The following is a 141,172-nucleotide window of genomic DNA, read 5'->3' on the forward strand; positions in this document are numbered from 1 at the left end:
TGCAAACTCAGAATATTCTGAGCAACAGGGACGATGCATTGAATGTTTTTTTAAATGTATATTTTGAACACTGGCTGTAACCTGTGGGTGCATTCAGAGGAATTTTCATTTTATGGAGAGCTTGGGCAGCATTTTGTAAAGCGAGCGTGTGATTTGGATCTGTAAACTGAACACAAAGCGAAAATAAATGCGGTTGCGGTTTGCAGGCTCGGTGAAAAGATTTGGAGCGACCATCGAGTTTCAGTGACTTTCCAGCTCCGGTTTTAGTGTGTAAACATTTCTTAAGCACCGTGATTGCAGATGTTATTGGGTCGGTGCAAAAATTATTCAACATGGCAAAGGGAACAGAGCGGGGACCTGAAGCTTTACAGGAGAGCTGCCAAAGAACACAAAATTATGCTTCCAAAAAGCCACAGTTGATTCACAATACCTCTGCGATAGTCTCAACAAAAGCTTGTGCAAAGCTGCGCAACCTGGAGCATGAAACACAAAACCTGGACCCAGGAGCATCGGAGGAAAGTCTGACGTGTGTTGCATGCAGGAGGGCTTAACTTCAAGGACACACTTCAGTTGTTATGGGGTATTTTGACCTGATGTATGAGGACAGTAGCCATGTTAAAGCACTGGTCACAGCTGCTGCATGAATATTGGTAAATGTATGGCCTCCCTAATGTTTTTTTTGTGTGTTTTTTTAAATGTAGAGCTCAGTATTTAAAGGGACAGTTTGCCCCAAAATCAGAATTTCATATTTTCCCTCTTTGCTGTAGTGCCATTTATGCATCTAGTTAGTTTTCGTGTGATATGCTGAGTTTTGGAGATATCAGCCGTAGAGATGTCTGTTTTCTCTCGAATATAATGGGACTAAATGGCACTCGGCAGCAGCAGCAATGTCTCTCGACAGAAATCATGACCCTGTTACTCGAGATGATCCACAGACCTTGTTGTGAGCGGTTTCATGTGGGAACTATTTTCTCTCTACCGAAGGAGGAAGGCGGTGTGCATCCATGGAAGAGGGGCTGTCTAAGTCAGCTAACGTTGCAGCTCAGCTATGCGGGGCGCTATTAATGTTTACAAGCCTCTCGTCTCGCACGAGTAGATAGTAGATATAGCGGGTGTAGTTCGGTAGAAAGAAAATAGTTCCTGCATCGAACTGCTCACAACAACATCTGTGGATCATCTCGAGTGACCGGGTCATGGTTTCTGGAAAGAGACATCGCTGTGGAGTCAAATTTATTTTTTTGGCACTTTGAGCACCACGAGCCGAGCGCCATCAGAGAAAAATATGGTTTTTAAATCTTTGGGGTACTGTACCTTTAAAATGTGCAGTTTAATATCCCACCGCAGTTCAGGTCAGTTCAGGACTCCCCATTAAGCTCTTTATATTCTCACACTGTTCATGTTTCCGTTACGTTATCCATCTGATTTGAGCGAGCGACGCCATTTACGAGACCACAAACACAACGGGAATTCAGATTTAGCACTCCTTTATTTTCAGTTGGCTCCTCCTGTTAGTAAAATGGCCGACGCATTTCTTCATATGTACACATGACCTATAAAAATAGACAGGCAAATGAGGGAAAAGCCAGAGGAAATGTCGCTCTCATCATTATGTACAATCAATATAGAACATCGTATTTTTTTAAATCACACTATAAACACAAAACAAACAAAAACCTAGAACAGATGTAGTGCTCAACTCAGGACACTGATGCGGACCTTTTTTTTTCTTTTTTTCCTCCTAAAACATCAATGACATCAAAGAGAACCACAGACTCCTCATCACGAAAAAACAACTTGTGAAAAGTAAAAATGGCTTCAGTACAATTTACACTGTTTTACAGGTGAACATCCCATCGGCAATTATAGCGAATTGCCCCATTTTTAACACAACTCAAATAACTTAAATATTAGACAACCAAATAATTAGAAAATAAAAGAATTCATAAATTTATTGTTAGCAGCATTGCCGTATCAACCGGTACCCCTCATTTTGGAATATAATTTTTTTTTTTGTAACATCCATTCATTCAATTTCTCATTGGACAAAAAATATATCATCAATTTTCACTTTCCTTCTGTACGGGAATATATTTTATGGACAGGAAATCGTCAAAATGCCGAGACCTGCCATGTTGGTGCGGGCACTCGCATCGTTATTACAAAAATAAGAGCTTTAGTAGAAAAGCTGTCAACGTATTGTTTGGTAACCTGTTTTCGTTGGTAAGGTGTGGGTTCACATTGAGCTCCGAAATGCAGAATCATCCATCGAACATATCTACAGAACAATTAAATAACCTAATGTACATGTATGAGAGTCAATAACATCGACGAAAAAAAGGAAGACGTGGCTCAGTGCATTCGACAGAAAACTCCTTCGCCTCTCCTACACTGGCGATCACGAGGATTTTCGAAGCCCTTTAATCCGCACGCGTCGGTTCACGTCTGTGTTGTAACATCACAACTAGGTAGTGAATCAAAAGAGTTTCCTGTCACGGGTAGAAAAGTACAGTTTGTCTTCTCGAAAAAGCACTTGGAAATACTCTCGTCACAATGCAAACAGAACATACTCAAGGCAGATTTTGTGCACCGAACAGGACACACTAAAAAAAAATGTGAAACAAGAAACGTGGAGGCTGGTGGGGGGCTGTACCTTCAAATGACTGTGTGTGTGTGTGTGTGTGTGTGTGTGTGTGTGTGTGTGTGTGTGAAGGGGGTCCTTTTTAGTTGCTGAGCCAGGCGTAGGGGCGTCTGTGGGGATCACAGTGAGAGTAGGTCAGTTTTCTGCATGTGTGTGTGTTCTATATCGAGACAGTTGTGTGTGCATGTGTGTGAGGGCACATTCGTGTGTGTGTGAGTGCATCATCGAGCCCCGGGACCACCAGGGCCCTTGCCTTTCCTGACTGCGCCGTGGCTGCTGCTGTGGTGGTGTTGGTGGCCGTGGGCCAGCTGTTTGTGGGGGCTCGGGGTGGAGGCTCCTCCTTTGGCCTGGGGGGAGGAGCTCCTGCTGGGGTTGAAGGCGGGGCTGGTACCAGACCGGCCCAGGGAAGGCTGCAGGGGGCTGGACGCAGCGAGGCCTGCTGGGAGGAGGAGACGGACAGGAGCACGGTTACTCTCTGATGGAAGCAGCAGTGTGTCCGAATTCAATACTACTGTCTAGAAGTGTACAACGTATAATAGTGTATGTTTTAAAATACAGGCTTTTATTTATATTAGATGAATCTCAACACTTCCTCTACATTTTTCACAATAAAATTACCTGAGCCTTCCCTTACATACAGAGGCTTTTAATGTGAAAAAACATCAGGGGGTGTTGTCTCTTGTTGACGGCACTGTGGGAATTTACCTGCATATTTACATACCAAATTTACCATGTGAGCTGTGGTAGCAGACTGCAGTTAATCCCCTCCATGTTTTAATTTCTCAGCCTTCATATGTTCATGCTGGCCATAAAGTTGTTATCATCAGTCTCAAATGTTTTTGGCCTTCTATTGTAATTTTATAGATCTCAGTTTAGAAATAACTCTCAAGCATTGTAGTCTTTGGCCGCAACAACAGAGTCACTTAAAAAGAAGCTTTGAGAATGCCGTTTACGCCGTGTCAGCAGAAAAAAAACACAAACACATTACGCATTGTAGTTCACACAAACACTGTTCTTACAAGCCAGCTAACAAAGCCTTTTCTCTTCAGATGTGTTTGTTTTGAGTAAAACGTGGCCAGTTTGGCCTGTTTTTGCTTATAGTTAGAGGCAAAAATGTGAAATCTGAAAACAGTTTCTTCCTCAAAATGTGAAACAGGAGAAGAAAACTTGCAACCAGGCTGAAGAAAGTCATTCCTTCTACCGGACATTTAACAAGTAGTACTCTCACTCTGATTTCTGTGCTGGACAGCTGTGGTATGTGTAAGTGTGCACAATATTGACTAACCTTTAGAAACACTGTAACCGTAGGCAGCATACGCTGCGGCAGATGCAGCTGCCGCACCAGCCATCGCTCCTGCCATAGCCGCCGCGCTGCCCGCTGTCGACTTGCGCCCGCGTCCTTTCCCTCCAGACTTCGTCCCGCCTCCTGACCCTTTGGGACGCCCCCGACTCCGCCCTGACCTGCCTCTGCCCGGACTGATGGCGTCTGAGGCTGAAACACCTGAAAGGGAGAAGGCAAATATATAAAAGGAATAATCAGAAAAATGTTTCTCTCCTCATGAAAACACGATGACTTAGTACAGCAGACGGTACTGAAATCAAGTAAGGCGGGAACACACAGTGCTGTAAGAGAGATGTTCTGTCTGACTTGGCCTTAACCCAGTCATTCATAAAGTTTTACTGTAAAATAAAATTATTATTATGATCACATTAATCATTACTCATCACTACCATAACTACAGGCTCAAGCAGAAACTGGAATACTGCTCTTATTTTCCGTATGGTGTGCAGAATTAGAGCCAGTGTCTGCCTCACCTCACTGGTTATGAGCCTAATCCTTCCCGGACCCTCTCCCCCTCTGTCTGACTCCCCACTCTCTCCACTGGGTCTTGCATGTTTCCATCCAGACACTGTGGTATACAACCCTTCTCTGTGGGGGGAGATGAGCCTATCCTATCACTAACACCCAGGCACAGATGAGATGAAAACCCCTCTATAAATCCCCCTCTCTTCCCCTCCTTTTAGGCCTTAATCTCACTCTTCCTCCCTTTTCACTCACTTGTCCAAGTTTACCAATTGCTCCCATATTCTGACCTTCGTTCTGTCTTTGAAACCTTCCATTATAACGTCATTCACGTGTCTGAGGGCACCAACTTTCTCCTGTTTTTTAAGCAGGGGCCATCAATAATCTCTCTGGCAGGAGCCTCTTAGCATGACAGCAAAAAATCCCAAATGGGTTTCGGTGAAGCTGCATGTATTTAGGAGGGATTACCTTATTGCAACGCATCCAAAGTACAAATATACAATGTGGACTATAGGCTCGCTGTCTGTCTGGATCCCATAGTACAGAACATACTGAAACACGGCTGCCAAGGCCAAATAAAAAGCCTCATAAATCTAATAATCAGCTGCATAATACACATGAGGTAACACACTACTTGTCTCGAAGCACGTAAGCCTATAAAAACACAAGTCCTGATAGTGAGGGGAACATAACAAGCCTGACTTCTGTGTGCAGCAGTGACCTTCGCGTCAGTCACACTGCTCTAACAGATAACAGGTCACATTTTATTTGGCACAACTGGAGCGGCGAGGATGAAGGGCAGCTGCACAGATTGCATGTACGGGGATTATCTGAAATTAGGAAACCATCAAATATGAACATTTACACAGTGTGGGCCATACTACTTGGATATAAAAAGGCCCTCTAGCAGGCAAAACAGTTTTTATGTACTAATTACATTTTCAAGATCCTTGAAATCCTAATTGGGGTTGAATGAAGGTTTTGATTTGAATATTTTAAATTTCAGCAGCTAATTTCTCTCTTTATGTGAGGTACTCAAATTAGTGGTAGAAGGATCCTTTACATAAAGGTATACTTTGCTTTTTCTGAATAAATGACTTAGTAATTCCTCTTAATTATCACTTATGTCCCAGTGGAAGTGTGTCGCAGTATCTGCCCTGCCATCTGTCCATGTTTTCTAATTTTCTTCATATTTTTGCTGTGTTGTAGAGTCACTAACAGTGTGACTCTATAAAAACACTGTGACCAGTTACATCGTTGTCTCCGTCTCTCTCTCCTCTGCTCTGTCTGTAACAGATGTATAAAGAGCAGCAGGTCTGTGTGTCTGTTTGACTGAGGGCAGGGCTACACGCTCACACACAAACACACAGCCGGGACAGAGAGCAAAACAGCAGACAGGATGAAGCGTGCACTGCAATGTTTAGCTCTTAATTAACTGCTTTGTTCTCGCTAATGCCGCTCCCTCCCCTTTGTTCATTTCTGGGTTCACTGTCCTAGTAGTGGACAGTTTTTTGTTCATATTTTTATGTAGGTTGGGCTGGCCTATAGGTAATAATAAACAGCCAGTACCACCACACCACCACTGCTTAAATTTGACAATTTCTTTTGTTGTGTAAGTATTCATTATGTTGTTTCACCCATTGCATATTTCTGGAGATTCTGTCCAGCCAATAACCCATTTTCAATCATTCTGGTACGATCCTGAAATAAGACAATGGCAACGAAACAGTATATTATCAAGGTCAAAGGTCAGCTGAAACATATCTGCTCTCTCACCATTCATGTTGTCGGACACCGATCCAGACACAGAGGAGGGGGAGTTGGTGGCACGAGACTGCGGCGCGGAGGACACCGGATCGTCCACGATGACCAGCATGTCGCTGCTGCTCTCGTCCGCGTCGGCATCCGGGGGTAACGAGCCGGGCTGGAGCTCGCTGCTCAGTGAGATCTGGCCGTGCACAGGAGCACACACAGACATACACACAGGCTGGGGGTCAGCACCACGGGAAACAAGGGAACCGGGCCGGTGAGGCGAAGGGAAACAATAGAGGAACGATTCAAGGAACAATGAGGAGAAGGACGGGAGCAAAGAAGGACAGGAGGCAGAGGAAGTAGTATGGAGTATGTAGGATGTAGAGATTACGAAATAAGGAAAAGTAAGGAATTGAGACAGGATAGATGAAAGAAGAAAGTAACACATGGAAAGAGAGGAATCAATAACCAAAAAGAGGAGTGAATATTAAGTGGAGACAGTCTTTGGACTCATGCCTCTGTAAGATAAATCACATTCCTAAACAGTGTTTCCTTCCTCCTCCAGCACGTTAATAAAAGAACACTGACTCCCTTCTGGTTTTCCTCTGGATTCCCTCACCTCACTAAAGGGACTGGGCATGGCCGAGTCCATCTCAACGCTGATGAAGGAGTCGTCTCCGTCTGCAGAGAGGTTGGAGTTGTCGGCTGAGGGTGCGTGAGAGATGACAAGGTTGACCTCCTTTTTCCTCTTGTTCTCCGACTCCTCGTTTTTCTTCTTCAGGACAGAAACAGATAAGGGGGAGCAGGGGAGGTTAGGTTTCATAAATTTCACGTTCATTCCTTGTTGTATCTCACATCCTTCAGTCTCCTCTACGGGGCCTATGGGCGCCTATGTCGAGTGTTCAGTTGGTTGTCCTGTCCGTCTGTCCAACATTTGACTCTAGAGCAAGATAACTCAAGAGAACGGGCCAGATTGCCGTGAAATCCGGTACGGATACGGTCCCCAGAGGATGACATCCAATGATTTGGGTGAACCCCGTGACCTCACATCAAACAAATGGTTGGATTTTAATGAGACACTCTGACCTTTTCTCTAGCTTCAGGTCAAACTCTACTCTTAGATATAAGACACATTCAAATCTAACAGTCAGATTGTTATTAAGTTTACAGAGCAAATTCATGCTCCCCAGAGGATGCACCCTTTACACTTAGTATACTGCTCATGTCACCCGCAGGCCAAAATGTAAACTCTGAACACAAGATATTTCATGATCTATGAAGATCATCACCACATTTGAGTCAGTCATGCTCACAAGAAGATGAACCTTTGATTTTAATGGACCCCTGGTCTTTCTGCAAGGTCTGTCCACCTCAAAGTGTGTAGTAATTTTTTATTCTACACATCAACATCTGCTCTACCAACCACGCAACCGCACACCACTGCTGACAATTGAGGTTCCTGCCGTTCACATTGTACTGTACCTTCTCGGCGTACTTCTCCCTCTTTCTCTTGCGCTCCTTCACCTTGCTGCACTCCTCCTGCTGCCTCTTCTCCTCCTGTCTCTGACGCACTACAAAAGAAAGACACAATTGATCATTTTTTATGTTCCCCCCCTCCTCCTTATAGTTATGGTAAAGAAAACCGAATAAAATCACAAACGCACATTTCTTCTCCAGCTCATCATCGTCCAGCAGCAGGCTGACCACCTCTTTGGGTTTGAGCGTGTCTGGTTTGAAGTTGCCTCCAGAGATCACCACCCTTTGGATCTTTAAACAGGAGGACAGTAAAGCATTAATCAACTCTGTAATTAAATGATACTTGTAATGTGATTAACGTTCCTGAAACAGTTTTGCTGGGATAGACTTGAATTGGAAATGTTCCCCCTAGTCATATTCGTGTTGTTGTTATATGAACGAGTTTGCCTGTTTCAGACCTCGCTCTTCTCCTTGGCCCGCTGCAGGATCCTCTCCTCGATGGTACCCTGACAGATGAGGCGATAGACAGTGACCTGCTTGGTCTGACCCAGCCTGTGAGCTCTGTCCATGGCCTGTTGGTCCACTGTGGGGTTCCAGTCGCTGTCATAGAAGATGACCTGAAGGGAAATAAAAACGATCTTTACTTCTCTATAACGACCCAAGACATCAAGGTCACCCGTGCGCCAGTGATTATTAACCAGGCAGTTTAATTTCTGCGAGCACGAACATGACGCGGTCACTCCCTCCTCTGTCATTTCTGAGCCTAATCACGAGGATGTGTTGTCCCATGTGAATTGCCCTTTAACATGACAGATGTCCTGTGTTAACAGTCACTTCAACTCATTGTCATGAAAGCTAATCCCACTTGAATGGGGCTATAGGAGGACACAAAGGGAGATTATACTGAGGGATGTTTATAAACATAAAGAGAAATCATCATTCATATAGGCAACCCCCCCTTCAGTACACATAAATCTATACTGTGTAGTCATTATGTCAACATGTTATTATAGGTAATCCCAAACTCTTTCCTGACACAGAAAGACACATGGCAGAGACCGTAGCAGTGTAAACACCAACACTCCCCCATTCCTCTGATCTCCCAGTCCGGACTGCTAACTACATGGTTAACTGGCCTAACTAAGCTTAATGGCAGCTAGCTAGCACGGTCGACAAACGTTAGCTGATACTCTGGTGATATGCTTCCCCTAATTGTTTTGAGTATGACTTCAACAGGTGGACAGTTCTTACATCTTACAGCTGAACATTAAGCTCACTTTGTACAAGAAATACCAAGATATATTTATCGCCTATCAACACTCAGCCTGAGAATACAGAAATATGATTTTTTGCGACTCACAGTGTCAGCAGCAGTCAGGTTAATGCCGAGCCCTCCAGCCCTCGTACTCAGCAGAAAGACGAAGATATCCGTCCTGCAGAGGCCAGCGGGGGAGGGGAGGAAGAGGAGGGGGACAAAAAAAATCAAGAGATATCATTTACAGCTGTACAGTACAAATATCCATATGCAGCATAATGGCACAAAATTAAGTTAGAATGTAAGTTAAGAACCAGTCTCAAAAAAGTCAAGACAAATGTAAAGCCTGGCAGCAAAACTGGGCCTAACTGACAGTGACACAGTAGTATAACGTATTAAAACTTTAAGAGGAGAGAGGCATGCCAAATGGAAATGTACTTGATATCAAAGGTAGAGTCATGTTGCCTCAAAATAAACCAAAAACTCTCTAACCTACATCTAAAACCCAGCGCCTCAGAGCTGCACACTAATGTAAACCAGAGCATGTGGATGAAATATACACACATGCACATATTTGGACGTATACATGTAAGACTAAACTGTTCACTGATTGCTGCAATATACGAAGAAGGCAGATTTATGGTTAGTTACCGGCCAATAGGGGGGGTGTTTGGTTTCCTGCACGTACTCACACGTATAAACACACACCATAGATCGTATCTATCATTACCCACCGGCTCTGGAAGTCGGCCACCATGTCTCTGCGCTCCGAAATCTTGGAGGATCCGTCGAGGCGCATGTAGGTGTGTTTACGGTAAACCATGTACTCCTGGGGAAGACGGGACAGGATAATGATGAAAACTGATTAGATAATTCTGCAAATCGTCTCCAAAAATTCAAATATTAGGACATGTCTGTAAGTGTGAACAAGGGCTGCTCGATGTGGTAAAAAAGAAAAATCAGAACGCATTTACTTAGACAGATATTTCAGTTTCAATATGATATGATTATTTTGACATCACAATTTTCATTTTCAAAAACTTACAGACCCTGTAACTGTTTTTCTTTAATTTAACATATTCTCAAATATGCAGTGCTATTTAAGTCTTTCTCCACGGAGCTGACATGCCCTGCAGGTCTGCTCGTTAAGTTCCAGGGGTGAAGAAATACTAATCTTTCATGCGAGGTTCTCTGTCCGACAGCCACTTTTGTGTCCAAATTCTCAAAATCCCACATTTCTTATGCGCATTTGCTGGAGTTGAGACCTCAATCCCAGCCCGGGGAGACGTTGAGAAATGCAGAACTTGATATTCTATCCCCCCCAAATGTCTTGTGAGTGTGTGTTTGCAAGTGGGCGTCTCGAGTGCAACAGCAGTGATGAGGTGACATGCTGATCTCTCTTTAAGCATTTGCCCCGGACCCCTGACCCCCTCAATCAAACATGTCGGTGCCCCCCGAACTGACGAGGTGGTTACAATTACTGGCACACATCACATCTCACCTCTCACGATCATTACCAATGATAGCAATGATTTGACACTATGTTTTCTGTGACCCCCCCAAACCCCTGTCATGACACTCGGGGGGGACCTCCTGCCCTCGTCTTTCTGCGTGTCTGGCTCTGTTCCCAACAGCCCCATCTGCTCTGAGTGAACACCACATTAGGGACCATTAGCCCGCCGCTCGCCAAACTGCTGCTGACCTTGTTCAATTGAGGTTTGATAGCGTGCCAGCAGGATGTTGCTCTTGCAGAAAGCCTTACTCAGCCTTCCTAATCTTAATGATTCATCTAAGTCTAAATCATCAGGAATAAAAGTTCAGAAGAGGATCACCTGAGATCCGTATTAAGCTCTGCCACGGTAAAGCTTTTTGTGGACTTTCTCCGAGAGTGCTACCACACTGAAACCTACACCTCAACAGCTGGCAATTTTCTCTCAGATTCTCTTCTAGCCGGCGTTAATCATAAGTGACACTGCTGCATTTCTGCTGCTTTTCACCGAGTTTGTAATGTGTTCCACTGCAAAATGTTATAAATCAGGGTGTAGGTTGCCTGGAAAAAATGCTGATCTTGTTCAACTAACTGTCAGCAGGATCATATCGAGTAAAAACAAAAAGCGGCGAGGTTGTGATATCTGACAAACAAACTTGAAATGATGTATGGGAGGAGAGAGGCGCAGGAGAATGGACATTTGTTTAAAAGCATGATGTCGTTTCCTCTTTCCTGCCTTATATTTCTGGATTTTTTAAAACTTTAAACCTCTCAGAAAAAGTGGCAGCCAGGTTGTTCTCAACTTCCCAAAACGATAATGAGTCCCCAAAGTCGAGAAAAGAAAAAAAAATGTGTATTCATTGCGGGTCTTAGGTTGGGAACACAGAGTGCACGGTCACAGTCTGTTTCCGACCCAACAACTACAAAAAACGGCTACTTAAAAGAACATGACGTAGTGACACTGTAGATACATTTAAGCCAGCAAACTGTAGATTGCCAACATCGTCACAAAGGTCTTCGTTAGGACTGAAATGCACTTCAATATGTCATAACAGCAGTAAGTGCCATAACAGCACAGTACGAACATGTTCTACCAGCCTGAGACGAGAAGTAAAACTTGTTCAAGTGCTACAATTAAAGGAGCTCTGAGGAACTCGGTTGTTTGTTTATGTTAGCGGGCTCCGTTTCTAAACTAACGCCAGCTACTGTTGCTCTGTTAGCGGAGCGGAGAGAGGCGCTGCATGAAACGTCCTTCACGAAGACATCCGCAGGCCTGTACAGGCGACCAGGAGAGATGAGGAATGTCTCGTTTTCCACGTCGTGTTACAATTCGCTCATAAATGACCAATAAAGAAGTGATTAATACATGTAAATTGTAACACAGAGCCCCTTCTACTTAAAGGGGAACTCCAGCAGTTTTACCCATCGAACTCTGTTCACAAGTTAAAGCCTTTTGTGGCTCCAGAGGGAGCTCTTAAAGGCTGATAAACTGCCTCAAGTGATGTCATTTGATTAAGCATCAGTGGGGTCTTACGACTACAGGTTTGAGTTTTAGTTACAAAACCTTACTTGTCTTTTTCTGACTCACACTCGAGGCTACATTACCCGCTACTACGCATTACTCGGAATTAATTGTCCGTAGTCGGGTTGCACTGTGGCATATGTAGGCACACGTGGAACAGAAAAGACCCTTTTTGTTTGCAACAGTCCATCACGAGTCCAACAAAGTTAAAGGGGTGCAAAGCTACATTGGCAGAGGACTCCTGAGTGATTTCATATCATAAACGCAGAACGGCATCCCAGTTCAGACTATTGCATGAACGTGTGCCATGATAGCCGCTTGGAAAATACTGCAACACCATCCGTCTGTCCAGAGCCTCAACTTTAACAACCTCAATAAATAAAACTTCAATACCCATGATCCCTATCACATGGCTCTTTATTCATTGTTATAAGCTTCACTCTTTCTCTTGGATTTACAACCATAGTGTGGCAGAAAAATATAATAAGTAATAAATATTATTCTGAGTGTGTCACTGTGCCCCACTTTTATATTGGTTAATAATGAAAAAGAGGAAGTGAGAGGCTAATACAGTCGGAGTTATATGTCTACAATCTGTATTCTTTGATAAAAATCTGCTGCTGATTTTCTGGCTGCAGCACCGGGCAGTCAGTGTGGGCATTCCCGCCAGCACTGTAATCTAAGCCGCAGACTCGCAGTACAGTAAAGTGCCTTCTAAGCAGCCGCAGACACACAACTCAAGCAGGGGAGGCAGTGACTTGGCGGTCCGGCTCTGCTATCGGCTGCTGCCAGAGAAAGCCAACAATGTTATTTTTCTTCAGGCCACCCGGATCTCGGCGATCCATCACCCGACGACGTGATGTCACCAGAAGGACCGGCAGCCGACCGGCGACGAAAACAATGACGCTAATGACAGAGATTAGCGTCGGCCTCCCCTCCACTCTGTCCCTTAGTCACAGTCTCATGTTCAGGAAATCAACTCCATCTGCAGAATTGTTTTATTTTTTTTCTATATGGTCGAGGAAAACTGAAGCCAGACTGGCTGAATATTAGAATTAATTTGTGGATTTCTGAGCAGAGGAGATGTTGCCTCAGCCTCCCATCACTGTACGAGGTCACCGACAGTGTAAAAAGGCACTCATAGCCTGGAGAGACGACTGCAGGTGAACCGTCGGTGAGAAGAACGCTAACACAGACTGACTGACTCGCGTTATCTAAGCCATCTTCTCAGCGCTGCCGTTTTCCTCTGGCCTTTAAGCACAACAGGCATTCCCACTGTTTTTCAGACACACAGGAAGACGGTCCTTAACCACCTGGGCTGGGTCCATCTACCATCAAAAGGTTTGGCTGTGGAAACAGCACAGCGCCGTGTGAATGGGGAAGGAATTCCCAATGACATCATGCTCGAGGCTTTTGGCTCCACAGCGATGTTTGCAACAAATACGGAGGCAACAATGGAGCGTTGCGCCAAGTCTTTCTACACATGAGCGCCGGCGAAACTGCTCTGCGTTATTGTTTTCCTATGGAGAGCGGTGACGCAGATTCAACTTATCCGAAAACAGAAATTATTAAGACACAGAGAGTGACGGAGTGGTTTTTTGCGTTTACTGTCCGTGTTCATAAATGACCTTAACGATATGATGACGTATCTGCGTTGACTCTGTGCCCATTAAAGCACTTATCTTGTGGTGATAAGAGTACTAAGAGTCGCTTAAGCTCACCCTGGCTTTTCTCTTTTCTGGCTTTGTGTAATGTGTTCTTATGTTTTCCATCTCTTTCCCTCTCTGCCCTCCCTATATATATATTTTCAGGGTACGTACGGCTTTTTAAGAGTAAACTTCCAAACTCTCAATGCCTCTATGATCACATCCACATTAATGCTAGAAATAGAAGGTGACAACACGGATGATGGGATAACTTATTTTCAATTATTTAAAGGTTTTTGGTGTATGATTGTGTACATGAAACACCAGATTATTAAAGGATTATATTCGAAAACAAACATATTTCTAACCTTAAAAACATTTCGATTAAAATTTAGCATTTTTCCAAATTTCAAGACGCTGACTTTGGTCTTCTGAATTTCTTTCTCCTCTAACCTTAACCCTGAGCCCTTCCTACTCGCATCTCTCCCCCTCCACCTTTCCTCCCCTCGCTCCTTCCAGTCATCCCTCCCATCTGGCTGCCTCCCCTGCAGATGAGACCCCGCTAATTAGGCCTGACCTGTTAATTAGCCGTCTAATGAGTGCACTAACGAGGGACAGGCAGGCTGATTAGGAGTACTGTAGCTCAATACCTTGCTGATGGAGTCTGACTGGTTTAACAACTGGCTTGAAACAGCAACGATGTATGCGAATGACACGTCGTCAGAAAAGATTATTCTTGGTAGATGGTACCATCTACCATCTAAATTAATTTCAGTGGAGTGTGTGTGTGTTTGTACCTCCAGCAGGTCTATCATGCGGGTCATCTGGGAGTAGATGAGGACTCTGTGTCCCTGGGACTTTAGCCGACTCAACAGGACATCCAATGTGTGGAGCTTGCCACTTTCCATGATCAGGCTCTCCTTATCTAGAAGAGGGAAAGAGAAAAGACATGAATAAATACCAAAACTGCTGCTTCCACTTCATTTTACACAGTCAGGATGTCCAGCATGACATTTAAAAATACATTTTTGGTGAAGGTTAGTTAGAAAACATGAAAAACACCTGCACATGTATTGGTTACAAGCTTGTCATGCCACTCCTTTCCCTTACTGCAAAGATTTAGTCTTTTTACATAATATCATAATGTAATACATCTGCTTCCTCACTGAATACAGAAAAGCAGGCCGATCAATTCAGAGGTTATTAACTCCTCCCGAATCAATACAAGTCTTCGATAGGGCTGCATTCTCGGGGATAAAGACCCTTTCACCAGAGCGGATCAGCCCTGAGATCAATCCTCCTAAATCTGTCCCTGATCTGGCGATTGTTTAAATAAAGCATGTGCCCTTATTGACTGGACGTGCTGATGAGAGCAGAGAGAGTGAGAACGGGACAGAAAGAAAGAGAAACTGGGAGAAAAAGTGATTTACACTCCATTTCACAACAATGGCACAAAAGACGAACAAATACGGCCTAGCAGTTGGTCTTGGTCACGTTACTGCCACCGCCACGTCACATGTTCGTCAGCCGCCAAGCGGGGAGCAATCTGACCCTGGGTCCGCTGTTCAAGTGGTTCCCTCCACGTCCAGCTGATGAGGAATTAACGTCATCTGGCACAATGGCAGAATGAGGAGAGGGCCGGGGCTGCCATCGACCCAGTGACAGGCACACTATGGTGTTTGACCAAGGGGTCGTGACCCTAAGTGGGGAGAACCTAAGGCCAGGTCCAGGGTCAGCTGACAGGGTCGAGCCAAGGGTTACAAGAGAGTCCCTAAGGGAGAGTCAGGCTTGGCCGCCTCGCACTCGAGCTGGGACACTTGTTCCCAAGCCCTCTTGCACAGTGAAAACCTGGCCTTATAAATATTTCCCAGTCTTATTTCCTTGCTTTGTCAAAGTAATGTAACCAACCGCGTTAAAATCACGTGCTATCAATCCAAAACACAAGGTCAGGAAGCCGAGGCTGTGATAAAACATGCATACGACAACGTCCTGCCACACTATACGTAAACCCCCGAGATTAAATCATTTCAAAACTCTTAAAGACAATCATTACAAGACTCACAAAACCAACTGGATCTTTCTCCGTTTTTAACCGGTACCATTCAATGCTAATGTGTACTCAGGCTGAACCCTGACCTGTGACCCTTTAGTATAGCCCCCCAAACAAGGTCAGGGCCTGTAGAGGTGTTAAAGAGGAACTAATAGAACAGATGAACAGGGGAAACACTCTGGGGAGGGATTGGAGGGCTCACCTACAGGTCACTGGAGTGGTGGGTAAGCCTGTCAAACACATTCAGCCCTGGTCACACAGTCTTAGAGCCTCTGGGTAGGCATGGGGCAGAATAAGATTGTTTCATGGATCGCAATAAAAACACTGAGGATACATTCTACTTGTTTGGAGTATGAATTCGACAGGTGGCTAATTTCTTACATATCGCTGTTATTGATGACTATCAGGATATCGTGAAACGTAAATTACTTTGGCCGGGATAATCGTGACATGAAGCTCTCACGTGGTCCGCGCCTCATCCTGTGCAATTGTTGACAGGATGAGTTTTCAATCAAAGTTTTATTTATGCCTGTTTCTCTTGTTTGGGTTTCCTCCAAACAGCTGGTGTACAAATGTTTTCCACTATTGCTGTCATTCCTTGTTATGTTTCGAGTGAATAAATTGAGATGAAGTGGGCTAAAATTGTGAAACTCCACGAAGGAAATGGAGACATTGAGGGAAGAAAAGGGAAAAGGGAGGATAATAAAAGATAGTCAAAATACACGTATGGCAAGAGACAATAAACTTAATCTGAAGCAGATCCAGCTAACTTTAGATTTACTGTAAGGTATGCAGCTGTTATACATTGCTGTGGCACGATTCAGTGCGTCGCAAGATACCAGAGCACCGCAATCCTTGAGATACACAAACACTGTAAACGGCCTTCAAAGGCCTATAATCAGCCTTGGCGTCAAGAAAAGTGGCTGAATTGAAAAGTAAAAGGAGGAGAGCGTGAGACATGCAGCGGATTAGGCATGAGCAGAAAAGAAAACGGTCCAGACAGAAAGGGACCGACGGAGAGTGAAAGGGGGTCTGTGGTGGCTCCGGCTGCAGCGAGGCGGTATTAGCACCGTGGCGGCGGCGGTGATGTTGTGGTCAAGAAGAGACGGGGCCTCCTCACCGCAGGTGCCAGCCTAACCAGGGCCACTGCTCAGTCAAGGGCAGCGACCAGCGCTGCTGGCCGCACTGCCAACCACCCAAATGCAAACCACCACTTGGCAAAGATGCAAATGCTCATATAAGGCAATATTGCTCAGCCCCTGCCTCCAATCTGTTTCTGTTTAGCAGATAATATCTAAGCCTCCAGACTCCAATGTCATGTTTGAAGATAGGTTCAACCCCCTATAGAGGATTTCTGTGGCCAAAAAGGACTAAACGTGGTATGTATTTAAACTAATTCTTGAAGGGCATAAACTGTAAATCTGAAAATCCCATATTAAGCAGTTGGATACTATTATTTCTGTACGAAGAGACATGTCAGTCTGGATAATCCTCTTGTTTGTGCCTGGATTATGAAGGAGACCATTAATAGGAGAGCTGCTCTGCTTCTTAAGAAAGCCACATTGTGACATTTGACTACATTGATGGGATCTCCTGTATTCTGATCGTTGTGTGCCAGCTAAAGCCCCAGCCCCCCTTTCGCTGGGACACAAAGATCAAAATATAGGAGATCCCATCGGCATCGGATCACTAACATATTTCAAACCCAGTGACAACCAACCTACAGAGAAAATGATCGATACAAAAACAATGCTAAATATTGAAAAGGAAGCAGAGAAACAGACGCAGGACAGGAATGATAAGACTTTGAAAAAAACTCCCTAAAAGCCCAGCGATGTGGCTTACAGAGAGAGGTGGCCGAGTTCAAAACATTTAGAGCTGCATACAGAAAATCCCTATTTCTAAATATCGCTGCCATACCCTATAAAGCCCAGCCAAGAAAATGAATAATTGCGATTTGGGAGGGCTCTGGTGGTCTGTCTCACTCCAACATAACACTTATGGCTTACATTATAAGCTACATGTGGCTGCAGTGAAATGCATGACCATGGGTCATAAATGTGAGCAAACTGGATGCAGTAACTGTGCATGTAACACGGATTGTGAGGGGCTCAAAGGGATTAAAATGGATATTTATATACATCGAACTCACGCGGCACTTTAAATGAATTGGCGCGGTTGAAATTCAATCAAAACGAGTTTGCACAGAAGCAGCAGAATGAAAGGAGCCTCAGATCCGCTCGCACTCTGGAGGGAAAATGGGGATTAAAACGCACTAAAAACGGTCACAAAACAACTTTCTAATTGCGGACTGACGGGGACGAGGACTGCGTTTGAGACCACACCCCAAAACACAAGCAAATCCCATGTGGTGTCACACCACTCTGCCGTTGCTATGGATACACATATCAAGCTTCACCACCTGCCCTGCCCCCCTTTTCACAGCACCCCACCACCCACCCGCCTAAATCCAATCCAGTCTAACAGCGGTATTCACCCAGCCAGCCCTCCCCATCTCCTCCTATCCGTACCTCCTGCTGGCAGATTAGGCTACACTCCCCTGTCCCTCCTCTCTCCCCCTTTCTACCACATCCACTGCACCCTCCAGCTCCCTCTCTCCATCCTTCCCTCCTCCGCAACTACACACTCTCCCCTCCTGCTCCCCCCTACACACCCTCTCTCTCCCTCCCCCTACTGTCTGTCCCCTGACGGTGTAATCCAATCCCTGTAGGGCCAGAGCCAGGGGCCTGACACGGTCCTGACCCAATTAGAGGCCTGCTGCCAGCTAATTAACCCCGGCCCAGCCCTGGTGCCTGGCGCCTGATACTCCCAAACCAACTACGGCGCTAATTTCATTAATACGCCACTAGAATCTTCTGTCCTGTCCTGTCCCCTTCCCCTCTGCTGCTGCTGCTGCTGCTGCTGCTGCTACTGCCGAAGCCAAGAGCGGAGCCGCCCCTAACCGGGGTGGAAGTGGGCCAGATGCGATCGACAAGGAGATGAACAGCAGCGAGATTGCAGAATGGAAAAAAAAAAAAAAAAAAAAGAGTCCGGAGCTGATGAAAGAAGATGGATGGATGGTTATGTGAGAAAGAGAGACAGATGGGGGGCCACAGAGCAGGTCGAATCAACGATCGAACCGAGCGTCAGCCCCTCACTGTATAATGATACATTACACTGTGAAATCAATAAGTCAATGGGCAACACTTGTTCAGCACCGCTGATGATGGAAATATTAGCCCGACACTACTTTGCTGCTTCTGCACATATCGACAAAAATCGGACTTAAACTTAATTTTCTCGCCGCCGCGGCATCAGCGGAGCTAAGAGCCAGATGCCAGCGGGAGGATTTGGACGCCGGGAGTGAGGCGACAGACAGAAAACGGGAGATTTTGGGTGTCTTGTTAGGGCTCGGTGAAGATCTGTCTGCATCTAGTACGCAGCATCTCCACTCTGGAGCGGAGCCAGGTGACAAACATGAATTCCTGAAAGCACCAAAAAATGTCTGAGTGACTACTTGTGGGAGAAAGTGAATGATGGACTGCATTTATATGTGTGTGTGTACATATATATATATCTATGGAGTATGTTTGCAAAATACATCACTGCCTCCGCTCAAACATGCAAGATGAGCACTTCCCTTCGAGGAGTCGTTAAGCAGGGGCAGAGACAGACAGTCTGTGAAGGGTTCGTGGGGGAATCTCACCACACCACAGCAGCCCACTGTGAACTCTGTCATTAAGATAGATTACTGCTAGTTACCCCTGGCCAGCAGCGGCTCGACACACACCACAGATGAAAGCTAGCGGGATATGGGAGAGAGTGAGTTAGATGCTCCTTGGCCTCCATGTTCAAAAGATGTCATCACGGAGGTATAATGTGGCTAATGTCTCCCCCTTCAGTCTCCTTTTGGATTAAGTTTCATTAAGTATCAGTGAACTGTTTTTTCCCCTTCTTATGGCCACGTTATTGGCCATAAATTGGACAAGGAAATCAAAACATCTCCGTCCCTTCACTCACTTCTTGGCTGGATGTTTTGTTCCGATTTTAATTTGCTAAAATTCCGCAGACGGGTGCCGGTGCCAGTTTAACGCAGCTTGAGAGGGGTAGAGTCAGACGGTGATGTGGTGAGGCTGGCCGTCTGTGTTGTTTTGTGCCTGTCTATCAGAGAGCCCGGGGGAAGCTTCCTGCCATTTTACTGGAGAGCAGAGTTTCTTTGAAGGGACAGGAAGGCAGAACTGCATTTCCCACAGCCTGATGTGGGCTGCTGCCTTTGGCCAGACCTGACTGGCCTCTCTCTCCCTCCCTCCCTCATAGTCTGATTGATACATAGACACACACACACACACACACAGTCCTCTGCCATCTCCTTCTCAGCAGTGACAGTCCATTCCCAGCTCACGATAAAGCTAGAAAAACAGTCCGGACTCGGCGCTGTAGTGAGAAGGCCGTCATTTTGTGGAGCGGCTCCTTCTAATTACCGAAAGCGACGCAAGGGGCCACACAGACAGCGAGGAGGGTTTATTTCTGTGTCACGCTGGAATGTTCTGCAAATAATCCTGCGGCACGCATGTTCAAAACGTTCCTTCAACCTGACGCATCATAACAGCATGAAATGGGGCCTCCCTTTGAATATATAACGCAACCCGACTGCTGCTATATGTGAGGTTTCCGGAAAAAGTGAAAGAGAGGCGACCGCAGAACTGCAGCAATTTAGCAAACAAACAAGACAGGAATGTCCCTCTAATTATAGTGAAAACCTCCTCTTCTGCTGTCACTGCCTGGTGGCTCAGACTAGATGACTGCATGGGCTCAGTGCAGGGCTGAGAATACCCTGCGTTCATCTTTCTTGTCAGAGAGGTGCGGCGCTATCACATAATCCACAATATTAACATCACTGAAGGAGCCAATTCATCCCTATATGGATGAAAAACTTTTGTCCTTGACATCATAACAACATCAAAAACAAATAAAAACAATCTAAGGCCCAAGACATTACAGCCTCAATTGTTTTTTCCTCCTCAGTGGCCTGATTCCTAATAAGTCCTCTGATTAGATTCCTCCATCGATATCAGCGGGCAGCCGTACTCACGCCATGGCGCTCAAAACAAACAGTTATTCAGCTCTGCCATTTGTTCTAAAAGGTGTGGGTGCTGGGAGAGCAGAGGAGAGGGAGGCTGGGAAACTTCAGCCAGGCTACTGTACATATCTGGGCCTTGATGTGGCAACAATGTGTTCAGCGGAGAACGGCAGCCGGAGTGTTGGGTCACTTCCTTCCTACCGAGGCTGAGAAAGAAGTGGGAGACCAGACGGGTTTGAGAGGCTGTGGCTAGATGCTGATTTCAGATCAGTTCGCGGCTCCCGTAGGTTAGCGGGGAACGGACAGGGGTTAAGCTTGTCCTCCTCGGCCTGCATGTGTGTGTGTGTGTGTGTGTGTGTGTGTGTGTGTGAAGAAAAGGCAACGCCGCTGAGCGTGGGAGAGTGTGTGGGGAGAGGTGAGAGACACCTCAGGCACCCGTGTGAGCTCCTTGAATGGACACACAAACACACACACTCTCTCACACACACACACACACACACAGACGGACCATCTATTAGTGTTACCTAACTAAGCACTTGAACAATGACCAGTAGCTAAACTTCCTCGCTTTGTCTGCCTCCGTTTAACTTCACAAGAGCTCTCAGACGGTTCTCACACAGACACACAAATACTTGTTTTGTTTCTCACTTTTACACACAAACACTCTCACGAGCACATGTATACACGGATGGGTAGAGGACAAAAATCAAGCAATACAATATTAAAATCTGTGGGAGAGTGTCTTGAGGATTTTAAAGGGTTTTGTATCGCGTTAAGGGATTACAAAACGTAATAGAATGACCAAAGTGAGTGTGCTGCAGGCTTATCAAACTGTTTTCTGTGCCAGGAATCTCGGTCTCACCACAAAACAAAAAGAAAGCAGTCATCGTGATCCATGACAGAGACCGTTTTATCAGAGGTAGAGGGGCTGCACAGGTCAGTGAGAAGGGAAGTGTTGTCTGTAAAACTGTAATGGCCCCCCTCACCCTGGACATCCATCAGCCATCTGAACCCTGGCAGAGAATCAGCGCCCGCTCTGCTCCGGCTGACTCTTAACTCAACAAGCCCGAGCGCTCCTGATAAAGCGCTTGCGAGCGCACGTACGCCCACGATCCGCCGAACCTTAATGGAAATGACTGGCAGGTGTTTATGCGAGTGAACTCTCGCAGAAGCCTCTTTATCCCGGCAGGTCCATTAGACTGTGAGGGATCGGCCGCCTGGCAGACGCACAGAGGCAGTGACAGAGGAGGGTGATGTGCCTGGCTCTGCCCTGCTGACCCTGGGCTGGCCTCTCTGGCCTCTCCCACGGGCCCCTGTTTCACCCTTCAGTCAAAAACTGGATATCCACAGTTTGATAAAACTGTCAGTTAAATTATAAATGAAGATTAAGCAAACCACGGTCTAGCATTACAGAAGTTATGAGCTTTTGTTGACAGCTTCGTCTGTTTTGCCGCTGCTGCTGAGGACTGACAGTCACAAATTTTGGTATTCACTATAGCCATTAAAAACAACCACCTGACTGATAACGACGCCACAAAAAAGAAACAAACACTGCTAAAGAGGAAAGCAGAAACAACACACAAACATGAAGTCCTCACCAGGTATCCGAATGAATGACCATCCATGCCGCGGGTAAAGCGCCATCACGCCCCCAGGGCATTGTGGGTGGAAGGTATTGGCCCTCGTGCGCCAGTCTGAGGCGAGTTCAGGGGAGCCGTAGAGGAAACACTGTTTGAAGACTGTGCCCCCTCCGCCGCGCGTCACCCGCCACTCGTACTCTGCGCTGCGGTCGTCACAATAACGCTCCATGGGAACTGCTGTCACCTAGGAAACCGAAAGGAAAGATAGGGTTGTCTATATCTGAAACAAAGGAAAGTACTGCCTGGTGGAGAGGGAAGGAAGATTTTAGGATATGCATGATATTACTTTCGTTTGCATGTGGTTATTTTTTCAAACTTTTTAAATTAAACTATTAATTATAAAAACACAACCTCTGACTGAAATTTACCACCCAAAGCTCTATACTGGAACTGCTGCATGAAGGCTGGTTTCACTGAATCAGCAGGTTTTCTGTGTGTGTGTGTGTGTGTGTGTGTGTGTGTGTGTGTGTGTGTGTGTGTGTGTGTGTGTGTGTGTGTGTGTAGGAGGAAGGCAAGAGCAAGCTCAACAGCTGCTGAACAACCTGAGCAAGAAGCCCTTTTTTTAGAGGCTGTTTGTTTTAAATGCAGCTGGAAACCACAGTGGTGACCCCCACACCCCAACCACACACACACGGACATACACAAACACACACACAGATAAGAGTAACTCATTGTTGAAAGCCTACAACAGCACCGTGCACAGCGCTTCCCTCTTCCCTTTCCACGACCACCCAAATGCATCCCTGTCTTACACGGGCCACCACACAAACACACACACACAGACAGACTGTCAAAACAAGCACACGGAGGACTTGCGAGAGTGCCTTCATTGGCCCACTTGCTGCTCACGCACAAAGACAGACAGACACACACACATACATACCCTGGGCGTGGCGGCTAGCAGGAACTTGGGTGGCGGTACGGACTGGCAGGGCCGCAGCGAGGAGGTGGCAGAGTTCCGGCTGTGGATCATCACGTCTGTGAGTCCCATCGTGCCCGGCCTGAAGGCTGTGAACACCAGATCCTGAAACACACACACACACACACACACACACACAAATCTACATTACTTCCCAGTATCCAGTTTCATTAAAGCCAAAAAATCACAAATACAGCTATTACATCTCAGCTGGCAATTTCAAAATCATCACAGATGATGTTACGCCTCCTGCTGCACAGATTCCTGCTTCGATTTGTGTCAAGAATTGTGGAGATCGAAGAAAACATCTTCAAATTGGAGGAAATATATATAAAAAAAAAAAAATGCAGCAAAACAGAGGCAAACAAACTGAAGCCTGCAGAGGTTACTGAGTGCAGCACCCATGTTTGTTTTTTATAAACTGCTCCCACAGGATATTAAGGTATCGTTGGCCGATACGCCCGACACGTTACATAAAATATCAGCTCAATGATTAAAACGTTATATAAAAAATATGATTACGCAGCTTAAATGATTTTAGTTGCGCTTGCGAGCCTGATCGTATAATCTTTTCTGCAAGGACATTATATATACACATTTCGAGCAAAGGTTGATGCTGAGGAGATACTGATGAATAATTCGAATATAATGCAGCCGTAGGTGTTAAAGGAAGAGGAAAAGTTATGTGTATGTGACTGTGTGACGCCACAGATACGGTGGATACACAGTGCCATCTAATGGCAGAGTTTAGAAATGGCAAGCTCAGGTCATGGCCACCATGAGTGAGCAAGTTCTCCATTTCACTGGAATATTAGAAACAATTGCAAAAAGTATATAACACAAAGTATGACAATTCAATTAACCAACATATGTCAATAGATGTTATCCGTGTTGGGACAAACAGAAGCTGTGTGAGTGAAATCACATCGAGAAGGTGTTCAGAGTTGCCTCACTTCCTCACAGCAGCAGCAGGACAGCTGAAGGCAACGCCGACCAAACTCCTAAGTACACGGCCAGAGAGCGATGAGCCAAGCAGAGAGGAGGCGCTGTGTGCCAGCTACACGCTGCTTCAAAAGAAAAATGAGGAGCTGAAAGACGTTCTGCGGGGGTGAATAATTTCTAGGAGCTCAAGTGGGAGTCTCGGGGTCGGTGCGGTCACACGGTACGCACACAGCATTGGCTCTCCAGGTGTCTGCAACTTTCTCTTTTTATCTCATATTTGAAGTTGCTTCTTAAGGTTTTGCTTGCTCTTTCGTTCCTTAAGCCGCTCTGGGGGGGGGAACCTAAGACGTTCGGCAGCTGCCTGACTCAGGGTGATGAGACCAGGAGAGGAAGAGGAGGATGGAATTACCCCGACAGCTTTCTCTCATGGGTATTTTCAACACAAGAAGTTAGAATCAGTGGAGGATGGTGATGGTTAACTCATTGCTGTGTGAAAGACTAGATGGGATGAAGAATGACTAAAACATCCCTGCAGCAGCAGTGACCTTGTAGTGCATCTGCAGGCTGCAGCTGTTCACATTTTTTTGTGGCGGTCTGTGTGTTTGAACTGGCACCTATCATTTGTACTTTGTCCTTCTAAGTAATAAATCGGGTTTCCATATCGCCAAATAAAACACCAAAATGCAGGAAATCTAACACATCTGAAAGCGTTTGAGTGAAAATTTAAAGAACTGTGTTGGCAACAATTGCACAGACTGCTAAGCGACCAGAATGGTTTTTGAATGTACCACTCATACTAACCGTACTACTAACTCACACCAACTCTAGTTTCTCAGAATCAGCTTTCCTGTAAGCATTAGAGCCTCTGAGGTGCTGAAAGAACAGCTGGTGTCATATCACACCATAGCATTGACAAACAGGAGATATGTGGAATATAAATTGTTGTTTATTGAGCGTGCAAGACAGAAAATAGACTAAATAAGAAAAAAAAAAACAGAAGGGGCTCCATATTGATCTGAAACAGTGGATGTGGCTAGACAGACTTACAGAAATCGATGCGCACCTCCTCTTAAAAACTGACTGGAAAATGGTTTCGAAAAAAGCTGAAATAAAACTATTTTTCAATCTCAAAAATGTCAGAGAGACGGCTGGTCAGCACAGACACTGGAGACACATAGAGGGAGGGAGGACAGTGTTCCTGGGTCACGAGGCTACAGAGGGATCTGGTTCCACGCTGGATCCCAGAGGAGGGAGAGAAAAACCCGAGGCAGAGGGCAGGCTGTGTGGCCAAACACTGACTGATGCTCTGGGGACAGTTTCAGCATCGTCAGCAAGCACACAGCTCGCTTCTGGAGTTTTATCTGTCTGTCACACACCCCTGTGCTCGTCTGTACAAAGATTTTTGTGTGAGTGCTTGTGTCTGCTGTGTTTCCTACCTGCAGGACAGGGCTGGTGTGCATATTCGGGAAACTAGTGGGTCTGTTCAGCCACAGAATCAGGTCCTTGCGAGACAGACACTTCCTCCTGGGCTGTGACCTCTCTCCTTCCCCCTGCAAGTCTCTGGTTTCCTCCCGACTCTCTTCTTCAAGGCCGAACAGGCGCCGATCGTGGAGCCGATACGCAGCTTTAAGGGACAGAAAAAGAGCTAACCATCTGTGGAAGAAGGAAGCAGGAGGCAGGAGAGGAAAACTGAAGTTAGAACAAGAGTTTTCATAGAAACACTTTAAAAAGAGTTCTGCTACTTTTGGCATCCTGCTAAGATACATTTGGACGGGTTCTTTTGACTCCCTGAGCCATCTTATCTGACATCTTTCAAACGAAAACAAAAAGAGAAAACAGATCTGAAGAGAGAAACTTAAAAGCCTACCTCACTAAGGTGCCTTGCAGCATGAGATTGGACATCTCAGCCGGGGACACGTCGATGAAGCGCAGGAAGGAGAAACAGCTTCCTTTGTCGTCACCTGGAACAGTAAGAAACAGAATACAGAATGAAGGATACGAGATGAAACAAAGACAAGAAAAACAAGAGAAATAACAAACAAGGTGAAATAGGCTGGGGGAGGGAGGAGCTGGGGCGAATCTGAGCAATGAAAGTCAAGTGAAAGAGATCCACTCAGATGAGTAAACAAACTTCTGGTTTCCATCAAGAGCTTTGTGTACACAGCTTCATACGTGCTCACCTTTTCTATGAAAGAGCGACTGCTGGATGTGGTTTGGAGAGAAGGGAGACAACAGCACTTGAAGTAATCTGCGGAGGAAGTCGTGATGGACAAAAGTTACGTCACTCAATGTGAGAAAAAGCAAAATCCGACCCAGAGCGATTCTGTTAATAGCTATAATTGAGATAATAGCCCGCTGCGACTCCCAAATCAACAAATGTCCACTAAAACTGTTTGTATTGGATGTTCCCTGTCGTTGAGTGAGTCTGTGAGTTCTTTCGTGTGGAAGTACTTACTTGTTTTTGGCCTGGTTGTGTGCGTGGAGGAGGCCATGACGGTACAGGAACTTGGACATGATGTAGGGCTTGAGGGACATGTGGAAAGGAGAGCGTGTCTCCTGGCGCTCAAACAAGTCAGGGTGGTTACACACCTACACACAGGCAGACACAAGACGGTGGATTTAGTAAAGAAAAGCAGGGAAGCTGGCGCTACTCATGCTTGTTCCTAGACTGCCAATTCATTGTTTAACTATTCATGCTGAATTTCAGATTCAGACACGATACTTCCTGAAATCATTACAACTAATAACTGTGATCAATCATCGCGGCTGCTGCTTCTGACAAAAATAATCCAAACTGTTGTACTTTATTCGATTTTTGTGCCGAAAACCAAAAGGGACAATTGAACGCAGGCCACAGCTCGTACCTTCCTGAACTGCATGACCAGGTTCATGAGGGACGAGGTGGTGCTGTGGGACTGCTGGGCCGTGCCCATGGAGGACTGCAGCAGATCCTCAATAGAGATCTTGTTCCTCAGAGCCTGGTAGAGCAACCTTTGTCGCGACGTCAGCTGGCAGTAGGTCAGGATCTCAATCTGTAGAGAAAGAGAGCAGAAGGAGTGTGTTTAAAAGATATAACATCATTATTTTCATCTTGTTTCTCTTCAGTGAGTAAAACACAACTGATTCAGATATTCCTGTATGAGCAGTTGGATTTCAGATACCTACCAATTTAGTTTAACTGAGTTAAGTTGAGTTTTGTAAAGCTAAGCATCTGGCCCATCCAACAGGGAATTACAAGACTCACCATATTAAAGAAATGCATCTTCTGGTAATACTTATAGGAGCAATAAATGAATAGTTAAAATACCACATCATAAAGTGTGAAGAATCACACAGCTGGTCGATGTTGTGAAAAATGTTTATAGGCCCAAGCCTATCATCAAACTATTCATTATAAAACAATGTGCTCACATCTTTTGACCGAGAGCCAGTCATTGGTTGATTAAATGTTTATATCTTTCTTGTATTGCCAATTTGATTTTCTATCAAGTAACCGATTCCATCACTGGGTTATAAAAGTCTTCCAGCAAGCCTCACATGGTTCCCATCCCGAGTCTCCCACTATAGCTAACTTGGGCCATGATTGTGAACACCCAGAGAGTATCTCATGACACTGTTTTGGCTACTAACGCTACAAAACTGAATGATTAGATCATAAAATGTCATTTGAAGTGGCCTGATAACACTGTAAACCGTCTCTATGGTTTTCTTGAATTTGTTTTGTGAAGTTCAGGGCTATAAGTCATGACTAAGTCACTGCGGTTGCCTGCATTTTGGTATGAAATAAAACAAAAAGGGAGCATGTGTAATAAGACAACAGTGAATGGAAATATCCTCAGTTGGACATGGTTAGTAAAGCGATTGACTTACAGTTAAAAAAAGGCTGCATATATAACATGTGGCTACGGTACAGACAAATGATTCAGCACTACCGCTATGTTATGCCTCCATTAGAACACACGCAGTATTTTCACATGGGCTCAACTAAAAAAAATATTTATCGCTGCAGACTTGATGCCCAGCCTGACCCACAAGCTTTAAACACACATTTAAAAATCTCTGGTTTATCTAGTGTCACGCGTCAATGAGAGCAGTGAAACCGAACGACAACAAAGCGTAAAAACCCGACCGTGAACCGCGAGTGAACTGTGCTGACAAAACAAGAGAAAACCGACGAGAGCGGAGAAGAAAAAAGGAAGCGGGCTGGCAGGACTGCATGTGGGGGAAGAGACAGATGTGGGGGAGCCGTGAACTCTGCCATTCCTCTGACTGTGTGTATCGAGACTCCCACAGCTCGTGAGTGAGTGTGTGTGCGCCGCGTGTGACAGCGAGAGACCCGGAGTCCAGCATCTGTCGAGAGGATCTGCCAGCGCAAGCATCATTCACAAGCTTATTACAACACCTTGTGTGTCAGCGAGACGGACAGAGGGTGCAACAGGGAAGGAAAGACGAGGGGCTACATTGTGATGACAAAATAGAATATGGGACTGTTTTTGAATTAAATATCTTTACATAAACTATACACAGGGTTCGTACAACTTTTTAAGAGCAAAATTCAAACACTTTTCGAGCGCTTTCCAGGTACCTAAACAAAAAATGTCCAGTCTCTCGAAGCCTAATCAATCTGAATCATGTTTATGTTCCTCTACCTTGTCTGAGAGCTCGTTTTCCACATCTTTCTTGATCCTGCGCAGCATGAAAGGCTTGAGGATCATGTGCAGTCTGGACAGTTGGTCTGAAACACAAACATTAAACCGTCAATGTTTAGCTTCAGAACGTATCACATGGGACTGCGGGCAGAAATAAAAGCTCGACATTGGCAAACAGATGACGGAATTTTCCGTACAAATGAGTTGAAACTCGTACGTGTCGTGAGCTGGAAACGAGGGGAAAAAAAACTTGAACAAGCAGCTGAGAGGACCATTATTCCCCTCAGTTGTAGAGTTGCACTCACTCTCATCGATGGCCGACTTGTTTTCAGCGTGGCTCTCGATGTCCTTGGAGAACCACTCGTTAAACTCGTCGTGGGAATCAAACAGCGTAGGCATGATGAAGTGCAGCAGGGCCCACAGCTGAGAGACAGTAAAAACATACGGCCGTCAACAGTTCTGTCTGGCTCACATGAACACACATGCACCAGCGTACACACACACACACACACACATACACACACACAATGCTCACCTCAGCCATTGTGTTCTGGATGGGCGTCCCAGTGAGCAGCAGTCTGTTTCGACACTGGAACTGCAGAAGGATTTTCCACCGAACGCTGAACACACAGAAAGGAAACGTTGAACATTTGGAGATCTGCTGCAACAACTGCATGAGTTTATCATGTTTATGTAACACTTAACTTTACTGTTATCACACCACTTACTCAAACTGTGGAGCACTGTTTATGTATGTTTCTCATTTCAAGATATTTTCAGACTAGTTTTGTAGGTTTTGGCCAGTTTATCATAGAGAAAAAGGAAATTAAGCATCGTTATGCAATTATAGAAAACTTTATTTTTCTAGGTCATAATGTGTTTTGTTGATTTTTGAAATAGACATTTTGCTGTTCAGCATGTTTATAGCCACTGTGCTATTAAAAAGAACTGCTGGCATCTGTTCATGTTAGCTTAAGCCCTATTCACACAGGACCAGTATTACCTAGGGGACCTCGAGTAATTTGTAATAAAAATACAGAGGCCATTTGCGATGTTAATCCCGTGCCACTCTGCCATGTCCGCAATTCCACGGCAAATTACCTGCCATATTTTGACAAACTCAGAGGTCACGTAATATTATTAGCCCCATGCTAATCGGCATCTTCGTGATTAGGGGTCGTATTTTTTCTCAAAACATCTGTTTTCTGTTGTCAGACAAACGAACAAGTAAGAAACTTGATCGTGAATCATTATATGTCGAACAGCAGTACAAGTCAGTCAACAGCTGTGCTGTGATATCAACTATATTGACATTTAAAAGTGATGACAGACAAAGTTAGGATCAACAAACGGTTCACAAGGTAATATTCAAGTGCAGCCACAAAGCATCTGTTATTTGATCTTAATGAGCTGTAAATGTGTATTTATGCTTGTAACACATGCAGAAAGTGGGCGGTTCAACTCTAAACTATACTAATAATGTGGCTGCTAGAGAACAGACGCCTCGCTTTGTTGTTGTTACACGGAGCCTTGACATCATACAAAGTCAGTAAATATGAGTAAAATACAGACTTTGCTTATCCAGTATGACTGCACCACATGAAACACAAACATGGGGTGGTAATTTCTAAATGACACGAGGTCCTCTGGTAATACTAGTCCTGTGCAAATAGGGCTTAGGAACGTCTGCTGGATGGCGTGTTTATCTGCTCAAACTAGCAGTTGAATATGGGATCAAAAGATGCAGATATCAAGCTAGAGAAACTTTTAATGTTTCGGGAATACAGTGTTACATGATGACACAGCAGCCATGTTAGTGTTTTACCTGGTGCTGCTCTTCAGCGCCTGCGCCTCATCCAGAACCATGTACTGCCACTTGACTCTCTGAAAGTACTTGACGTCCTGGACCACCAGCTGGTAGCTTGTGATCACCACGTGGAAAGGTGCGTTTTGTGTGTAAAGGGTTTTCTATTGAAACAGACAAACACGGAGAGACGGGGTTACAGACAAGAAGAAAATAACTGAACTCAATATTGCACGTTGTGTTTAGAGGCCTTTTTGTTAACAGATTCCAAGAGTCCATTTTACTTATTGTTAGTGTTGTGTGGTTTAATTAGATTTTTTTCTAATTCAATTTGGATATCGTAAAATGTCCAATGTCTGAATATTCCTACGAAATTAGAAATGACCACTCTCTGATTAGATCTTCTTGCACTTCTTTGCTATTATATCATATATCAGTGGCAGAAAAGGTCTTAACATGACAATAATATAATTATTTCAATTATTTATGGGACAATATATCATTTAATAAAAAAGTAATGGTGACAGGCCTACAAAATAACACAATAAAGCATTGTATCTGTGTGTTCATAGTCACCATCTCTTCCTTACCTGGCTCCAAAACTTCCGGATCACCTTACGATCATGAGGATTCCCCCAGTATGGCAACACCTGAAAGTTAAAACAAGGGGGACTAGTGAGTCTTGTGTTGTGTGTGAATCCTTCTTTCAAACTTTTCCAAACTGTTACATTTACATCGAGCAATGCAAAACGAAAACAGAGCTACGGCGATGTTTCCAGAAGAAACACTTAGACATAGCATCACGTATGAATCACCGCGCCAGTTGGCGTGCTGTTGATGGGAAATGCGATGTGAAAAGATTCACACATCATTGCATCGCTCAACGCACGCTGGTGTTCCATTGTTTTGGGTCAGTCTTGCTTTGAGTGTTCAGGAAGCTTATCTTCAAATTGTGTAATGGGGTCTTTTCACACCTCATTAGCAAAACAGACTGGTATTGATTTATTTTCAAACTGGCAGAGTTGAGTGTTGAGCACAACAAAGAATCATGCGTGTTGTAGTGGCTATGTGTGCGTGCGTGTGAGTGTGCATGTAACCATTGCTGAAAGCTGATGTAATTGATAAATGTTTTTTTTTTAACATTTAAGAATGCACACAGAGGCCGGTTTTTAACACAGTCTCGTAGTACAATACTGCCCCCTAATGATTAGTCCCAGACAGGCTTTATCCTCTTAGTTCTCAGATGAGGACGGCAGAGACGAGGGTGCCAGGGGTTCCTGCGGACGTGATTTTGAAGGTGTTTCCGCTTAGTGCATTCTCACCTTGAATTTCGGCACAAAGCGGGTGAACTCCTGGTGCCAGTTGTTGAGTGTGGATGCAGGGGAGATGATCAGGAACGGGCCCCAGATGTTGTCTCTCTGTGAGGGAACAAAGAAGAAGAACACATCGTCAGCCGCCACAACAGGTGCACTGTGTGTGTGTGTGTGTGCACGCGTGAGCGCCCAATAACAGGATGCAACGGGGGAACACGCCGTGCATCTTCCTGCCAGTGAAAACAAGTATTTCCCCTGAATTCCACTTTTTCTCCTTTTGGTGTTATGAGACCGTACAACCTGCGAATCAGCTACTTGCAACAATGAATAAGTCATGTGAGTCATTCAATGGGACTCGTTTTGAAGGATGCAGGTGCACAAAGATGTTAGATGTTTTCATAAGTGAGTCGAGGGGAAACAACTGAATATTCCACAAAGCTTTTTAAAATCTCTCACCTCTGCTAAGTGTGCCAACAGGGCGATGCTCTGGACCGTCTTCCCCAGCCCCATCTCATCTGCCAGGATTCCATTGATTCCCTGCAGAGAGAGGAGACGATAAATCTTTCAACGTGAATAAAAAAAGCACATAATAATATGGAAAGCTCTGCAATGCCTGTAAAACCGAGAACAATAAGCAGATACAAATTTCACGTCAAACAACATGCCGACTGAAAGCACCGAGAGAAAGAGGAAGTAAACTGTGTCGCTCATGTCAGAGGCCGACGTGGGTACCTGCTCATAGAGGTTGGCCAGCCAGTTCATGCCCTTCAGTTGGTAACCTTTGAGTTTGCCGTTGAAGATGGTGGGCTGAGGAATGTCTTCGCCCGCGTTGATGGACGGGTTGGAGAGGCTGTAGCTCTCTCCAAACCCGGAGCCGGCGCCTGAGGATGAGCTGCACGCTGCGTGTAGCGAAGCGCAGCGGCTGTCCTTAGCCTCCTCATCAAACATCCGCGTCTACAGGGAGAGATTTGGGGATTATTATGGATGGAGTAGAGCGTGTGGGTGTTTTTATCTCTGAGGTTATGCGTGCATCGACTTACTCTCTCTTGATGAATCTGGTAGGCTTCTTTGGCATTCCTCAAGGCCTGGGACTTGTAGTGATCACTATCTGAAATCGCATACAATGCCATGATAAAAAAAATGACCCATGTCGTTTCTAATTTATCAGAAATGAACTGTAGAATATCAAATCTGGAAAACAAACAGTGACCCCTCAGTGAACTGTTTCTTATTTTTAGCAGGTCACTGCACAGATATCCAGCTGCTCAACAGCACATTAAAACTGTGAGGAGGAAAAAACATGAAATATAATCTACAGACAGAAAAGAGGCTGAAGAGGTAAGGAATATAATAATAACTGGTGTGTTTGGCAGCAGCAGACTCAGTATTGAGTTTCAGCTGCTGACTCCGCTCCAGTAACAGAATAAACTCCACTGAGCCATTCATACCATAGTCCTCCTGTCCCATGTTGACCATTACGCCTCCACCAATGTCGATCTGTCGGTGCGCCGCGGTGTCTTCCAGCTTTCTCAGAATTTCCTCCTGGGCTGTATCTCCCTCTGGACCCCCAATGTTGGCTTTACCGCTCATGAAATGAGCATACAGCTCTGTCTGGGTGATGAGGAAATTCAATTTGCGCTGCTGACGCTTGGCCTGCGAGAGAAGGAGGAAAGCAGGAATGTTTTTTCACGTTTCCAAAACGTATGTTGATGCAAATATTTCAATAAAAAATGTGCTAATTGACTAAAGACAACAATATCCATTCCACCTACTTCTCTCATCTCTTCATCCAGCTTCCGCTGCTCCAGGGCCTCCTTCTCCGCCCTCTTCCTGTGCTCCTTCTCCACTTTGTCGTACTTCTTCCAGTAGAGCATCATCTCCTTGGTGAGGCGGCGAGCCCGAGGTAATGTCTCCTTACAGTTCTTTTGGGCCTGGATAGCTGCACGCCGAACCTCTCTCATGCACTGATGAGCCAACTAGGACAAACAAAAAAATGAGGTTTAATGCTGTACTAAATCTACAATTAGCTTTTGAACGATCTGAAAATGAAGAGTTGGTGTCATGACTCAACCAGAAACAGAAATATGTGGAACAGAGTGTATTTAACAAAAGATTCAGAATAAACCCTTAAAAGTTCATTTTAACAACACAGTAGTGTGTACACTTGACTTACCTTTTTAGCATTGGTCAGCACTAAGTTCTTAGCAGACGTCTTCTGCTTGAAAGACTGCAAAATAGATATAAACAGAATATTCAGGACTTAAAGTGGTGCTGGACATTTCACCAGAAGTTCTTGAGCATGAACGTGTTTATCAGGATCGTGCATACTAACCTTGGGGATCTCCTTTTTAGCGATGGTGAGCCAGACCTTCCGTCGCCGTGCGTTCAGCTGCTCGATGGTGAGATGTTTCTTCTTCACGACGGGTAGCGGAGCATCATGGGAAAACTTTGCAAAGATCTTGGTGACATAAGGACGCCCCTCATCCATAAAGTCTCCCTCTCCCCGTTTCTTCTTTTTCTTCACCTTTTTTAGTTTGGCTGTAGAAAAAAAGTATGTGAATGATCAATGTGAAATCTTATCAACTAATCCAGTAATTATTCAGTTATTTGCTTCACATTTCTTTTGTTTTTACCCTTGAATTTCTTCTCATCTTTGATCTTCTTCTTCTTTGGGCCCAGTAGGTGGCGCTGCTGCTCATAGAAGGGGTCATGAGTAGAGAGGAGTCCAGTGCTGTAGTACTGATACTGGTGAAGCTGCAGGAAAAATATACAAAGATGGAAAAATGCAATGAAGATGTTACAAAAAACAAATGTCAGACAATTCTAATTATTAGTATATGTGTGTGTGTGTGTGTGTGTGTGTGTGTGTGTGTGTGTGTGTACCTCTCGGTCAGAGTGGAACTTGCTCTGATGCTGCCTGGTGAAGCGATGCAGCCTCAGCATGTCGTGCAGCTCCTCCCGAGACAAACTGAAGTCGGAGTCATCGGAGTCTGTGTCCGAGTCTGTGGTGTCGTCACTCAACAGGATATTCTGCAGGAGACAGAGAAGGAACAAGGAATTGTGTAACGTATCACTCAAAAAAAAGCTTAAATCTGTAGTAAGATGGAGAATAATAAATACCTTCAGCCATTTTCTGTTCTTCTTCAGCTTTGAGAAATTATAGAAGCTAGTTTTATCTGCCTTTTGGTCTGTGGAGTTTGCGGGGAGAGAAGAAACTTCACATGATATCTTCCACAGACAGTATGTTATATGTGAATAACATAAATATTAATATATATGTATCTTACCTTTACCTTGCAGCAGAACTCCGTTGAGGGGCTTCCCCTCTGCCAAACCCTCCCCTGGCTCACATGGCTCAGTCTTCACAGTCAAAGCTGTATGCTGACTGGAGGGATCCAGGGATAGCCCTCTCCCCAATGCACCATCGCTGTCATCACTGTCATCACTAGAACATGAAGATTATGCAGCATTAAGCCCGTCATTTGTCCAACAACAGGAAAACAGCATTTAGACCACTAATCAAAGCATGAGCCGTCTTGAAACTGCAGAACTGATCCCAGAATGTGTCTGTACCTGGTTATGTCTCTGTTGAAGATGGCGGCAGTCTGGCGCAGGAAAGTGTCCAACCTCAGGGTTCTTTCTAAGCGCTGCAGGTAGAGAGGTTTGGCCAGGGCAGAGCTCCCTGATGCCCCGACCTCCAGCCGGCCACCCTGCCCTGACGCCATGCAGCACAGACACCTCTGCCCAGCAGGGCAGCAACTTTTACTGAAGAGAGAGAAGCAGAGGCAGATGGCTGGAGGTCAGAGTGAGCAGTACAGGACAAACTAACTATGGGGTGAGTAACACTCTGCTGTTTTATCATTATTCACCTAAATCATAGCAAGACCTGGCGGTATGATGGTTCACACCACTTAAAGGATTTGTAAATGACTCACAAGACGTTCATAAGCAGTTGCTGAGTTTTTCGCCTTTACTATCCCAAGAGATTTTCTAGTCCGGCATGTGGGAGATATTCTCCTTCTCCGCACCTCTCAGTCGCTGCCAACATCTCAAATTTTGTCATGGTAACAAAACGGACATTTAGTCCAAAATATCGAGACTACTCTCCTGAAATGGCTGGGCATGCGGTGCGGTGCCTGCACGTGGTTCACTGAGCACGACGCAGTACAAACAGTGGACCTACCTTCTCAGGAAGGGATGTCATTGTTCTTGATTCCAAGATTAAGGATCAGACAAAGATGAAAACCCCTACAGAGGAAGAAACACAGTCACAAACTAATATTCACATGACAGTGTTAAAGTGCTTTAATGGAGTGATCGTGCTCCTTCACGTGTTGTGCTCTGTTTAGCAGGAGTTTGTTTCATTGTGTAATACTGACGATTTTCAAATAATGAGCTTTTCCATAAAAATATATTTTGTTCAAAATGTTATAATAACAGTAAATACATATAAATAAAGAAAATGACCACTCCTGCAACACTGTGTACTTAAACTGTGCAGGGCTTGCTTTCATGTTTATAATGTAAATATTTAATGAAGAAAAAAAATGTGCTGGCTGGATCATTTCTACTTTTCTAAGAACAGCTGTTTCCCACCTCTGGTCCTATAACACAGGGCAGTATACACTGCAGACTACTTTCACATCAGTCAGTTCAGTTTGTTAAAAGGTCAAACTGGATAAACTTTTAATAGTTTCACTTCCCCAAGGCTATTACACACGTGATATAACAAAGTACTACCCTGCTGCTCCACTCATAATGTCATTTTTGACTGCACATGTGATTGTTTTGACAGAGACAATTAACATGGTAACCTTTAATGTGGTGTCCTCTGTAATTACCACTCATTAACATATTCACTTGACTTTCTGACACAAGTTTCACTGCCTGGCATGTGGGAGGATAATAAGAGCTAAAGCCAAGCGAGAGTTTGGACTTTCTTTTTTTTTTTCTTTCCCCCAAAATGAAGAAAAACTGAGAGCTGTGTTAACCTGGATAACATGTAGCTTCATTTGCTGATGCACCGTTATGTTGTGATTAGCTAGCTAGCAAATCCAAGCTAGCATTAGCCAGGGTTTGCTAGCTAACCTTGGATGGTGCACCGGGTTGTATGCTCGCCAGCTAACGACCGTTAGCAGCCTCGCTGTGTCAGCACAGTAGCATTGCCTCCGATCAATGATAGTAAAGGGTCAAGGTGCTGGTTTACACACACGCTGACAGCTTGCTGGTTAGAGTAAACCACACCACGGACGTTAGTTATCGCCGCTAGTTGATTTTCTTTACACCTAGCCTTTGTGGCAGAGCGGCTGCATCCCCGCTATCCCTCCTCTAGTGTAGCTTTTCATCACAGACGTTAGCTTATCCAATACTGAGCGTTTTGACACAGACGTCCTCTCGCACCATTAATATGAAGTATTCAAATCGGTTCTGTCTCTTTAAGGCCACCACCTCCCTTCCTAAACAATGTATTAAGATATGATATTGGTTTAATAGCAATTCTTTAAAACAGGCTAGTCGCGGTGCAAGCGACAGCAAGGCCCTCCGCCCGCGCCTCTCGTACCCTTGCTGCGGATACGAGCGGGGGACTCGGAACGAATGATCCCCATGTTTTAATTCTTTCTCCCTCCCGGCCATCTTCCCCCCATTGCTCCTTCGCCATAACAACCACCATGGAGTCTCTCACCTCGGCCCCGTGTCCCCCTTTTCGTCTCTCTCTTCGCTGCTGCCGACTCTCGGTTCTCTGACTCCAAAATGGCGGTTTGGGGCGCCGAGCGAGTCTGTGAGCTTTGAGTCGGCAGCAACAGCAGAGAGGCGGCCACTTTCTGTTACTGAGAGAGCAGAGACACGACGCCATGGCGAGGGTACAGCAAGGAGCAGGCGTTTTAATCAATCGCAGATAAAGGGACGCTCGTCTATCGCGGTCTCCGAGGACACAGCTGGAAAAAGAAATCCGAGCGGCGTCTTTATCTAATAAAATGAGGCACGCGTCTACAGTTTGTGCCATTTGCGGCCGTAAATACGCAACTATTTCGATTTCATCGATGAATTTCCGAAGTCGATTAACAGCGTCTGCTCACTGCGAAGATTACCGAGCTACGTCTTACGTCATCAGAAGGGAACTCCGTTTTAGGTATGGTGGGACTGATGGATACCCACAGTAAAATGTGGCTATTATAAAGCTAATCTATGGTGTAAAGTGTTGACAGTGAACTTAATGATAATGGAAACTTACAAAAAATATATATATGCTATGTTTACATATAAATGTACGACCGTTACTGTTCAGTTTATGGTGACAATCATGATACACACATCTTCTTCCCCTGGTAGGGCTTTTAACAATGATGCTTGCTGTAACTGTGGCTTCAACTCTAATATTGATATTAAACCACAGCTTATTTTCAAACCATATTATATTTTTCTGTTATGCTGCATAGGTAAGGTCTTGTCCGGGCCCTACTTCTGCTCCGAGATGTGATTGTCTTGACTAACCTAGAGAATTGGCGTACGCTCCTGACGAACAGTGATGAAGGACATTGATTACTCTCTGCACAGCACAGCTGATTGTTAAAATCACTTTAAACAACCAGAACAATCAGTTAATCAGTACTGCCAAGCTTTAATGTGCCACAGTTGAATTGCAAAACAGTGAATACATGAGATAACAGTTTGTTAATCCGACCCACATTCACGTCAACACAGATCTGTAGAGTGGAGTGGATGAACTAAACTAAGGAATCACAGATATCGTCTAAGTGCAGGTAATGTTTCCAACAGACAAAGCAAGTGCAAGACCTAATGTAGTTAATAGATGTATAGTGCAGCTTTTGAATCATTTTATAGTGAGAGGTTCAGGCACGTTGTATGCACTGTACAGCCCTGGCAATATTTTACATCACCCCATCTTGTATCTTTGCTGACAATGTCCACATTTTACTACACACTCCCATACAAAGTGCAAAGGTTTTTAAATCAGCGTCAAATACTGCCAACAATAAATGTATTCTGGAGAGAACGACTGAAGCTGATGCAGTTTTCAGCAGTAGGCACTACCAACAGGCCATCAGGTGAATGTCTGTATCCACTGAATGGGCCAGTCCTAAATACGGTGCAGTGTAATTGACATACAGATGGTGGGCTGCCGTGTCTTTTCACATTGAGAGGATTCATTCATAGCCAGCTGGATTTCTCCTCCTCAAATTTCTGTGGATCAATGAAAGGCTTGTCGATGGACTTGATCATCAGTTCGCCGCAGTACACGCATTCAGATGCAATGATGTCATCAATGTCCGATTTTATCTGCTCGCGGCTTGTGCCCGCGTTGCCCTTTCCGAGGCTGGAAGTGTCTCCTTCGTCCTTGGTTGCGGCGCGGTGGCGTGACTTGGAGGATTGCGTGGTCGCAGCCAGCTTTTTCTGCAGCTCCTCCAGACGACTCTGCTTATATGCTGTGAGGTGAGGGGTCACTTCCTATGAGGTAGAAAAAAACAAAAAAAATCTGAATTATTAAAGGGGTTTAAACATCTTTGAAATTCTCAAACATGACACTTACAATTACTTAGCTAATTAAAGGAAGCAAAGTCTTTTATTGACACTGAAAAAGCAGGAAGCTGCCTTGAGTTACCTGGAACAGGCAGTCGTAGTGGAACATGTGTCCACACAGGAACAAATAGAAGGGCCTGTTGAGTAATGGAAAGTCACAAGCAGCACACTTTTCCTGAGAATCCACTACGCCATATTTGTTCCTCATTTCCTGGATGTCTTCTCTGATGCGTTTAGCGCTCTCTGTAGCCTCCTCCATTTCCTGCTTCAGCTCCTCGATGTGCTGGTTGTACTCCTCCAGGGAGCTGCAGATGGCCTCCTGAGAAACCACAAAGAACGGAGGATAAAGCACATTAATTTGAATCAATATACAAAATGTTGTGTTTTTGCAATGCATCACATTCATCTTGACTTAAACACTGAGGCAGAATGTAAGTGTGTTTTGAATGCTTTTCATACTAATTCAAAATATAGACAGACCTTAAAATGGTCAATGGTGACAAAGTCTGGGAAGAAGGGCAGGATGTCTTCGATCTTGAGCAGATTGCAGCTGGACAGACAGTTCATGGCTTTCTTCACATCTTTCTCCTCCTGCACCACATGGCGGGCAATCTTCAGCCAAAGCTTTTTCCTCAGCTCCTCGTCATCCTCAGGCAGGTCTGCACATGACTTGGCAGAGTCTACGTCGACCTATGAACAATAAATACATTTTAAGTTAGTTGCATTTGTCAAATTCTGTTATTCAAGATTCTTGACCATATTATTGATAGTATGTGTATACATGCAATGCTGACCCCCCAAAATGATAACATCACTTACTTGTAAAGCAAGATCCACTGCCTCCTCATACAGCTCCATAATCCTATAAACCAGGACACAGGCTTTGAGGTAGCCATGTTCTGCACACAGCCTGAGGGCGTACTTCAGGTCATAGTGGATCTCTGAGGCGTGTGTACCTGCCTGCTCCAGGTACCATAGCAGACGGTCCGGCTTATACTTGGCATAGAGCGACAGCAGGTAGTTATGGATGGCCTCCTCAGTCACAGTCAGCTCGTACACACAGAACTCCATGTAGCGGATCGTTTCGTTGATTTGCTGGGTGCTGCCCATGTGGCTGTAGTTCATCAGAGCCGGGATGAGCTTCTTTGGGTCCAGCCGCTTGCCCATCTGAATCCACGCATCCACCACGTTTTTGGGAATGTGCTGCATGAGTACGGGGGAGAACTTGTAAAAAAGCTTCTGATCACAGTGCTTAGAGAGCACCTCCAGAGCGGCGCTGTAGTCGTCGTGCTGGCAGTAGTGGGATATCACTCTCTCATAGTCCTGCATGACGACTGAGAAGTACACCATGTCGTCAACGTTGCCGTGGCTGGCAAGCAGGTCGTAGATGGTGCTGCGGTTGTTGTACAGGCACTCCTTGTGTTTGGAGTTGCTGAGGAATTGGCGAAAGTCATCACGGGTCTCCTGGAAGATGATGCTATTACCATCACTCTCCAGCTGGCCCAGCCGGTTCAGGTAGAGCTCGGCTAGCCAGGTGACTAGCAGTGTGATCTGTGTTCTCTCGCTCTGTTTCAGATTATTTAGTTTCTTCAGCAGAAACTCCTTTAGGGCGTCCTCTTGTTTGGCTTCGATGAACTTGAGCGCTATTTCTTCAAAGTAGTTCTGCGTCAGTGCATAGCACTTGGCACTCTCGAGGTAACGCTTGTTCTGGAAGCAGTGCTCTGCCTCTTTAGCCAGCACCATGTCCATGCACTCTGGCCGGTCGCGGCAGTACTCCTTGGCCAGATCGAATTTATTCATGCTCATGTACATCTGCCAGACATCCCTGGCCTCTCGCTGGACGTGGTACCGGAAAACTGCCCGCTCTGTGTAGATCCACACCAACCCGCCAATTGGGTCCTTGATCATCTTCTTGAGGGTGCCAAATTTATCTGGGAACACATCCTCATAAACCACCTGTCCATTCAGAGTGCAGATGGCCTTAACTCGGTCACGGAGCAGCAGCAGGAAGTGGAACTGTGTCAGCACAATGGAGATGGGCCTGTTGGCACTAAGGTCAATGTCAGGGGTGTACTCCCATACCTGTTTGATAGTGAATAGGAAAGTATATGAAATCATAAAGATAAAGACAGCAAAGGCGAATGCGAAGTGGGTAGAACTAAACATTATCGAGAGATGAAATTCCCCCACACACAGACATTTACCTGAACATCACTCAGCAGGGAATCAGGCCTGACGTAGTCCAGCTGACCATAAAGAACTCCATTACCCATCATCCAGGCGAATGCCTTCGGAGAGGTGCGAAGCTTAGAGGTGTAGAAGGTGATCTCGCTGTAGCCCATGTTGGCTGGGAACTCCTGGAAACTGGGCAGCAGGTCCTGGTTCTGGCTGAAGATGGAGCTGAAGCCTTGCTGCTCGGACCCCTCGGCCACTTTACCCACAAACTGGAACAGGCGTTTGCGGGTTGTGGCGATGATGAAGTACTTGTTCTCCAGGCCCCGCTCCACCTCTAGGCAGCAGACTGGTGCAGGCTTGCCATCCTCCTCCACGGAGTGGACCTGTCCCGTGAAAAGAGTATGTTATTTACCAAGAGAAAGAAATAAAACATTTTTAACACTATTTTCTACTACTTTTGACTCCAATAATATGGACAAACCTTAAACAGTTTAAACAATATGTGTAAACATGACCAACTACGTGTTGAAACTTGATACACATACAAAACACGATGCAAAACAGATGGTCACACCTGTCTGAAGTATTGATCTGGATTGGTGTTGAACAGGCTGCCCTCAGCTGCAGAGATCTCTGCTTCAAAGATGATGCCCTGGCTGGTGCCAACCAGGATTGGCCCTGTGTTGGTCTCAGTGCCGAGCAGCTTGTTCCAGCCCACGCTCTCGATGAGGTGGCCTCTCCAGCGGGACAGACTGCGCACCTTCTGCGTGTTCCTGTTGAGGTACAGACACTCGCTGGTGGTCAGGCTGATCAGCAGATGGGAGCCTGCAGAGAGAAAATATGGAGGTGGATACAGCTGCTGCTGATAATGAGTCATAACCATGACACTGCCACGCTGATCTTACAAAGGATGTAGTAGCACTGGGCGTTTAATGCATGGGTTGAGGTGTTGCTGCAGTCTCTGAGGTGGCCATACTACTTGCACCTCAGAAATTACTACTGAATACCTACAAATGTTAACAATCAATATACATTTAAAAAGCACGAAGAGATTCTGCAGATAATAAGATGATACAAGACAGATTGAAAGACGGTCTCATCAAAACAAAGTATTAAGACTTTGAATAAGCATTGTGGTTTTCTCACCAGTGGGGTCCAGGAACAGTCTGTGCACTTTACTTTCATCTTTCCGCCCTAATTCAATCTGATTAGGCTGATCAGGCTTGGCCAAATCAATCCTAGTAGAAACAGAACATGAAACACTGGAATCAGCATTGTGCATTACAGCTCTTGTACAAACAGATGAGTACTAATCACAGTGAAGAACAGACATGAACTCAAACTAATCCAATCAAGACAAAACACAAACACTAGTGACCACTATCACAGGGTTTTAAGTGCATTTATAATGGTGCCATTTGCCTCAGCAGGGTGTCCTTTCCCAGACTCATGCAGAGCTGATTGCTGCAGACCGCGAGATGGTTTATCTTCTCCGGCGGAGTAAAATCGATCCGCTGCTTGTTGAATATCGGCTTCTCTTCCTCAAGTCTCACATTCACAAAACCTAACAAGCACATGAAAATGTCAGTGAAAACAGCGAGTAAACACAATGACTGCGACATTTAACTGTGTGCTTTAACAAAAAAAAAAAAAAGTTACAATAACGTTGTAGCATCCTTGACGCAGCTCCAGAGAGGACAGCGACCTACCTGAATGTGTTATCCCGATGTTGGCACTTGACAAGCGGCCGTGCTGCTGCGCACTTTGCCTGGTGTTTTGCGAGTCTTCGTACTCGTCAAGTATCGACGCCATGGCCGAGTGTACCGTATTTCACCTTATTTCAACACCTGTGAAGTAATTTCTCTCCAGATTAAATTAAAAGAGAGAGAGAGACTTGAGAAGAAACAATCCTAAGACGACATGGCTAAACAGCTAGCTAGCTAGCACAACTTCCACCCGTTTAGGGCACGCGAGCGTACTTCCTCTCTGCGCATGCGTCCAAATGAAGGATTAAAGATGCAGGATATGATATTATCTCTGCAGGACGCACAGGAATATGTGAAGTTTCAATCATTCATCCTCTCACAGCAGCTAGCTTAGCTTCCGACTGCACAACACAAGGGTGGACCCGGACAATCAGGTGACTCGCGGAATCATGTGATCACTTTGGGTGCAGTGCTCGTCTTCGGCACCGGGGGGCGCAGTTCGTCCAGACTTCACAACAGGTCTGTTATGAAGATGATCACAAACAAACTTCTGTGACAACACGTTTCATTCAGTGTTGTTTTTAGTCCACTGCATGGTTGTAGAAGGCTGTGCATGTCATAGCTTTTGATTTACCTAATTATTTTCTTGATCTGTTGTTTTTTATGCTTTATTAAAGGTGCACTGTGTGGTTTTGGGGAAGAGATTTTTGGTGCCTTCAGAAACTAAATAAACATAAAATTCATAATTCATGAAGACAAGGGATTATCGAAATATGGATATTTGCGTTGCGATATGCGTCAATACAAAAGCTCCTATCTCTTAGAAATTATGACGGAGAAAAAGATGCTCGGGAGCATTTACAGTTATTGTTAAATTCCCAGTACGTTCACTGTTTCAGTGCACTGATGTCATTTTAGATATAGCGTATTGTTAAAGTGTATATCCTGCGTCTGCTATTCATCTTTGTCACAAGTGCTTCATAACCACATTTGAGGAATCAATGCAAAAAATTTGTGAATATCAGCTGATTTTATTGATATCGGTATCAGACTCAAAACTCAGGTATCAGTCGGGCTCCTAAATAAATAAATATAAACAAATTCACATTGGATCATCTTGTCTGTACATTTCCTTTATGCATGTTTTATTCTAAAGGGGCAATATGTAAAAAAAAAATGAAACAAAATTATCAACAATATGTGAAGAAATAGCAGTTTTGACATAATTGTGTTTGTGCATTGTGTTGTATGGATATCTACTGAAGTTAGCACGCTGACCCAGCCCATCCCCGAAACTCCCTGTCCCAACCGCTAGCTGCATGGCTAACAGAGCTAAGTCGCTAAGGGCCGCTACAGTTAGCAGGTTTCACTGGTGGTATGCTGCCCCACGTCCGTTTTGCATTTGAAATAGACCAATTCTAACATATTGCATCTTTAAAAACTCGTCATACATTTTTTGTTAAATGAGTTGTTAGTTTCGCTCCCTCATGTTTGGGGCTTTGTTTATGTTTATTATTGTGCGCGGTACTGAGGCAAAGTTCATGGATGTGAACACCTTTGCGCAATAAGCCTTTTGATTCTGATTTTCTGAAAAATAAAATAAAAAGTGAAATCAAAACTTTAGAAAACAGATTTTTAAGGATTGAAATTAGGCCTTCAGCTGGACTCAGTCTCTCTCTCTCTCCTCTGGGTGGGAGTGTCCATGCAAATCACAACCTGTCTGAGCACCAACTCCCCCTTTAAAGCCTCCCTCCCCACACATGTCCCTCATCAGTCAGAAGCAGGACGAGCCAGCCTGGCGTTATGTGAGCAACTGCCTCCTCAGCTGACTCTCTCGGTATCTACTCTCAGTGCGATCAGACAGGAGGAGAGGCTGCGTTCACGACCTTTAACGCGCGGCTCGACATGCCACCTAACATGGATTACTTTTACCACGAGTCCCGAGTGCCTTCCGCTTGCGGGCTGACCCGGGAGGACGAGCTGGAGCCCGGGGTCATCAGCTGCATGCTGGTCGGGGACGGAGCCGTCGGGAAGACGAGCATGATAGTGAGCTACACCTCCAACGGATACCCGGCCGAGTACCAGCAGACCGGGTTTGACGTCTTCTCAGGTCAGTCATCAGGAGTTTTTATTGTAGAGGACAGAGTGAGAGTAAAAATGGCATTTTTTTGCATGGAGGCTGGTGTGTTTGTCTTGGTTCAGCATGGAGGAAATACATGACTTATGAGCAGCTGTGTGCCACTGCTTACAAGTTAATAAACAATTCAGTTTATAGTTATACAAGTCTGATTATGTTGACTTTAGTGTCATTTGATTGATTTAAACTTGTATACATGTTGTAGGCTGTGTGCATGTATGGGTGTGATTTTCATGTTTGAAATAAATCTATAATAATGTGAACTTGATTGATACTGACCGATGATGTTATTGGTTCCTAACAGGTCAGGTCCAAGTAGAAGGAGCACCGTACAAAGTTCAGCTTCTGGACACTGCTGGACAGGTAAATAACCACTGTTGATTATTTTCCTGATTATTTAATTGGTTGTTTCGTCTATAAAGTGTCAGAAAATGGTGAAAACTGTTGATAAGTGTTTACCGAGGCCCAAGATGACATCCTCAAATGTCTTGTTTTGTCCACAACCCAAAGAGTTTCAGTTTACTGTCGCTGAGCAGTAAAGAAACCAGGAAATACTCCCACTTAAAGGAGCACTATGTAGAATTGGAGGGGAAATTCAAACTCAGAATTTCAATATTTACAATATTAATGAGGTAATAATACAAACTCAGACATTTTTATTTTTTCTATAACTGAATAAACAAGCTGTTCTCAGAGGAAAATAAGGAAGGCTGTTTGAAGGTAGAAAGGTGGCAGGGTCCGCCACATATAAACAAAATGAAACCGTGCAAAATTGTGTTGTCCTTTTAAGGTCAGCTTGTTTATCCAGTCATGAAGACAAAGATAGTTTGTTTATTTAGTTTGTTTAGGCATTAAAACACTTTCTGATTAAAATGTTCTTCCCCAAAACTACATAATGCACCTTTAAGAAGCTTAAACCTGAGAAATTTTGACTTTTTAATTAATCGATTATCAAAAATATTTGGTGATTTACTTAACAAATGACAACTAATCGATTAACTGCTGCAGCCCCAATCTTATGTTCACTGTCTCAAGGAATTATGAAGAAATCAAATCAGATTTTTGTGTCATGATGGATGAACTGTGAAAGTACAAATGCCACATCCTTGCTTCATCCAATATGTGACTCAGTAACAGAGTTTCACCCTGAATGTTAATGGGTGATCATTTCCTAACACCTAAGTGACTCAGTCTGTCTGCTCACTCCTCTGTCACGTCTATACTTTCTTTGATTGACACTAAATTTTGCTTCCTGTCTTTTTTTTGTTCCCTTCAGGAGGAGTTCGATGAATTCAGAGCTCTGTCCTACGCCCACACGGACGTCTTTCTCCTGTGCTTCAGCATGGTCAACCCCGACTCATTTCACAACATCACCAAGAAGTGGGTGTCAGACATCCGGGCCCACAACCCGTCCGCGCCCATCGTGCTCGTCGGGACTCAGTCGGACCTCTTGCTGGACGTGAACGTCCTCATCAACCTGGACCGATCTAACGTCAAGCCCGTCCTGAGCTCCCGCGCTCGGAGCATGGCGGAGAAGATCAGGGCCGCGGACTACATCGAGTGCTCGTCGCTCACGCAAAAGAACTTGAAGGAGGCGTTCGACGCGGCCATCTTCGCCGCCATTAAGAACAAAGCCCGCAAGAGCAAGAAGAGGAGGTTTTCGGACAGGCGCACGAAAGCTTTCTCCAGGTGTAGCTGGAAGAAGTTCTTCTGCTTCATCTGAACTCATGAGACTGTGGACAAGACTCTTTAATTTATTTACTTCAGCTTGAAGTCACAGCTCCCATCTGTGGCAGTTTAGCATCCTTCCCTGTCAAGTGTTTGGCGTATTTTATGCCGGGATGCCAAATGGTGCGAGGGAAAACCAGATATAAGCACAGTGAGCGTTGGGAACTAACATCTGTGGAGACAGCAGAGAGGATTCTGGGACATTCTCAGCCAGCAGACAGATTCAGGACGGCAGTGTTGTTGCTTTATATTCAAATGTGTTACTAAGAAAGAAAAAAAAACATATCTCACATGTAAAACCAACTTATGTGTATGCTTTCATGTGTATGCATCAAAGGGGGCAGTGAACCGAGTGAACTGAGACTTTAAAGGAGGGAGAGCATGTCGAGCTGACTTGATCTTTTCTCGCAGCCGCAGAGAGAAAAAGGACAAGCCGTCATGTAAATGCTGTGAATTTGCATGGTGTGCTCTGCGACCAGCTGCAGCCTTCAATGCAGGCGAGAGACAGAAAGTGTCGGGGCTGCGATCGAGCACATGGGCGTTAGCCACTTCTCTGTTGTGCTCTCGCTGTCTGGCTGCTGCATCCTATTTATATGCGGCAGCTGCAAGTTCAGGTTGCGGCGCGAGGTGCCACATTCTTCTTCCCTCACCTGTGTGCGAAAGCTCCCCTGGCTGGTTTGTCTTGATTATTATCTGGTCTACAGGCAAACCAACTGACAACCTTATCATTCGTGGTATTTACTCATAATTTGTCTTTTACCGAGCAGCGTCCACTGTAGTTTGGGACAACAGGCGTATTTCCCTTCGCCTTAATTCTCAGACTGGAGCAGGAACTTGTTTGACAATAATCCTCTTTAGCAAACCTTTAGCTCTTTGTCCCTCTCGCCCATCAATCTGCATCTGTGAAAGCAAGCACTGCAGGAGTCTTAACTTCCACCCTGCCGATCCTCCCACCACCACCACCTCCAACAGCCCGGCCCTCTTTCATTCACACCTCTTTGTTTATATGCTCAATACACTCCTTATCTCCTCAATAGCCCGGTGTGTACAGAGTTAGAGGACGCTAAACGGCCTCTGCTTGAATGTAAGTGTAAAGTAATACACAGCCTCGTGCCTGTGGTGTCACATTTTCCACTCACTGGATATGTACATGTGAGCATGGCTCTACTATGCTTCTTGTGGAAGTGAGCTTAATGTAAATAGGACTCTGTTTGTTAAAACAGGTTATTTGTCATGTCTGAGTATATGAAATATAAGGTGAGACATGGATTTTAAAGCATTAATGTACTCCATGGAACATTTTGTATCACTGTCACTTATCTCCTCTAACCTGTGTGTCTTTTTTACATGTCAGAGTGATGTGATGCAAATAAATGAAGTGCAAATCATATCGTCTGTGTTACGTATATTTTTAGAAACAACCAGTCACTCACCAAGACTGATAGTAGCGACTGCTTCACACTCGGGAGAAGAGTTTTTAAGAGTGAGCGCTGCTCTCTGCAGGGAAGCCCGAGTAATCCAGCTCCCCACTCCAGGTACTTTTCCTGAACAATCTCTCCGACCAAAGATATGATAAGTAACCTCTGGCCTCCAGCTGTGCTCCAGGTCGACCAATTCTAATGCAATCCACATGACTGCTGATGGGGTTTGGCAGTGCCATGCTGTGACTGATAGCTGTGTCTGATTGTGCCTTCTTCCAAAGGGCTATAGAGACACGGGAGAGTGATTGAATCACACTCACTGATTGAGAATAAACAGTAGGTGTGTGAAGGTTTATCACAACAATGGGGCGCGCACATCATCGCTGACAATTCGTCCGAAAAGGTGTGACGATGAAAGCCGCCTCGGCTTGAGAAAAATACACGGACACAGAGGCTTCTTTGTGCACGTAAACACGGAGTTGGACGTGACAGCTCTGCGCTGCATTTGTTCAGGACGGGGTGGGTGAGTCATAGATGAGCGAGACAATAAAAAACACACACTCACCCCAATACATCAGCAATCTGTTTGCCATTAGTCAGTGCGCCGTCCATCATGATGTCACGTGTCAGGGTTCTGTTTGAACCGGCTGTTTGCGACGGGTTAAAGCAGGACGTCCTTCGTCTCGGACGGATGACCTCGTATGGAGAGGTCACAGAGAGGAGCTGGTGTTTTGTCATCGGACACCCTTGGCACTTGGACCCGTGGTGAACTTTGACTCAGGGATCACCTGGGGCCAGCCATGAGGGTTTGGGAAGCTCGATCCACTGCCGTTCTTAAGAGGGATTTCAAACGTAAATAATGATTTAAAGCTGCTCTAATCGATGTTTTTACATACACAGTGGAGCTTTGTAGCATCTCTCATCTTTTTAATTGCTCTGGTTCGCTCTTACCGCTTCCATCAGCGTTGCTTACAGATGCAACAGGCAGCTGTTTTGGTGAAAAACCTCTAAAAACTCAGTGTGCACGGCTCATCCGGCGTATTCCAAGTATCCAGAGGTCCAGAGATCCCAAATTTATCCGAGAACACTTTATTTACACCCTAGACACACGGTTCAATTGTGCAGCTTGTACTTCAGAGGTGGTGCGTGCTAACACTTTTAGCTTAGCAGCTCCAGTGAAGGCCCCATCTACTTCAGTTGTTCAGGAGAATGCTGCAACACTGTTTTGCTGTGAAGCTCCAGAAATGTTTCGTGGACCACAAAAACTTCACCCGACTTTCCATCGGCATTCGGGTGAGTAGACAATGAGTGAATTTTCAGTTTTGGGTCAACTTATCCTTTAACCCCAAACATCCCCTTTAAGTGTAGACAGGCCTCCTAAAGCCCTGACCTGTTTATAGAGCTCAGGCGGAGTCGAGGGAACCCTTTGAGACGTGACCACTGTTAAACAGAAGCTTTATCCCGTGTTTATCGTTATCCCGTGTGTGTCTGTGTTTTGCAGAAAGGTAAGGGCACTTCAGCTTTGTGTGAGGGCAGGTGAAGGTCAGCGCGGTTATTAACATCTTGAAAGGCAGCAGCCTCCGGGTCAGCTCAGGCTGTGAGACTGCTTTGAGGGTCACACTTAAATGTCACGTCTTATTTATGACTGTTTTCCACTCAAGCTGTTTGTCACAGATGCTTTGTGCAGGCTAAACTACACATGATATATGGCAGATGCATGAGTCACACATGATGCAAAACACAGACACCCGTACGGGTTGTGCAGTCATAATTGAGCAATAATGAAGACAACGTCGGACTGGTTTTTGGTTCCCAGGAGTTCAGCGAACTGTTCCTCCTCCTCTCTCTCTCTTCTCATGGTTAGTCATCTATTTGTTCTCATCTCCACACAGGGCCGGTTCTCCTCCCAGGATCTCCTGCTTGTAGCGATTGTGTCAGGAGTAGTCAACCAGGTCTTCCCCTGGCTCAGGGCCAGTTTCACTCTCGCTGGGTTTCACTGTGTCGCCGCAGATTGGCAAGGAGGCCTGGGAATCAGCAGGTGCACTGACAGGTCCGCCTGGCCGAGGACAAAGCCTATTGGCTCGCTCACTGCTGCGCCTCGGTCACCCAAATTGACAGTTTGAGTAGTTTTTGCTTTGGGGAGAAGTTGGCACGGCTTACAGTGACTGTTTCACACAGATTACTGCGGTGTTGTTTGTTGTGGTTGTCCTTTCTAAATAACTAGCTGCTGTTTTTGTGATTGCCTGGAGTTGTTCAGAATTGAACTTGAAAAGCAGGAAAAAACAAACATAAACATGAATAATGATTCATTTCAACTCAGTGTTTTAATCAACAGATCTGAAAAACACACAAGGTGGCTATAAACTGTTTAACTATTCCCCCATATGTCACATGTAATTCACCTACAGGGTTCATTTCCATAACAAAAGCCAACCTGTCAGTCACGTTAAGTGTGCGAGGCTGTTGATTAAAGAAAAAAAACTGTCAAAACATAAGCTGTCAGTTTCGGTGTCGAGCAAAGCCGGTGAGAATCGTCCCAGTTTACTGGCTGTGACTGTGCCTGCAGGCAGCAACGATTATTTCTGTCCCACAGTCAACAGCTTTAGCTCGCCTCCATGAATCTGCTGTCCTCGTCACCCGTGCAGTTGGGTAATGCACGGGGAGGGTAACGTGCAAACAACCTCCAATACTTTCAGACAAAGTCTCCAGCAGACAATGGATAAGCCTTTGCTCATTGTGCAGGACACTCCAGTGTAATGTCATTTGCAAAACATTATCAGATACGCTTCTTTCTGCTGGATGTTATCAGTTTTTGTTAATCTGCGGTCGTCAAGGGACTTGATGACTTCTGAGTGACCATCAATGACCGTGCATGATCAAAGTCGTGCAGCTTTTGAGATCTGGGAACTGAAAGAGCGCACTTAGCACTCTCTGAACGACGAGGCGTTTAGCACTTCAAACAGGCCGTCTCGGGGCTCATTATGTCGCTGACGACCCAAAGATATCCAGGGCGCTATCAGCGCTCTGCAGCTCAGATGTGAAGTGTTGCATGTTGTGTTGCAAAAGAGGACGGCTGGTGCATAATGTCTGCAGCTCTCACTGAATTCACAATCATATTGTCACACTTGTTTGTTGATTTACTTTATGCTCCCACGTGGATTGGCAGCGGAGGCATATGAAAGTAAATACACATAAAACAAGTCCACGCATGAGCGACGCTTCAATATCGTCTAAAGAAAACAACACAGCACCAAACAGACAGAAGGCTGTGCAGCACCAGTCTGCAGCGTCTGTTATATCAGCATATGTGTTCCTGAAATAATGCAGACACAAGCAACACATGCTGCAGGCTAGTGACAGCTACAAGATGTACTATGTGTACTTTGTACATTTTCATTTCATGGTGAACTTTTCCTTTAAGTGTCCAGTGTCTGATTTAAGGGCTAAAGTGGAAAAACAATATTCATAATTACATTTTCACTCCTGTAAATCCACTTGAAACTTGTTGTGTTTTTGTTTAGTATGAGATGATTAGTAGTATACTTTAGTATGAGTCCATGTTGCGCCTCAATGTTTTCTATGGTAGCCTAGAAGGGACAAACCAAACACTGAGTCTAGAGAGGGCAAGAGTGAGGCGAGGGGGGTGTAGTTGGATACATCTGCAACCTAACTGTTAGATGCCACTAAATCCTACACACTGGACCTTTAAAGTTGTATTTTCTTCTAAAAATGAAAAAAAGTGCTTGTACAGTCAGAATATTTCAGCTGGTTTCATTTGGTACATGTTGCTGCCACAGATTCAAATATACATCCAGCAGAGTCCTTTCTAAAAACACCTCTGTTAATTTAATGTTATTGTTTATTCTGAAACCGTCATGTCCTGCGTATTTTAAGCTTCCTTCTCTGACGGAAAATTCAGATGTAATCTGACGCAGGTCTGAGTGATGGTTTACTCACTAAAGGTGTGACAGTCTTATCTACACACTGTCCTCTCTGCAGGACACACTGCCACAGCCCATTCTCTGGATGATCACCACTCAACGACTGTATTATCCTCCCAGAATAGAGAGTGGGGGAGATCTACGTCAGATCTCAACACCTTTTACTTCTGATTCGACTTTAAAGAGTTGACGTTGTGAGAAGCGCAGAATGCCTTGTTTGAGCGCTGTGTGGAGTGAGACTACCAGGCATCATTATCAAGTGTGAGATACACATTGGCTGTGGATTTAGAAAATACTGCTGAAAACTGTTTGCTTTTGTGACAGACGTCCAAATGTAAGTTTAGACCGGTGGAGGTGCACACCCCTTTTTTAGTCGAATGTAACTAAGTACATTTATATATTTATACTCCATTTCAGAGGGAAACATTGTACTTTTTACTTCACTACATTTATCTGACAGTTTTAGTTACTAGTTACTTTTCATATTAAGATTTTTACACATAAAAATCCTACAGAGGTTATAAAATATGATGTTTTGTTAAAAATTAAGTTATTAATTAATTAATAATAATTAATAATTAATTAAGTTCATCTGAAACAGTTAGTCCATTAATCAACCAGACGATTGACAGAAAATAAATTTAAAAAAAGATTTGCTTCAATCTCCACAAATGCAGATTTACTTCTCCTTTTAATTATTTTAATTATTTTTTATTTTTTTTAACTTTGAGTTGTGGACTGTTGGACAAAACGAACATCCATAATAGTTTAAAATGAGCTCCAACTCAACTACAACAGTAAAATCCACATATGAGTAATAATAATCAGACACGGGACATTTCTCTGCACTGAATACCTGATTACCTGACCTGATACTACATTATGTACGACTAGTTTATGTATTTTTACAGCATGGTATTAGTAGTGCTATCTAAAGTGAGGAATACTACTGCATATGTGGAAAAAGTACTATAAAGACTTTTGTAGCTCCAGAGGAAACTGCGTGTATTCTGATAAAGCGCCCCCATAGATGTCCCTCAATGGCTAGGTTGCATTGTGGGTAATGTAGGCACCAGGTTTTGAAAAGGTAGAAGAATGCATGGAATAAGAAAAAAAGTGATTTCTCTGCTGTTCTGCTGTATTGATTTGTATCCAAGTCCTGTAAACAACCGTAATGTGTTAAACTGGTGGAGTTACCCTTAAACTGCAAAGTATCTGACGACTTCCTCCACCATGAGAGTGATTTCAGCCTGTTCACATGGTCTGTATTTATGTTTTAAATAAAGGAAACAGGAACAGAAAGTAACAATAACAAAAATAAGATGCAGAAGTCTGAGTAAGTTAGAACTGGGTGATATTATATGGTATATTTTAAAATATATTCAGGTTACACTCAGGATGTGCTGACTGATCTTGCTCAGTATTTGCTGTGCTATTGTCCCAAAGAGGTTTATAATGTCATATCAAAGGTATAGGAAGTAAACAAGGTAAAGATCAAGCTGTAATAATGACTTTGGTTTCATGCAGTTTGTCAAGCTGCTTCTTAATCAGCAGCCAAGCCAGAGAAGAGATGGACAGATAAACAGACATGTCCTAACTGTGTCAGGGGTTTCGATTCACAGTTGTGAAAAGTGACAGTTAACCACGTTTAAGAGCCAATACTGAGTGCCATTTGCATACGGTACGAGTGTGACTCGATTGGTTGTGAGCCTGTGAACTGGGTGTGTCCCACGTCTGGGAATCAAGGGGGTGAGGTGTTCTCACAGTGGCACTGGGGGAGTAAGGAAAGGAGGGAGGCAGGGGTTGTTGTGACATCCACACAACACATGTGGTGGCAGTGAAGCAAGCGGGGGCATGATGCAGGTCGACGCAACCCACGTACCCTCCTCTGCGTGTGTCGATATGCACACCATAATATACACACGCACACGGTTTAATGATGCGTGACCAGAGGAATACTGCAGTACAAGAGGAGAAGAAAGTACATGAGTACACACTCATAGGGCAGGCAGACACTGATGACTGTTGGCCAACACATGATGTAGTCTCACGGGTAAATGACAATAGATATTGTGCGTTTCAGTCAGAGCGATAAGGTGTGTCTGGACTTGTTGAGCCGAGAGTGGCTGGCTGCTCTCCGCTTACTCAGAGCGCAGTAAATCGGCTTACTCAGCCTGTTTGTGTCACCATCAAACAAGTGTGTCCTCATATAGAGGAGGGGAAAAAAAAAAACAGGTTTAAATTCATAAGAATCAGTAGATGTAAACACCACCAGTGATTCAATCAGACGTATGATTGGACGGGATGTGGTCAGTTAAGAGTGGCTTGTTTCACATTGAATTTGTAGTTTGCATTCAAACCTTTATTTTTATTATTTTGTTTGGGTTGTAGAGGTGGGAAGGGCTCACATCCTTAAATTAAAGGAACTGTTCCACTTTTTGGGAAATGCACTCATTCACTTTCAATTTCTTCCTGAGAATTAGATAAGAAGATCAATGCAGCGAGGTGAGTCAAAGATGTCACGATACCAGTGAATTAAACTGTTTTCTGCTATCTCACCGGTTGCATCTCTGATTTCACGATTAAAGGATAAGTTCATCCAAAAAGGAAAATTCATTCATCATCTGCTCACCTCCATGCAGATGAAAAGTATTTTAGTCCACAAAACATTTCTGGAGCGTCACAGCAAAACAGCGTTGAAGCGTTCTCCTGAACAACTGAAGTAGATGGGGACTTGTTTTAAAATGGTTCAAAAACAACTGGGATAAAAACGTCTCCGCACAGCTCGTCGAGCTTGTGCACTCACTTCAGACAGGGTGCGTGCGACAAAAATGTCATTTTTGGGTGAACTTATCCTTTAATTAATGACCATAGTGAACATTTGGGACAGTCGACCCCACTTCTCACAGTGTGTCAGGATTTCTTTTTATCCTCTTCTACCTCAGTCGTACCGCCAGTGGTGGAAAGAGTACTGAAAATATGTACTCAAGTACAAGTACAGTTACATTACTAAAATATTATTAAATTACAAGTATAACTACTGGTATTACAATAATACTTAAGGGAAAGTACGACGTATTCTTATCAAATGCTACTCAGAACATTAGTTACCTTTTAACCGTTTAATGTTTAATGCATTATCAATGGTCACCTCTCTAAAAAAGGTTTAGATACTAATTCAACTTGTACTCAAATTGTGTATCCGTATATTTTTATTGACAGATCTGGTCTGCTACGGTAAAGGTCCAGTAACTGTTTTTGTTTTTGTTTTGTTTTGTGCATTAGAGATGTAGATTGAGACAGGGCCTGTTAAAGTTATTTCAGTGGTGTTAGAAGGCGAAACAAGACATGCAGAGCCGTACAGGTGCTGGTGGATCTTGTTACCTTTTGACAAAGTCAGGCAAGCTCCAAGTTTCTGGTTTTTGTGCTAAGCTAAGCTAAGCAGCTACTGGTTTTGGAGGTTAGAGTGGTATCAATCGCCTCATCTAACTCTCAGTAAGAAGGCGAAGGAGTGTATTTCCCAAAATGACTTAAATTTCACAATGTAAAGTACTCCATCACATGTCCTGCATTCAAAATCTCCCTCAGTGAAGTGTACTATCAGCAAAATCTACTTAAAGTACTTCACAAAAGTAAAGGTACATCATTATGCAGAATATCAATGCAGTGAATGTGCAGACTTTTATTGTACTCGGTTGAGGTCGAGTTGATTTCAACTACAAAATAAGTGTTCAATTTTCAAAAACATGCATCAAAAGGCGTTTTCTATCTGTATCTGTAGGTTTTCTCAAACCTAAAAGCCATGTTTTACAGTTTAGTTTATTTCAAACTGTTTTGACAGGTTGTTCAAATGTCTGTTTTTCCCCCCAAAGATGCTAAAAAAACATGATACGTGTTGAAAACAGTGTGCTAGCATTAAGAAGACACTGTTTGAGGAGCCTCACACACAGCACACATTCACAGCTCTACAGAACATGATGTACATGCTGTGACATTAGGCAAACAGCGCTAATTTATTCCATGTCAACACAACTGCAGTTACGTAAATGGCTGTTTACCTCAGGACAACAAGAGGGAGCTTCAGCTGTAGATCAACACTGTCACAGAATCAGACCCAAACACAACAACATGGTTTTATAACTTGTTTTTTTGTGCTTTTTTGGAAATATGCTTTTGAGGAGTCCTCCGGTTTGTGAAAGTGTTCCTCCGAGTCTTTTGGGAAAGAGCAGATGTGTCACGGATTCATGACGCAACAGAAACTTGCTGCGGGGCTTCCTCGGAGTTTGAATAATGAGACAGCCTGCGCGATGACTCTCTTTAGTTACTTTCCAGAGAATGGGGCCTTCACTGTTAACGCCACATAGATCTCAGATAACAGTTTTAATCCTATGACATAAAGTCTCTTTAACGTTAAGCACCGGGTCAAGTTTTTCCCTTTTCGTGAGTATTCCTGTAGAGCAGGGCCGTCCAAAGTGGGGCACGTGGGCCAAAGTTGGCCGCCATAAGGTTCAATTTGAAAATAAATAAATAAAATTAATCAGTTGGGAATAAATGTTCATGCTGTTTTATCATTTTTGAGGTAAAACGCTCTTTAAATATGTAGGATCCATAATTATGATTTATTTTTTGTAATATGAGCTCGGCTGGCAAGGGAACTTGGGATCTTTGCACCATTCTATATTTTATAATAAAATAAAATAAAACAAAATAAAGTTTCAGATTCGGCCCTACAAGGGGAAAACTTTGGGCACCCCTGCTTTCGAGTCATTTGTCTGTAACACAGGTTACCGTCCCGTAATCCTGTCATTCATCTCCACTGTGATTGTATCGTAATCCTCTGTCACTGATCCGGTCCGTCTGCTACATGTCGGTGTCATCTCGCGTGTGGGGCTCGTGGTAACCATGGGGGTGCTTCTGGACGAGTGACATAGCATCTTCGAAAATTCACATCTCTGCAACAGCTGATTGCAGAGCGCCCGTACTGTATTTATCATTGACACACATACCTGCGCGTATCAATTATCAGACATGCAGGATGCGGCCTTGTCATTACATTACTGCGGGGAGGTTTCAGTGTCGGCATGATTCACAATCAGATCTCACGTGGCTTTAGACAAAAACATTATTGCACCAAATGACGTCACCGTAATCACACAAGTCGGTGGGTTTGTTTGTGGTCTGCTTCCTCAGCCGGATTTATAATTAAAATAAACTCAGCATGAATTAGGAGACCCTCTCTGGTGTCACATTTGTTTGTGAGCGGCCTTTAAAGTTTGACGCAAACCACATTATTTTCTGACTCAGTCGCTGGTCACAGACACTGTGGCACCACTCAGAGAGGAAGAAACTGAGGAGCTGTCAGCACACAGCAGCAGTATATGACTGATATGAGAGCGGGAATAGAGTGATGTCAAGAGGCAACGAGGACAATCAAGTCACTTAAAAACAGGCCGATAAAAGCACCAGTGAGGCCAGAGGACTCGACTACGGCAATTAAGACCAGCCTTCGTATGCTCACGCAAAACCACATGCTCATACACACTCATAACAATGGTGTCAAACGGAGTGAACGGATGTGTGTTTGCACTCTCTGCTGTCAGCGCCCCTGACAGACCTGTCGAGCCGGCTCCACGCTCTCTCTCATCTGCTGCCAGCTGGTCTGACGAGAAGTTCGTCTCACTTACCTCACATATACCAGGTGACGCTCTGCGAGGGCGTGGCCTGCCCGGCGTCCGTTTCATTTGTTTCATTGTACTTTTGAAAAATAATTTGCATTAAAACTGACTGGCAGGTTAACAACAACAAAGAAGGAGTGGGGATCAACTGGATTATTGAGGTGTATTAACGATATCTTTGTAGGATTCAATGAGCAGGCTGAAGCTTAGGCAAACACATTCTGGTTTCAACACTGTCGCCTGTGAGAGGACGGAGGGAGGACGGCACTGGACTTTCCCGTCCAGGGAGGAAACTGGTCTCCGAGTAAATAGGAGTAAGTCTTCCCCTGAAGGAAAAACTATTAATCACACAGGTTGCAGACGTCTAAAGCAAATCAACGTCACTGCCTTTAGTTACAGGGTTCAATGGAGAAAATATACACACACCAGTAAATGTGAGGTTGTGACGTCCAAACTCACAATTTCAGTAGTTACAATATTAATCAGGTAATAATACAAATTCAGAAACATTTATTTTGTCCATGACTGAATAAACAAGCTGTTCCCAGAGGAAAATAAGGATTGAAGCTAAAAAAGGTGGCAGGGTCCGCCACATATCTGTATCTATTGGCAGAAATTAACATTTAACAGACGGATACAAGTTTTCAACAGATAACATTGTTATGACGTAACGAGTTTTGTTTGTAGTTAGCACCTACACTGCATCTGACAAATTGTTACAGACCTTGGATTTGTATTTACGACAGTGGTGTCACACTCAGAAACTATGGGGCCAAATTCACACACATACAAGTACGAGAGTAGCTGCTGCTGATTGTAGTTGCCGCCTGCAGCTGCCATCAGCCCCTTAAGGTACAAAGTGGCTCGGGGCCAGCTCATTAGCATGCCAACTTCAGTAGATATCTCTGCTCGACAATACTCAGAGATCTTTTACATGTGGTAATGACAGTTTCTGATAAAATGACTACATATTGCACCTTTAAAATGTATCTTTTTAAAGTGAACACATAGGATTCAGCTTTAGGATTTGAGAACACACGGCAGCAGATGTACGATACGAACAGGATGTTTTCAGTTGTAGATCGCTCACAGACAGTATGACAATACAGTACGTGCAAGCCGGCAGCCAAAAAAAACAAAACTAAGGGATTATAAATTGCACACATTTGGTTTCCTGTCATGGACTTTTTCCATGATGACCTATAACAGCTGCAATCTACTTTTAGTGAGTGGATCATGTTACTAAAAAGGTTTCACGCAGAGTTTGATAAATGTTCCTTTGTTGCCAAGACCGGTTTTTCCGTGCCACCCAGCAGACCAGGCTTATCCTTCGAGAGCAGCTCAGTCTTATCTTCACCAATGTTGTTGTTAATGCGAACGCAGTGTGGATTAGTGTTGAGGAGGCTGCGCACCGTTGAATGCAAATAGATCCTGTAATGTGTCAGTTAGTGAAAATCGATAAAATGTGTTTGTTTTACAACCAAATCTTTTCTTATTTGAGTATTTCATTGTCTTCAAGGGACTCATCTAGACAGTTTTCTCTGTAGTTGCTCTCTCTTCTTACTGGCTGCATCAGTACACAAAGAGACGCATTTGTTTGGACAGAGAGGTGATCGGGTACACTTTGAACGTTACAGGGATTAACAATAAGGTCCTGCAGTTAGAGTCCCAAAGGTAAGCTCCAATGACAAACAGTCAGGGTAAACCGATATGGATCCTCACATTATTACCAAAATGCAAAAAGTATCGATTTTTCTGCTCTAACTTTAGTAGAAAACCTTTTTTAACTGACACAGTTAAGACTTCCATGGAAAAAACAGCTTGCAGGGTAATATGTAAATACTTGTTCCTCCTACAGGAAGACGCATGTGTTCACTGCAGGAGGAATACAGTGACCGGTAAAACTCCCTCTGACGTTACCAGTGAGAGATTCAAATCCAAACAGACATCGAGTTACACCTGCCTGTATGGACCGGTAGGTAGAGCGGGGCACAGTTCAAACAACACCACCGCGCCAACACTTTTCTTCTTTCTCAATACACAAGAATACAGAGACACAGTATATAACTATACAGTCATGGCATTATATGATGACGAGCCACTGAGCACTATTGATATCTGTGAGTGGTGTTGGTGTATGTATATATTCTCTGTTGAGCTCACTGGACCTCTCATGTACCTTGAAGTAAAGGGTATTTACAGTAAATGTGTGACTTTGACATCTTTGGAAATACACTAATTCACTTTCACTTTCACTGACACCACGTTCAAGTCTACATGGAAAATATGTAGATGGGGCTAGCAGCTAGTTAGCTTAGCTTAGCATACAGTTTGGAAACAGTGAGCCTGACTTTGTGGGAACGTGACAGAATCACACCTAGCTCCTCTGAGCTCACTTATTAACACGTCATAACTCGTATTTGTAATCCATAAAGCTGAAGCTGTCATTAGCTAGGTAGCTCAGTTAGCCGTGCAGCTAGCGGTCCAGACTGGGAGCTCAGAGAATCGGAGAATTCAAGGTCATAAGTTGAGGGAGAGAGTCAGAGAGCGAGGAAGGAAGTCAGCAAAGACAACAACTCCCATGATCCCACGCTACTTATGTCTTTTGTATTGTTTTGATTGGGCAACGTCTACCGGCAGATATAAAAGTGGTATCGATCTTCCCATCTAACTCTTAGCAAGAAAGTCTGTAAGCCTACTTTTCAAAATGTTGAACTATTCCTTTAACTGACCTCAAAACCTCTGAATATGCCAGGTTTGAATGAGTGCACGTTGTGTGCGGGTGTGTGCATGTGCTCACTGCAGGTGGTAAAAGGGCAACTCCCCATCTCAGTAGGGCTCCAGTCCCTCCTCTCCCAGAGGTCCCTACACCCGAAACACCACAGGATGATTTCACACATTCATGGATTAATTAATAACAGAGAGCTACAATTACATAAACATCACATTTAATGAAAACCAGCAGTTTCAGTATTTACTCCTAGGTAATTTTTAAGTTCAAAACATCCACAGAAGCACAAGAGGTGAACAAAAGTAAATGTGCAATTACAGCCCCATTATAAACAGGGGTAATTAACAGTCCACACCTCTGCCTAAAGAAAGCCTCACTGTGTTTTCCGCCTGCCAAACCTCCACACTACCTATGATTTACACTCAGAGGGGTTTCTGCTTTACGAGGTCTATTGAGAAGCCCTGAGGTGTCACTCCCGGTCACTCCCTGGTTTTCTCCTCTGCCCGGTTCCTGGCTGTTTCGCACCTCCAGGAGGGACTATTATCCTGTCAGAGGGCCACTCTTCACAGCAGCGTAACGCTTCGCCCCGTGAAAATCACACCCTTCTGCTTGTTTTGTTGGCCTGTGGAGGATGGAGTTCACATGGCGGTCTGACCGGGGGCTACAGATGGTCATCGAGAAGTAGAATAGATGGAAAAAACAAGGCCTGGAGGAGAAACCTGGGGTGAGCACCAGTGGAAGTCAGGGCTCTGAACTTTAAACTGTGGGCCGTAGAGACCCATTAAACTTTCAGCTATATTGTTATGGATTAGTTGCAACCAGGAAGCAGTTTGAGGAGGAAACATTACGGGGAGGATTTGAGGAGGATCATCAACGAAACTCTCCTCAACTGAGCACTTCATTTAAAAAGTGAAACCATTGTTTTCAGTAAGCACTGGGCACTTATGCTCCTGACTCAAAAAGCATTGTTTCTTTGCTTGGGTGTTACCAAAAAATACTTTGTTCTGACATTAATAGTGAGTAAAAACTAAACTTCTTAACACACGATTATTCCAATTACAACTTAACAAGAAGGTTGCAATAAGAGTCTGCGGTGTCAGAGAGGAACTTACTTTATCATAAAATCTGAACAGGTGTTATCAAACTGTTAGTAGCATCATTTCACTGTAACATAAACTGTAATTATTGTCACTCGTGAGGAAGTCACATTTTAGAAAACAGGTCCGGTATATCAACAAGTCACCAGGTGCACGTGACCAACTGCATCTTGAAGATGAAGGTATATCTAGTTATGAGGAAGTGAAAGAATAATTGGGGAAGAAGGCGTGGATGTTTATTTTCTAAAAGTGTTCTGTACATGCAGCACACCTGACACTGCATGTATACATCTTTAATAACTCTACTGTGAAGTGTGCAAATGTATTTAACACTGTTGTTGAAACAAAGAATAGGATGCATCTGTCTGTATGTATGAAGGGTTCTTGTCTGAAGTCATTAATGAATCTAATATGAAAGTGTGATTGATATGAGATCCAGTAAGAGTGGTGCTGCCCCCTACTGGGGAAGAAAGGCAGAGCTCCTCAAAGACACAAAAAGGAACATATTGATATTATGTTTTATTAAAAGTTATTTATATCAAAAATACATTGTGGGGAAGATTATAAAATACAGGAGTTGGCAAAATTAGCTGATTTAAATCTAAATGAATAAATAAGTTACAAAAAAGCTCAATTGTTAAAGGTAATTTCTATCCTCTAATACAAAGGTTTGACTCTTTAGGTTTAAACTAGTAGTTTTTAAGACAGTGCTAATAAAATAAGTTCAAGTAATTACACAATAAAGTGCAACATAAAGTCATTATGACACCAATATTGGTCTTTTAAAACATGGCAGCACTTTCTTTTATATTCACATCATGAGAGTATTCATACAGGTGAGAAAAGGAAAGAAACAAAACACTGAACATACAATTAAATCAAGATGTACCAAAGTACAACAAGTACTTCCTGCTTGAAAACATGTCTTAAGCTAAGACATATTAAAATGCATGAGCAAACACACTGCTGGTGTATGACATGTGTTTGATCAGCACTTTGAAAGAATCTCCTGACAGCTTTTGTAAACTTTCACCAAGCAGTTCAGCCTTGGCTTCGAACTCTGGGGGGAAAAAAAGGAGGTTCATTAGAAACGTGTTACTGTGAATGACACCGAGTGTATTAAAAGCCTTTTTATAGGAGCTAACAAAGAACTAAACACCACAAGGAAGCTGCTTTATGAGATAAGAATACACTTTGCATCCAATCTCACCTGAAACAGTGGCACCACACTTGACACTGCGTTGGGCTCTGAGGGGTCCTTCAACAGCACACAAAGGTAGTAGATGATTTGATGCTAAAAATAAAAAGCATTAGTCATCAATCAACTCATTTTACAAAAGCATGAACTAAATAATACGAGGACATAAATTTACCATATAAATAGCTTCATTGATGACAATATCCTTGATCTTGCTCATCTCGATGAACTTGGTGGTCTCGCGGCCCGAGGCGTAGCTGGAGGACACCTGAATGCCCAAGGAGCCGATGACGAGCAGCGACTCGTGGTCCACCTTCACGAAGTGGATGTGAAGCATCATGCCGAGCAGGGTGATGAGTATGGCGCTGGACAGGACGGCAGTGTTCTGCAAGCAATGGACATTTACGTTTGTGAAATTCATGTTTATATGAATCATTATAATAAAGAAGTTTTACAGATCCCAAGGCACAACATCAACATTTTGTCCTCTAGAAACATCTTGGTCAAGTGGAAAAGGTGTTCAGATATTTAACATTTAAGCAGCAATACAACAGTGTAAAAATACCTTTAAGTAAGAATAAGTAAGTAGTAAGTAAAAATGTAGCATAAAATGGAAATACTCAAGAAAATAAAAGTTCTTGAGTAAATATACTTCAACCACAGGGTTTAACACACTCAGAATAATCTTGTGGTAAATATTATAGCTATTGAAACTGAAAAATACTGACAAAAAGGCGAAATATTTGCCTGAATGCATCAACATCAATAAGTCATATAGACTGTGTGATATGTTCAAGTGCAGTTTAGAAAATTGTAAAAGTTGGCTTTATACATGCTACCTTTGTAACCATTTAAAAACAATCAAAGAAACTGTACATTGTGGTACTAAAGGAAAAAAAGATGACATTGACATTATTTTCTGGGCATTAGGCAATAAGTTGAGATGTGTCTGACCTCTGTGAAGAAGAACACGGTGTATGCCAGCAGCCAAACACAGCAGGTGTACACCATCACTTTGCCGACGGACACTTTGGGGGAGCTGACAGTGAACTCCCTGCAGAAGCCGGAGTGACTCTGACAGTCCAGAGATATGGCTTTGCCATTAATGTCAGAGAAGGCTTCATCCTCCATCATGAACGCAACAAAAACAGGGAGAGTCGAAGAGACGCGAACATCAGCTAAGGGAACACAAACAGTTAGCTTAGCTAGCTAGCTAACGCTGAAGACAGGTTAGCATGGAGCTATCTGACAACAGGCAAGGTCAGTCGCATAAAGTGGTTCTTTCTGAGAGGGGAAATGGCAAATTATGCATCTATACGTATGATGCTAATCATACCCAGTTAAATATAGAATAAGAAAAACGCGTTACGGCAATAAACAGAGAATATTCCCAGGACAAGTGCAGTACAGCCGAGCTGACGCCAAAATCAGTTCTCACGTTAGGTGCGCTCGTTACCGACACCGGGCTGTCCGGGTTGGATGTTGTGGGAGAAATATAACTAACATAACATAAACCCCGGATGGTTGGCAGCGCCGATACGCGTGCTTCACACCAACCAGATGCTTTTAACTAATTAATACAGTTAATAATTAAACATATATGACGAGACAATTGACGTGAAGTCGTGTGTTTTAATATTAGTTGCTGTCTCCGTCGAACTGTGTAAGCTTCGGCGTACGCCGGTTACAAAAAGGAGTGCGCCCTACAGCAGCTGGAAGGTGCAAAGCATTATGGGCACCGGTGAGTCTCTTATCGATAACTGTGCTCCGTCTGTTGAAGTAGTCAGGTAGCTTTTGTCAGACTACCTGGGGGATGTCAACAGTGTAAGTTGGTATATATCAGTATGAAAATAAAGAATGTAGTTCAGGACGCTGGTTTAAACTCACGCCTTTCTGTGTAACTCCCAAATCCTTCATTACCCACAATGCACCGCGTTTGAATGACTTCTGAACTCTGGATAAAAACAAGCCGATCAGCTGGTGTAAAAGCAACAACATCTCCAGGAGTCTGACACGAAATAGCTCCGCTAGCTAACTTTCTCACCAACGCTAGCTGTCTGTGGCTGTCGGCGCTATGGTGCCGCGGTGCTCTGCCGTGTACGTGTCCGGTTTTAGACCGTGATGAGGCAGCATTTCAGCGAGCGAGTCGTCGTCCGTCGGACTGGTAGCCGCTGCTAGGTCAGTCGATTGAAACGAAGGTTGTTTATGTCTCTTTGTGTCGCTGAGGCTGTGTAAACTATTTAATACTTAGTTTCATAACGTATTTTTTTGGGGGGGGGATATTGTGAAAAGCATACTGGGGGAGTTTTAAACAGCAACTGGACGAGGGGAGAGATGCGGGGCAGCTAATGTTAGCTAGCAAACTGTTGTGTCATAAACAAAAGTAACTGTTAGTCGGGACAAGTGTTTTTAAACTGTGTACCCTCTTTAATGTCAGGTCCTCGGCTGAACATTTCCAGTACTTTCTGACTGTATTGCACATGAGTGAGTTGGCTGTTTGAACAGAAAGGTTGCATCACATCTGGTTAGAGATTTATTTATTTTTTTCCCCCAACCGAGCCATAACTTTGTGTCTTCCGCTGCGTTGCCTTTGCAGTCCTCGATACTTGTCAGTCGTCCTGACCTGTCAGGGTTGAGATGAGCGGTCAGGGTCCAGCTGCAGATAAAGGGATGAACACGGTCCTCGGCTGTCAGGAGAGCTACGCCTGCGGGGGTTCAGACGAGGCCGCGTTCGAGTGCGATGAATGCGGCAGCCTGCAGTGCGCCCGCTGCGAGCTGGAGCTCCACCGCCAGGAGCGGATGAGGAACCACGACCGGGTTCGGATTGCACCGGGCCACGTTCCTTTCTGCGACTCGTGCAAAGGTGACAGCAGCTGCTCGGTCAACGGAGGACGCCTCAGAGCGGTGGTGCGCTGCCAGGGCTGTAAGACCAACCTGTGTTTGGACTGCCAGAAACGCACCCACAGCGGCGTCAACAAGAGGAAGCACCCTCTGACACCTTACCCCCCTGCGAGAGCACCCCAGGACAACAGCCTGACTTCCGGGGAGTCCCAGATGGAGATCCTGAAAGCCGAGCTGGAGAAGGTGTGCAGCTTCCTTCTGGTGGACGACAGAGAGGAGATGCAGGTAAGAGAGGATGTTTTGATCTTTAGATGGCACCTGATTGTTGTGATGTGATGTCGTGATGATGGGGCTGATCCTGTGTGGATGCTCAGGTGAAGGATGAGGAGGACTTTGTGAGCAGACTGAGGTGCAGGCCAGATGAGCTCCTCAAGGTGGTCTCCATCTTTGGGAACACCGGGGAGGGCAAGTCCCACACCCTGAACCACACGTTTTTCCTCGGACGAGAAGTGTTCAAGACCTCGCCCACTCAAGAGTCCTGCACCGTGGGTGTGTGGGCGGCAATGGACCCTGTGCACCGGGTGGTAGTCATCGACACAGAAGGACTGCTCGGGGCTGGTAATGGTACAACAAATGGATTACTTGGTACCCAGTAAACACGGGATAGTGGGCGGCAGTTTTTCTCACTTAACTCTTACTCACTGTGACGTTTTCCCTCATCAGGAGCCAATCAGGGTCAGAGAACCCGGCTGCTCCTCAAAGTCCTGGCTATCTCTGATGTGGTCATCTACCGAACCCATGCCGACCGTCTCCACGACGATCTCTTCAAGTTCCTCGGCGACGCATCAGATGCCTACCTGAAACATTTCACCAAGGAGCTGAAGGCGACCACCACCCGCTGTGGTCTGGACGTCCCGTTGTCCACTCTGGGTCCTGGGGTGATCATCTTCCATGAGACCGTCCACACCAAGCTGCTCGGATCAGGTACGTGAAATAGATCCCTCTCTTTTACTTTTTCGGCTTTATGAAGATGGAATTGGATTGATCTATTTGCTCTCCATCTCTAGACAAACCGACTGAGTCCGCCGAGCGTCTTCTCCAGGAGCGTTTCAGGAAGCTGGGTCTGTTCCCAGAGGCTTTCAGCTCCATCCAGTACCGGGGAACACGGACCTACAACCCTCCCACAGACTTCAGCGGTCTGCTGCGCAGCCTGGAGCAACAGCTGGATAACAACACCACCCGCTCGCCACGCTCCGCCAGCGTCATCTACAAGGCTCTGCAGGTAGTGGTGCTCGATTGACAGTCAGGCTTCTGGATGTTTTGCTGATGTAATGGAGGGAGAACACTTAATGACTCTCCCTGTCCCTCCATCTCCTCCTGCCTTCAGGCCCTGAGCGAGAGCTTCAGTGGAGATATTCCAGATGAGCAAATGACCAGTAACTCATTCTTTCCAGATGAGTACTTTACCTGCTCCAGCCTCTGCCTCAGCTGTGGGTACGTGTCTGTCTTCTCGCTGCTGCATTATGTATTACAATGCTCTTTTTATTGGGTATATAGAATGTGAGAGAGGATTGCTGACCACAGTGAGCTGAACAAAACATGCCGCAGCCCGGCTGAGAGTGATGGGCTGTTAGGGGAGGGCGAGAGCACACTGCTCAAAAGGGAAGGGGGTGTGCTGGATGTATAACACAAGACAAAGTGAGAGCGTCATTGCGAAATGGAATGCGGCTCAATAATAATTTGATTTACTTATTGTGTTTTTCATAAGCCGGCATAGTAATTGGAAATAAAATTAAATTCCAGTAGTTGCCCAGCCCGATCAAGACAAGACAGAAAAGACTTCATTTAACTTAACGTTGTTTACCCTTTTGATTGAAGGACAAAAAGTATGTCAGCCAAGTTTATTTATGATGAGAATACAAAACTTTTGAAATAAAAACAAAGCAAAAAAACACATTAATATATGCGAACAAATCCTGGCCTTTGTCTCTGACTTGGTTTCCTCCCACTTTCAGCTCAGGCTGTAAGAGAAGCATGAATCACCTGAAGGAAGGACTCGACCACGAAGCCAAACATCGCTGCCGCTACTCTGGGCAGTACGACAACCGCATCTACACTTGCAAGGCAAGTTAACAAAAAAACAACGGACACATGACGTATCGTATGCCTACTCGATGCGTTTCTGAGTGTCCGTGCTTCACTTTTTCAGGCCTGCTACGAGGGAGGGAAGGAGGTGGTGGTGGTTCCCAAAACGACAGCCTCGTCTGACTCACCGTGGTTTGGCCTGGCCATCTACGCCTGGTCTGGGTGAGTCCGGCTGCCGCAGAACCATTTGGAAGATGATTGGAAATGGCAGAAATAAATTAATACGTCTCTGTTTATTATGGTAAAAAAAATGGGAAAATGTCACAAGTGATGATCCGCCCTTCTTTAAAGTGGAACTGCTTTCCATTCACAGTTACCGAGCTCAGTTATAACAACAAATAGTGCTGTAAGAAAGAAACTCCAAGACCAAGAGTCATCATGAATCTGTCCTTCTATACTGGAACTGTGACCTTCTTTTTCTTTTTTGTCTTTGTCCAGATATGTGATCGAGTGCCCCAACTGCGCAGTGATCTACAGGAGCAGGCAGTACTGGTACGGAAACCAGGACCCAGTGGAAACAGTGGTCAGAACAGAGATCCAGCACATCTGGCCAGGGGTGAGAACACAGTGGAACAGCCTAAATGAGATTTTGTCTAAGCCTATTACGCAAAGTTGCGAGCCAAGATTTCAAAGGTTTTAAGGGGAATTAATGTTGTCACGTCCACTGTGAGCTGCGAGGGCAGGACGGTCTTGCCAGCTGGTTGTATGTAGATGCCCGGGAAACTAATGCAAAGTATTGTGACCTTTGTTTCATTTTAACATGTTTATTCGAGCATATTTAGTCAATAGTGCCGAGTAGAGAAGCGTAAATGTCAAGCATAAATCATGCTTTATGTCAGCTACTGCCTGTTAGCAATTTAGAGTGACACATGACTGTATTTCTGTTAGCATTGCGGCCGGTGTTCAGTGATAATAGGTCACATTTGTATAAACATGACTGAAATACTGCACTTGAAACAAATAACGTTAAAGTGAGAATTGAGTGAAAGTCTGTCAGCCAGTGTATTTATTTGTATCTGTCAACTCTGCTGTTCTCCTCTCGGTTTGTTTTCAGTCCGACGGTTTTTTGAAAGACAACAACAACGCTGCCCAGAGGTTGCTGGACGGAGTCAAGTACATCTCTCAGTCCGTGTCTGAACTCAGCGTCAAGCCTGCCAAAGCTGTCACCTCTTGGCTTACCGACCAGATCGCTCCCGCCTACTGGAAACCCAACTCCCTCATCCTGGTATGTAACTAAAAAGCTGGATTTGAAAAAAAAAAGTTTCAGCGCTGTGGAGAGAAGACGTCTACGAAAGCTTTCTGGTATTAAAAGCTACGGTGCGACATTGTGTTTGATGCAGAAATGCCATAAATGTGGGGAAGAGTTCCAGCCCAACGACACCAAGCACCACTGCCGTGCCTGTGGAGAGGGCTTCTGCGACTCCTGCTCCTCAAAAACCAGGCCGGTCCCGGAGAGAGGCTGGGGCCTCGCACCTGTGCGGGTCTGCGACGCCTGTTTCCACAACAGGGAAATCTCAACTGGTAAATCATCACACGTGTCAGTTGTAATGGTTTCCTGGATGTGTTTCTTCACGACCGGTGACTGCCTGTTTTTATTGTACGCGTGTTCTCCCTGTTTCAGAGTTGCTGGATGCTGCCTTAGAGGAGGAGGGAGGCACCCTGATAGCCAGGAAGGTCGGGGAGGCTGTTCAGAACACGTTAGGTGCTGTGGTTGGTGCTATCGACATACCTCTTGGTGAGCATTAAAACCCAACTCAAACCTTCTCTAGCTTCGGGCTGTTGTTCAAACCACAGGCTGTACCAACGAATTCTTGTATGCCTGTTTCACAAACTGTAAAACGAGGCAGGGAATATCACAGCCCTTTTGTTTTTTTTTTCTGGTAACGTGTCACCAATTTGAAAATTGTATCTCTACTGCATCAGCCCAGTTTCATGAAAAGACCATCTTTCAAATACTTCGTTAAATATGTAGAAGATTGTGGTAGTTTGTCACTTTCATCTGCAGTTGTTCTATTTATAGAGGATTCATGAGAACGATTGATGAATATGCCTGTGACTCACCCATCCACTCACTGTCAGTGATCGGTCATGATCATTTTTGCATCGTAGTACCGGAGATGTCTTTTATGTCCCTGATTTTGGTCGTCAAATTCAGTAGACAGGTTACCAACTACTGCCTCCTCTCCTGTGTCCAGGTCTGGTGAAGGACGCGGCCCGCCCGGCTTACTGGGTCCCAGATCAGGACATCCACTCCTGCAGCGAGTGCCAGCGGGAGTTCTCCCCGCGTCTCTCCATCCACCACTGTCGCGCCTGCGGCCAGGGCGTGTGCGACGACTGCTCTCAGGAGCGACGCCCCGTGCCCTCCCGCGGCTGGGACCACCCGGTGAGGGTCTGCAACGGCTGCAGTCAAAAACCCGGGGAGCTCTAGCAGGACGAGGGGCAGGAGTCGGGGGGTGGGAAAACGGTGACGGATTCCCACCTCTACGAAAACTGGAACTGACAACGATTTGACTGAAAGGCTTCCGGTCCCTATTATCTTTTTAGTGGCATTTTTTGGTTGCCACCAGACTGTCTGTGGCAGGTCGGACTCAGTTTATTGTTTTTTAACGCTGTCCTCACGTCACTTCAGTCCCTTGACGCTATTTCACTTTAATATGCCTATATTTTACACTGTGAATACCAGTCAGAGTGAGACTTGAATATCAACAAGGTAGGAGAGATGAGACAACTTGACAACATTTTTATCAGAGTATTGTACAAGCTTGCTAACGATTGAGTTCAGGTAAACTTCGATGTTCCTTTTTGCTCCTTCAACGTTTGTATCAATGCACATGAAACCCCTGATCCCCTTTGACAATCCCCAGTGTTACACACTAGTAATATTAGCACCTTTTGTAGTCTGGGGCTACATGTGTAAACCTTATATTAATAGAAGTACCGAGCATCTTAAACCAATATCCAGGTAAGCACTTTTATTCTAAGATTGTCTCTGCAGGAGCCCTGGATACAGCGTTCAGGGCTGGCTTTAGAGGAAACCTGAAAAAAAAAAAAGCTGCTGCTTGTTTGAATGTGTACAGTCATTTTCCTCTGCTTCAGCCCTGCAAGCTTCAGCTTTCCTGCCGCTCTTTGGCTTCAGGAGGATTCAAACTATCAGAAGCCAATGACGTACTGTAGCACAGAGATGCATTCCAACTTCCAACTGTAATTACTTAGTAATAACTACTTACATAATCCCCTTAATCCTTAGTGGTTGTTTGTGCATTTGAATGGGCAGCCATTAATAGAGCAGCCTTAACAATGCTGTCCATGTGGACTGTTTAAATTTTACATAGAATATACCTATATGGGAAAAGTTTACTTTATTAGGGAAATTTTTAAATGGCCTCGTTTTGTTTTTAAAAATGTGAAAACTACTATCGAGATAAAAGTGAGTGCAGTGGGAGGAAATGCAACAAACTGCTTTTTATAGAGTGGCTGGCTCACGGTAGCAATACGATACAGAAAAAAAGATTTCAAACCATCTTTGAGGCTGGCCCCTCAAAACAGGAGATACTAATCAGAAGAGTAATCCATTACTCTGTCTACTCAGGCTGTGTAGCTAGTTAGCTAGGAGCACCAAGTGAGCAACGCTTGCGGTTGCCTTCATTGCAACAAGATGCAGTTTGGCTTTGTAATGAACGGCCTAGGCATTGTGAGATCTGACTGCAGCGATGGGTAACCTGGGATTTTATTTTATTTTTCAATGACTGACTGGAAGAGTTTGTTTGTCGACAAATAAGCTGACACAACGCGTTGACCTGAGTCGGTGAACTATCTCGTCACTGTCCCTATCTCAGAGAAAGACGTTCAATGAATATCACAAGGAACAAATCAATACCTTTATGTTCATGTATGCTCATACAGTATGTATTAAACTGCAGAAACTCAGTCTGTATGTGTGTGTCATTCAGGAGCAAATACGATGCAGTAGATCACTGTGTTTTCTAGGGCTGCAACTAACAGTTATTTTCTAGATTAATTGATTAGTTTGGTTATAAAATGTCAGAAAAAGGTGAAAAGTGTTGATAAAATTCCCAAAATCCAAGATGATGTCCCAAAGATATTCAGTTTACTGTCTTAGATGAGAAACCAGAAAATATTCACATTGAAGGAGCTTTAAGACTTTTTTTCCATAAAAGTACTAAAACCATTGATTTTCAAAATATTCAATAACTGACAACTAATCAATTAATGTTGCAGCTCTAGTGTTAACTCATTCAACAACAATTAGAAAACATGTTGATGTACAGTGTGAACACAGTGTTGTCCTTTTCAAAATCAAAATATCATAAGTGCACTTTTTATGGTAAAGATTACACAAAGCACCGTGGTAAAGGTCCAGTGTACGGGATGTATCGGCAGAAAACATACTTCTGTTGTGTATCAAGCATAGTTGTGTTTTTGTTACCTTACAATGAGCTTTTTATACGGAGGAAGTGAGTCCACCGTGTTTCTACAGTTGCCCAGAATGGACAAACCAAACACTGGCTCTATAGCCTTTGCGTTTTTAATCAGCCATCGTAGGGGGGTGAGGGTGGGATGAGGGGTATTTGATTGAAATCTGCAACCACGCCGCTGGATGCCACTAAATCCCACACACTGGACCTTTAACTGTAGTAATCGTGTGCACTCATATGTAGCACTTTGATTTCGTTTTGGCACAAACAAGTCGGTCAAAAATAACATTCCCCTGAGACTTCAATGTAACTCCTCTTCCCGACCAAAAGTTCAGTACAACCTTATGGAAATTAACTGCATTCAGGCCAAACCCTTTCCAATATAAATACCTGTAGATTTTTGCATATAAATGTAACTCCATTTACATATTTGGCGTCCTTGTTTTCAGAAACACTTTCAGTCTTTTCCTAAAAGCCAGCCTGCTGCTCTCCTCCTTCCTGGTAGTCGGTGTTGTATGGGAAGTAGTAAAGGTCGTGTTTGACGGCCATGAGCAGGCCGGGCAGCCCTCTGCAGCCGCCCAGCTTGGAGGAGAAGACGACGCTCGGGATCAGGTCGTTCGCGGTCGGGTGGGGTGATGGGATAGTCCTCAGGAGGTGGCCGTCTTTTAGGCTCCATAACCTTGTGTAGCAATCCTGACCGACTGAGGACGAAACAGAGGAGCAGGAAACGCAAGATTAGTGTTTTGGTTTTCCACTCAAGAGGGTGAAGAGTTGAAAAGCATCTTAGGAGAGACATGAGACATCTCTGGCAGGCTTCAAACTATCTCTGTAACACCTTATCGGGCCATAGTGTATTTTTATCTGCAACTGTGCCACGGCTCGATCTTGAAGCTTGTGTCGTCTTACAACAAGTATGTCAAAGCATAGCAACGGTAAACCTGGCATCTCTTTGATCGGTCCTCTCTTACCTGCCAACAAAAGCCCCTCGGGCTCATTGACGTGGATGGGAAGGTAGGCGTGTTCATTGTAGTGTCCTTTGTACTCCTGCACTGGCTTTGACACTCGAACATCCCACAACTTAATCTGCACATAAACAGGAAAAGAGCCCAAAGTTAAAGCATTGATAGTAATACTTTTATTTATCTTCTGAATTTGGGTAAATACATGCTATTTACCAGCATCAGGGTGTGTGGTTTAATGTCTCTAAATCTTTGTAAATAGCTCGTAATGCGTTATGATTAGAAGGGTCAAAAAAACAGTCAACAAGCTTGTAAATAAATGAGTAAGGCTGAACCCTTGTTTAAAAATATTTAATTTTCCTGACCTGGCCCAGCATGTCGGCAGCCAGCAGGTAGTTCTCGTCCTGCAGGACGCGTACGGAGGTGATGGCTGACTCCTGATGGAAGCGACTGGCCTTCCAGCTCTGATCCCTGCGGCCGCGCTGACGCAGGTCGATGCTGAAGATCTCCCCTGATCGGCAGCCGTTAAACAGCACAGGGACCTGTGAAAAGAAAAAAGACCAATTTTACATTTCTGTCTTTTTTTCTTTCTTACAGTAAAGAGAAATCTGTACAACAGCGTGTTAGAAGTGAACTCAAACATGCTTTAATAACCTAAATGGAACAGATGACTCACCCTGAGGGCAAACTGCTGAGCCAAGACATCGCTGCCGGTGCTGTACGTCTGTGTTCGGCCTGTTTCTGCATCCTTCACGACCACCCTACGAGACAGGCCTGCAGACACAGGCAAGAAGACAATGATTAAGATTTATAAAGCTTGAGGACAGAATGTATTAATGCAAACTTGAAGCCCAACATGAATGTCAAAATCTTTTTTTTTTTTTTTAATTGTGCAAATACATTTTTAAAGCAACTGAAAATTCTCTCTATAATTTGATTCAAGCAGCTTTTTTTCTGCCCAAACCACATAATTATGATTTAAGAGACTGTTTCATACCCCAAAACAGAGGCCACAGATGATTATCATATTAGGATTACAAGTATAATTTCATTATAAATGACAAGACAAATGATGTTGACAAACCAGTGCTGAAGGTCTTGTCAAACTGGGGGTTGAGACACCAAGCACAAGACCAGGCTGAAGATATCTTAAAGCTACACAGCATCCCGGGCTGGTCTGAGGAGAGAGGAGTACAAAGGAGAAAGGAGACAGGTTAAAATGGGGCGGTAAATAAAAAAAATGATGCAAAATAATTGCAATCTACTTTTAAGAATAATAATGAATTGTAGGCTTGTGTGAATCAAACTGAGAGGCTTCTAATACAACCTGGGTTCGAGTTGCTGAAGAGGGAAGCAGGAAGTAAACTGACACAGCCGGGCGTGTCTGCCGCTCCTACCAGACACAATCTGACAGTCAGCTCAGTCAAGGAAAAATAATGGCAATGTCTGAGCAGCACCTGAGTTTACAGAGACATATAGGGTGACAAAGAGGAGCACTGCAAAAGCTGAGGAAGGATACAGCACGTGGGAGTCCGGGTAGTTGACTGAGGCCCAGCAGATGGAGTTCACCTGAAACACATTTACCAAGAGCAAAACTGTCACACACATTTCCAACATTTAAACTTTTACTGACAAAAAAACTGATTATTACAGTAAATGTCTACATATTCAGAGTCACTGCTCCAGCTCCCACCTTTCGGTTGGTGAAGTAGAGGTTGTCACACATTTCCACAGACAGAGATCCCCGGCTGCTGCTGCTGAAGTTCATGATGCCGTACTTGCAGCCTCCGTGCGACACGTCGTTGACTGTGAACACTCGCTCACACGCCGAGTCCCCCTGAGAAAGACGAAAGGAACAAGGAGGTTTGAGTTTACACAAGGAAAAACTGTTCTAAAACAAAACGATTCATGATTTTTCCAACTATACATTAAGTCAAAAAATGTTTTTGCGACGGTGCAGGATGATGTTTTATATTTCCGGAGCTTGTTTTGTGCGTCCGTGTGTGTGTTCTCACCACTATGAGTCTGAAGTTGTCAGTGTTGGGGTTGCTGTTGTCCGTGCTCTGGATCTCCAGTTTGTGGCGTCTCATCCCGCCGACCTTCACCTCGTGGACCAGCCTGGAGACACACAGTAGCCATGGTAACACCCACTAAAACCCCATGTGGACAACCCACTTAACCACAATCATTGATTCGACTCCTCTCAGCTATCTGACGACGTGCGCCTCTGTATTTATTTATTTACAGACATGTTTGCCAATAGGATGAATGTATAATTATTGGGATTTCTCTTGCAACAATGATGAGTTCAGTTCATATAATTCAAACTGTCAAGACAGCAGAATTTTGCAGTTTTAGTATGTTTTTCAAACCCATGTCAGAAGGGATTAGCCTCATTATTAGAGGCCGGCAATGCTCCGAAGAAAACTCACTCTACACATACAGAACTGATTATCATTAAAGCTAAACTTTTTTCACTGTGATGCGTCTGTAATGTATCACAGCTGTGGGTGTTTGTCTTGTGTGTATGTGTGTTTAGAGCGCTGCTGGAATGAGTCCTAGAAACGAGAAAAGAGTTTAAGTTTTTCTCGTTTTGCATGTCAGTTAATGTGCCATTTCTGAATTGTAAAGTGTTTACATGTCTAGATACATGCTGCTGCTACCAAGTAGCTAAAAGAAGCTAAAGAAATAAAATGTCATCACGCCTGAATCAGAGAATGATCTACTCACTAATCCTCCAGTAGTAAGTTTAGATGGGGAGCTACAAAAATCAGTCACCCCTGGAGCACTCTAATGAATACAAGGTAAACACCTCTATGTCTGTGTATGCACATGCACACATTCAGTGCGATACAGTACCTGCAATAGGAGTTCTCAGGTAACAGTCCAAGGTGTCTTTTCTGCAGCAGTAGCGAAGTATTCAATCCTGTTCTTGGTGCTTTCTATAAGGAAGATAATACGTGTCACATCATTAAACAAGCATGAAACCAACAGAGCGTGTGAGCCTATTAGAGACCGTTCCCAGCCCAGTAAAATATGTGCAACAGAGCGGGGCGATAAGATAAAAATCACCCCTGAATATTTCAAGTTTTAGTTTATATTAGATTTCTGTTTGTCATTATGTATCTGTTTTCACTTTACAGTAGAAATAACCTCACATGGGACTCACTTTTCTAAGTTTTTCATCCTCCGCGAGCATCTTGTTCCTCTGTTTCTCTCTCTCTTTTTCCTGCAGCTGCTCTCTGGTCAGTGGGTTACAGTTGTTGTGTCCGGGCAGCAGCCGGAAGTAACGATTTTTCTCCGGGTCAAAGTAGAAACCAGGCAGCTCTGGAGACGGGACAGGTTGTAAAGTTAAGCATGAACATGTTTCTTCTTGCTTTTTCAAGCTACATCTCTGAGTATCTTGTTTACAGTAGGAATAACCAGATATCTGACACTGACCTGGTGCAGCACTGCTGGCCTTAGAGGAAGAAGAGGACGATGAGGAGGATGATGAGGAGGGCGAAGAAGAGGAAGATGAGGAGGTAGAGGAAGAGGCAGACTGGTTTTCATGTCTCCTCTGAGATGCTCTGAATGATGGCTCGTCATCATAATGTCCAGACCTGTGAACAGAGGATATTATCATTGAGCTCAGGACAAGTGGATCGTGGCAGACACTGTTTGACTGAGAGACACATCATACTTTTTAAACGAGGCACCTCAAACATGTGTCAACATGTCAGTGAACATGTCAGTGAACATACCACTGCTCGTCCTGTGTTGATCTCTGCCGGTTGCCTCTGTACCAGCTGTGCCGCTGACCACCACCTCTTCGCCGGTAGGGTCGCTGTCCTTCTCGCCAGTTCCACTTCTTCATCTCCGCTTGTAGCTCGGACTCCTCACGCCACGTTTTCTTTCATTCACGTCTACCTATACAAGCGTGTTAGGCCAGTTAGTGCAGCATGTTTACCTTGTTTTCTAACTTACCTAGCTAAAGCATTAGCATTATGAGCTAACGTTAGCTAAACATCTTTTTCGACATCTTTATATAACTGTCGGACATTAAAGCACGAGTAGACGCAAAGAAGGTTTTAATAGGTTGATTAATAGTTGTTCCTTCGGAGGAAAAAGTGTTTAATTCCTTAATAAAATGACAAAACTTGGCAGTTTTAACACCTCATGAGCTAACCACTTCTGTACAGTGAGTTCCTGCCATGTTGTCCCGCCTCCAAGTGAAACTCATTGGCTAGTCGCTAACAATAGCGTATGACGTGGCAGGCATTCATTGGTTGTTTTCTTTGTCAGCCACGCATCAGAATAATAAAGGAGGACATTTCTTTTATTTGGTTTGATTGACAGAAAAAAAAAGACTTTTAAAGTACAAACACAAAACGTAAACCGCCCAAACTTCATTTTAATGCACCGCTCATTAATACTGATGATTTAAAAAGAAATGGTTGTTTATAGGCTGAAGCGTTATTGTTATAACCGCCAACTCAACCACAACAATGCATGGCACTATGACAGAGCTCATGATATTTCATATTCTCGTGCTGTTTTCACTACAACAAGGACAAACAGGTTGTATTTGATGCAATGATAACCACTCTGGGGACTCTGGGACATTGATCTTGACACATTTTTCTATGAGGCCACGCCTCGTGTCTTGATGCTGCTGTTGTATTGGTAGGGCGCACAGTGCCCAGGACCGCATTGGCTGTTGTGTTTCTTCTGTTTTTTTTCCATAAGGGTCCCAAACTACACCGAGATTTAGAATATTACGTTACAGTCCAGCAGGAAAATGGCGACTGTCATTCATAATCCTCTAAAATCGTGAGTACATTTTTTTTGTAAAGAAATTATGAAATGGTTGCATTGTTCGCGTGCATGCGGTGATGCGCACAAGATGTGTGCAGGCTGAAACGCGCAAAATGAACACTTTTTGCCTTGTACTCGGACCTTCTCCGTGTGTGTTATCTGCTGTTACCGTAGCTGTGTGTGTTGTGTAAGACTGATATGAAAGCATGCACAGTCTGCAGAGGAAACCTCTCCAAACCCCGCGCGTAAATGTCCGCACTTTTACGCCCGTGCACTTTGATGAAAGTTGCCATCGTTTTTTTTTTTTTTTGTATTACAAACGCGGTTGACAGAAGTTTGCACGCCAGGCTCTTTGTCAGCGCTGGACGGGCTGAATTTGCATAGATAATTTCATGCAATTAATGTCACAAAGCGCACATTGAGAGGGCGACTCTGGCTCACTGCTGCTGAATGCACAATGCACAGCGCATTATTACATGGTATGATACAGTGTTAATCTGCTTTCATGCATGTAGAGAAAAACCTGCAGCGTGAGGCAGAATCAAGGGGGGCGTGCAGTTCTCCCTTAAGTTTTACATTTTAATCTCTTAACGGTGCCAGGGTGTGATCTTTGCATCGACATTGTGTTACCTTTGAGAAGAAAATGCAAAAAAAAAACCAGCAGATGTGTTCAATCTAACCAGCTGGATAGACCCCCCCTCTATGTGTGTGTGTGTGTGCAGCCATAACTCTCAGCTCGGTCCATATTAGTGAATGCATGTTTGTCTTGCTGCTGGCTGACAGCAGATGTTTACCACTGGTCATGTGGAATGTGCAGAGACTGAGACAGTTATCCCCAAAATCTGTTGTGCAAGAGGTACAGATGAGTGTTTCAAACAACTCAAGAGATTTTTACGCATTTGGACGCGATGCTGTCGATAAATCCAAGATGTTTATTGTCCGAGTACACTCCTGTGACGGAGAAGTTCCACTACAGAAAGAGTAAATAAGTAAATATTGAGTGTTACAGCAGCAAAAGCAAACGCTGAAAGTGTAAACAAATGAAAAGGGGATCCAAACGGCAGGAATACTGTGCATAAACGACATGTAGATACAAACACAGACTGTTAAAATGCAAAAGCAACACGTATGAACTGAACATAAACAGCAGGGAAGTGTATAAAGCAGCATCGGGGCGTAAATGAGGCACATAATATCTTTTTGCTTCCACTTCTTCATCCGTCCTTATCAGCTTTACATCCTCTCCGAACCATTAATGTGCTTGATTTCATTACGTGTATTAATACTGAGAGTGAAAGGGAAGGCAGGCTGGGAGAACTCGTGATGCTCTTGTCTTGTGGAGCTCTTTGTTGACAACCAAAAATATCTTACTGTACACCCGGGACTTCGGGGGGGAAAAAAACGTCTCTAAGCTGCTGTATTCTGCTGAAACAGATTAGGCTTCAGAGAATGTGGATATATATGTGTGTTTTTGTGTGTGTGTGTGTGTGTGTGTGTGTGTGTGTGTGTGTGTGTGTGTGCAGCAGATTAGGACCGTCCCAGTATTCTCCGGGGTCCATCTGTTGAGAGAGGGAGAGGTACATGTAAAAACAGACAGACTGATGCTGAGGCAGAGATGGAGGGATGGAGGCGGGGGGGGGGGGACCCCATCTGCCCTTCATATAGGCCCTGACCCCATGCAATATCTGCAAAAATGTAAATGTGTGCATGTGTAGGTTGGATTCAGGACTCCACCTACTCAACCAAACATAAGCCCATACCCTAATGCAAGAGATAACTTGTAATGTATGTGAACTGATATCACATGTGAGTTACTGCCATGGGAAATGCTGCTGCGGTCTACTTTCCAGGCTGTTTGAGTCCACTGTCTGCTTGAAACAATAGGCCCCGGCTTGTCATCTGTCCCCAGGATGTGGACGGTAAATCATATGCACTCAATAACGTGCTCATAATCTCGCCCCCACTCTCGGCTCCGAAAGAGGCATTATTACAGCCGTCATCATCCAGCAGTAAATACGTCTGGCTGTCCAGACGCAGCCTGCGCATATTTACTTGATTTGTTTAAACGCTCGTGTGCTTTTCTACAAGGACTTCTTTGTGATCCGCGCGCGACGGGGACTTGATGAGGAGCTGACACGAGAAGTATTCAAATGAGCGACGTAATTCATGCAGGGATTTGTGTTTACGTGCATGTGATGTGTCCTCTTTTACCTCCTGTCATTAGTTTCAGTGAACAAAAGGAGCTCAGGTGGAAAGTGGTTTGGTTGTGTTTGTGTAAGGATTGAAAGGACTGAGATTTAAAGGAGATGGTGTGTGTGTGTGTGTGTGTGGAGGTGGTGGTGGTGGGGGGTCAACGTGTGTGTTTTTATTGCGTGTGTTTGTTGCAAATGCGTGGGCGGTTGTGTAGCTGCCCGCCCTTCCCCCAATTTGCGTGAGAGGGAACATAAGTGAGTGATGGAGGTTTGAAGGGGGGGCGGTGTGTGTGTGTGTGTGTGTGTTGAGGGGGGGTGGTTGTCTGTCTGGCTGCATTTACTGCATACATTTATACTACACCCTCAGCACAGGGGCGAACTCTGGCCTTTGTCTACCCGAGCCCGGGGACTGGGAATGTCCGGGAATGGTTTCCAGGCACGGGGAATTAAATGGCCAGGAACATTTTTTTTTTTTTTTTAATAGAAGCTCCATGCAGTGATCAATCCTTCCTTTTTTTTTTCTCTTTTCTTTTTTTTCCCCTCTTCTGCACATGGAGCTGGCACATGTTTCTCTCTTTATGTGGAGGGATGAGATATGGATGTTATCCCTCACATATAAAAATGATATCTCTTCCTTCGGAGACACATTTCTCTGATTTCCCCCCCACACGTTGACTTGAAGTGAGTTATCATTCAGCCCAGGTCTCCAGCTTCCACTCCTTCACCTCGCAAGCGTCTCTACATCCTCCACCAATCGACACCGCCACCTCCTCCCCCCTCCGGGCCAAAACAACAGCAGCAGCATCTGAATCAGGGTTTCCCCTTTTGCAACACCCTTTTCCTATTCTGCTCGCTCTACCTCTCCCCGTGCCTCCCCCCCCCCATCCGACCGCACTCTGCACCTTTCCCTTTCATTCCCTTTGTGTGTCTGTTTGCGCACGGACGAGCGCGCGTGTGTGCGAGTGCGCTCGTGCGTACACACATCCGTGCGTTTGAGAGAAAATGAGTGTGACAGGGTTTGAAAGGGAACACGTGTGCCCCGGGACATATCGGACCCCCTCCTCTTCCCTCCCATTCTGCCTCCTTGGCTCCTCCTCCTCCTCCTCTTCGTCCCCCTCCTCTTCTCGCCCTGCAAAGTGCCACAAAGACGCCTATCAGTGCCCACATACCGTTGCCCGGCCCTGCACTTCCTTTGGGGGGCCTCTTACATACTCCTAAAACAAAAGTGAACTTCCTCTGTCCTCACCATCTTCTGCCTGATCTGTAGCAAACCTCTATCACTCCTTGACACTACGAGATGAGTCGAAGATTTTCCCTTTTAGACTCTGTGTGTACTGCAAGCTTGTTAGAAAGATGTCTCTGTGTGAAGTGATACATGCCAGGATTTTATTGTGGTGGAGTTAGTCGCCTATACAGTTTAGCTCTGACTCAGTGAGCTGAATGAGGTCATGTAAACAACATGTAAACAGCTCTACACGCTGAGAAATGATGTGCCTGTAAAGTCTGTCATAAAGGCTATTATCAGCTCAGCAGTGGGGTTTTTCACTTTTGTGTTTTTCAAAATTGACTTGGTCGAGACCGAAGCAGGGCGAGACTGAGTCAAGACCGAGACTAGACAAGTCCCATACTCGTATGACACACTTACGATAAAATGTGGTGTGGGACATGCGAACCAAAGGCTCTCCTCAAATTGATCTGAGTAATCCACATTCCCATAAAAACACACACAGAATAACAAGGACAAAATCCAGAGACAGAGACAAGACCGAGTACGAATGCCATAGATTCTGAGACAAGACTGATCTCATGTATTATAGCGCTAACTATAACACAGAAACCACTTGGTTAAGGTCAGGAGCGGCTCATGTTTTGGCCCGGTGTTGTTCGCCTTTCATGCTCACAACTGTTGAAACACCACCTTGAACAGTGGTCTTTGCTCGGTTACTGCGTCGTCAGGCTGTAACGTCTAATGTGTGACATCTGCCAAGTCACAAGGTCTTTCCTCATGCATGTCATGGTTTCAAAGAAAGCTAAAACTCTTTGCATCTCCTTCAGCTGTCAAATTAGCTGCTAATAATTACAGAGACTTAAATCTGTTGCATACACACCTGCAAGAATCCCAGCACGCATGCTCCCTGACACTTACTACTGAAAGCAATCTCTGACCAGCTCATTTAATATGAGGTTAATAAAATAAAACTAGAATTAGTTTGTGGTTAGTAGAGTGTAATCTGATTTTGAAAGCTTTTGCGTATCACCAGCGGCTGATGAATTTCACTATTTCCTCACATGAACACGTTCAGTTTTCACATTACAGTAACAAAACATTTATTTTTTTACAAATCTGCGTCTGTCATCTCCGGCGCTCTCACGGATGCTACAGTAATAACCTCGGCCTTCAGCCTTGAAGCGCCTTCAAAGCGGAGAGCTCCTTGAAATGATTGACAAAGGTGTGATTATGGTTAGCTGAGGCGAGGAGGACGAGACCGACAAAACAGCTCCTGCATGAGGCAAAACGGTCAAGGCTTCGTTCATTTATTTATTTTCTGCTAAAGAACACCAATGATAAATAAAATACCAAAGTAATCGACAGGGTTTTTTCTGAATAAATTAAATAATAACGAAAAATAGTGAAAACGTCCATTATGATTTCTCAGAATTGACCAATAATGTAAAACCCCCAAATATTTAGTCAACTGTTGTGCATGATTAAGATCTTCACAGTGGAAAAGCAGCGACCAGTGAATGTTTGGCATCTTCAGCTTGACAAATGACTCAGATGCCTTATTGATGATCACAATTGTTTAATTTTCTGTAAACTAATCATCATAGCGCATGTTTAGCGTTTCAGATCTCGTTGAAATGGGAAGGTCGCGTTGTAGATGAAGAGTGTGGAGCAAAGAACGCGACTGTGGAGAGACGTCTGACGGCGATTCATTATGCCACTGATGAGCGCTTTCAGTGATTAATTATTCTATTTAGCGAGGAGGAAGCGAAGGTGCTGCGAGCATACATTACTGACGGAAATACGTGACGGGTAATTGCGAGATCGAGCGGGTTGAATGACAGCAGACGTCCCGAACAGAAAAGAGCTGCCTCTGCTCAGTGCGAGTTTAAGTATTTATGTTCAGCCTCTGTGACCTTTTACCTGGAAAACGCTGACCATCGTTGCTTCTGTGCTTGCCGTTGACAAGCATGAGCGGCACACACACAAAGCTCCTCTGTGCTAGTATGGGAGCAATTGAGACAATCACAGTGGTACACACACATATGTACACACACACACACACACACACACACACACACACACACACTAACACACACACACAGCAACTGCAGATTCCATCAGTATCCAGGAAGCTGTTGACCGAGAGGAATGCGCTCTCGACATGCAAAACTCGACTTACATAAGCGCCATCACTCGGATCAGACATAAAGTCGACTAATGGGTACAAACAGGAGCACGGTGCAATCTCTGATGGTTGAATCGGGTTCGTGGGGGGAGGAGGTAGGCGGGGGTCTCAGGACACGCATGGACAGATGGTCTCCCAGTCATACATATACACACACGAACACACCTCTCTCAAACAAGCAAGCGCAAGCACAGCAGGGCACACTTTGCTTATGTAAGAGTTTATGAAGCCGGCGCCCAGGGGACGTTGTACAGACACTTTGTAGTTGGACAGAAACGTACGGGGCGATACGGGATGACACATGCGGGAAGAAAAGTGGGGAAGACAGGATGAAGGGGGAAATGCCCGGAGTTCAGGCAACAAATAGTAAAAGCAGAAGACAGCGCTTCACTTCGGGGAATGTGAGTTATGTGACAGGAAGTCTCTTGGATTTGTCCGGATCACGGTGACTGCTGGTTGGTCATACTGTGAAAACACGCATCACCAAAAAACACCAGCTGCATTCTTCATCTCTGTAGGTCCTCTGACAAAAAACCTCAGCCAGCAAATGCCAGACATGTTTTGAGCCCAGACCTTGTGCTGTGTACATACAGTGTGGCACTGATGGTGCACATGAAGCCATTGTAGAGGTTTGCGCCTGCTGTTGCAACATACTTTATTTCTCAGCTCCCTCAAAAGAGTTAACTGAGGGAGAGAAAGCTATCTATACCTTAAAGCAATAGCTTGACATTTAGCTTATTGACTTTCTTGGTTGTAAGATGAGAAGATAACATACGGTACCCTACAGTATTTTTAGCCTACTGGTGCTGGAGCAAGGAAAACGTAGCTTAGCTTAGCTTAAAGACAGCTGGCAGGGGGGAACAGCTAGCCTAGCTCTGTCCAAAGGTAAAAAAAATAAGAAATCTACCTACTAACACCTATTAGATACTGCTATCATACTGTATCTGTATGGCAAATATGAAGGTGGAGCTGTTAGCACTTAGCTTAGCTTAGCATAAAGACTGTAAGCAGGGGGGACAGCTAGCCTGACTGTCCAGGGTTAGAAAAACACCTAGCAGCACCAAATAGAGACCACTACTGTATCTGTATAGCAAATATGGAGCTGACAGTTAGCTTAGCTTAGCTTAGCATAAAGATTGTTAGCAGAGAGAAGGAGCAAGCCTGGCTCTGTCCAAAGGTAGAAAAAACACCTACCAGCACCTTTATAGATACCACTATCATACTGTACGCTATCTGACCAGCAAATATGAAGCTGGAGCCAGCAGACAGTTAGCTTAGCTTAGCATAAAGACTGTAAGCAAAGGGAAACAGCTAGTCTGGCTCTGTACAAAGGCATAAAGTCTGCCTAACACTCCTAATACATACCAGTATCATACTGTATCTGTTTGGCACAGATGAAGGTGGAGCTGGCATAAAGAGCTAGCTAGCATATATAGTCTTCATTTTTTCTGTTTATGATTATTTTGTAGCCTTTCCTCTTGCTAGCGATAGCTTTATGAGCTTCATGAGCTGCTTTCATTTGAGAAAATGTAGCCCAGAATATATTACCGACTGTTTTTCTCTCTCCACATTGTTCACTTTGAGCCGCCCCCACCCATCAACTCATGTCAAAAGCAACAAATCTCCCATTCATCTCTGATCTTTGTCCAGATGCGGCAGTCGGTAGCCAAAATCGAGGTGTAATTCACATTATAGAAGTGTGAAGACAATGCTGTAACGCAGCTACGAGATGGGAACCTTCATCTGTTCTCCACATGTTCCACGTTCCCGTTCTCCCTCTTTTTAATCAGGTTTTCGTTTCCTCTTTTCAGTCACAAATCAAGTATCCTCCTCATACGTGTCTCCTCCTCTGATCTCCCTCATCCATACATCCACCCTCCAGTCGCTATACTCACCCCAACCTCTCACCCTCCTCCCACCCCTCTCATCCTCGTCCTCGTCCATCCACACTCTGCTCCCCCCTCCCAACTCCAAACACTGCACATCTTTGTGAGATTCAGTGTGACCAGAGCGCTGGTCTTTGTCCAGCTTGGCATTCTTAACATATCTTTGTAGAGAATCCACAGAGCCAGTCAGAGAGACAGGATGATGGGCAGGCAGATATAAACAGATAGGAGAAAATCCCCCAAGAGCAAGAGATCCTATTGGCATGCTTTCTTTTTTTCCAACCTTCCTGTCACTGATTATGTCGGCTTCGATGCGTACATAGAAGATACTAAAGACTAGCCATGATTGCCCCTGTTGGCTGAAGACCGGCCCATTAGAGCTATCTATCCTCGAACTTTCAGCTATGTAATTTAATAAACAATAACCTACTCAAGGTTCATATTTTATCTCCTGCAAAGAGATCTTGGTTTGTTCCATCTGTTCCTAACGATCTCAGCGGCAGAAATCCTTGCCTCTAGACAGAGACCGCGGAGATTATTGATGGCTCACATCCTGATTTATACTCTTGTGTTGGTCGATAGTGTGTGTGTGTGTGTGGCTCATCTGCCGTGTGGACCTTGAGCCAGCGCTCTCACTTATCTATCAGTTTGACAGGATGAAACATGTCTTCGAATCACACAGTTACCATCATTACCTTCCGTATCCCCCGTTCCCTTATTGTGCTCAGTCTGCGTAGATGTTCCTGCCTGTGCTGCATCTGATGCGAGGCAGCAAATCCAGACTTTACACAACAAACCGAGCCAAAATACGGAGAGAAGCCTGGGCGTGTTATATTAAGCCGAAGCCCTAAACAGGCCCGCTCATTCTTGATTTGCAGACCGTACCAAATCATCAGCCGCCCAGCACATGTTATTGCCATTAACCGTCCCCAAAAGAACGTGAACATTTAGCTGATAGGACTTCAACAGCAGGAACGACTCAGCGCACAGAGAAGCAGAAATTGAAGCAGCATGCTGCAAATAGCTCGGATCGATGGCAGAAATAGGACTATAATGTTACTTGTGGGTAACTTGAGTTCGGCAATGAAATATACTGCAAATTTAGGTCAGATGTTGAATGAACGGGGCAGTTTCCGTAGACGTAGATGATAACGAGCGATGCATTAAGTCAAATAAATCACAACTGGTCTTTTTGTTGTGTCTTCTTGTCTTTATATTTCAACATGTTTACCTGCCACCTTCTCTGACTGTCTCTCTGTCTGCGCTCAGGCTCGGCGACCAGTTCTACAGGGAGGCCATCGAACACTGTCGCAGCTACAATGCTCGCCTCTGTGCCGAACGCAGCGTCCGCATGCCCTTCCTGGACTCGCAGACTGGCGTGGCGCAGAACAACTGCTACATCTGGATGGAGAAGCGTCACCGCCAGCCAGGTGATCCTCTCACGCAGATTCATTTCACTGATATGACTTTTAACATGTAAATTTGGCAATATTACATTACATTAGTTACTTCTTTCACTTTTATTTAAAGGCGCAGTGTGTAATTTTTTTGCTGCGAGAGGTTTCTCAATCAAACAAAACAACTTGTACTGTGGGATTATGGGAGTTGTTGTCTGGAAATGAGACTCAACAGTCAACCATCTTTCTCCAGAGTTACTTAAAGAGTTATGCAGTGTAGATTTATCAAGTTAACATCACAGTTGAATGAATGAAAAACACGTTAACTTAAAAAAGATAATATAAGTTTACAACTCAACAAAATGTGCCAAAGACCCTGTCATTATAATGCAGAAATGTTGCATAGTATATCTTTCAGGAATAGTTTGACATTTTGGATATACACGTAACTTTCTTGCCGAGACTTAGATGAGAAGATCGATTCCACTCTCTCATCTGTACACTAAATGTTGGTTTGCTTAGCTTAGCATATATATTGGAAACAAGGGGGAACAGCTAGCCTAGCTATGTTAATTAGTGAGCTTTAGAGGTGCTGGTAGGTTTGTACAGAGCTGTTTTCAGTCCTTATGCTAAGCTAAGCTAAGCATTTGCAGGCTGAAGCTTATCTTGAACGCACAGAGCTCCGTATCAATCTTTCATGTCACTCTCAGCATGCAAGCGAATAAGCAGAAATGCATAAATATGGATGGATAGAGAATTTGAAGGCCCCCACCACCACCACCACCTCCTGTATATTCTTTGAGTTACCATTTGCCGATTTATCCAGAGACGAGCAGTCAGGATGCTTTATGCACATCTGGGTCGCCTGTAGAGCCAAAGGGAACAATCTGCTCTTTACTGAGAGCTGGACACAAATAGCCTGCTCTCCATCTCGTATGCAAAGCCCTTCAGGCCACACCCTATACTTTGTGGCAGGCCTAACTCACATTATATGCATTTATTCTAGGTCTATCCCTCCCCCCTCATTCTCCTGATTTTTTATTTTTTTTCCTCTGCTGGTGCTGAAAAAAAAAGAAAAAAGTACTTCTCTCCGTCCATCTTGGTCAAAACTAATGGCAGAAATATGATCAGACACAAGGGCCAAAGTATTCAGTTCAAGTAGAGGAAGTCTGCTTTACTGACATAATGACAAAGCAGCAGCCATCCTCATAATTAGGTAACATTTCTACACAGACATGTCTGATGAAATAGCTATAGGTTTCAGGCTGTGTGTGATATAAGAGCAGGATTTTTGACTGTAATCGGGACACATTAAGTGGCAGGAAAGTAAGACCAGTCCGCTGTGTGTGTGTGTGCGTGTGCTCAGGGGTCTCAATGCAAGTTTTGTTAAAATTGTCCGCTTGCCAGTGGTTGTTAAAGTGCTTCCTGTGTGCCTGTGTCTCTGCATGTGTGTACGCCTATATACATGAATACGTGTGTGTGTGTGTGTGTGTGTCCAGGCCAGGCAGCAGGACAGATGTATACCTACCCCGCTCGTTGCTGGAGAAAGAAGAGGCGACTCCACCCACCCCTGGATCCCCAGCTCCGCCTGTGCGAGCTCCGACTAGGTAAGACAAACGGCGCACACATTGACATGCGTGCACGGTGAACCCCGTGCCCACTGCGGTACTGACCCGTACCAATGCAAAGCCCACTTTGAACTGTCGCACCCACCGCCTTCATCTGAACACACGTTGTGTTGCGCAGAGCTCTAGGCGTGCTCGGCGACGTTAACGTTCGCTATCTGACCATCTGGCTCTGGTTAGCCCGTCTCTCTCGCCAGGTCTCCAGGTTCATTCTCTCCCCTGAATCAATGCCTCCTCTCTCTATTCTCTGGCAGTAGACGCACACACACACATACACAAGCGCACACACAACACCCCCACACATGACTCCAGCTCTCCGTTGCAGCACAGAAGCACCCTAACTGGGCCTCTATAATCATTTGTCCATGAGGCATTAGAATGTAAGTGAGTCTTATGAGGTGGAAGTGTGTGTGTGTGTGGATGTGTGTGCATCCATGCATGCATATGTGTGTGTTATAGGGGATTTTTTTTGTGAAGGAATGCCCCAGGAACCTGATAAGGGGGAGAAATGAAGGCGAGTCTTTGTTTCGGCTTTGCCACACTATTGTTTCCCCCTCGCTGTCTTCCAGAAGCAATATAATACTCCAGAGCGTTCACCTCGAACGGTTCAGCTTTAAGCAGAGGACGTTTCTGTGGAGAGAAACTCCCCAAACAAAGCACGTAAAGGGACAGAAAACTAGCAATAGACTTTAGTTAACAGGAGCAGGAAAGCCTTTGTAGCTGAGAGTAAAAGAGAGGAGAAGTCTCCAGTTTTGTTTTCCAGAGATCCAATTCTGCAGTTTGGCCCAGATATCTATCATAACACGACAGAGGAATGTGAGTGCTCCCCTTTCAGGCTTTTGGAAATGCTTTATGTTTATTTAATGCTTCCTGAGCAGAGAGGTTTGTCTCTCTCTCTGTGTGTGTGTGTGTGTGTGTGTGTGTGTGTGTGATACACAGAGGCTTTGTCGTGCAGTTTGAAACCAGAATCGAAATCCTTTCTGTTTTGTAGATCTTCACGTCGCAGCTCAACAGTCGAGTGGCCTTGTGTCAGCAGCCATTTTGCTTCCCTGTTCACGAAGACAAACGATACGTTTCAGATGATTCAGTGATGCCGCGCACGTTCACATGTTTCTATCAAGCAGGGCTGTACCGAACAGTTCGAAGCTTCAATCTTAATCAATATGCCGTGCAGCCTTTTCTCTGTTCACTGCCAGGTTGTAGATTTACAATCCTGCGGTGGACACGTAGGATTGTTTCTGACTCGTGTGATCCAAACATTTCCAATAACCCCAGTTAAGGTCGTCACACCACATGTTTTCATCTCACCGAATATTCAGCTTCAGTCCATTTTTGCTGATGGTTTGCTTCTCAAAAACAACATTTTCAGTGCAGAAATCGAGTTACGCTCAGTAAAATTCATTAAAGATAATTGATTTCATAAAAAACAACAACTAATCACTTCATTCAAACTGTATTTCATGATGATATCATAAAATTCATTAAAAAACATTCAAAGCTTCATTCGAAAACCTCAACATAGGCTTCAAATGTGAAAAGCTGTCATCTCATGTCTCTTCCTCAACATTAGACGGTCACTCCAGAGATTTATTATTGCTTTTCTATAAGGTTATCTCCTGATTTATCATCCCAAGTGTGGGTCAAGCTTTAAAACATTCCCCATAATTCAACTCAACAGAATACTTCATTATACCCCTGTCTCCTTAATGCCTGCTTCTTTCAACCGCCACACCTCCAGTGTAAAACACAGAACCAAACCCAGTTGACATCACTATGACATCATCAAGGTTAGTTTTACAGGCTGTAGAAAGCTCTCCAGAGAGACACAGAGGACGTTATAAAAAAAAAAAAATTCACAGGCTAAATAGCACTCACGTAAAATCTGTAAACACTTCATGTGTAAAATGGGTGGAGTGGCCCTTTAGGGTTAGCTGTGGATCAATATGATTCGTGCGAGCATGGGCGTTTGTTCTTATGGGGTTGGGGGTGGAGGGGTCTTTTTGCTGGCAGAGCACATTCAGTTGGCCCCCGAAGAGTCGAGGGAGAGGTTTTTGGGACTGTGGGGAGGGAGGAAATGTCTGTGTCAAAGTCAAGCTATACAAAGAAATAAGAGGAGAGGAGGAGGAGGAGGAGGAGGAGGAGGAGGAGGAGAGGAGACGCAGAGCTGTGTTCAATAAGAACAGCATCCCTGCTCCCTCCTTTCCTTTCTTATCACATCCCGACTTTCATTGTGTTTTTTATCCTGGTGTTAGAGTTCAAAGACGAGGACGGAGAGTCAACGCTGCAGCGAGTTCATCTCCCGGGAAATGAAAAGAGGGAGAGGATAAAAGAGCAGCGAGATACTGGAGATGTAGTTTAGACCTATGAGCAGTGTTTTTTTCTCTATCTTTGGTTCATCATTTCCTCCCGACTTACTGTGAACCCTCGTTGTTATTGATGTTGAATCTGTAAAACTCTAAACAGAGGGAACACACTGATACTGATACATTTTCTCTGCATGTTGTTCATCCAAAACTGAGCTTTTTTTGAAAGTGCTTTATAAATCAGATGTGATCTGGCACTAAACTAGCCTGAAGAAGATCTGCTTTAACTCTTTTGTTTAAGATATTCAGCAAAAAAAAGGATGCAAAACTGTAACGCGCACACACTGTCACCTCAGATGGTCTTTTCATTCTCTCTCTCTGTTTTGCCGCCACCTCCTCAGAAGCCGAGCTGGCCCCGAAGCGTGAGGGTCCCCCGGGGGAGGCCACGGCCTTGGAGGCCCTCCTGAGGGGGGACAACCTGCTGGAGAAAAAAAACAACATCTGTAAGGAAGAGGAGACGCTGCTGGAGATACAGGTATCACGTGAATTATGTCCAATGTGAAATCATCCAGATTGTAGCCATTCTTTCTGAGCTCTTCACACATGTTGTTCCCTTTGTGTTGAGCCTCTCTCCGTCTGCACGTTTGCTCTGCAGAGAGTTCTGGAGGCGGAGGAAAATGGGGACGGTTTCCACGATGACGACGACTTTGAACTGGATACTCCAAAGAGAAAGAACAGAAACAGAGGCAAAGTGAGTGTGTACGAAGACAAGCATATATATTAATGCGTGTGGCGTTAAAGAGAATGAGTACAGAGTTTCATCAATACACAATCTGATCTATCAAGTGTATTATGTGACACTTTCCTCTTTGTATCCTCTTTCCTCTCAGAACAGAGGATCCACTCGCAGAAGGACAGAGCCGGTTAACACGGACGACCAGGACAAACCTTACGTCTGCGACAGTAAGGGACAAGAAAACTCTGTACATCCTGTGCCTTTAGTTTACATGTTAAATCAAGAATCACAGTGTTTCACAAAGCTCAAGTAAGTGGAGAGACTCTCTTTACATCTCCTTAGATCTGGCTAGACTCACCTTATTCCTTTATTATTCACTGTCAGGAAACCTTTCTCTACATGCCTGCTCCAAATTCTTATATTTTGTTTTTAGGAAACAGAGAGAAACCAGCAGACTAGTCATTTTCTCTCATCTTTCAGTGAGACACCCCCTCTCCTTCTCCTCTAAGAGCAGTCCTCTGCAGCATGAAGAAAGAGTTTGCTGTTAATCCAGACCTGACTAGCATGCCACTTAAGTACTTGGGCAGAATCCCCCCAGGAATGGATTGCCATGGGGATGTGGAAAGAGATAGGCCTCCGCTCGAACAACTGAATCTCATCCTCATTTTTGTGTCTTGTTCTGTTCTGTCTTTTCCTTTATTGTTTGCTTTGTGTCTTCTCTGTTCCAGATAGATACAAACAAAAGCATAACTCAAAAAAGGCTGAAGAAGGTATCGAACCTGTCGCCATCTTGTCTTTCTAAGGGCTTCATGACTGGCTTTTTTTTTGTTTTTGCTAATGGGCATCTGGCTGTGGGAATGGCTAGCTGAATGCTAATCCCTTGGAGATGCCTAACGCTTTAAATGCTTTATGCTAGTTCGAGCGTCCGCTCCTGCGTTCAGTGCAAGCATTGCATGACACTAGCGCGACGCCATCTGCCTTAATGCTTCCTCTTTGCAAGGCATGCGCCACATGATGCTTAAGCAGCAGCAGCAGCTAATGTCGCTCTGACAGATGCATGTTTCTTAAGGCCTCACTAGCTGTGACGTGATCCACAGATGTAGCCATTGTAGAAGTCTTTACACTGGGCAGATTCCTAAAATTTTCCATATGGAGTTTTTAACCACGGGAATGGATTGGCAGTGAGTTCACAGGGTAACGTTGAAGCTCTGCTGCTTTGTGGTAAAATACCCAAATCTGGCTGAAACAGAAATGACTTTAACTTCCAACTTCTATGATGGCTACAGCTCGAATGTGCTTATTAATAACCCCAATAACTGCGACAATATTAGACTATAGATTGTAGTTTTTATATTATTAGTAGAAAGAATCTGTGTGACTTCCCAGTAGAGTACCGCAGGGTAAAACGGTGTATGTCAAGCTCTCGTCTTGTGTTGATCTGCTTGATTATAATCTGTTGTTGAAATCAATTCTAAGCTACTGAACCTCTGACACACCTTTCGTATCCTGTCCCCATATCTATACACTAGACTCCGTAGCAATAAAGGGGTAACACGTAGGATATGGCCAGAATTTTAGTTTAAAAACAAACAACAAAAACAACAGTGTCAGTGACATCAATGTATTGTGTTGCAGAGATGCCTACTGAAGTTAGCATGCTAACAAGCTAGCCCCGGCCCACCCTATCACGTAATACCATATTTTTACAACTTTTTTCCTTCCAAATACAACCGTACACGGTCTGAATTAAAGCTCAGTGTCTTTTTAATTTAACGTTAAAACACACTCGACAGAAACAAATTGAAATTCACCAAAACAGTCTTGGTTTGTCTTCCCACAATCCCCTCTGGTTTGGTTCAAATAAATACAAAAATATTCCCGCTTCCGATGCCTGACTCTCTCTCTCTCTCTCTCTCTCTCTCTCCTCACCGCCTCATGCCACTGTAAATCACCTCCATACTATATTCCCTGTCTTCAAACCAGCATCTGTCGGTCTCAGAGCCTGTTTTCACACCCGCTGGCTAATAAGCTAACGACAGCTAGCAAAGAGTATAGTGAGCAGCAGTTAGCCGTTATGCTTCCCCTTATATTTTTTTTGAGCTACCTTCATTTTCTGGCCATATCTTACAGGTTACACCTTTAGATATGTAGCAGTTAAAGCCTCTTCTTAGTGAATTAGCAGCAGTAATATATCCTCTCAAGGACGTTGTCTTTAACGAATCCCATTACGTGCTTTTGTTGGCTCATATGGTAAAAAAGTGAACCTATTCATACACTTTTGTAGTAATATAGGTGACATTTTATATTCTGATATATGGTAACAGTACAAGTAGTAACAATGTCCCACACTTTCTCCATAACATAACAGTTCTCTGCAACATATATGATTTTATTCACATTATACAACTAAGTAGTTGAGTGCAAAACATCAAACATGAATACTGACAGCCAACCGAGGTTTCTGCAAATTGTCTCCATTAAATTAAGTGTTTCTAATGGGGCTGTAATGTTTCATCTGTAGTCTGTGGAAAGCGCTACAAGAACCGGCCCGGCCTGAGCTACCACTACACCCACACTCACCTGGCCGAGGAGGAGGGTGAGGAGGAAAAGGACACAGATATGCCCCCGTCTCCTCCGCGTTATTCAGACAACCACAAACGTAAGTTTTCCATTTAATCACACAGAACAACAGTTCAAGAGCAGCTCATATATCCTCCTCCTTACATGTATCTGTTCCTGCCGACAGCTCAGAAGGCCCCAGATGGCTCCATCATCCCCAACGACTACTGTGACTTCTGCCTGGGAGACCAGGACTCCAACAGGAAGACGGGCCAAGCCGAGGAGCTGGTGTCCTGCTCCGACTGTGGACGCTCCGGTGAGTCCCCAGTCTCCACAACATGGAGGGCTCCATTAAAGCCTTAGCTTCTTTGATGATGTTAGCATTAATGTAGACCACAAGCTAATGGGTTTGTTTTCCTGCCAGTTGAATTAGATGAATGTCATATGAGTGTTTTCAATGGCACAGCAAGAAACCACTCTTATAAATCACTCTCTTATCAAGGGTAATAGTTCGATATTTTGGGAAATATGCTTATTTTCTTTCCTGCCAAGACTCAGACGAGAAGATTGACACCACTCGTTAAGTATGGATCCACTACCAGCAGACGGTTAACCTAGCTTAGCATAAAGACTGGGAACAAGAGGACAGCTGGCTCCGTCCAGAGATAACAAGATCCTCTTAACAACACTTCACATCTTGTTTGTTTAGTCTATACAAAACCTGAATTGTAAAAACAACAAGCTTTACAGGAGATTATATGCACTGGACTCTGCCGTGGCGGGGTGCAGTGACTTCCTGGAGGCTTGTTGTCACCGAGAGCTTTTTGTATGGAGTAAACAAACAAGGCATAACATGTTAGTCAGTAATCTTTAAAGGTGCTGATAGAAAGAGTGTGTTGCCCTCGGACAGAGCTGTGCTGTTTTTTTCTAGCTCAGCTAAGCTAACCATCTCCTGGTTGTAGCTTCATATTTAACACACAGACATAAGAGTGGGATTAATCTTCTGATCTAACTCTCAGCCAGAATATAAATAAGCGTATCTCCCGAGGAATTAATTGGGATTTTCAGAAATTAGTTGTTCGCTAGTCCAACACTTTAATTTGTGTCTACTGCACATCTCATTTTTGTTTCCCTTTTACTTCCTTTTCGTCCACAATCTTGTTCATGTCTGTTCCTCGCTTCCTTGCGATGTTTATCGGTGTTACACGGACTGAAATGGCCACAGATGTGATGCAGTTTAACTCCCTGCATCAAACTTCTGTTTAGATTAATGGATAATGATTCATTCGAAATATCTTTTGGATCAATGTTATTATTATAAAGTTTGCAGTAAAGTTCATTTTAGTTTGTGACAGCTTCATTTCATTATAAGTCATCCTTGTTCACGCAGGTTGATTTCTGTCTCTCCCTGATGATGTAGCTCTGATTATGCAATGAATTGAGCTTTTCATGATGCAGTGTCTTTTCAAGGGGTTATCAATGAGCCATGTAGACCATAAGAAGTGAGCGCCAACTCCAGGAAAAGCTTTGCCGTTTCCCTTCTTAGAAATAATATTGATCGATAGGCTCCGCTGCTTGCTTCCATCCCGCATGCTTCTCCATGTCAGCCTCGTCCATCAGTCAGGACTTCTGCCTTTAGACGACATGCATTCACTCTTTCGTTTCTCATGCATTACTTTATGGCACATCTGGCTGCATTTTTGTTTCATTTCCCCACCCTTTTTTTTTCTCCTCACACTACCCAAAGACGCCTCTGCTGGATATCACGGGCAGAAAACATTTTTTTTGAATCAGCACCGTGAGGTAGAGTTTAGTTAGAACAGCTGCGAGAGTGTGTGGACTTTGTCTGTGTTGCTCTGACGCTGATGTTTTCATGGTAGCTGGAAGAAGAGGAGGAAGAGGAGGAGGAGGAGGAGTGAAGAAGGATGGGAGGAAGCCGAGTGCTCTCGAAGAATTGTTCGGCGGCGCGTCAGACAGCGACGCCTCCACGTTTCATGGCTTTGAAGAAGCAGAGCTGGAAGACGTTTTGTTTTCAGACGATGATGATGATGCGGACAGCTGATAACGGGACATCTTGGCTAGCTGGACTTCGTGGCAATAAGAGGCGTTTTCAGAGCAAACGTTTTCATTGATCGAACGCTGAAAGACTTTGAAGTGAAGAGTGGACTACAGCGACACCATCTTTTTTTCCCCTGATGGATACACGGGCATTTTTTTTAACCATGCACATGTGGATTAAGACATTTTCCATTTTCCATAAACAAACACTAACCTCCTTTTGCTTGCGTGAGATAATCAACGCGATAGACTTAACTTCACGGCTACATCCTATTATATTCTGGACTAAAATAGCAAGACCAGTGGAACGTGGACTCTTAAGTCACTCCATTGGCTAAAGAGGACAGGTAGCCGAGAGGTAAGAGCCAATTGGCACCCCATTGCTCCTCTCTCTAGATCCTTTCTTTTATCGGTAGTCTCTGAGTAGAAATACTTACTCCTGCCTGCTGCTAAGTGGTATCTGTTCAAGCTGGCAGGCCGTCTTTTAAACTGCCACAGCTAATTTCCATCCCTGACTCTAATTCCTCCATTTATTCGGGAAAGCAGGCAGCAGCTTAAAGTTGAACTGCTTTAGATTTAATCAAGTTTCTCTTTGTTCCCCCCCATCACAGGCTGATAGGGAGGGTTTTCAGTGTTTCTGGCTGCCTTCCCGGTTCAGATGTAAATCACTTCATCCTTGATTATGGCTCATTCATGGCTCATTGATACCCCATTGATACCAGGGCGTTGCAGATAACCGCGCTCCCGAGATGCCGACAGAGCCGCGAAGCTCTTATTGTCGTTACAGCTGTAGATTTATGGGGAGATGATAACATTTTGCCTGCACACACCACTGCTCGTGTTTTGTTTCCCAGATATATAATCACTTGTCTTTTGTGGTTAGATGGCCTTTGATGCTACGTTTCATACAGCTGTATGGACTGTTGTTTGAATCACAGACACAAGTAACCCCGGGGCTGCGACTAAACTGTCAGAAACATATGAAAAAACGCTTATCACAATCTCCCAGAGCCCAAAGTGACGCCTTCAGATTGCTTCTTGTGTCCAACCAACAGTCCAACACTCAAATATTAAGATTATTTCCTCGTTTATTTTCAGAAATGGGAAAGAAAAGCAGAAAATCCTGACATTTAAGGAGCTGGAGCAAGAAAGTGTTTGACATTTTTGTTAAAAAAAAAAGAAATGACTGAAGCAATCGATTACTAAATTTGTGGCTCTAGTTGATAGTCACTGCTGGCTCTTATAAAGACATAACAGTCTTATTTGAAGGGAGAAATCATTTTATTGAAACACTTATTTCTACAGCATTAAGAAATGTCTTTAAAATAAAAAGGAGAATTTTAAAATCTGAGCACAGAAATACTGTCGATAATTTATTCATTTTAATTAACATAGGAGATACATTACTGCTGCACCTCAGAGCCTGCAGCAGCTACAGCTGCAGATGATGTAAATCCACTTTTAATGAATTATGTAAATATGTTTAGATGCGTCTGTCTGCGTCTGTCTTCAGCTCACTGTCTCGTAACAGGCGTCTCTAAGCGGTTACATAAGATAACGCAACTGAATGTGCTTTGTTCATCCTCTGGCCATCCACTCTTTCCTTCTTCCTCAGTTTTCTCGTCTCTTCTCGCCGTTCCCCCCCGCAGGTCACCCCACGTGTCTGCAGTTCACCGACAACATGATGCAGGCGGTGAGGACGTACCAGTGGCAGTGCATAGAGTGCAAGTCCTGCAGCATCTGCGGCACCTCAGAGAACGATGTATGTATGATGTAGGAGACGGGAGTCTTACATGATGTCCGTGTTCGGATAACACGACTAGATTTGAATTTGCTTTGAAGTGCACCAAATTTGACTTGCTTTCTGTTTAATGTCGTGACCTTTGCACAATCAGCATTCAGCCTGTCAGAGGCGATACACTACACTGATTTTAACTCACTGTACGTGGCGAGCAGATAAGATACACGACAACCAAAAAAACAATAATAAGAACAGAAAGAGGACTTTAGGTAGGTATCCCAAATGTAATATATCGATTGTGTGTTGCAAATGTAGGACCAGCTGCTGTTCTGCGATGACTGCGACAGAGGATACCACATGTACTGCCTGAAGCCTCCGATGACCCAGCCTCCAGAAGGTACAGCGTCTGCGCTCATGTGTTTTATTGTACATCAGCTGGTTGGTACTATATACGTCATGTGACAGAGGCTGCAAACAAAGGCTATACATGGAAAGGAGCGAGGACGACTAACATTTCAGCCCTCTCTTTCTCCGTCTCTCTCAGGGAGCTGGAGCTGTCACTTGTGTCTGGACCTGTTAAAAGACAAAGCCTCAGCCTACGGAGAAGCATAACTTCCTGGACACTCTTCAACACACACACACACACACACACGCACGTACACACAATATATATATTTGTACTTAACTGTTTGACATACCCACCGCAAAAAAAACTTTCTCTCAGATAGTATCAAACACACACAGATGCAGACGCTCTCCACACACACACACACACACACATACCGACACACTCCAGTGCATTAACAGGCTCAGGGCAGTTTCCTTTGTGAGATCCTCGAGCTCTCACACAGCCGAGCAACACACTCCAGATGCAAACGCCATCAACATGCAATCTCGACCATAAGTCAGCGAACAGCAGGCCTGCCATGCAGTCATTTCTCTACCTCACCACTCGGCAGACGGCGAGAAGCCAAAGCAACACAACGGCCAATACTGTGTAGTACACGTGTACGTGAAGTACATGCTGGTTTGAAAACCAAACATCTGAAAGTCCCTGGATGTTTTCCCCGTGATTTAAATGTATTTGAGTTGGAAGACGTTCGTCCCAGAGTTTTTGCGCCGAAGTTGTTTCACTCGCTACTCGAGCTCTACGGCGAGGGGGAACCTGCCTGGGTTTGACTGATGTTTGTTTAAGTTTCTCCTTCCAGCTCTGCTCCTCTCCTGTGTTTAGATTTTACAGTGACATCCCTATTTCAGATCTGGACAGACTCAATGTAAGTCATGCCATCTTTCACAGGTTTTGTCAAGCGCCGCGCGATTTATATCCAGCGCTAAGAGGCAACGGGGCGATAAAACAAGCCTCGACTGTCATTCCCGTCGGCGCGTGGTGACATTTCGAATCCACGTCTGTTTTTTGTATCTTTACAGTTACTATGATACCATGGTGCTCAATTTGACACTTTACAAAAAAATTATAACATTTCTTTACACGGAATGAAACGCTTATTTATTTATTGTTGATAATGGTCCAATGTTACTGTCAAGGAGATCATTGTTACTGTAAATCAGTGGTTCCCAAACTTTTCCTTGGCTAGCACAAGTGGACCTGATGACTATTACCCCTCTTGGTTAGCTAGGCCACTTTTGCTATGTCTGTCAAGCTTCCCATCCTCGGACAGTCAATTTAAGTCAAGTCAATTTTTATTTGACGTATAAAGTTTGCAATGACGATTGGGACATATTTAGCATTTAAAATTCTCAGAAATGTGGACACTTTATGGGCTTCAACTGTAGTTAGCTAGCTCAAAATACATGATACAGCTAAAGCATCGTGGCCCCAACGAGGCTAAAGTCAGCCTCCTCGATAGGCCGACTGACATAAAGGCAAATAAATTGCATTCTTGTATTGCAGGGTACAGCTAGTTAGCCTTAGCATTAGTACTATTATTGCATTGGCTTCTATGTACCCTGTAATCCCACATAATATCGTAACACAGCTGGGAAGTTGCGTTATCTTAACTCTAGATAACAGCAAGGTGATAGCTGAGCATGCTAACGTTTGAGCAGCAGATTAAAACACAGTTTAAGCGCTGTGTAAGATTTCTTTAAAAAAATACACTCCAAAGTCTTTAGAAAGATAAATAAGATAAGATAAAAAGATTTATTCACCTTTTTGTGGACGCGTGCCCCCTGCTGTACCTCTTCGCCCCTCCAGAGGGCCTCACCCCTCAGTTTGGGAACCACTGCTGTATTTTAACCAGTACAGTGTGTGTGTATTATCGAGCCTTGATTCATGAGTATATAACTGGCAGTGTGGTGAATCATATACATGTCCTGAGGAAACAGTATTTAGTCCTGTCGGGAAGTTGGCGCAGGTGATGTGCGATTTTTAAAAAATATTGTTTTGTTGTTTTATAAATGCAGTCGTACCCAGATTTTTTTCTGGACGTTTTGAATTTTTATGTGGGTAAGGCTGATATTGGAAATGGATTTCTCAACATTTTATATACATAAAAGCCCCATCAATGTTATTTATGTTTCTGTTCTGAGCAAAAAAGTGTGGTAGCGGTCACCTACTGCTCTCTAAAAACAAGGAACACTGAGAATAAGCTCAAAATAAAAAAAAAACATGTATCTTTAAGTACACATAGTGTGCAAGCTTCGACAGGATATCACAATCTGCATTTTCAGTTGTTCTTCTATTGTGAGTTTGTATTTGATATTTTTTTCCACAGACAATCATGAGCTAGCATAGATACAGTACATGATGTTAATAATATGCAGAGTTTTATTGTGCTTTTCCATGGTGGGTTTCATGACCCTTTGTGTCTTCCTTTAAAAAAAAAAAAGTCTTAGATATCATTTTTATTTGATGCCATCACCTACAGTGATTCAAAATGTGTTGTTAAAGTAAATGTTACGTTATGTTTTGTGTTGAAATAAAGACTTTTCCATAAATTTCCTCGCATTTCAGATTTATTGACTTGTTTCATAGTTTGCCTGTGAAATGTGTTTTACAGAAAGATGCTCCAGATCCAGGAAAGCCTAATGTCATATACACAAACTGAATGAAGGCATGCAGTGTGTATGTGGCTCTGGCCAAGATGGCTGTGACTGATATGAATCCATTGTAATCTATTGAGGAGATAAACCATCATTTTCCCCCGAAGACATGGCTGCCTTTCTGTTTATCTGCCAGCATCTCAGTGCATTCACAGACCCTCATAGCATTTTTCACCATTTTTCAAAGAATGCATATTTCATCATAGTATAGATATTATTTAAGATATATACGCTATCATCACATTATTGGAAATGATACATGGTCTGTGCTTTGTCCTTTGACGTTTCATGAGAGGTTAGTACTTTCATCAGATCACCACTAGAGAGCACTATTGGACTGGAGTAAAGCTGTAATGACACAACACTACATGATTTAACATGAATTAATGTGGGGATGTGTTAGCTGACTGTCTTTACAATCACAACTAAATAAATCAGTGACGACAGAAGTGTTCAGATCATTTCACTGAAGTAACAACAGTAGTTCTGCAGTATAAACAAATGTATTCTTAGGAAGTTAAATATAATCTATAAAATATACTTAAAGCTGCTGTACACATATTTTTTATTAAAATAAGTGTTAAATAGCCCTATATTCCAACAGTAATCACTGTTTAACAGCAGCTTTAAATATCAAAAGTAAGTAAGCAGGTATGTTTGATGAAGAATATCCAATTATTATTATATATATCTTAATTGGATTGTTATTACTAATGCACACATGTGTGAGACAGATTTTTGATACAGTAGTTGGTTGAGGTGGAGCTATTAAATTACTTTATGTGCTGTTGGATAGTTTTAATCTGTAACGACGGAGCTGCAACACGTTAGTCCAATGCATGAAAGTAAGCTGCCAATTATTTTGATAATTGATTCATTATTTAAGCATTTTTTTGAGCAAAAAATAAGAAAAGTAATAATAGAATACAAGATGAATAGTTTAATTAATTGTGAGAATAATTGGCAGATTAATCAACAATGAAAATAATTGTAGGTTGCAGCCTTACTCGCTGATACACATGCCAAAAAATTCACACCCTCGAATATCTGGTTGGACCGCCTTTGGCTTTGATTGCAGCACACATTTGCTATGGCATCATTTTGATTATAACATTTATTTCCGTCCACAGTTGCATTATATTTGAAAAACTGATGACTTATTTTGTAGGTAGTCACTAACACCTGCTGTCAGATAAACAGAGTGGACTAAAAGGTACATTTTCCCTCTGAAATGCAGTGCAGTAGAAATATAAAGTAGGCCTATAGAGAATGGAAATACTAAAGGGGCACTTTGTGGTTTCTAGAGGAGAAATTAAAACTAAGAATTTTTATATTTACAATATTAATGAGGTAATAATACAAACTCAGACATGTTTGTTTTTTTCACGACTGAATAAACAAGTTGTTTTCAAAGGAATATAACCAGAACACTGTTTGAAGCTAGAAAGGTGGCAGGGTCCGCCAAAAAGTAAAACAGTATGTAACTGTGTTGTCCTTTTGTTTATGCAGTTAACTGAGTTAACTCACAGAAACATAAAAAAAATCAGTCAGTGCCGCACACATTGTTACATACTCAACTTTATTGCAGTTGTAAGTTTGAAGATGTTCTGTGGAAACAAATCTTTCTGAGTAGTTTCAAAGAAGCTTGATATGTGATGTATATCATCGATTAAAATCAATCGATTGTTGACAGTTTACTGGGACACACACATTCACTTTCAGTGACAAAAACAAAGAAATATGGAGGATTACCTGCCTTAAACCTCCAAATAATGAGCTAACTTACATTCACAACTAACCAGAGATGTCAGCTTTGTCTTTTTTTATTATAACGGCTTCTCTTGGTATTGACTCTTAGCAAAATGTCGTATTCCTCTGAGTAATAATATAAAAGTAATCTTGTGTTATTCACTTAGCAGCTCTTAGTTATTTTAGTGACGCCAGAAATGAAACCGGTCATTGCTTCGCCGGGTTTCGTCATCAGCTGCTCCATCATCAACCTGCCTTGCTCTCTGGTCTCGAAGGAACACATGGCTCTTTTCCACATCGTCACCAGCGACCCACCTGGAAGATGACACATGATTGGGATCACCCTTAAAAGCTTAAAGTGTGTGTCTGTGTGCGTCTGTGTGCGTCTGCCGTACCCAGTAGAGTGTTGATTCTATCCAGCCAGGAGAAGGTACTCAGAGTGTTGTTCTCGTCCAAACTCAAATCGGCAATGTTGGGTGCAAAGTCATCCTCCTAGATGTTCAGATGTGACAGGAACAACAAAACTCAGATGAAGTAAAAACGTGACAGGTTCAGGAAAGAATGGATTGATGGAGATGTGGGCACGTACCTTCAGAATACGACTTGGCAGAGGCTCTAGAAAAACCTTAGACTTCTCCAAACTGGACTGGAAACGGGATGCGGAAACGTACTCGGCTGAGTTCAGCCAGCTCTTCATAAAGTTCCTCTCTTTGGAGGAGTAGGTGGTCTTCCTGAAGGACAGGAAAGGACAACGGAGATGAGTGGGTTCAAAGGAATAGTTGTGGGCAATATGCTAATTTGCCTTGATGCTGAGAGTTGCATGAGAAGATTGATACTGCTCTATAGCGATATCTTTACAGCATGCCATTTTCAACAGTGCCTTGCTAACAATCCCACAATGCAATGCTTGTACTTTACAGATGAGAAAGGTATTGTGACCCATATGAAAATGTAATGACCAGGGGGTCGTGCCCCATCACTTGTCATGTGACCGGGGTCGTGCCCCATCACTTGTCATGTGACCAGAGGGTCATGTGACCGGTGAGTCCTGCCCCATCACTTGTCATGACCAGGGGTTCATGCCTGGTCGTGCCTCATCATGATTGATGGGAGAAAGAAGCAAAGTTCTGCTGCTCAAACGTACAAAGCCAGAAAGGTTGGGAACCGCTGCTTGAGAGGTGCAGGTAGGCAGTTTTTTTGTTTTGCAAACTACCTGTTGGTTGCAGCCTTATATTTGACAGAAAGACGAAAGAGAAGATAGATAACCCTAACCCTAACCCTAGATATTTAGATTACCTGTCGTTGCATGCAGCAGAGGCTTGAGTGGAAGACGTTTGGGCCTCCCAGTAGAGACCAAGCAGACTGTCTTTCTTCTCACTGTCAGTGACAGAAGGGTCAGTCTCAGCCTTGAGGCCCTGTAATCACATGCATTAAACATTGAAGAGGTACTTCAGCGAACACTTTTAGACTTGGAAACTGAACTCAATGTGTAAAATCAGTGTGTGTGTGTGTGTGTGTGTGTGTGTGTGTGCACTGCATGTACCTGGAAAAAGGCATCCCACTTACTCATGGGGTCAGCGTATTTAGCTGCACAGTCAGTATATGTGGAGCAATAGTCCGTTACGCCTTCAGGCACCATCATCTGGACCTGATAAGATCAATAACAGTGATTACAACAACCATCCTCAGATCACACAAAATGCCAGTTTCTACATGGTGTTGCTTTAATGGTGCCCTAATGGATGAATCCTAATGACTCTGGTGATCCAACGACTTTTCTTCTAGCGCCATCATGAGGTCGAAAATATGTATTATTTATTCAAATGTCTGTGAGATGTAGTGCAATAACACATTCATGTCCCCCTAAGGCTGAATTGCATTAATGACATGTAGCGCCATCAGCAGGTTAAAGGTTTTTTCACTTTGGTTTATGACCAATTACCTTCAAAACTAATGACTTTAGCCTCAGTTGTACTTTAACAAATGTTAGCATGCTAACCTTCTAAACTAAGATAGCGGTAAACCTGTATCATCATACCTGCTGAAGTTTAGCATGTTGGCGTCCTTATTGTGAGCATTTTTAGCTTGCTGGTGTTAGCGGTTAGCTCAAAGCCATGCTGATATCGCTGTGTAGGTGTTGTTCCTACAACATTATCATTAATGTTGCTGCCAGACCGTCATTACAGCTGACCGATCATGTTTAAGTCAAGTCAACAAGTTGTTCTCAGAGGTACTAAAAGTCCCCAGAACACTGTTTGAAGCTAGAAATGTGGCAGGGTCCGCCAATATAAACAAAGTCAGTTTGTGTATTTGGTTAATCAGTCATGAAATGTTTGTTTAGGCATAAAGAAAATCAATAATGATCTTTCTCTTCTGAGAATTTCTTCCCCAAAACTACCCGGTGCACCTTTAACCCACCCAGAACTGCACAAGTACCTGAACTCCTGGTCCCATGAAGCCCTGCTGTGCAGCAGACAGGAAGGGCAGGACAGAGGTAAAGTAGTTCACACCTGGAGGAGGAAGAAGTGGTTTAGTGTTTAGTGTTCCCTTTGTATTTGTATATACGTGAGTGTGTGTTTGTCATACTTACAGCCCCACCAGCTCTGAGGAGAAATGCACATAGTATCTCCAGTTTGCAGGCCGCAGGTTGTTGCACCGGTGTGGTCAGCGAGTCGCCCTACAGAACCAACATATGGTACATGACACCGTGAGCTGATGGGCTTAAAATGTTCACTCAGTTTAGGACAAGACAAATGATCCTGTTTCTCAAGTAGAGTTGCTGATGTAATGCTTTTTAGGGAAACATGTTATAGATAAATTAGGAAAGAAAATCACTATGATCTTACCTGAAGTCAACATCCATCCAAGCTGCAGTGATAGTCCCCACAGAGGGCTGTCTGTGGCATTTCCCCCCATGCAACTCATTAACGGGTCTGTTGAAGATATCAGGAGCCGGAGCAGACTCATGCGCTGGAGGTAGTTCCAGGGGTCTGGGGTCATGACGCTGTCCGTTGTCGGCATGTCAGTCACCTGGCTGGCTGTGTGGGCCCACAGGATGGGCATGCCATTGTCTAAAATGACACCAGAGCTGCCGAGAGACACCAGGCATGCCAAGAGGAGGCCAAGGACCGTTGGACGGAGCATGACTGCGGAGAGGGTCGGAGTCAAGAGGACTGAGAGTTGTCACATAGATACAAGGCTTATATACTCTGCCCACATTCACATGTTCTGACCCACACGAGCAAACACACAGATTCACCCGCTCACCTTTGTCCATGTGACAGGTCGTTCACTGGACCCTCAATCGCGGACAGATAAGATTTTGTGTTTACATAGAGAGCAGTACTGTACAAATCCTTCGAAAACAGAACACACACATGATCAAATGAAGACAACATGAAAGGGCAATCATTTCACTCAACAGTGTTTCACTGTTGTTCAATCACTCCGGTTTTTCACATCTGAAAGTTGAATGTCAAGTGGCACATTGGATGTAAATTAAAATGATTTGCAGAAGATGTGAGACTCTAAATTTATTCATAATGATCGTTTAATGTAATGCTCATGATCCCCTTTGCTTTCATTGTCTGTCTAAAATAAAAAACGTACTGTGTATACCGAAAGTATTCAGATAGCCTCATGCTGAAATCATTCAAATGATTGTTTCCCCTCACCAATCTACACTCATCACACCATAATGACAGAGCGGAACCAGAATTTTAGAAATGTTTGCAAATTTATTTAAGTTTCACATTGACATCAGTTTTCAGACTCTTTACTCTGTACTTAGTTGAAGCTCCTTTGCCAGCGATCAAAGCATCGAGTCTTCTTGGGTATGACGCGACAAGCTTTGCACACCTGGATTTGGGGATTTTCTGCCATTCTTCTCTGCAGATCCTCTTGAGCTCTGTCAGGTCGGATGGGGGCCGTCAGTCATTTTTAGGTCTCTCCAGAGATGTTTGATTGGGTTAAAGTCAGGACTCTGGCTGAGCCACTCCTGTGTTGTCTTTGCTGTTTGTTTAGGGTCATTGTCCAGTTGGAAGGTGAACCTTAGGCCCAGTCTGAGGCCCTGAGTGCTCTCCACCAGGTTTTCATTAAGGATATTTCTGTACTTTGCGCCGTTCAACGGGTTCTTGGTTACCTCACTTACCAAGGACCTTCTCCCCCCGATCGATTAGTTTGGCCGGGCGACCAGCTCTAAGAAAGTCCTGGTTCCAACTTCAATGCAGCAGACTTTTTTTTATAGCCTTCCCCAGATCTGTGCCTTGACACAACCCTGTCTCTGAGCTCTGCAGGCAGTTCCTTCGACCTCATTGCTTGGTTTTTGCTCTGATGTGCATTGTCAGCTGTGAGACCTTATATATCGAGGGTGTGTGCCTTTCCAAATCATGTCTATTCAATTTACCACAGGTGGCATCCAGTCAAGGTGGAGAAACATCTCAAAGATGATCAAGAGAAATTGGAGGCACCTGAGCTGAATTTCTATCGTCGTAGCAAAGGGTCTGAATACTTACGTCAATGTGTTATTTCACTTTTTCCTTTTAAATAAATTTGCAAAAGTTTCTAAAATTCTGTTTCTGCTTTGTTATTATGGTGTTTTGAGTGAAGATTGATGAGGGAACAATTATTTGAATGATTTTTGCATAAGTCTGCAACATGACAAAATGTGGAAAAAAGTGAAGTGGGCTCTCAAAAACCTCAAGACCTCGCCTGCAGTCTGATAACAAGTTAAGAGCGACTGTATGTCCGGTCGATCAACAGCTGTGTATCCACATCTGCACATGTACATTAAGTGACCACCATGTACTTTTTGCAAACAGCCTCTGTGAGAGTTGTGCAGATTTTTCGGCTACCAGCAGCTCGATAATCTGAGATAACTCGCCCTTGTTTTGTTCCTGAAAACTCAAGGCAGGATGGAGACAGCCAATCACCTATGTTCCACGTGAATGTCATCAACCTCATGTTCTAGTTATGAAACAAAAAGTCAACTGACTTGTGACATGTGCAGGAAAGTGGACGTGCCTCAGTCCTCCTGTAGTCTGCATGGATGTATTGAGTATTTACCCTTTTTTGCTCATTTATAACTCTCAGAGGAAAATATTGGACTTTTACTCCACTACATTTATTTGACACTAGATACTAATTAATAAAAATCAGAAAACTGGCTCCACATTAAAGAACTACAACAATAAAATGTTTCATAATGCTTTCATAACTGAATAAACACGATGTTCTCGGCGGAAAAATAAGGTTCCCAGAACACTGTTTGAAGCTAGAAAGGTGGCAGGGTCCGCCAAATATAAACAAAATAAACAGTATGAAATTGTGTTGTTCTTCAGGGTCAGTTTGTTTATTCAGTCATGAAAACAAAGAGAGTTTGTTTATTTAGTTTGTTTACGCATAAAAAAATCAGTTAATGAAGATCTTTCTCTTCTGATTCAAATTTCTTCCCCAAAACTACATAATGCACCTTTAAAAGGATCAGAGTACTTTATTCCACCACTATGTGTATGTGAACGGCTGGTTCACCAGGAGCTGGAGTTTGTTACAGCTGTGTGATTAACCTGTCTGAACCTCGATGAGCAAACATCTGCCGGGTTTACGTATGATAGCAAACGTACAAAAATAGATCTGTGCCAACTTATTGGGGTGCTCATGTTCAACACACCTCTGCCAGGAAAACACACTTGTTTAATTTTGTTAAACTACTTGTGAAGACGTTGACGTTGTAATTGCAGTGGTAATGTTTGCAGGTGTAGTGGAATCTCAATGATTTTGCACTCGTTTAAGGGAGCACCACCTCCGAAGAGGAGAATTGAAATCCACTTACTATTTTTTTAAAGTTATTAGTCAAATATCTAAAAGTGTGACTATTCCATTAAATTGATCTCCACTTCAGAACCACGAATGGGTCTAAATGACAATGTTTATTAATTGAGAAAAATACTCATGAAAATGACTTAGTAGTCTAGTAGGTCGGTGATAGGACTTGTCGTAATAATGTTTGTTTTCAGTTCAGTTTCTTTGCCAATTGCTAAAATAAAAATAAATAAGTGGCTCAACACATAAATGAATACACCATTAAATGCACCAAAATTAATCATTATAATTATTTTCATAAAATGTGACATTAAATTATATTTCTGATTTAATTTTTATGTATTTATCATGCACTCTGATGGCGATCAACCAATACACTTAAAAAGGTTGATTCCATGACGACCCCCTCATTAGCATAACGAAGCAGAAATGCATCATGTAAAAACAAAATGCATAAATAAACAAAAAAAAATTCAAAGGGATAATAAAACAGAAATAAAAATATAAATAAATGGATACATTTTTAAAAAAATGAACTAATACTGACAAATAAATTAAATATTTATTAAATATATAATTAATATATAATATATATAGAATTAAATAAAAGATAAATAGATAGGGGAATTAATATAAAGTTTAAAAAATAATATGAAAAACAAAATGCATAAATAAACAAATTAAAAGTTTTGGGGGAAAATGCAAAGGGACGATAATACAGAAATAAAAATGTAAATAAATAGATAACATTTAGGGGAATAAATATAAAGTTTAAAAAAAGGCTGTTAAAATTGCAGAATGAAGCAGAAATGCATAACGTCAACAGTGGCGGATTTAACAAATTTGGGGCCCAAGGCAAAGGCAGGCATGGGGCCCTCTGAAATGAGAAGACAACACACAAAACAACAGGTCAATTATACAGACACATACGTTTTAACAGAATACACATGTATTATGTGTTTTACCTTTTGTCCCTCTCTTCCTGTCCCTTTTTCACGTTGTCTCTCTCCCTCATTCTGAAAACAAACACACACAAACACAGTATAAGGCTCTTACCCAGTGGTGAAGTGTAAGTATATTTACTCAAGTGCTGACGTAGACATTTTAGGATTTCATGCAACTTCAATGTTGCCTGCTCCGCTGTATCTCAGAGGCAAATACTGCACTTTCTACTCCACTACTGTACATCATTTACGTCGCTGGTTACATATTTCAAACCCTTCCTGCCCAGTGAAAACCATGTACCCTCAAAATGATGATTTAATGCTAATATTTGCGATAAACTGAAAGAGTCTTCCTTTGTGGGGTGACTTCTTCAGCCAAAACTCTTTAAAAAATCGTCTTGGGCCCGCTGGAAAATACATCATGGCAAGACTTCAGTGAAGTTAGTTTTAAGTTGGATATTCGACATTCGCAAGCCACTCCAACATTTCAAGTGCACCGGTATTGCAGACTTTACAGTAAACACTCAGAGAAGACGGCTACAGCGTGTACCGACTTCAAAATAAAAATGTGGGATATTTAAAGCAGAGATACTGTGTTTAAAGCTATTGAGAAGCTATTGAGCTGAGATGCTAATATTTATATATAGCCTAAAAATTTATAAAAAATTATGAACAGATGTAAAAAAATATGAAAAGATTTAAAATGTAAAAACAAGAGGCGTATCTCATACAGCCAGTGTAGTTACATGATCCCACACTGATTTTGAGTCAATTGATCGATTGAAAAAAATTATATGAAAGTAAAATGACGAATAAGTATCACACAACAAGTGTCACATTTTTATAAATGACTATGATGTGTTATTTTTTAAATATTATTTTGATGCATTTAATGACATTAACTTTATTTTCATTTTTTATTTTGGCAGCATTAGTCCTCCATACCGACAAACCGACGTCGCCTCCGCTCCTGCAGACATCATGTGACGGGGGCGTGGCCGAGAGTCAGGAAGTAACACCGCTGCTTCAAGTCACAAGAAAGGTAAAGTGGAAACTTTCAGCTAACATGAACATTCAGGGGAGGATTGACACCGCAGATACATTATCGACACTGTCTCATGATGGTGTTTTTAATATTCAGGAGCAAACAGATTAAAAAATAATGATCTGTCAGTAAAACGAGGCGGAGGCGGAGAGGCAGGGAGAGATCTTCAAACCGTGCTGCGACTTTGATTGTAACTTGATGACTTTTGCTCCCTGCGTGTTGGAAAGAAAGAGTATGAAGTTCACGTTTAAACACAAGAAGTGTCTCATCGTGTGCGGACGGTGTTCAGTCATGCGCTCCTCTGCATGATGTTGGAAAGTGATCGAGTTGATTTCCGCATTTTTCTCGCAGGCAGTTAGTGAAGTAAAGACACAAACACACACACACACACACTCAGACAGGAAGGGTGCAGCAGGTCTACTGACAGCAGAGAGCAACAGTCAGAGGAGGATTTCAGGTTTAATAAAGAGGGTTAACATTATTATTTATTAACATCACACGGGGGCTGAACTGTGAGTCTCCCAGCAGATGGTTATTTGAATATCATTTCAATCCTCTTGAGTCAGCAGCACAGGAAGTCTGCCTGACTGAGCCTCAGTACACACCTAACCCTGCTAGAGATCATGCCTCAGAGCTGCAATGATTAACTCATTAGTTGGCCTCTTTAATTAAGTGCCACCTATTGTGATCATTGATAATTGGTTTTGTATTTTTCTAAGAAACAAAGCCAAGATTCTCTGATTCAAGCGACTTAAATGTGAATACTATCTGGTTTGTTTACTCCTCCATGACGATACAGAAAGATATTGTGTCGTTATCAAGATATGGGACTGTATATATCGTGTTAGATTTTGGATATCGTTATATCGAGATAGGCAGTGTTGCTTTCAAAATGCAAAATATTACATATTTCTAGTTACCTTCATTTTAAAGTAATATATTAGGTTACAATGTTACTGTCTGCGTAGAGTAATCTATTATTTATCACACTACTTTTTAGTTACTTAAAAAAGCCCAAATAATCTATATACAGAGATCTTTTGAATAAGCGAATGTCCATGTGACACAGTGATGAGCAGGCAGAAAGAGGATCACAGTCTGATATATTATGAGACAGGATTAAATATTTTTAATTGTAGGCTCAGTCGCATGAAACACAGCAGACCTATACCTTCTGTAATGTAGCTTATAATGACATGACAAGACAAAAATATCTCTTTCAATGCCTTTTTATTTTAGTCCACAGAACAAGAAATATATGTTGCGAGTCAAGAATGTAAATTAAAGTGCGCTCGGAGGATTAGGCTCATTTCAGTCACACAGAGACCGAACAAAGGACTTATAGGCTCGGCTTTATTAAGCACACAGCCTGTATTAATATGGTCATGTTGGTGTGGACGTTTCACCTCTCATCCAAGAGGCTTCTTCAGTTACTAACTGAAGGAGAGTTGCAGGCTTTTAAACCCTGTGTGGGAGTGTCCTCACAGAGTCGTTAAGGTCACGTGTGAGCTCTGAGCTTCAGAGTCGTTAGGGCTACTTGTGGGTCGTTAACCGACCGGCCCTAGCGACCCACATGAAGGCCGGTTAAGAAACTCAGAGCTCACACGTGTCCTTATCGACTCTGTAAGCTAATTGTTCAACACTTTATCTATTAAGTTGAATTGTTTTAACTGTTTATTGTAGCTAGTTAGTTTACTGTTCATCCATGACCTTTAGCTAACTAGCTATAACAGTTTATTCATCACATAAATCTAATTATTCCAACTGTTTATCCGTTTAGCTCACTATAACTGTAATAAGTCTAGCTTTATCATCTTATTTAGCTAATTATTTCAGTCGTTCCTCTATTATTTTTTAGCTGATTATTCCAGGAGTTCATTTTATTTCACTTTTATTTCACTTTATTTAGTAATTATTTCAACCGTTTATTCATTATATCAAGCTAACTATAACAGTTTATTCATCACATGTAGCTTTTCATTTCAATTGTCTGTCTGTTATTTTTAGATATTGTTTCATTGCTTTTGATGACCTCTCTGTCCGACTCGTGAGTAAATAAAGTGACAGACGTGTTGTCGTGTGTCCTCACAGCTCTCCATCATGGCTTACCATGCTGGGACTGCAGAGGAGCCCAATGTTTTGGTCCACAACATCAGCTCCAACATCCAGAAGCTGACGCTACTGAGTAATACACACACTACGCACACACACACACACACACACACACACACACACACACTACGCACACACACACATGCACTCACAGAGGCCATCATCAGCTGCAACATTTACAATACACGGACTTAAATGTGAATCATGGTTTGGACATGGAGATCCTTCTGTACAGACAAACAATGTATTCTCTCCTCTCCAGCCTCTGAGCTGCAGAGGGCAGTTTCTCTGCTGGGAACAGAGCAGGACAGCAGCCAGCTGCAACAGACGCTGTGAGTTATGGGGACTGTGCATAAACGGTCTGTTACTGTGAATATCTTTGTACAAATGCAGGTGGAGAAAAGGTTAAACCAAAGCTGTCAAGTGATCAGTCATAAAGTTATGAAGAATCCATTATGATGCATTTTTTCAGCTGTCTTTTTCTTTCTGTCTGGCCTTTATTTCTCTACTTTCACAAAATCAAAGAATATTTGTATTTGGTCACCAGGCAACAGAAACAGCAGCAAGGCAACCAGCTTGCGAAGGAGACTGACCGACTGATGAAGGCATTCAGTGCACTTCCTATTGGCCCCGATCAGGTACTGGACTCAACTGAAAACATTCTTCCCCAAACAAAAGTTTCAAAGCAGCACTGAGCCCAAGAAAAATGTCCCCCAGGGGGCAATAAAGGATTTTGTATAGTATTGTAAGTTTGTTGGCTTTTTCATTAACATTTTCTTTCAATGTGTCATAGCGGCAAAGGAAGATACAGAAAGAGCGTCTGTTGAACGACTTCTCCGCCGCTCTGAACAGCTTCCAGAGGATCCAGCGGCAGGCGGCCGACGCAGAGAGAGAGTTTGTGGCCAGAGTCAGAGCCAGCTCCAGGGTGTCGGTGAGTGACCTGCTGCACCTGCTGCATCACAGGTCCGGTGAAACAGTCAGTGAGGGACCGATACAGGGCGTCTGCAGGTCCTTCAAAACATCATCCTCAACACATTTTAATCTTCCTCATGTTAAGAAGCTTTTCTGCACACTAACATCAACCTGATAAGTGAAGACAGACATATTAGATGCAGGGTGGATATTTTACACAGCCAACCTCAGGTGCGTACAAAGGAGAAGGAGAGGCAGTATGCACTCAGAGTACTGTAAGATTCCCAAAAGTGAAATGATGAAACGTTTCAACCTTCAAGGTTTTCATCACTTCACAGACTAAGCTGATGTCACCCGGTAAGTGTTTGACTGAGAGAGTCTGCAGGGGGCTGAAATAGTGTAATAGCATTGGGACAGCACTTTTCACTCTGCTTTGTGGGTTTGGGACTTTTTATTTTTAAACCATACAGCTTTATGATAATAACAAAAACCAGGAGTACACATAAACACAAATAGAGACGTATCCAGTCAGAGGTTTCAGGGGAAAAGCTCCATATCGTTTCAGAAATGATCCAGAGAGTCAGAGAGAGGAGGAAATATCAGCTCTTAGGTATTGATGTAGAAAACTTTGGTTTGAGAATAAAAAATGTGCATACAGAATAATGAAAGCATCCAGATAATCGTTGTTTTTTGCATTTATGAGTATTCTCAAGAGTTTCTCAACAAGGTTTGCTGACTCACGTTTATGAGGTGATGCAGAGATTGTTTTCTTCCAGCAACATCTCCCACTGCAGTCAACCAATCCCAGAGCTATGTATCAATAGCTGCACATACATTAGCAGATAAGCATGAATAAATCACAATATCTAAATGTTTAGGCTGCACTTAATTTCCTCACTGAATTCTCAATAAGTTGCTGATCAGAACTCGAAGGTAAGGTGCTGTTGAGCCTGTATTTCTTTGTTTTTATCAGCTTCTCTCCTCGTTGTGTAATCACACGTATTTACACTGAGAGTTTCCAGAACGAGTTCCACAAGACGAACAGTAGCTCTCGCATTACTGTGCCTCCGACAGAGCCTTTAACTGTGACTGCTTTAGTCACTGATGCCCTCAGGAGAGCTGGCTTGCTTGGCAACTCTGTTCCCTCACTGCTTATCTGACTGCACAGTCAAGTAACTGTGTCCGCTGTGTTCACGCTGATAAGCGGGAGAGCAGTTCCTTGCTATTTTAAACATATCTTGGCTGGGGAATTAAAAGCTACAAGTTTTATTTGCTCTGTGTAACCAAATTGTATTTAACAAGGTATTACAGTCAGCGCCCTGAATGTACTGAGTCACCACAGCACACAAAATCACAGTATGTCCTCTACAGTGTATTTGCAGTAAAAAAGGACACAAGCACAGTATTTTTTTAATCTAAACCGTATTTTCTTTTAACAGGGAGGACAGCCTGAGGACAGCTTTGGAAATATGCCTCCGTTCCCTGGGTAGATCCCCTGTTTATGATCATTACTATCATTTCTATTATTATTATTATTACTATATTTTCATATCTACATTTGTTCCTGCAGTGATGCCCAGGTGCAGGCTCAGGCTGAGGCCATCACCGAAGAAGACCTGAGGCTGATCCAGGAGAGAGAGTCGGCCATCATGCAGTTAGAGGTACAAATAAGAGTCGCGGCCACTGTTATGTAGCATCTCATCTGCTCTGTGTTTCTGTGTTCACCGTGAAGTCACGCACCATTCCTCTTTGTGTTGCATGACTCAGTCTGACATCACCGACATCAATGACATCTTCAAGGACCTGGGGATGATGGTCCATGAGCAGGGAGACATGATAGGTGAGCTCCTCTAATAACTGAAACTGTGACATGACCACAGGAACGTGTGTCGGGTCAACAGTCATCTGTATTCATTGGAAAAACACTCTATATCATCCAAAAACTGTTTCCTTATCATATCCTGAACCCATTAGTTAAAAATAACATTACTCAAAGGAATAGTTTAAAGTTCTTGCTGAGAGTCTCATAAGAAGATCGATCCCACTCTCATGTTTGTACGGTCAATATGAAGCTATAGCCAGTTTTCAAGTTAGCTTAGCTTAGCCTCAGACTGGAAACACGGGGAAAACAGCTAGCTTGGCTCTGTCCGCAAAACAAACAAGATCAAGCACGGTGACTAGTGAGCTTTGGAGGTGCTGGCAGATGGATGTTGTTATCTTTGGACAGATTTCCCCAACGCCCAGGAGTAGAGCCAGGCTTTGAAGCCTATTTGACACAGTGGCCAAACTTTTTTTTCTGTGTCACAGCCCTATGAAATGACTGGCTGCACATCAGAATTTGATCCATTTGGTCTAATAACATTTGGAAAGTCTAGAAGAGCCACACAATTGAATCATTTTATCCCCTATAAGTTAGCGGAAGGCTAATCTAGTGCTCAGAAACACAAATGAAGACTTGTCCATGTTGATTTGCGCCACACGTGCTCCCTTCTTCTTCCCACCTGCTGCATGTACAATGTGTGTGTGTTTCCTGTGTGTTCTGCAGACAGTATAGAAGCCAACGTGGAGAGTGCCGACACGCATGTCCAGGGCGCCACGCAGCAGCTGGCACGTGCTGCAGACTACCAGGTAAAACTCGATGAGACAGTAAGAACGATGCACAGAAGAGAGGAAAGGCAGATACATAAACAAGGGATTAAAGGAAAAGTTCGCCCAAAAAAAAAAATTCAATCATTATTTACTCAGTTTTCAGTTTAATGCTGATGAAGTCAGGTGAAGTTCTGTAGTCCACAGAACATTTCTGGAGCTTCACAGCAAAATAGCGCTGAAGCATTTTCCTAAACAACTGAAGTAGCTGGGGACTTGTTTTTAAACATATTTTAAAAAACACAAAATAAACCTAAAATGGCTCCATAAAGCTCCTCCAGTGTAATCCATGTCTCCGAAAGGCCTGAAATCCCATGTTGATTTCAAAAGACGTTATTTACACCATTTTTTAAGCTGAAATCTTCACTGTAGCTGCTAAGCTAAAAGCGTTAGCACGAGCCCCATCTGAAGTTAGTGCACCAGCTCGACCATGTGTCAATGGTGTAAATAAAATCTTTTCAAATAAATGTGGGATCTCGGGCCTTCTGGGATTATGCCGGATAAGATGTATGGAGCCAATTATTTTAATTTTTTAATGTTTCAAAACAAGTCCCCATCTACTTCAGTTGTCTAGGAGAATGCTGCAACGCTGTTTTGCTGAGAAGCTCCAGAAATGTTTTGTGAAATACGAAACTTCACCTGACTTTCCATCGGAATTGGGATGAGTAGATAATGACCGACTTTTCATTTTTGGAATAACTTTTCCTTTAAGGCAAGAATTTAAGAATGGAGAGGCTTTCGCATGTATAAACATTTGAGAAGTTGGCTTGTAACTAGTGAAAGAATGAAGAAATCTAAATCTGGCTGCTGTAGAGGTCTCCGAGGTAACAGTATGTGTGCATATATGACTCCTCCACCTCCTGCACAAGGACTCTCTTGTGTAACCAAGTTCTTAGTCAGCTCGATTTCGTAAATAAGACGTAGAGAAAGAGGCGTGAAGCTGAAATGAAAATAAAAAGTTGAGTCACAAGGTGATTCATGTAGTAGCCGTGAGTCACTTAATAACTTAGTAAATAAATCTGTCTCTTCATTCAAATTTAGATCATAAATCATACTTTTTCATGACACTAATAACCTCTTTTCCTTTTTTTTTTCACCCCCCAGCAAAGGTCCCGGAAGAAGATGTGCATCCTCATGATAGTGTTGGCTGTAGCTGCTGTTGTTATCGGACTCATCATCTGGGGTGCTACCAAATCATCATGAGGGCTTCTTCTTCTTCTTCTTCCTCCTCCCCTCCACCTCTCCTGTTTAGTCACCAGCCTGGACAAAAGGGTGAAGCAACATCCTTTCCTCTCCTCATCCTCCTCCTCCTTCTCTCACCCCCACCATGAGGGAAGTCACGAAATCTGTCTTTCCATGCATTGATTACGATTAAGATTATCGCTGTCCTCGTCGACAGGACAGCACACTCCTTCACTGTGAAAACAAAACGAGCCCTCGTAGCTTTGCTGTTAAATTCAGCTTTATTTGACTTATTATTATTATTAGGCATGATTTATTTTGACAGGAAAGACTGTCAGGGGGAGGTGTACACACACAGGTGGAGTATTGGAGTGTTCAGTGGCAGCCATGTTGGCTCCAAAAGCTCTTAATGTTAAATGAAGTTAAAGTACAGACAATGCTTCTGGGTGCAATGAAGCGGCACGTCGCTGCAGGTGGGTAAGAGGGGATTAACCTTCAGAAGCGTCTCGTCAAAATGTCATATTGCTGCCGCTGCTTTCCTTTATCAGGTTAGATGTTATAGGTCCACATGCTAAAAGCTTCTCTGTAATTAAACTATGAATCAAGTGCACTATGTAAATTTGGGAATAAACAGAAGTCGGCCCTGGTTCACCATACATGTAGCCCAACTGCATTCAGTTTACTGCAATGCTGTCACTTTGTTGTCTATTGTCTCCTGTATTATAAGTTATAATTGATTAAAATTAATAGTAGATTTCTGTTCAAAATCATGTTGTTGAAGCCTAACGATAAATCAATAAGTACTGTTCATTCCCATCCTAGATTTCGTTACACACTCCATTATTAGCCAAACATTTCAAGTAATTAGAAGATTTTTTTTTGATACCGTGTGCATGTGGTGTTTTTCCTTTGTTTTTAACTGTACAGCTTAGAAAGATTGCATGGACGTTAAGGACATTTTTTTTTTTATTGATTTACATACTTGTCACGTCACAGATGATCACACACAAAGAATGTAAGGTGCCACATGTACAGTAGATGGTCCAGGCGAAGGTCGAGCAACAGCTGGAGTTGTGTTTTATTGTTTGTTTTAATGTGCAGTACTTACAGTATATGTGCTTCATGTAAAGGCCCCGCACGCCACACACGTGTCCTCAGTTATGTGTTTGATTAGACCTCAGTCCATGTTGAAGTTGGCCTGTGTTGGCTGACAAGCGTGCCTGTAGGGCCTTCACTCACGGAAACGTCACGTATGATTAACCTACAATACCTATTTTTATTTCTATACTCCTAACGTGAAGAAACCAAACTCTTAATAACCAAAACTAGAGTATGTTAAAGCAAACACTAACACTTATTTTCTACAACTCTGTGACCCGAATGAAAAATGATGATCACATGTATATTTTGAATACTGAGATTAAGCTGCCTACCATGAGCTGAATAAATTACCTGAATGTACCGAACAATGAAATGAGTGGAGTCGTTTTTGATGATTTATTTATTTATGATCCCATTATTTTAAATCAAATTCTTATTAAAACCACTTAAAGTTCAGTCTTCTTTCTTTTCAACGTGAAGGCGACTCATCCAAAGTGAGAAACTTTAAAAAAACACTTTAAAGACAACACTGCTAGCTTACTGGTAACAAATAACTGAAGGGCAACTCCGACGGTGCTGAGATGTTTCAGAGATCCTTTATTGATTTCTTTGAGAAGAGGGTTTACTCTTGGGGAGAAAACCAGAATTAAATTGAATTGAACAAATAAAAATGCCAGAGATCCTTTATGGATTTGTTCAGGAAGTGGGTTTCCTAGGGGCATGTTTGCAAATACCGAACTTTGTAACAAACTGAATTTCTATCTTTTTGTTGTTCACTGGGGAATCACTGAATTTTGTAGAACTCTGAAATCTGTATTTTTAGTAAATATAATTTGAACCTGACCCTGCAAAAAGCCCCCAGGATAAAGTCAAGCTGTTGTTGTAAAATAATCTTTTTACACATGAATTGAGGACATGTAAATGACAGTTGTCTGATCTGATGATCTTTACAAATCCAGATGCAAGTCTTAGAAAAGTATAGCCATCATTGTTGAAGGAAATCTAATTGTGACACCCCTGATAGCCACATTATTCTGCAAAAAAAAAATACAAACACAGCAGAAACATTATTTATTCCGTAGTTTAACATTCAAAATTAAATAAAAGAGAAACAGACTGGCCGGCTGCTGGATGAGAGTCAGTGGACAGGTTGCTTTACTTTTACAAATGACTCCAAAAAACTGATTGGATTTCATAACTCTCTCAGGAACATATATATGGAAGTTGAATGAGTAATGGTCTTCCTATGTCAGCAACTGTTGATGATTAATCCAACTGTATCCATCAGTAGAGGGCAGTAGATGCATATTGGGGGTGAACCTGGAAAACAGTATGTGTCCTCAATTGACTTTCCTCAGGAGAAGAAATGTTTATAAAGATCAGTTTGCTTAACTTTGTTGCATGGGCTAATAGGGACTGATGGCTCAAAGTGATGACGCTTGATGAGCATGATGTTGGCAACAGCTGTTGTTGATTTAAGATGGTCATCATTTGTAGTTTTAAACCGCATTAACTCAGTGCTTTCTGTGTGTAAGAACAGCTTCCAAAGGCCCAGATTGAAACTTGTTGTTGAATAAGGACCTCACTAACTGTTAGGGATGAACCAAACGTGACAAGGTACCATCTGTGTAAAAATAAAAATCTACATTTATGATGTCACGAACAACATTTTTAATGTAGAAACATAAAAAAACACAAATTAAAGAGGTCCAACGATAGATCCCTGTGGAACACCTTTTTTAAAAACGGTCCAAAAACGGTTTAAACACAGGTGTCATCTCCCTGTCTACTGCACAGACTGTCAAAAGTAAGGCAGCCATGAGAGAATGAGATCAAGGAGCAGACAGGAGGTAGCTTGTATTTGTCAGAACAGACAGTGTTAGAGTTGGATTGAGATGTGGAAGTAACAGACTTGCTGTGACGCAGAAAGCAAAAGTTTCCTTGGCCGAGTGGCAGATGAGGAGAATTTTGGACACGGTGTTGTAAATACATCACTGGGGCAGAGGACAGGTTGAACTGGGCGTCAGTAGGACAGGGAGTATTTTGGGCTGGTTACACACACAGAAAGTAGCAGGTTGCTGCAAAGAGCTGAGCAGGATTTTCCTTCCAAACAGAACGTCACAGCGGAGGAGGATGAGGAAAGTTTGACCGAGCGCAAAGGAAGTTTGAGCTGGATAGACACATACAGTAGGGACTTACTGAATTGTTTATTAAGGGGACATGTTTTTTCCCCCTGCTGATCACAGACAATAGCAAAAGTTGGCCTCACACAGTAGTTTCACTCTGTTGTGACGACGATGAATTAGAGAAATAATTCATCCGGGCAAACTCTGAGCTCAGTGAAGTCGGGTCTTTAAGTGCGTCATTAGAGAAGGGTTTGGAGGAAATAACAGGTTGTTATTCGCTTTCCTTTCCATTAGCAGGCTGAAAGTAGCTCCTCTAAATATATAATTGCAACAGTGAAGGTGACTCTGGGGCAAAGACACAGAGTTATGTGCCAATTAAATCTTGTTTTGGACTAACAACCATGTGCGCAGAGGCTGTAGGGATATTATAAAAGTACTAGTGGGAGAGACACATTAAAGAAACAAAAATATTTTTAACATAATGATATTGTGTACTTTATTTTGTGTTGGTATTTCAATTGTAGGCTGATTAAAGGACAAGTTCACCCCAAAATGAAAAGTCATTCATAATCTACTTGATCCCCGTGCCGATGGGAAGTCGCAGTCCACAAAACATTTATGAAGCTTAACAGCAAAACATCCTCCTGAACAACTGAAGTCGATGGGGACTTGTTTTATAACTAAAGAATGACGTCATACGTCTCATCTGGAGTAATCCAAGTCTTCAGAAGAGAGAGAAGAGATCCCAAATCAATTTAAAAAAGACGTTATTTACAAACAAAAAGTGTTAGCATGCACCCCAACTGAAGTGGCTGCACAAGCTCCAAGTGGTTTGTGGGTGAGATAATGATTGCATTTTAATTTCAGGGTTTAACTTTATATGCACTTCACATCACATTATATCTTATACTTCCTGAAATGTGCACATGCTGCATATTCATTTTTATAAATTTTCCTTTGCATCTTTCCTAACCCTAATGCTGCCAGCAGGGGGCAGTGCTGGACTGCCTGCCATAACTCTCACAGTGTAATAAGTCCACAACATACCACTAGGTAATGCTATTACCTTGTAGTGGAAATAATCTAGGTACAGTTATACAACAGTTACACAGTATACTGACACACCTGTACACAAATGCAAGGGGTTACGCATGTGATTGGGATGATAGGTCTCATATAGTAGCCCAATAAACTAAACCCAAGCTCTACTAAACTCCATTGGACCTTTATCGCAGCCACTCAAGGCTTTGATATCTCCCGACTGAGCTTTTTATACTCCGATCCATGTTAATTAGCTCAGATCAAAGTCCAGACTGTCCTTCAAAGTGACTGCTCAGATTCAAGCCCCTCAGCAGACATCATGCAGAAGAGTCCTTGTGTGAGATAATGAATCCCTGCTCTGCTCTGGGGGCACAGATCAGCTAATAATGACTATCAAATAAAGCAGTAACGGCTATTGAGTAGTACATTACTTTTTCAGCCAGAAGCGTGTTAGCAATAGCCTCGTCCTTGTCATAACTGAGTCCTATTTTTATGCATCGTCTCCTCTCCTCTCCTCTCCTCATCTGTCCTTCCCCTCTCCATCACAACAGTGCTGTATCTATGGCTGCAGATGCCCTCACTATTTTTATGCCTAGCTTCAGCCCACAGGATGTCACCCCTCTTTCAGGCCAACCATGTCAATAGAATCTGGATTTACCTCAGGGTCTTGTTGTTTCATCATGTATTTTGAAGGGTTACTTAAGAGTGACATCATTTCAATGCTGTACAGCTGATATATAATGTGAGTTTTGCTGAGTATGTTGATTAAAAAGTAAGAATTTTGATTGTAGTTCTGTTATTTTTAGCCCCATTTGTTGGCTTGACTAATCATCATCGATTTTCATGCCTGTGTCAAGATTAGGATCCCTGCTGCTCTAAGCCCCCAGTCTGGACCACTAGCTGCACGGCTAACTAAGCTAACTAGCTAACAGCATCAGTTAACAGTCACCCTGGCCCCCTATTTGTTCATTCTTACATATGGCACCTTTTAATTTAAAACATTTTGCATTTTTTAATGTAAAGCCATAGCTCACATACTGTGAGTTACAAAGTAACTCAAAATCATCACTAAAGTATCGACACTTCTGCAGGCGCACTGAGATAAAAGTTGTGTGTCGTCGACATCCTGTAACTGAGCATCCCAGTCTCCATCCGTGATCCCTGACTTGTAATCCTCAGGTCTGGTCCAGAGCCCCAGAGGGCAGCATTCCTCTCACAAGCCCAGGAATGTAAACTTTACTTTGGAGTCCAGCTTTCGGTCCAGCAGGAGGAATGCTGTTAAAATGTCCTCTCTCTGAAAAAGAATATTTAGAAAAAAAAGCCCTCATAAATAAAGATGTGGTAGGGCTGGCACTGGTGGGATGACAACTGGCACTAGAACAGAAAAACTTGCTGGCGGGGGTTTTGGGGTTTTTTAGATTTAGAGGCTTCTGTGTATTCTGGTAAATATTGATGTTTTTCTGAGGAGGAAGTAGCTCTCAGGTATGTGACAGGATGTTCCACAGCGAGTGGAAACCGCTGCACTCACCTGCTGTTTCAAAGTTAAAAGTCCAAGCTCGCACGCTGAAGAAACTCTCAGTACACCTGCGCAGAACTGTTTATTCCCTCTGCATTGAAAAACAAACTAACATTACAGGAAGTAAGTGCAGATACTGTGTTTATGAACTTGGAAAGCCTTTCATATTTAAGCCCGCAGCTGGGATGTTAATATGCTGCTGGCTGCTGGTGGGAGCGTGTTGGCAAAAAAAAACGTAACCAGAAGCCGTCTGATGTCAGTAAACAGCACGCATGACACTCATATTTACCAAAGTGGCTGATATTTTCATACCAAAGGACAGCAAAGGGAACAGAACGTCAAAACATCTATTTATAAAACTCCCAGTCAGCCCTCCTTATCACATATCACATTTGCAAAAAGGACACGGTGTCTTTATCAGTGGGAATAAGACTTTTGCAGCCTCAGTTTTTGCCTCATGTGATATCTGAAGGTGTTTCCGTTCTGATAAAGTATATTTAAAGCTGCATTAATCACTATTTTTATACTTACAATGGATCAAATGTGACAGGTGTCTCTCATGTAACAAACCTACAGAGAATTATCGCCAACTGCATTTTCCCCTCAGCCCTGCAGAGCTTTTTTTTTTAGCATCTTTCAGCTCATTGTTTTGATTTATGTTCTGGTGCTGCGCTGATTAGCTTCCATCTCTCATCGACATGTTTTTTTTTAAAACAACCATTTTCAGCACAAAAACTCTCAACAGTATGCTTTACGCCAAGAACCAAGCAGCAGACACAGTTTGCAACAAGTATTTAACATCCAAAAGGCCAGATATTTGCCTCAGGGGTTGGTGGAAAGTCAAACTGAACTGAAAGCGGAGCGAATATTAAACTTGTTCTGTCTCTTCTGGATGTGTGAATAGGCAAAGAGCTAATACCTCAACTTTACAAGGAAAAAATGTGTCAGTGTTGTGTTTACAGCTTGTTGTGTTGACCCCGAATTGCCCAAAAATATTTTGTTTTAAGTCACTCCTGATGAATCATATGTGGCAGATGATCACTGAGCCCACGCTTCAAACTATTACATGCAGGTACCTCTCTGGTGTCCTTTCTCAAGGTGCACCTCTGGCCTAGCATCAGAAAAAGCAAGAAAAGTCAATGCCAAGATGAGGTTGGGGTGGTTGGATGGGTCAGACATGGGACGCTCATCCAGGAAACCAGGGTTCAGATCCTGTGTGTGGAAAAAAGTCAACATAGACTTGTTTTTTACTTAGTTATGTAATGTCATTTAAGTACATAACGTACTCATTTGAATCCAAACCATGAACCCAACCAAGTGACTTCGGTGCCTAATCCTAACCGAACTGCAACCACATCATAACATTAACAGCCCAAAAAGTCATAATTTATTAAATATGTCATAGCAAGCCTTATTTTGAAAGTCTTACCAGATGTTGCATTTGTGCAAAACTGATGCTAGAGGGATACTTATAGTATCATAATTTGAAATTTAGGGGCCACTGACCAAACTGCCATGTTAGACGAACTGACAGTCAAAACATGTCGCAGTTTAAAGTATCATTTTCCAGTTCGAGACACTTTGAGCTGCGGCTGTCGTCATATTGTCATAAAGCTGCATCGCTTTAAGCTCTAGCCGCTTGTCACTGTCCCCTAGCGTGCAGTTTCTCAAGCTATAACTGTAAATATCTCACAGGCCTGTGTGCTCATGTCTGCATTGCAAGGATAACACTATATTTTCACGAGTCTGTGCGGCTTCCAGGGTGAAAAAAGTCCTCAAATCTCTGCTTTCCAACACTCTGTTTACACTCTCCTACAAGTACTTGTTAACCTACTTACTTATAGTTCAGCCTTGTGGTTTAATTGCTGACCTTAAAACAGAGAATTATATCTTAGCTGTGAGCTGGCTGATACTCGAGGGTGATTTGTGTTAACAGTTTCCTGAACTGCTTTCCCATCCTGCAGACATCTCTGATTACAGCACAAATTGATTTATTCACTGCTAACAAAGGAGAATGTAAAAGGGAGGCTTTCATCAACCTCCGCCTCAAATATGTTTTGCTTCATCCTGTGAGAACAAGTTAAATACCATCCTGGTTTGCTCACCTCAAATCATCTCCTATACGTGTAGGAGACTGTTTGCACAGAGGAATGTAACCAGGAGGGGAAAATGCAGGAAGAACAAACTATGGTGACCTTGTGTAACGCAACAGACGTCATAACCTCCAACAGAGTCGCCGTTGGTGGGAATGAAGAATGAGGGATGGAGGTAAGGATGGAGGAAGGCAGGGAGGTAATTGAGGAATGGATGTGTGTCTCCTAGGTGGCCGTGTTGATGCTCTGGGAGGATGTGGGCACCGGTCAGACCACACACACATACACACAAACAGAGACTCACACACATGCACGCTCGTAGCAAGGCCACGGCGAGCTTCAGCCACAGTTATTGTTATGCAGTGGCTTCACCATGGTGGGACCATAGGAATTAGAGTCTGGGTTTGTACGCTGGTAGGTATTTGATTTTCGGTTTCTATAATGGAGGGTAATAAATTGTGGGTGTTTGTCATGGTGGGACTGCAGGAATTTGGCTCCGGCTTCGACGTTCCTGTTGAACTACAGTTAGGACTTGAAGGATCTGGACGAAGGAGGAAAAACATGCTTTGCAGAGTAGATGGTTTCCCATCCATACTGCATATTTTAGATAATTAGGGAACCAAATCTACATCATTTTCTATGTTTGTTGTTCTTCCATGGTGATAGCTAAGAGCAGTTTTCAATGCATTTGGCTATTTAGACTGATGGTAGACTATAAAATGTAAGTGTGATGGGAAAAGCAGAGAATAAAGTAACTTGCTGGACAGTCACTTATGCACCAATAGTTGTTGCAGACATGTCAAGTCATACGTATTTGTAGATAACATTACATTTTCATGACTAAATAAGCATTAATCAAACTTAAACTTAGGAAAAACATTGTATTGACTACTGTGTGGGTGTGGTGTGACCAGATTTAATAACAGTGATGGCTACAGAGGAAACAACCCCACAACTGTCAGCACATTTCAATTCATGTTGCTGAATCACGATTGGTGCATAGAAATACAGTACACGGCATCGTATTTTTTCAACAACCACCAACTTCCAACTTTTTTTACAATTCCAACTTTTTATCTCACAATTTCAGCTTTTTTTCCTCATAATTTAAACTTTTTTCCCCTCACAATTCCAACTTTTTATCTCACAATTCCAACTTTTTTCCCCAGAATTCCAACTTTTTTTTCCTCACAATTCCAACTTTTTTCCCCCAGAATTCCAACTTTTTCCTCACAATTCCACCTTTTTTCCCACAATTCTAACTTTTTTTCTCAGAATTCCAATTTTTCCCCTCACAATTCCAACTTTTTATTTCACAATTCCAACTCTTTTCCCATAATTCCAACTTTTTTTCTCACAATTCCAACTTTTTTCCCCATAATTTCAACTTTTTTCCTCACAATTCCAACTTTTTGTTCTCACGATGTTAACTTTTTCCCCATATTTCCAACTTTTTGTTCTCACAATTCCAATTTTTTTCTCACAATTCCAACTGTTTTCCGATATTTCCAACTTTTTTCCCCAGAATTCCAACTTTTTTTTCCTCACAATTCCAACTTTTTTTCCCTCACAATTCCAACTTTTTTTTCCTCACAATTCCAACTTTTTCCTCACAATTCCACCTTTTTTCCCACAATTCTAACTTTTTTTCTCAGAATTCCAATTTTTCACCTCACAATTCCAACTTTTTATTTCACAATTCCAACTCTTTTCCCATAATTCCAACTTTTTTTCTCACAATTCCAACTTTTTTCCCCATAATTTCAACTTTTTTCCTCACAATTCCAACTTTTTGTTCTCACGATGTTAACTTTTTTCCCATATTTCCAACTTTTTGTTCTCACAATTCCAATTTTTTTCTCACAATTCCAACTGTTTTCCGATATTTCCAACTTTTTTCCCCAGAATTCCAACTTTTTTTTCCTCACAATTCCAACTTTTTTTCCCTCACAATTCCAACTTTTTTTTCCTCACAATTCCAACTTTTTCCTCACAATTCCACCTTTTTTCCCACAATTCTAACTTTTTTTCTCAGAATTCCAATTTTTCACCTCACAATTCCAACTTTTTATTTCACAATTCCAACTCTTTTCCCATATTTCCAACTTTTTTTCTCACAATTCCAACTTTTTTTTCCTCACAATTCCAACTTTTTTCCCCCAGAATTCCAACTTTTTCCTCACAATTCCACCTTTTTTCCCACAATTCTAACTTTTTTTCTCAGAATTCCAATTTTTCCCCTCACAATTCCAACTTTTTATTTCACAATTCCAACTCTTTTCCCATAATTCCAACTTTTTTTCTCACAATTCCAACTTTTTTCCCCATAATTTCAACTTTTTTCCTCACAATTCCAACTTTTTGTTCTCACGATGTTAACTTTTTTCCCATATTTCCAACTTTTTGTTCTCACAATTCCAATTTTTTTCTCACAATTCCAACTGTTTTCCGATATTTCCAACTTTTTTCCCCAGAATTCCAACTTTTTTTTCCTCACAATTCCAACTTTTTTTTCCTCACAATTCCAACTTTTTCCTCACAATTCCACCTTTTTTCCCACAATTCTAACTTTTTTTCTCAGAATTCCAATTTTTCACCTCACAATTCCAACTTTTTATTTCACAATTCCAACTCTTTTCCCATAATTCCAACTTTTTTTCTCACAATTCCAACTTTTTGTTCTCACGATGTTAACTTTTTTCCCATATTTCCAACTTTTTTTCTCACAATTCCAACTTTTTTGCCTCAGAATTCTAACTTTTTATCTCTCAATTCCAACTTTTTGTTCTCACAATTCCAACTTTTTTCCCTCACAATTCCAATTAAAAATCCAACGAAATAAAAAGTTGGAATTATGAGATAAAAAAGTTAGAATCATGAGAAAAAAAGTTGGAATTGTGAAAAAAAAAATTCAATTATTAGATAAAAAATTGGAATTATGAGGAAAAAGTTGGAATTGTGAGGAAAAAAGTTGGAATTTTGAGAAAAAACTGGAATTATTAGATAAAAAAATTGGAATTATGAGGAAAAAAATTGGAATTATGAGGAAAAAAATTGGAATTATGAGAAAAAAAAGTTGGAATTGTGAGAAAAAAAGTTGGAATTATTAAATAAAAAAGTTGGAATTATTAAATAAAAAAGTTGGAATTATGAGGAAAAAGTTGGAATTGTGAGAACAAAAATTTCAATTATTAGATAATAAATTGGAATTATGAGAAAAAAGTTGGAATTATTAAATAAAAAATTCGAAGTATGAGAAAAAAAGTTGGAATTATTAGATAAAAAAGTCGGAATTTTGAGGAAAAAGTTGTAATTATGAGAAAAAAAGTCGGAATTGTTTTCTCATAATTCCAACTTTTTATCATAGAAAGGAGTGAGAGGACAGGTTTCAGGGCCTTTACATTTTTCTGTGGAGGGTTAGGAGTATTTAAGCTATGTTTGAGTACTTTTAGGTTATTAAATATCACTTTGCTGAGAGTATGTCAGCATTGCAGACTTTGCTAAATGATTAATTCCTCAGAAATGTGAAATGTTGATAGATTTCAGAGATAAGTGTTCTTTGTTTGCACAAAGGAAAGTTGCAAGTTGAGATTTAAAACACTTGTTGATACAGATTATGTTTCAATTACTCGTCTCAATGAGGTCGACTTACCGGACAACACCAGACAAGCAGGAATGCACGCCCATTATTTACAGATCCTGGCCATAAACCCTGAGTGAATTATACCTGTTAATCAGCTGCACTGAAAGGCGTTTGACGTCAGAGGTTGGACAAAGCTAACAGAACAAGAGGTGTGAAGAGTGTGTTTGAGTGTGCAGGTGGGGCTGTCGAGGTTAAAGGTTAAGAGGGGTTGATGGGTGGGGCAGTGGTGGTTGTCCGGCGAAAGCTGCTCAGCAAACACAGCTTGCTGTCACAAACACACCAGATATATGAACAGCCACAAGTCTGTGAGAGACACAGAGGACGGATGAGTGTGTGAGGGCGGGAGAGGAAGGCAGGGAGGCAGATCGAGAGCTCACGAGAGGGAAAGAGCGAAGGAGGGAGGCCCTCGGTTTACTCACAGTGTTGTGATATGTTCGTCATGTTTTCACACCGGGGGGATTCTCAGACGGCTTGTTTCCATTGCACTGTCTGGCATTTAGCTACAACTCGGGTGACCAGATGTCCTGAAAAATTCATCACAGTCCCGACTTACTAGAATTTGTCCCAAATCTCAAATCCTGTCGCATTTATGACGAAAATTTGAATAAACCAGAGTTCTGATTAGTTATAACCTAATAAAACATTGCTGCAGCTCTCTGTTGGCTCCATCAGGGATTAAAGGGGTTACCTTTGAAAATTTTAAAGTCTATAACCTGTGGCTGTAGACTTATGGTAGTTGTAGTTCTTTTAGCCTCGTACAGCCATGTAGGAGATATCAGAGACACGCACAGCAGATGTGAATAAAAAAATAATAATTGTATGTAACAGATAATGATTTACACACTTGCACACAACACAGTTCATTGTTTTTATTTTCCTTACAAAAGTTCTGGATGGGACATGAAATGATATAATATGAGATGAGTCCAGATGAGAAGAGGAGAGGTTGAAACAAAATGAGCCGTCCTGAGATGAGATGGTCTTCAATGACGACCTGAGAAATTAGCTAGAAATGGCACGTATGAGGTTATGATAATGACTTAATGAGATGAAGTCGGATATACTTGAAGCGAGTTAACACAAACTTTACTGAGACCAAGATTTTACATTTAGGAGATGCTTATGTTCAAAGCGACTTACAGTAATTCATACATTTATACACTGATGGCATATAAGGTGCTGACCAGCACATGAGGAGCAATATGCCCGAGGACTCTTCAACATGTAGACCAGGCGAATCGAACCAGCGACCTTTTGATAACAAGATGCTGGCTTTACTCTTGAGCCACAGACAACCCAAGATGAGGTGAGGTGAGTGGAGATGAGATTAAAAAAGTTGGAATTATGAGATAAAAAGTAGAAATTGGGAGAAAAAAAGTTATAATTCCAAAAAGCGAGTTGACATGAACTTTACTGAGGAGGCAAGATGAGATCATGTCAGACCAAGATATTAGATTTAGGAGACGCTTTTGTCCAAAGCGACTTACAGTAATTCATACACTGATGGCAGTGGCTGGCTTCAACATACAGGCCATGGGAATTGAACCAGTGACCTTTTGATAACAAGACAATGGCTCTACACCTGAGCCACAGCCACCCCAAGATGAGATGTGGTGAGCGAAGATCAGATGAAATTAAAATGTAATGTAATGTCATGTGAAATGAAATGAAATCAGATAAAAACTATATAACTTTATAGGTGAGATGAAAAGAGACCAAACCAGATGAGAAAGACCAAACGGGCTCTGGTAAGACTTCAGCTAACTCCATCTCCGCGTTTCTGTCCTGTGACCGGTTCAATCCGACCCTCAAAGCACAAATCTGCCACCACATCAGACGTTTTCTTTTTAGCTCTCAGTATAGACTCTTGCCTTTTTTGCCTTAATTTATCCTGGGAATATTTGCCAAGCACACATACTCTCTTTCATCAACACCCTGCTTCACACGTACAAAGTTACACACATCCATACCTGGCAGCTGCCCAGTGCGACCACAGTCTTCTAGTGTTGGTCCACTGGGCAGCTCCACCAGAGCAATTTGGACGTTAAGAAATGTGCTCAAGGACATTTCTATGGTATTAGCTGAAGGAGAAGGAGAGCCGGTCGCATTCACTTCCCTGATCCACATTTTTCTTGGCAAATCAGACATCCAAAACATCAATCTTCTCACCAGACCACTTGTCTAAACATAAGGCCTGCACATATTGGAACTAGACGCTTTTTGTAATGAAAGACATTTGGAAGATACAATCCAGCATTCAATGAAAAGATCTTGGAAGTCTTTGGCCTCAGGTCAACAAACACTACCTGTCTGTCCGAGGCAGAGATTCTCAAAGTTTGATGACAAATGCCAATTTAAGGATCCAGCATAGGATTGAGGACACACAGGAAAACCCATGAACTTAGCCGGCTTTGTGATCGATCTCATGATTGCATTTAACTTTATTTTCCTTGTGCGCTGAATTTACCTGTTTTCAGATGAGGCTGATCCCTTTTTTTGTCCCACAATTTGGTCCGTTTTTCATCTTTTCTCCTCAACCATACAGCATTTTTTTCTATGGTGGCTTGTTCATCTCACTTTCACATTAACCTGTCGAGTCATCCGCCAAAATCTCTAGCTTCAGCTAACAGCACTAGCACTGATTACAGAACGTAATTCCTGTGACGGTTGTGACGTATCTTTCAACAAGTTTTCGTTTCTAACCCGACAGATGCTTGTTATGAGGGTTTCACCGCCTGATGTGAGTAGCACATCCCCGATCGCATCTGCCATCTTGGATTGCTAGGCGTACGGCACGTATATGTCTTGCAGATGTTGGCCTAACCAATAGAAGTTGGGTCAGGAAGTCGGAGTATGCGGATGGTTTTCGAAGACGTTTGGTGAGACGACAGCAATTTGCTTGAATAAGCAAACGCTCCCCTTACTACGTCTTTCTAACGTAACTTGTGTCGACGTCTGCTAAACATTACGTGTGCAATTGGGGCTGTTTTAGTGTGTTAGCATGTTAGCATTTTTGAATTAGCACTAAATACAAAGTACAGCAGAGGGTGATGGGAAGAGTTTTTTTTCATTATTATTTTTTGGCCTTTTAATGATAGGACAGCTTCAGAGATGACAGGAAAACTGGGTGAGAGAGAGGGGGTGACACGCAGCAAGGGGCCCCAGGCTGGGACTTGAACCCGAGGCCACTGCAGCAAGGACAAAGCCTCTGTACATGGGACACCTGCACTACCAACTGAGCTAATCAGCGCCACACATTTTCAGACTTTTGACCTGATGATGGCGTTTGGTGAAACGTTACGGCATCACCAAAGTTAACAGAATTAATTCTTCATTCATTCACTCAAAACCACGATGCCAGTCAAGTCAGTAGCTGTTGAGATTCTTCAGTTATGACCAAAGAATGAATGCTAGCAGCTAGCATGTCTAAATGAACTCGTCTCCTCTTTGTGAAGTCAGTCCGTTCTGTTAAAAAAAGTTTGGCCCACTGTCTCACATGACTTATGTCTTACAGCAGAATTGCTATTATATAATGACCGAGTCAGGTGCCAGACAGCACGGATGGTCTTCCTCAGTGATTCATCTGTGGCTCAGTGTTCCTGGCAAACGGCTCGCGCGCTCACCTCGTTCTGAGAGCCCTCACTTCCAACGCGGCAACGTGTCGCTCTGCTCAGACCAGTCTGAACTGCCTCTCGCTAGGACGCGGCCGCTCCGGCATCAAACGATATTTTTAATCAAGTGGTCAAAAGCTATTGCACAAACATTCTAAAGTAGCTTAGGTCAACAGTGTCCCAGAGCCTGTTCTGTTAGCTGGAATGCTCCTGTGCGCCGCGAACAGGCCTCTCTTTGTGCTTCGGTCCAGCAGCCTCACGCCACACCGCACCGCTCTGGAATCCTGTTTGTTTTCTTTCAAATTTCTCAACCTAGTTCGCTCCGATGTAGAAGCCTTAGTGTATCATTTGTGTGTGTGTGTGTGTGTGTGTGTGTGTGTGTGTCTGTGTGTGTGTGTGCATGCTGTTTGTGAAGGTGCGCGCTAAGTGTGCATCTGTGTTTGTACCCCATACAGCAGCAACAGTATGGCTCATTGAGCATGTGCTCATTTTAAGCCGGTGCCAAAGTTCACAAGCTTTAAAGTGGAACATACTGGAGGGTTAAAAATTATTAAGCTTTGAGCCTGTGTAAATCCAGCCAGCTCCCCAGTTCAGGTTGTTAATGTGAGGAGTAACAGATAGATGCCTATTGGACCAGACTCTGCTTTTGGTAGCCAACAGGCCTGGTTTTTTAATTCACTTTAATCCAATCAATGCTGGATTTCTTTAACAGCGTTTGCTCTGGTATTTTAATGTGTGTCTGATTGAAATACCAGGATTACTGAAGGCTTGTTCATGTTGAATTTCTTCTACATTCGGGGACGAGACAAAACCTTCGACTTGAATCTGTTGTTTTGCATTCTTGGACTCCCCCGCATTCATTTCTAGTCAATCCACTTATCTAACCAGTAATCTGCAATTATCCACAATACAGAGGGCTTGTTAACGCCCTACGTGCTGACTGGACAAACACCTCAGGCCTTCCCTCTCATACTTCCAGTCCTCCTCCCCCTTTCTCCTCATTTCTACTGTTGGCTGACCAAACCAGAGGAATTCATTATCCCGGAAACCTTTTGCAGAACAGAGTGAGCCAAGCAGGGGAGGGCTATTCTTCTTTCCTGGACTTCCTGACAATGAAACCATGGCATACAGTCAGCTTATTATTATTGCCACTGATGACCACTGATCCTTTGCCATGTGAACTGTCACCCCGGCCACCTGGGAGCCTTGTTTTTTACCCTGAACAACCTGGTTCTGTCTGCAAAGAATGGATTTAATTTATGGTGGAGAGAGGACTTTATCATAGGAATTTTGGCATGGTGAAAGGGACTAAATCATGTGAAAATATTCCAGTCATCTCAACAATTGAGTGGTCAGTTGAGTTCCAGTGAGACAAACATTATATCTTGAAATAAAAAAACACGGTTTTACTAGTTTTCTATCCATACCTATTCATGATTTACAGGGTTGTGCAGTGCTGGAGCTTATCCCAGGAGGTGTCCGTGATAAGGCCGGCACAAAGCACTGTACAGCCCGGCAGTCATTCACACTCACGTTCACACCTATGGGCAGTTCAGAGTTGCTAATTGACTTATTGGGACTGTGGGAGGAAACATGTGCAGACATGAGGCGAACTTCACACATAAGCTGGTCAAGCCTCAGTGAACTACAACCTCCGAGCTACTAGCCTATAGCCTCACCTGAGACTGGCCTACATATGACAAACTTCAAAACATATAAACCTCATAAGTATGGAGTATTACACAACCATTTGCCCTGGAGTTTGTACATTTCTGCAATCTGTTACTATTTGTGGTTGATTGTTTTTGGTATTTCTTCTCTCAGGAAACTCAGCAGCTGGTTCAGGTTAGTTGGTGAGGTTGTTCTCTTTGTGCAGCTTCTCCTGAAGTTTTACAGCAGCCTACCCCTGATAAGACAGCTTGAAGAGTGACAGGGAAAGGGGATGAGAGAAAAGAGGGATGACATTCAGCAAAGGGTGACAATGTTGTGCTCATGATCTGGTTAGGTTAAGGGATAAAACCCACTTGGTTAGCGTTAGCAAAGATCAAGTTTTGGGTTAAAATACCTGTTTTTGTTGCCACAAACACGACTGGAAATTGTTCTCACAAATGCTGAAAAGCAGCACCACCGCCCCCTCCATCTCGCAACAAGAAAGTGAGGTCATAAACTTGTAACCTGAACGTGATATGACACGTATTGTAGAGATATCAATGTGGTACACGGACATTATCCTGGCGACTTTGTCCTTTTGACTTAAATATGACATAATAGTTGTTATGCAGACGATAAACAACTTTATGCCTAAATACTGACTGTATTATGTCTTGCTTTGCTGTTTTCTCTTATTGCATTTCCCAACATTTCCTGCTGTTAAATGACTCCAAGGCAGACATGATATTTATATAACTTTGTTGTTATCTCACAACGTTTCTCTAAATATCCATCGGCTGCCTTTCCTTAAAACATTTCTCTTTCTGATGCATTTGACTTTGCTTCAAACCCTTTTCTGCTCCATTTCCAGTAACCTGAGGAAATGCCATTTCTGGGCTGTCCCACTAAATGCCACATATAGGCGGCCCCTTCTAATACTGCAGGGGTAAGCTGCTCTGAAAAAGCCCCTCCAAAATACTCTGCAGGGCGGTGTGTCCTCAATGTCCTGCACCTGCATAAACACACCGAGCCAGAGGAGCTGCCTGCCGCCCTGCCAGGCACGCTAAACCACATGTCCAAAAGGCTGGAGAAAAACATACCTGGGAACAGTTACCGTGAGAAGCAGAGGTAAAGTAGAATACAGTCAACCACAAAAGGTTGCAGTCGAAAAGGCACGGTGAGAAAGGTGCAACGTTCAGTTTATGCACGCTAAGTGAAAGTCAGAGTCAAAGTACACACAAAACACAGAACATTAAACATGTATGATGTGAAACAAAGAAATAGTCAAAAGTCACAAGGACAGAAAAAAAAGAAACCAGATGGGTGGAGGCGACAAAGGAAAGGAAAAAACATCACGACTGAAATCAGATTGGGTGAGAAAAAACAATTTGGAAACTTCAGGGATAATTACGTGAAATAAGCGTATAAAGGGTATAACGTGTTGGGAGCAGAGAGAGTGAGAAACGGGCCTCCGAGACAGGCGGCGTATTGACACGCCGCGACAGAACACCTACCTGTCAGACGTGCCCCGTAAAGGCTCCCCGCGGTGGGACAAGGCTTCATATTCACACAGCATCACATGACACCTTGCAGTTACGTAACTGTCGCAACCTTCAATCATTGTATTGTAAGTGAAACCTCACAAGGGGCCCCCGGTCATACATGCTGCCCCGCTTTATAGCACAGGAGGCTCCATTTTAGCTAGCGGGGGCCTCCATATTTCATCCTGGAGGGATCTAAGCAGTAAAAATGTCCTCAGGTCAGCTTCTAAATCTTGTTTACTCAGTTTAACCAATGACAATACTCAACATTTTTATACATTACGGTCATATGGGGTTATTGTGTGGTCACCGTTACAAATGCATTACATGAATTGTAAAAAATGCAACTGATTTGACAGATAGCCGAGTGATGGTTCCTTCCTGCGTCACTGCCTCCTCCTCCTCCTCTGCTGCTGTTGGATTTATATGCTGAGCAGGACTGGATACAGCTGGAAAAATAGCAGTGAACTCACAGTCGATGATGCATGAGACATATTTGTTGTAACATGTGGATGATAATACTTTCAACTGGATTAAGATCTGTAAAAATGACAAACTAATAATCCTTCAAGCAGACATTACAGTAAGCTGCCCTGCTGCATTTTGGCTCTTGATAAAAAACAGCTGTCACTGCTTCAGATAGAGACGTACTGAAGGGTAACGGAGGTTTAGTTGAACTCAGGTCATACGTTGACATGCATGCTTATTTGAAAGCTGACAGTATGAAGTCAATTTGTAGAAACTTATAAGGAATAAGTCAACATTTTAGGAAATACACAACTTCACATAAATAGAGTGAGAGTTAGACGAGAAGATTGATACCTTTCTCATTATGAAGCAGGAGCCAGGAGACGGTTAGCTAAGCTTAGCATATACTGGTCTGGCCATAATGGGGGAATAATGGGAGAACTTAAAAAACAAAAAAAAAACATATTTGCTTATTTATTGTTGCTTAAAGGTGCAGTATTTAAAAATTGGTGTTGAAGTCATACTCAAAACAAATGCGGGGCAGCATATCCCCAGAATCTCCGTTAACTGCTGCCTACTGTAGCTACCGTTTGCTAGCTAGCCCAGTTAGCCATGCAGCTAGTGGTCATAACTGAGAAATTGTAGCATCAGGGGAGTGTTGGTGTTTATATGATTTATGTGTTGGCGTATGGATAGCACAAGAGCTGTGAACTGAGATCTCCGGGGCTAGCTGGTTAGCACATTAACTTCAGATAGACGTCATAATGCCAAAAAAAATTATTTATTCACAGTCTGTTAAGAATTTTAGTACGTTTTTTGATGTTTTGAACTAAAATTTGTACATATTGCACCTTTAAGTATTACTAGCATTACTAGCCAAGAGGTAGGCCTAGCTTGTGCGAGTGAAGGAGCCACTACCACCTGTGAAAAAGAGGACGATGTTGATAATTGCAAAAATGTAAGGAAATCTGCCTCTTAGCAATCTAAGACTAAGTTTATTACACAGTATTTGTTTGATATGTAAAAACACAGTTGTGGTCGAGTTTCTTTGCTTGAAGCAGTGACTGTCTGACGTCTTGCTAAGCTATGTAAAGCTAGCGTCTCCTGCTTTTATATTTTCCATGAAGACGTGAGAGTAGTTTCCACTCAAACCTATTATTAGTTATGTAACATTTTAAGGAAAGGAGCTTTTTTGTGTTGCGGAACTAGTTGAGCTTGCTTTCACTGGCTGTTGTCCACATATTTTTCCAGACAGCATGGTTTACTCACCAGTCATTTATCATTACACTATTTTAAAACTTTTGCGTGTAGGCCCTGAATCACTGCTGGTGAGAGTGGAAAACATACATCTTCCTGTCCGTGCCGAGGTAGGATACACATGTGAAACTCTGGTCGTCTGCTGTCGGGTTGACAGCTACCTGCGTCATCACTTCCTCCTCACTTTGCTGAGGAATCCACCTTCCACTGTTGCAGCTGGGGAATATTCCATGTTGTTGTGAAGAGGATGCTGGGAGCATAATATTTTCCACTGTCAGTCTGGAGTGGGCAGGTATGCAGAAAGTAAAGAACACTCTGTCAACATATGGCACACTTGGATGCGGAGATATCGCAGTTTGTGCATTAACTTGAACTTACTCTGCTCATGTTTTAACCTGCATCTTATACAACAAATCTTTCTTTGTACTGTCCCTTCTTTACCTGATTACTGAACTCCACCTCCCTTCGTTGTGTTCGCTTCAGAAAAAGCAGCAGCCGTTTAACTTGGGAACCACGGACAACACAATACTCTGAGAGCTACTTTTAGCAAAGGAGAGAGAAAACGGTGAGTAACAACAGGCCAGCTGTGACCTTCCAGCTAACAGAGACGAGCACAGAAGGGTCAGATTGCCATCAGACAGACAGTCAAACAGACAGACAGACACGGGGCGAGGGTGTAGGCTGCAGTCTGACCTTGCAGCTCGCAGACAGATGGGGAGAGGCCTTTTCGTTCCAGACACACAGACAGACAGGGAGGGGTCCCGTTAGCCACTCTGCAGAAAAACTGCATATCTGGAAACAATTAGAGCCGATGGGAACCCTGGCCCGGCTGTTCCTATAGCACCAGCACAGTTCTATCAAGAAGGAACAGTTTGCTCTCCTAATGAGTATTTCTTCACCGAAAACCACCCGTCACAGAGGCAGAGTTTATTATTCCGCCCAAATCTTCTGAAGCAGCAGCTAACCATATCGTGTTTTAATCCTTTATTGAGTTAAGAACACATTTGTGTCTACACTGACAGCCTTGCAAAAAGGGAAAGCCCTCGAGGAGTAATATTTTCACAGCCGTTTATAAAGGGAACACACCTGATTGGGCTAATCGTTAGCCTCTCGTTCGTTTCGTTTAGTCATCTGAAAATGGCCTTCCCTTTCTGCAGCGTTCAGCACTAACGACTCCGTCAGAGGACCGATGTGTTGTTGACTTTGAATGTTCCTGCGTTGGTTTTCGTCGTCGAGGCCAAAAGGTCCCACCAGGTTTTTCTTCTGCGGAGCCAAAACTCCAGCGGTGATGAAAGGGGACTCATTGCACACTTTCCTAATAAGAGCGTTTGTGGCTCGAACATTGTCCTTACGGATCAATGTTTTTTTTTCTTGGTGTTGATGTCGGTGCCAACATGGAAAGCCGAATCCGTGAGCTGGTTTTATGTTCAAACCGCACAGAAAGCACTTTGAAGTTCATGAATTTATGCCATTAATCAGGCGATTGCTGGAGAGTCATACAGCGCTGTAACTATTTCACTACGTTAGGACAGTGGACACTGTACAGACACACTTAGAAACCTTTTATTTTATGGATTATGCATGAATATTGTGACTATTGTGACAGATTAAAGTGTCCTGTTCCTCTGCTAGCATTATGATCAATATTGTCGTGATTGGGACTTTTGGTGTGGCTGTTGTTGAGTCTTGTGTTTTCAGAGGTGCTCTGCAGAGGTTGGACGTGGCATCCCTGATGGCTCCTCTCACACACCTGCAGCGCATTCGATCATCAGCGCCGGCTCAAATCCTCTTCTCTCGACTTGCTGCCAGATTATTTTGTCTCCTTGATGTGGTACATTGTCTCTCAGCCAGCACAGCTACCTGCGATTCTCGTCTCTCGTATCATTGTGTTTGCAATTACGCTAACTTTGTTTCTCCGCGACCTCTCCAGTGATCGACCAACCTTTAAGTTCCAGCTCCGCTGCCACCCAGCCTCCAGCACCTCACTCACATGGAGTATCACCTGACTCTTCAGTTTTTTCCTCAGGTCTGCAGAGCTTTTCAGTGTCTTTCAACATATTCACTGCTGTCACTTGCACTGCTCTCATCAGTGTTATTTACAACAATAGAGCCCTGATAAACCACTGTAAACCAAATGCCCAGCACTATATAGGTGGCAGACACAGTTAGCGAGGTATTTCCTTTGGGGGGAGACCACAAATGAGTAGATATAGGACCAATCAGGTGGCCAGAAACACGACTCTAAATAGATGCTAATGATGCTGCTAACTGCTTGCTAACAAGCTAATCAGTCATGAACTGGGTGTTACTCAGGTTGTGAACAGTTTCATGTAGGGAACGATTTGCTTTCTACTACAACTACACCCACCAACATGGACGACAAGCTGGCTAACTAAGCTAGCTAACGTCACAGCTCAGCCAAGGAGGACGCCATTAATGTTTACAAACATTAATGGATACAGATGGTGCCCCCCTCCCCTCAAACATCCTGAGTCCGCCCCTGCTCAAATCAATATCGTTATCATTATAGTCATGGTTATAATTCTCAGTGCAGACAGCCCTTTCCTGCAAATTTTTTTGGCTTTTCCTCTCTGTAGAGAGGTTGTAGGTATGATATTATATAAGGTAAATAAGCAGCTTGTAAATAATTGGTATGTGTGACTGAGTATAGTAAATTGGAGTTTGTGTTCCTGGCAGGCAGCTGCTAAATAATCCGAAACTAGTCAACAAGCTCTGTAGCGGGAACACTCTGTTTCTGACAGTAAACAAACAGGCTGTAAACGTGAACCACTAAGCTTTATATGAAACTGTGTGAGAGTACAGTTCTCCTGCTGACAGCCAGTAAATAACCATCCAGTAAAACTGACAGTAAACACACACACTTTCAAGACCAGCTTGACATCTCAGGCAACCTCAGCGAGAGCACATGAATTGAAATGAAAGCCTTTAAAAAGTCTAATGATAGAAAAACAGTGCGAGTTTATTTGATGTTGAGGAATGTTAAGGTGAAGTCTTGACCTGGATCGCTGCACATCACGGACTGAAACACCTGTCTTGGAAGCGGCAGCCCACAAAGCAAAATGTCCGTTTTTTTCTCCCCTTGAAGTAACATTTACCTTGGCAGCGAATGAGACAAAGCAGCAGCGTGTGATTAAAGCCGATGTTTTTATTCGAGGCTTTTACAGGAAGCTAATTAGCTGAGGTATGCAGTCGTGTGCCAAGCTAATAGGGGGAAGC

The 141,172-nt window shown here is 43.3% G+C and overlaps 9 protein-coding genes across 16 annotated transcripts; 4 read left to right on the forward strand and 5 right to left on the reverse strand.

Annotated features, from left to right (window-relative positions):
• Nucleotides 1-1,467: 1,467 nt before the first annotated feature.
• On the reverse strand, nt 1,468-37,820 carry ino80 (INO80 complex ATPase subunit). 5 transcript variants are annotated; one of them, XM_084377397.1, is made up of 37 exons: nt 37,663-37,820; nt 36,163-36,227; nt 35,553-35,744; nt 35,273-35,424; nt 35,100-35,167; nt 34,863-35,009; nt 34,613-34,733; nt 34,312-34,517; nt 34,153-34,206; nt 33,752-33,955; nt 33,428-33,632; nt 33,020-33,087; nt 32,712-32,933; nt 32,436-32,516; nt 31,989-32,084; nt 31,257-31,316; nt 30,688-30,830; nt 29,398-29,482; nt 29,168-29,285; nt 28,863-28,948; nt 27,078-27,245; nt 26,669-26,802; nt 26,394-26,461; nt 26,081-26,174; nt 25,650-25,866; nt 23,236-23,376; nt 22,311-22,536; nt 14,380-14,507; nt 9,660-9,754; nt 9,031-9,103; nt 8,129-8,287; nt 7,859-7,961; nt 7,677-7,765; nt 6,814-6,966; nt 6,219-6,390; nt 3,924-4,139; nt 1,468-3,077 (listed from the first exon to the last, which is right to left on the reverse strand). In XM_084377397.1, the coding sequence occupies exons 3-37, from the start codon at nt 35,702-35,704 to the stop codon at nt 2,860-2,862; spliced, it is 4,722 nt and encodes a 1,573-aa protein (XP_084233523.1). In that variant the 5' UTR covers nt 35,705-35,744; nt 36,163-36,227; nt 37,663-37,820; the 3' UTR covers nt 1,468-2,859. The 5 variants fall into 5 exon arrangements, with proteins under 5 accessions (XP_084233523.1, XP_084233522.1, XP_084233521.1 ...); XM_084377396.1 differs by having other exon boundaries at nt 6,814-6,969; XM_084377395.1 differs by having other exon boundaries at nt 35,267-35,424.
• A 754-nt stretch (nt 37,821-38,574) lies between these two features.
• vps18 (VPS18 core subunit of CORVET and HOPS complexes) lies at nt 38,575-43,844 on the reverse strand. The gene is made up of 9 exons (XM_084377553.1): nt 43,403-43,844; nt 43,116-43,257; nt 42,840-42,931; nt 42,268-42,518; nt 41,723-42,076; nt 40,338-41,600; nt 39,999-40,208; nt 39,601-39,837; nt 38,575-39,446 (listed from the first exon to the last, which is right to left on the reverse strand). The coding sequence occupies exons 1-9, from the start codon at nt 43,503-43,505 to the stop codon at nt 39,150-39,152; spliced, it is 2,949 nt and encodes a 982-aa protein (XP_084233679.1). The 5' UTR covers nt 43,506-43,844; the 3' UTR covers nt 38,575-39,149.
• Nucleotides 43,845-45,150: 1,306 nt separating this feature from the next.
• Nucleotides 45,151-48,652, forward strand: rhov (ras homolog family member V). Its single transcript, XM_084378311.1, has 3 exons — nt 45,151-45,509; nt 45,841-45,899; nt 46,813-48,652. The coding sequence occupies exons 1-3, from the start codon at nt 45,305-45,307 to the stop codon at nt 47,257-47,259; spliced, it is 711 nt and encodes a 236-aa protein (XP_084234437.1). The 5' UTR covers nt 45,151-45,304; the 3' UTR covers nt 47,260-48,652.
• Nucleotides 48,653-62,631: 13,979 nt separating this feature from the next.
• pigh (phosphatidylinositol glycan anchor biosynthesis, class H) lies at nt 62,632-64,811 on the reverse strand. The gene is made up of 4 exons (XM_084376661.1): nt 64,282-64,811; nt 63,503-63,712; nt 63,340-63,423; nt 62,632-63,189 (listed from the first exon to the last, which is right to left on the reverse strand). Exons 1-4 carry the CDS (start codon nt 64,459-64,461, stop codon nt 63,118-63,120), a joined length of 546 nt encoding a protein of 181 aa, XP_084232787.1. The 5' UTR covers nt 64,462-64,811; the 3' UTR covers nt 62,632-63,117.
• A 298-nt stretch (nt 64,812-65,109) lies between these two features.
• zfyve1 (zinc finger, FYVE domain containing 1) lies at nt 65,110-72,240 on the forward strand. Of its 2 annotated transcripts, none has more exons than XM_084376658.1 (13): nt 65,110-65,505; nt 65,924-66,453; nt 66,543-66,792; nt 66,892-67,152; nt 67,236-67,450; nt 67,556-67,662; nt 68,184-68,292; nt 68,378-68,475; nt 68,752-68,869; nt 69,368-69,538; nt 69,654-69,834; nt 69,935-70,048; nt 70,509-72,240. In XM_084376658.1, exons 2-13 carry the CDS (start codon nt 65,965-65,967, stop codon nt 70,739-70,741), a joined length of 2,346 nt encoding a protein of 781 aa, XP_084232784.1. In that variant the 5' UTR covers nt 65,110-65,505; nt 65,924-65,964; the 3' UTR covers nt 70,742-72,240. The 2 variants fall into 2 exon arrangements, with proteins under 2 accessions (XP_084232784.1, XP_084232785.1); XM_084376659.1 differs by having other exon boundaries at nt 66,543-66,786.
• Nucleotides 72,241-72,399: 159 nt separating this feature from the next.
• wdr21 (WD repeat domain 21) lies at nt 72,400-77,928 on the reverse strand. The gene is made up of 13 exons (XM_084376660.1): nt 77,452-77,928; nt 77,150-77,310; nt 76,878-77,035; nt 76,568-76,650; nt 75,724-75,826; nt 75,402-75,545; nt 75,228-75,277; nt 75,036-75,115; nt 74,793-74,885; nt 74,385-74,482; nt 74,074-74,250; nt 73,718-73,832; nt 72,400-73,450 (listed from the first exon to the last, which is right to left on the reverse strand). The coding sequence occupies exons 1-13, from the start codon at nt 77,562-77,564 to the stop codon at nt 73,218-73,220; spliced, it is 1,608 nt and encodes a 535-aa protein (XP_084232786.1). The 5' UTR covers nt 77,565-77,928; the 3' UTR covers nt 72,400-73,217.
• Nucleotides 77,929-78,244: 316 nt separating this feature from the next.
• dpf3 (double PHD fingers 3) lies at nt 78,245-101,378 on the forward strand. Of its 3 annotated transcripts, XM_084377540.1 has the most exons (12): nt 78,258-78,520; nt 87,266-87,426; nt 88,893-89,000; nt 91,723-91,856; nt 91,977-92,072; nt 92,212-92,284; nt 92,786-92,827; nt 94,579-94,716; nt 94,804-94,932; nt 98,324-98,436; nt 98,731-98,812; nt 98,960-101,378. In XM_084377540.1, exons 1-12 carry the CDS (start codon nt 78,489-78,491, stop codon nt 99,025-99,027), a joined length of 1,176 nt encoding a protein of 391 aa, XP_084233666.1. In that variant the 5' UTR covers nt 78,258-78,488; the 3' UTR covers nt 99,028-101,378. The 3 variants fall into 3 exon arrangements, with proteins under 3 accessions (XP_084233668.1, XP_084233666.1, XP_084233667.1); XM_084377541.1 differs by lacking the exon at nt 92,786-92,827; XM_084377542.1 differs by lacking the exons at nt 98,324-98,436; nt 98,731-98,812; nt 98,960-101,378 and adding an exon at nt 96,497-97,024 and having other exon boundaries at nt 78,245-78,520.
• Nucleotides 101,379-103,038: 1,660 nt separating this feature from the next.
• Nucleotides 103,039-106,384, reverse strand: LOC311271602 (protein LEG1 homolog). Its single transcript, XM_084377349.1, has 8 exons — nt 106,074-106,384; nt 105,818-105,904; nt 105,664-105,737; nt 104,771-104,875; nt 104,524-104,642; nt 103,817-103,958; nt 103,623-103,719; nt 103,039-103,542 (listed from the first exon to the last, which is right to left on the reverse strand). The coding sequence occupies exons 1-8, from the start codon at nt 106,369-106,371 to the stop codon at nt 103,391-103,393; spliced, it is 1,074 nt and encodes a 357-aa protein (XP_084233475.1). The 5' UTR covers nt 106,372-106,384; the 3' UTR covers nt 103,039-103,390.
• A 4,554-nt stretch (nt 106,385-110,938) lies between these two features.
• On the forward strand, nt 110,939-119,362 carry stx7l (syntaxin 7-like). The gene is made up of 10 exons (XM_084378103.1): nt 110,939-111,033; nt 113,128-113,221; nt 113,411-113,480; nt 113,696-113,786; nt 113,942-114,079; nt 115,500-115,546; nt 115,631-115,721; nt 115,828-115,900; nt 116,606-116,688; nt 117,811-119,362. The coding sequence occupies exons 2-10, from the start codon at nt 113,137-113,139 to the stop codon at nt 117,907-117,909; spliced, it is 777 nt and encodes a 258-aa protein (XP_084234229.1). The 5' UTR covers nt 110,939-111,033; nt 113,128-113,136; the 3' UTR covers nt 117,910-119,362.
• The last annotated feature ends 21,810 nt before the right edge of the window (nt 119,363-141,172 follow it).

Source organism: Pagrus pagrus, assembly GCF_965226575.1.
Source record: "Pagrus pagrus genome assembly, chromosome: 16".
Taxonomy (NCBI): Eukaryota; Metazoa; Chordata; class Actinopteri; order Spariformes; family Sparidae; genus Pagrus; species Pagrus pagrus.

What these genes read in the sequence shown, in the direction of transcription:
- stx7l (XM_084378103.1), top strand. Translation starts at nt 113,137, where the DNA reads ATGGCTTACCATGCTGGGACTGCAGAGGAGCCCAATGTTTTGGTCCAC. An exon ending in AGCCAGCTGCAACAGACGCT is followed by an intron (nt 113,481 to 113,695) that starts GTGAGTTATGGG and finishes TTTGGTCACCAG; the next exon opens with GCAACAGAAACAGCAGCAAG. An exon ending in AATATGCCTCCGTTCCCTGG is followed by an intron (nt 115,547 to 115,630) that starts GTAGATCCCCTG and finishes TTGTTCCTGCAG; the next exon opens with TGATGCCCAGGTGCAGGCTC.
- zfyve1 (XM_084376658.1), top strand. Translation starts at nt 65,965, where the DNA reads ATGAGCGGTCAGGGTCCAGCTGCAGATAAAGGGATGAACACGGTCCTC. An exon ending in CACCAAGCTGCTCGGATCAG is followed by an intron (nt 67,153 to 67,235) that starts GTACGTGAAATA and finishes CTCCATCTCTAG; the next exon opens with ACAAACCGACTGAGTCCGCC. An exon ending in ACCGCATCTACACTTGCAAG is followed by an intron (nt 68,293 to 68,377) that starts GCAAGTTAACAA and finishes TCACTTTTTCAG; the next exon opens with GCCTGCTACGAGGGAGGGAA.
- dpf3 (XM_084377540.1), top strand. Translation starts at nt 78,489, where the DNA reads ATGGCGACTGTCATTCATAATCCTCTAAAATC. An exon ending in TTATTCAGACAACCACAAAC is followed by an intron (nt 94,717 to 94,803) that starts GTAAGTTTTCCA and finishes TCCTGCCGACAG; the next exon opens with CTCAGAAGGCCCCAGATGGC. An exon ending in CTCCGACTGTGGACGCTCCG is followed by an intron (nt 94,933 to 98,323) that starts GTGAGTCCCCAG and finishes TCCCCCCCGCAG; the next exon opens with GTCACCCCACGTGTCTGCAG.
- ino80 (XM_084377393.1), bottom strand. Translation starts at nt 35,704, where the DNA reads ATGGCGTCAGGGCAGGGTGGCCGGCTGGAGGTCGGGGCATCAGGGAGC. An exon ending in AGAACAGAAAATGGCTGAAG is followed by an intron (nt 35,010 to 35,099) that starts GTATTTATTATT and finishes TGTCTCCTGCAG; the next exon opens with AATATCCTGTTGAGTGACGA. An exon ending in TGCCCAGTCCCTTTAGTGAG is followed by an intron (nt 6,391 to 6,813) that starts GTGAGGGAATCC and finishes GTGCACGGCCAG; the next exon opens with ATCTCACTGAGCAGCGAGCT.
- wdr21 (XM_084376660.1), bottom strand. Translation starts at nt 77,564, where the DNA reads ATGAAGAAGTGGAACTGGCGAGAAGGACAGCGACCCTACCGGCGAAGA. An exon ending in ACAACTTCAGACTCATAGTG is followed by an intron (nt 75,546 to 75,723) that starts GTGAGAACACAC and finishes CGTCTTTCTCAG; the next exon opens with GGGGACTCGGCGTGTGAGCG. An exon ending in CGAGGGGCTTTTGTTGGCAG is followed by an intron (nt 73,451 to 73,717) that starts GTAAGAGAGGAC and finishes TTTCGTCCTCAG; the next exon opens with TCGGTCAGGATTGCTACACA.
- pigh (XM_084376661.1), bottom strand. Translation starts at nt 64,461, where the DNA reads ATGATGGAGGATGAAGCCTTCTCTGACATTAATGGCAAAGCCATATCT. An exon ending in CCGTGTTCTTCTTCACAGAG is followed by an intron (nt 63,713 to 64,281) that starts GTCAGACACATC and finishes CATTGCTTGCAG; the next exon opens with AACACTGCCGTCCTGTCCAG. An exon ending in TCAATGAAGCTATTTATATG is followed by an intron (nt 63,424 to 63,502) that starts GTAAATTTATGT and finishes TTTTATTTTTAG; the next exon opens with CATCAAATCATCTACTACCT.
- LOC311271602 (XM_084377349.1), bottom strand. Translation starts at nt 106,371, where the DNA reads ATGCTCCGTCCAACGGTCCTTGGCCTCCTCTTGGCATGCCTGGTGTCT. An exon ending in TCTGCTGCATGCAACGACAG is followed by an intron (nt 103,959 to 104,523) that starts GTAATCTAAATA and finishes CCTGTCCTTCAG; the next exon opens with GAAGACCACCTACTCCTCCA. An exon ending in TGCCAAGTCGTATTCTGAAG is followed by an intron (nt 103,720 to 103,816) that starts GTACGTGCCCAC and finishes CTGAACATCTAG; the next exon opens with GAGGATGACTTTGCACCCAA.
- rhov (XM_084378311.1), top strand. Translation starts at nt 45,305, where the DNA reads ATGCCACCTAACATGGATTACTTTTACCACGAGTCCCGAGTGCCTTCC. An exon ending in CGGGTTTGACGTCTTCTCAG is followed by an intron (nt 45,510 to 45,840) that starts GTCAGTCATCAG and finishes GGTTCCTAACAG; the next exon opens with GTCAGGTCCAAGTAGAAGGA. An exon ending in TTCTGGACACTGCTGGACAG is followed by an intron (nt 45,900 to 46,812) that starts GTAAATAACCAC and finishes TGTTCCCTTCAG; the next exon opens with GAGGAGTTCGATGAATTCAG.
- vps18 (XM_084377553.1), bottom strand. Translation starts at nt 43,505, where the DNA reads ATGGCGTCGATACTTGACGAGTACGAAGACTCGCAAAACACCAGGCAA. An exon ending in CAGATCAATACTTCAGACAG is followed by an intron (nt 42,077 to 42,267) that starts GTGTGACCATCT and finishes TTCACGGGACAG; the next exon opens with GTCCACTCCGTGGAGGAGGA. An exon ending in CCCTGCTGAGTGATGTTCAG is followed by an intron (nt 41,601 to 41,722) that starts GTAAATGTCTGT and finishes ACTATCAAACAG; the next exon opens with GTATGGGAGTACACCCCTGA.